Genomic DNA, 104,912 nt, shown 5'->3' with positions numbered 1-104,912 from the left:
AATCTTTTTATATCTGGTGTATTGGGAGAAAAATATATTGTTTTTCCATCGTGTGTACAATCTTTTTTTTATTTCTATTAATATCACAAAACTCTAAAAAGCTGCATTTTTTTTAATGCGAACTGGAAAGCAGAAAATGTTACTACGAAAGAAGTAACGGGGTGATATTTAGTGGATGATAGAAATTATTTACAAAAGTGATGTGTTCTATACTTTTCGTTTTGTCTGTGGCAAAACATTTGTGTGGTAGTCCACTTGAAAAATGTACTTTTTTAAATTTCTTTTGTTTTTTTTTCTATTTTACTTTGTTTAGGTTGGAAAGTGGTCGAAATATATTTGGTAATGAAAAAATAAACAAATTTTACTTATAACAATTGGGAAATAATTGTTATTTGTATTGTCATCAGCCACAGAATTGAAATTTAAGCACTCTAGCTACTCGAGCCGTGGTTGAAATTTCGATCAGACGATATTTGGAGATAAATTTTGCTTGTGGCGATAAGAAAACGATTGAAACTTGTGAAGTCATCCAGTTCAGAGCTCCCATTATAATTGGGTATAATATGAAAAAAACACAACTACTTCGATTTAGTAGGAACAACATATGACGCAATGCTAAACGAATGGAATTTAGTTGTTGTTTATTAAGTTATTGTTATTAGTAGTTGTTGTTATTTGTTTTGGTTGTTGTTGTTTATTTAGTTGTATTAAGTTTCAATAACTTTTCTTTATAATGCAATAAAATCTGGCTAGCAGCTATTTAAACGATCGAACACTTCGTTTGTTTATTTGTGGCTTGAAGTTAGGCTCGCAGAAAATGCCGTTCATGAGTTAAATTTAGTAGGAACAACACAACCTGTGACGTAGGCTATATTATACCCAATTGGAATGCTTCAGCTTGGTTTTATCTGGCTATAATGCTACGTTAGTACGGATTATAGATTAATACGCAAAAATTTGTTTTTAAAATAGATGTATACGCTTACATTTCCATTAAGATTCATGTTAAAAATTTCAAATTTTACATAACAGTTACAGTCCCAAACCGTTTTAATAAGATTTATTTTATTCAAAAATATTATAACGCAGGTAGAAAAATAAAGTTTTTTAGTGAGCAATCCCATAAACTAAGCATTTTTGCAATATTTTAATTTTGAATAAAATGCTTTATTATATTTTAAGTACATTTGGATCAATTATTGATTATACTTGCGCTAGAAAAATTTATTTGCAGGAAGAAATGTCGCCAAATTTTCAATTGGGTATAATATGAAAAAAACACAACTACTTCGATTTAGTAGGAACAACATATGACGCAATGCTAAACGAATGGAATTTAGTTGTTGTTTATTTAGTTATTGTTATTATTGTTTTAGTTATTGTTTATTTAGTTGTATTTAGTTTCAATAACTTCTTTATAATGCAATAAAATCTGGCGAGCAGCTATTTAAACGATCGAACACTTCGTTTGTTTATTTGTGGCTTGAAGTTAGGCTCGCAGAAAATGCCGTTCATGGGTTAAATTTAGTAGGAACAACACAACCTGTGACGTAGGCTATATTATACCCTAATAACTTGAGTTAAATTTTTAATTTAATTTTACAACCAATAAAAATGTAATTTGAGTGATTGTCGATTGGTGAAAATCTTTCAAAAGAATTAACATATGTTCTCAAAAAGCAAACGATTTTAAATCAAACGGAACCACAGCTGCTGCCATTTTTTTAATCGTCAGCTCATTTTTTTCTTCTTCAAGTAGTGGTTCGAATTCCGTCTATGCTTTATTGATATCACTTAAAATTGAACCTATAGTCTTCCGATTAAGATATGTTACTAGATTAAAATCCATTAATTTGTGTCAAAAACGGTTATACACGCTTTTGCTTTATAAAAGCTTTTTCTACTTTCATTAAATGTTATTTGTTTGCTGTTGATTTTTCATGATGCTTATTAACTAAGTTGCAATGCATTATTTGGTGAAAAAGGACGAAACCCTGTGCTACATCTCTAAAAATGGTAGCCCATTCTGACATTGTTTGTTTGAATATGTAAACGCAGAATTCATATGATAATTGTAGTAACGACGATTTAAAAAAAGTGATCACTTTTGAGGAATGTTGTATTTAAACTCAAAGAAGCTTTGATCCTTCTTTCTCGTTGCTGGATTAATAGCCATTGTGTTTTTTTTTTTTTTCATTTCGAAAATATCTTTGTAATCCTTGTCTTTATGTAGTTTTGAGCTTTCGTAATGGTTATTTCAAAAGCAGAATGAAAGTGGTGAGTTAAACTTAATTTGATTAATTTAAACTTAATTTTTGATAGCAAATACTGGACCCTTCCAAAATTATTTTAATGGTTAAATGTCCTATTCTCACCATACACAATTATTTATTTAATATTATTATAAATAAATATATTTATCATTATTACTGATTTTTTAAAATAAACTATGCTCAATAGCATGTAGTAGTTATTGAAGTCTATACATTATAGACATAGTTTTTAAATATTGTAAGTCAATCCATCTCTGTAAACACAAATAACTGTTTGAAATTTACATCTTTTTACAAGCGGTTTTTAGAAAGTAAAATATTTTATCAGCGTGTTATAAATATTAATTTCTTGTTAAAATTTATCAGTATTTTTTTATTTCTTATTTCTATTCTGAATCATAATGTAAAAAACTTATATTATTAATATTTGAATTGAAATTTATGAAAATCGCAAATGAACATTCGTAATAAATCAAAACATACGATCGCGAATGAACATTTTAAAATGCATTTACAGTTATTGACAATTAGCATTTACAATTATTACAAATATGCATTTACGATTATTAAAAACCTTTAATTAAAGTTAATTTAACTAAAGGTTTTAGGTTTAAAATGTTATAGCAAAGTTTCCCCCCCCCCAACATTTTGGTGGCTTTACAGTATTTAGCACAGGATTTACTAATATTAAAATTTTAATGTGAAAAATTTGTACTTTATAATTAATAATTAAATTATATCAGCTTAATTAATAAAAAGAAACAGAATTACTATTTATAATTTCTAAAAAAAGCAGGCGAAAAAATTAACAAAATAATGATTTTCAAAATAGCATTTTTCTTTTGAACAATTCATTAATTTGTATTTATTATGCCTAGCACTGAACTTTGATTCTTCACCTCGTAAGGTGCCAGAAGTCTTCTCTTTTAAACGTTAACCAGGGGGCACATGTGAACCCAAGTCGCGTAGGCGTGCAACATTACCCACGCCGCACTGCCACAGATACCCGTTTATAGGGTGGGCCATATTCACACATCACACAATGGAGAACAACACACAGAGAGAAATATCCTTACCCTGAGCGGGATTCGAACTCACAACCATTGGCTTCACAGTCAGGCGTGCTGATCGCTCGGCCACCTGGCCGGCATAACTCTCCATTATATATAATTAAGCAATAAATATATTTGACCATTTTTATTTTCTTCCATTTCGTACAGTTTTTTCTATCTCTTCAATTTCCCTCCCCCCCACTTTCTTCCTGTGTCTCTGGAGAAATAGGTATCTTCCATACAAAATACCAACCTAGATAACAACTAACCAACTAAAGCTTATAAATTAGTGAGAATGAATTATAAGAAATAATTCCAAGCTTCTCCTGATAAAATATTTTAATATTTAAAAGCTGGATATTTTTGTTTAGCTTAAAAAAATTAAAAACTAATGTTTGTTAGCACTATATATTATTATCACTATATATAATTTTTTTTTTTAAAATAAGAACTATATGAATCCATCAACTAAATTAAGTTTTTTTTTTCCAATGCCCAATGTGTTAACATCCGTCAATTCAGGCATTTTGTTGGTCTTTCTTTCAGGGGCACCATATTAGGTGGGCCAACGTCGCTCCCACAGTGAGGACAGGTAGTACAGAGAACGAACATTCATGCCTTGCCCGGGATTCGAACCCAGAACCTTTCTGATGCAAGGACAGTTCCCTGCCCCCTACACAACCCGGTCGGCGCTACTAAATCAAGGTGGAAATTGAAACATTAGTGGGTGGCTGAATATTCGGTAATCGACCGAAATGCTATCCCCCAAATAATACCGTTACCAGATTGCAACTAAAATGTGACAGCCACGGAGACCCGTTTGTGGAGCTGTAAAAATGACGATTAGATCACCATCTTTTGCATTTTAAGGATTACTAAGTTTTTACAAATCAATAACGGGAAAATCGGTTTCCTCCGAGAGTTATTACACAGTGAAAATAAGCTGTGCTGGGAAAACACTTTTTCTGTCCTAGTCTAGACAAAAAGAACAAAGAAAAGTATTATGAAGAAGTCGACGCGAAAGCTAGTGAGGGAGTATTGATTGTGGGAGGAAGTTGAGGAAAAAACGGTTTTTGTCCAATCAGATTTTTAAACCTTATTTTTTCTCAGCATCAAAAATTTTGAATTATGTTTCGAAATTTTTAGGGGAAGTAACTAAATGCTTGTGACATTCGTGAATATTTTTGTTTTTACGATTTCAATCAAATGCTTCTCAATCCTCGAAATTTGTTCTTCTCAGAAACAGTTTTCATGGACATAAACTGCTGCTCCCCTCCCCTTCATCTCCAATTAAAAAAATAGTTTCTCTAAAAAAAAAAAAAAAAAAAAACGATACCAAGAAAGTTATGCATTTTTCTATGTTACATTTTCATAAATCAGCTTGAGTTCAAAACTATCACCTTAATTAAAATTTCAAAATTTTGAAAATGATTTTAATTACATTACGTAAAAATATTTTAAAATTGTTCTGAAATTCAGAAAGTAATAATATTATTCTATTTGTTAATCCTTTAGAAATCGGTAAAAGAAACTCTTAATACCTAAGATTAGCTTAGCAGCATTAAGTATCAAGAAATTGTTGACAAGTTGGTACAAAATTATTAATTCATATTTTAAATTACAATTCATTTTTTTGGATCAAATCATAAGTAAAAATTAAGAAAACCGTTTCGTCAATTACCAAGATTACCGATTACTAGACACCAAGATAGCTGCGCAATTTTTCTGCAATATTTTTATAAATTATCTTGAGTTTGGAGAAAGAATAACTAAACATGGAATATAATATTTATTAATAATAGTACTTTTTCGTAAAATAAACATTTATTTTCAAATTCGAAAAAAATTATAGCTACAGGTATATTCTCTTATTTGTTTGAAATCATGGACAAGTTAATAATACAAAATTATTAATTCACATTCCGATAAAAGAAACTCTTAATACCTAAGATTAACTTAGCAGCATTAAGTATCAAGAAATTGTTGACAAGTTGGTACAAAATTATTAATTCATATTTTAAATTACATTTCATTTTTTTGGATCAAATCATAAATGAAAATTAAGAAAGCCGTTTCGTCAATTAAGAAGAAACCAAGATGGTTGCACAATTTTTCTGCAATATTTTTACAAATTATCTTGAGTTTGGAGTAAGAATTCCTAAACATGGAATATAATATTTATTAATAATAGTATTTTTTTTGTAAAATAAGCATTTATTTTCAAATTAGAAAAAAAAACATAGCTATATTCTCTTATTTGTTTAAAATCATTGAAATGTTAGTACAAAATTATTAATTCACATTTCATATTACAGCCCATTTTTTTTTGTCAAACGATAAGAATCAGGAAAACTGTTTCGTCAGCCAAAGAGATACGGAGAGGGGTTGTGCAATTTTTCTGTGCAACATTCTAATCATAAATCATCTTGAGTGGGGAAGCTAGCTCCTTGATTAGAATTCCAAAATTTATATAGACAATAATCTCCGAGTATTATCAATGTTTCGCTTCGAAGTTGAAAGCATACCAGAAAAGCCATTCCCTCAGCTGGAAATGGCAATGTTTGTTATTTACGATTTTAATCAAATGATTTTAGGTCCCTTCTTCGTCTGCCCCTCCCTTTGTTCCATAAGGACAAGGCAGTTGTTAGCGTGATTAGGATAACAACCCACTGTAAAAGGTACTGCCTTCCTATTGATTGCGCCATGCTTCTTTCTTTAGAAAAACATTTATACATTGTTGCCGCTTTGTTGTGAAAAGCGGCAGTGAAGAATTTTATTTTCATCTTATACCGAATAGCTTGATTATAATTTTTTTTCTTCCTCAGGGGGTTTAAGAATTTTTGGAATATTTATTTTTATTTAACCCATTGATGAACACGTCAGTTTTTCTTTATAGGTAGTTGAAAAAAGAAATACTTTAAGTTAACAGAAAAAAATCTTTTTTTTTTGCTTATTAGAAAAGTTAAGCAATCTAGTATTTAGGCAAATCTTATTCTCTAATTTACTTGAAATTATTTGAAAATTGGCGCGAAATTATAAATATCCTTATAGCTTATGTCAATTTTAATGGAAATTAAAAAAAAATCCTTTTTCAGCAAAAAAAAAACATAATAAAATCTAAAAGGGCTATACAGTATTTCTATAAAATGATAAGAAATCATTTTGAGTTTATCTAATTCATGGGAATTTCAAAATTAATGAAGAAGTAATTTAATTTCGAATTGAATATATAGTAGATGTAATTGAATATATGGTAGATGTAATTCGCTTACTTCAAAATCTGAAAAATAATTATATCATCTTCTTTGTAGGAATTTATCGCGTTGTTCGATAAATAATTTCGTTTATTTATTTTTTTATGAAAATGAAAGGTGATTTTTATTTACAGTCGAATTTTAATTTTAATATCCAATTGCTTGATTGTAATTTTTTTCGTGATGTTTTTTCTTTTTTTTTTCATGAGGGCTTAATAATTTTTCGAACATTTAGATTTATTTAACCCATTGATGAAAAAAAAGCGATTTTTCTTTAAGAAAAACTGAAAAAAAAATCTCGTTATATTTTTGTTTTATTAAAAGAAGTTAAACAAAATTTCTCAAATCAAGGAGCTAAAATTTGTAATTTGGACAAATGATTGCATTCGTTAATTTGTTTAAAATGATATGAAAATTGGCATTGAATTATTGATTTCATTATAGCCTATGTCAACTTTGATAAAAATATTGAGAAAGTACTTCGCCAGCAAAAAAAAAAAAAAAAAAGATTATAACATCTAAGAGCGCTATACATTTTTAATTTTTTATATATATAAAATTCTGAAAAATCACTTTCAGTTCGCTTGACTAATTCATCAAAATTTCAAAAATTAGGAAAATAGTAATTTAACTTTCGAATTGAATATATCTTTTGCGGAATTAAACACATTTATTTCAAAATCTGAAAAATAATTGTATCCTCTTGTTTGTTTGAGTTTATAAAAAAAATTTGTACAAAGGTTTCTGATTTAAGATTACAGTTATTTTACACAAGGACAAGAAAAATTTTGTTCGATTCTGGGAATTGCTTTTATATTTATACTTTTGCTTTTATATTTATACTTCTTGATATCAAAACAAAAATTACTTTAATTAATTTTGCAATATTGAGAAAGTATGGAAAATAATAAAGATTTAATAACAAGAGAAGAGGAAAAATTATTAAAATAAAATTATTTTTAAAAATATTAAAATTTTTTTTTTACTTTTCGAAAAAAAAAATCGGAAAGCAAAATAAAGAAAATATATAATCTCCTCATCAGCTCACACGATTATATCCGCATAAAGGAGTGCTTTCTAATATTGCATCAATATAGCCAAAGCAAAATATATCAATACAATAGTATGAGGAGCACTCAAAAAAATTGAATCGAAATAGAACACATTAAGTAAAAAATATATACGAAGTAAAACATATCAAGCAAAAGACATAAAATAAAATGTAAAGAAAATACAAAACAAGACACGATGGAAATCTATAAAACGAAGAGCGAATTCAAATGGGCACCCATTTTCAAGAATCCAAAGATGCCTGCCCACTGCTTATTATAATGCGAAGTCCAAGTTTGATGATATAATACTAAGTCCTTTGATGATAGAATATCAAAAACCTAAAAAAAGACAAATCGAGGGATCATGAATTAGAGTCCTCTTGCCGTCAGGCTAACCATGGGAAAATTCGTGGTTTTCTTCTCCAAGTAACGCAAATGCGGGTTAGTTCCATCTAAATGTCCTCCACGAAGGCAAATTCCTCCCAAAACTTGGTCCAGCAGTTCCCTTGTTTTTGGGATTGGGTTCAAAATTATCAGGCTACGGAGTTGAACATTACTAGCTGTAGTCCTTGTATTTTATACATATCGAAAGAGACTGCCAAATAGAGTAAATACCCATCATCAGTTTATTTGTGAAAATTACATAAAAAGGACTAAAAGCATATTTAGAATTTTCTCCCCCCCCGCGGGGAGAGGAAAAGCCTCTCAAGGCACTGAACTGTCATTGTGAAGCACTCGGACTCGATCTCTGACTTCAACCCCACACAGTTTCAGATCACTGAATCAGTTTATCTGGGAGGTAAAGATGACCGGTGCGCAATAGTGATTACAAAGCCACCATCATGATCATAAAATTGGGGTGCTTTAAATTCCAAGGTTGTTGCGGAAATGATTTATGTCAAATTGATGTTGTTGTTGGCCATTAAGGCAGAGGGATGCGATTGTTCTTGTTTCCCAGAGGCGCCATCTATGGCCAAGAATTCGACTTCTGCCACGCCCGTTTATAGGGAAGGCCCATTCATCCATCCATCCACAGATCATAATTTTGACCTAAACCAGAGAGCGATTAATCTCCAATTCAGTACCCCCAGAGACATAATTTGTTATGGCAACACGGAAGACTTTGTGACCCGACAGTTTTAACATGCACCAGTCACCATTTACTAAACGGGGAGTTTCCGGCTGGGATTCGAACTCCCGTTCACATGAACGTGAGTCCAGTGTCCTACCAACCAGGCTATCCCGACCCACTTCGAATTGATATTACTGTATTACTAACGGTATGGGTTCGTTTTTTTTAATTAAAAATTATTAACATTTTCAAATTTAAAACATGCACGACTTGTTTAGTAAATATCTTTTAAATTCGACTAGAATATGCCTAGTTCATTAGTGAAGAACATCTGATATTAAAATTTAAAGTTAATAATGACTCGGCCAAAACTCAATATGATTGAAATTTTAAATTACAGGATGCGCAAGAAAATAAAATAAATGAGTAGAAATAAGATTGGCTTACAAATATTAACTTCATTTGAGTTTTCAATATATTATTGGTATGAGATGATATAATGAATTTTTGATTAGCTAAAGGATATGATATTAAAATCAAATATTTGTCACGTCTTGTTTAATTCATATTTTATGAATTAATATTGTAAATCTTCTCGAAACTCGTATTAAATGAATCATTCGAGCGAAAAATATTTCCTTTCAATGAAAGATATTTTCTATGTTGGCGCTTTTAAACTCATAAATAGAATTTTATACTAATTACTTTCCTTGAATTAAAGTTCCATTTTTTTGTTGATTTTGAATAACGATTTTATGAAAATTGCTTACGTCTTAAAATTTATTTGAAATATTTAAATCTGTGTCATTTTAAAAGTAATAAATATGAAAATAATTATAAATTGTATAAATTATTATTGATTATTATTTTAAATACATAGAAATTGTTAAAATTAATAATATTTTTTATGCTTGCAATTATTTTCATTAATTATTATATTTACATAAATAATAGTTGTAAAATATTGCTTTAAAATTTTATATTAATGTTAGTCAAAATTCATTTTTAAATGATTCAATGTGTCAAACTATTGAAAAGAGGTTTTTTTTAAACTTTTTCAGTTCATGACTCAAAATTAGCAGTCGTATTACCCCCTTGCAACCTATTTTGAAATTAACTTTGCTTTTTAAATATTGATTATAATATGAAATGCAACAAAAGTTTGGATTTTTTAAGTTAAAAACCAGTGGATAAGAAAAAAGGTTAGAAAGAAGAATTATTAATATATTGTTTGAAATATTGCACAAAATGCAACAAAAGTTTGGATTTTTGAAATTAGAAAACTAGGACGGGAAAAGAAAAGATCAAGGAAACGTATTTTATAAAAAGAAGAATTATTAATACAGTGTTCGAAATTTTGCAAAAAATGCAGCAAAAATTTGGCTTTTTGAAATTAAAAAACTAGTGGATGAAAAAAAGAAAAAGAATTTTTGTAACCCGTTTGAACCGTAATATCGTTGAACCTTAATAAGAAGAACTATTAATACACATACACTGTTGGAAATTTTGCACAAAGTACAACAAAGACTTAGATTTTTGAAATTTAAAAAAGAAAAAAAAAATTCGGATAAAAAAAAATTTAAAAATTTCGTTACCCGACGAATTATATTATTGTTCATACTTTCTTCAGCCTTAAGCTGTTGGAAGGTGAACCATATTATAAAATAAATTATTAATTATTGATCTTGATTGTACGATATTGTGGTTTAACTTGAATGGAAACTGGATTCAATTCAGCACTTTAGAGTGGCAAATAATTAGTTCTCATGCCAATAATATGGTTCCATAATTTTTGAACTACAATATCAATTGAGCCAATTTTTCTGAGAGTTTATAACAACATTAATAAACAAAGTTATAATGAAATTAATTATTTAGATTTACTTTTCTCTATTTTACGCCTTGTTCAATGAAAGAATTGATCAAATTTGTTCTATTTTATTTATTAAAAAAATTAATGTCAATAATTTAAGTTCGGAAATATAGTATATCGTTAAACATTTTTATCTTATTGCAATGTGCTCGTCTCGATACTGTTTTATTGCCATTTTGAGTTCAGACACTGTTCTCATTTATAGAACCGAAATTATAGTATATCTTTTTTTATGCTTTATTCACGTTTTTTTTCTACCTTATTTCATGTTTCTTTTTTCACTTTCACATTTTTTTACTAAGATATTTGTTTGCAGAAAGTAAAAAGAAAAAAAACTCATTTGATGCTTATGATAGATATTTCTCATTATTTAGTAGCGATTTCCATAATGTATGTGTGGCTCGTCTGGGAAAAAAAGTTCAAAAAAATATATAGTGATGAAACTACGTTTAAACATGGTATACTATATGACTTATTGAACGGTTCAATATATTTTTTCGAAAATGTGTTTTTTAATCGGGGGAAATAACGTCCAAGTAGCTTTGAAATATGTTTAAAGATTGAATATATTGCACACCTTGTCCCTATCGTATATAATATGGAAAGGCGGTGCAAAACTCATTTTGGAGAATTATATGTTGTTAAGTTTCAAACAACATTGTGCATTGATCTTAAAGAATTCTGAAAAGTTTAAGAAAACATTGATTTTGATTTCAACAATATTGATTGATTGATCAGTGTACATTGATTTTGAGGAGATATTTGTTGTTAAGGATTTAACAGTGTAAATAAATTTTGGAGAATAAAATGACGTCAAGTTCTGAGTAATTGTGTACACTGATTATGAAGAATGCTGTAAAGTTTTAGGACACACTATATATTGATTTTGAGGAGTGGAAACATTCGTTATTTTTAACATCATTGTGCACTGACTTTAGGGAATGAAAATATATATATATATTTTTTAACATAAATACTGAAGAATTGAAACTTTACTTTTTGATGTCGAATATTTTACAGAAATCTTAAAACATCAATTAAAATTATTTATTTTTTCATATAAAAATACATTTTAGTTCTCAAGGAAAGGCGATTGGAATAATTGGGCATTCTTAGAACTTCTTTACCAACGGAAAAAGTTTTCTCATTTGGGGAGCAACGATTGACATGCGCGCAGACAAATCTCCACCTTTCCACGCAAGAGAGATCATCAAATGGAATCATTTCTGCCCTCTCGCTATCGTCTGCATGGCCATTTCAAACCATTAGTCTCTGCAACGGTCGCAGTTAAAAGAATAAAAAAAGAACATATCCGAAATATACATTATATTAATTTATATATTTTTTCTTAATAGTTTTGAATTTTCATAAAAAGATACTGGATGTTCTGAAAATAATTTTTTCAGCAGAACTATGAAATGCATTGTAAATTGAAACAAAGAGAGCTATAAGTAGTTTTTGAAAGTGGCGAAAAACAGTTTTTATTATGAGTACCTATTAGACTGAAGGGGCACCACTTTTTGCATGAAAATGTGGAGTTTCCTGTTTATTTTGAGCGTTGTAACAGGAGCTCCGGACAATCTATGGACCATGGAAAACCGCATGCTTCAACTACGTGCAGCTCCACCACGACCCGATTCACCTCCGTCTTATATGGTACATCTGTACAACAGGTATAGGAAAGGTCGAATGCCGTATAGTGCTGCGAACACGGTTCGAAGTTTTTTTCCAACACCAGGTATGTTCTTCATTTGAAATTTAGGTCTAGTTAGATTTACTGTAAAGTTTTAAGTACTTGGATACTATTAAACTATTGGAAATTTTTTAATTTTAAACCTTAAAAGTGTTAAATTTGTAAAAAAGTTTCGTCCTGTGCTAGAATCTGATTAACGTGTTAAGAAAGTTTTAAAATCTGCAGATTTTAGTGTACTTTTTAAATACATTTTAATTAGTTTTAACGAAATATAAAATAAAAGTTATTAATTCTTTTTTAAAATTGAAATTTGAAACTTGTTGGAATAGTAAAATGCATTAAAGCACTTTTAATCTATAAATGCATGATTAATTTTTTAAAAATGTATTTTTTATTTTTTAAAGCGTTACATTTTGTTAGTTAAGGCGTTGCAAAGGTTTTAAATATTAAAAAAAATTCTTTTATTTAAAAAATAATTTTTAATTTGAAAAGTTTTTTAGTAAAGCATGTTATTAAATTTACTAAAGTTATAAAGTTATTGTTCAATGGGGGGTTAAACGAAGAATTTTAAAATTTGAACTTTTAATATAGCGGCAAGTAAAAAAAAAAAAAAAAAAATGATTTTCACTACAATTCGGTAAAACTTTCATTCAATCACTAGTCGATTTCATCTAACAGAAGTCTGAAAAATTAAAATGAGTTCGGTTCATGAGTTTTTAAGAAACCGTGCTACAATGTTATGAAAATAGAGTTTGGAGAAAATTAAAGGGATTTCTTAAGATTTTACACGGCTTAACACGGATTTAACGGCACATTAATGTCCGTAGTGGAGATTAGTTTTTCTGAGGGTTCTCGAAAATAATTTCTCAATGGATAAATTACAATAATTTTTTGATTAAAAGCTTCCAAATTAAAATTATTCTTTTACATGCTTTAATTTTAATTAAGATAATATTTTTTTAAAATTTTATTAAAAATAATACATTAATTAAAAACTTTTAATGATTTTTTTTTAAAAATTATAAATGTTATTGATATTAAACACATTTTTGTGTAGTGGTTTCTCAATGAAATCTACATTTGAGTATTTAAATCATATAACATTTGATACTTTAATCATATTAAATAATATTATTGCAAATCGAGTACTATGTTTAAGTACTTAAAGTGAGAGTGAAATAATTATACTATAAATTTTAACATAATGTTAATTAACACCCCATATAAACTATGCGGAAATATTTTTAAAATTAAACGACAAGGATATAGTAACATTTTAAAATTGCAGACAGGTTGCAGATGACCTAGAAAAGAAATAATATTGTTTTCAAACTGATGAAAAAAAAAACTTTTTTCGTTTTCTTACTTCTTTTAATTACAATTTTTCAATTATTACAGTTAAGATTTAAACCAAGTAATCGAATACTTATCATCAACACCACTGAATGGGATTAAAGTATAGCGAAGCTAGTTCAGAAGCTGAACATATTCAAAAAACATATTCGCTGACATATTCGCTGAACATATTCGTAAAAAATTGGCATTAGCAGAATACAGTTCTTTTCCTGTCCACTGAATTATGTAGCATAGAGAACTTGCTTTTCTCGAAAATTCTGGAAATCTATTTAAAACTACCTCTGAATTTCAGAATCTGCTTAAGTCCATGTTGAACCATTATTTGTATGCGGTATGCTCGATATTTAAAGATATATTTTTCTATCCTGAAATATTTTGAAATAGATAATTGCTATCTATTTGTTGTGGATCTTAAAATTTGAACAGCTTTCATTAGGTTTAATGTTGGTTGACTAAACTTAAGCCTGTATTTGACTGAACACATCAGGCATACGTTCGTAAAAAGACTCTTAAAACTTAAAAATAAGAAGTTAAGTTGCTTGAAAAAAAATCCCCTAAAGTTAAGTTTATCTGATAAATGAAAAGTTTTTTCTAAAAAATATAAATTATGTGGATATTTGGCGATTATGCGGATAATTGTAAATTACATAGTTTTCTGCGTCGCTGCGCAATTTATAGATTTACAGGGCTGTACTAATAATTGAATTTAAGGTAAAATAATTTCCAATCATAGTTAGCGTGAACTGTATACAATTATGTGCTACGCGGAGTAAAAACTAATTAATTATAACCTCATTTTAACATAATTCAAGGAAAAATGCTTAGTACAATGTTCATTCATAATGCTCTTTTAAAAGTAATTTTTACTTACAATTTATGGGAAAAGTATACTATTATTAAATAAAGTAAAATTAATACTGAACTATAATTATAAATTTTAGCACAATTTAAAAAAACATTATTACATAATATTCATTTATGATGAGGTATTTTCAATTTAAACTAAAATAAATTCTAATTATAGCTTGTAATCAGTACAAACAATTGTTACACTACGTGAGAACTAATTAACTATAACTATAAATAGAGTAGTTATATAATGTAAGCAAAATATAATGTTCGTTCATAATACCGCAACCCCGATTCACTGTGAAATAATTTTCAATTCATAGTTTATGTGAAATGCACACAATTATTGCGTAAATTGAGAGTCATTCACTTATAACTATTAAACTTAATTCGATTTCATTAAAAAATGTAGATTTTTGTGAATAAATAAGTGTATTAGAAGGATTAACATATTTAGTCTGAATTTAAATCAAAAGAAAATACATGAATATTGAAGTAAAATTGCTTTGGTGGAAACGTTTTGAATTGTAACAAAATTCGCATTACGGGGAAACTACAGCAAATTTCAACAATGTGAACCTGTTATATATATTTGACTTTCTAAAAAGTGTTTAGTTTGTGTTTTTTCTTATCTTTAAATTTGTAGTTAGTTAAATATTCACAGTGAAAAGTTTTCTAGGAGGAAAATAATGAAATAATATCAAATGAAATAAAATAAATTCAATTCAATAATTTCGCATAAAAATATTCAAGCTATTTTCAAAACTCTCGAAAGAAAAGTTCTCAACTAATGTATTCGTAATGAAATTGACCGTTAATCGTCGTCTGTAGGGCAAAACTGGGAAACTTTGCAATTAGTCACTGCCAAGTTGAGCTATTTTCAACAGTGGCCTCTTTTTAAAACAAGTGGCTACTTTTAAAAAGATTGAAAAATTTAAGCGATAAGAAAAACTTCTGTAAGTGTAAGTTATATCTTTTGAAACATTTCTCAAAATCTGGTAAACATTGCAAGGTTTTTTCCTAAAATGCAGAAATTTTTTAATAAACAAGAGTAAAACAATTCACAATACTATGAAAAATTCATAATTATTTCATATTTGTTAAAAATATGCGAAATGAGGTTCATTTTCGATGAAAAATGGTGATCAGATGGCGATTCGCGGACAATCGCATAATCGCCATTTTTTTATATTTAGTCGCCCTGTAGCCAGTTGAGACTAGTTTATTTTGTTCCATGTCGTCGTCGCTATTTCTAAGGAATATTCTGATATGAAAATGTTATTGAGTTTTCATTCCTTTTTGAATTATTTTGTGCAACTATTAATTTATTTTTGTGTTACCTATTTTAGTCAAACTTATAGCGATTATCAGCTGGGGAACTATAATTTTCTTGCAGCCACGTATTCACATCTCTGAGAATGAGCAAGAAATAATTAAATAATTAAAATTTTGAAATAATTAAATAGTTTGCATTGACAGTTTGCAACATTTTTCAACGTAAAGTGAAAAAGAAAGTTTAGTAAGTTTAAAAGGTTTGTTGCTGGCAGTAATCTGTCAAATAGGAAGATATTCTCAATCTAACTATAGCAATTGAGTAATAAGAAATTGCTTTCATGTCAACAAATATTAAAATTCTTATTTTTGTTGAAAATTTGAGTTTTGAAATCTATCATTTAATGTAACTAACACGAAATATAAAAATATAAAATTATGAAATCTGGGATATTAAACAGAAGGAAGGCAGAAAATGCCAGCGGAACAATTTAGAAAGAACTGAGCATGCAGCGACAAGCGACAGCAAGAATGAAGCGGACCCTCCAAGTCCTTTAAAAAAATTTAAAAAGAAATACTGAAGTAAAAGAAAACTATGGTTAATAGGCATTACACATTAATATTCAAATGAGAAATAAAAAAACGCGTTTTAAAACTCTGATGAATAAAATTAAGGGAGGGTTTAAAATAATAGTAAATAAATTATTTTTGAATAAAGTTTAAAATCGCTCCCAGCGGATGCATTTTACCTTCATTATATCATGAGCAAAAATGTCTCATTTCACTTCAAAATTCATGGGCGAAAATTTAAGAGGTGATAGAAAACACTTAAACAAGCAATTTTCACTACCTAATATGCATGGGTGAAGAGTAAAGGGGTGAACCTATCCGTCACTGTCACATGAAAGAACGAAACATTAAGTCGATAGATAATGTAATAGGATAATTTTATTACCAGCATGTATGGCAAAAGAGCAAACCTTACACTTGTGACGTAGACCATGAGCTACGATATGCTTTCCAACAATATGTCACTTAATGTTTTTAAATACAGCACTATCTAGCTGTTCACCGCTTGCTCTCCGCCTGTGCAATGAAAATTGTTGTTCACATGTTTTCTATCACCCCTTATATATTTGTTGGTTCATTGAATGTAGACTTTATTATTGTTCAAGAATCAAAAGAGACTACGCTACGCTAAGCAGACGCTCAGCGCAGTATATTAACTCTTGGTTCTTGTGTAAAGAATGTATAAACAATATGGCATAGCCTGAGGAAACATTTTAACAGCTATCCATGCAAATACTTCAGTTAAAATTGCCTGATGCGCAGTAATACCTATAGCTTTTTTTGCCTTTAAGCCATCTGTAATATGAATTTCATCAACTTGTAAAAAAATAATAAATAAATAGAAAAGTATTAGTTGGGTTAATTTTAATAATATAAAAGTTTATTATAAAGTTAGTGTTATACAAAATATGGTTGCATAAATTCAACTAGGGCAATAAATAAAAATTAAAGTTAGTTGCTTTCAAAAAAAAAAAAAGCAGGAAAAAAAGGAAACCAAGATAAAAAAAATTAAAATAATATCATGAGTATTTTTTTCACAAAATATACAATTTTATTTATTAAATAAGCTTTAGAATTACATTAAAACCAAATATTTCAAATTTGTTTTGAGGCACAATTTTTTATGACCACGATAAATATCAAGATGAAAATCTGATTTCTCGCTAGTCTTCTTTTCCTAAACGTATGCAATAAACTCTGTTTAATAATCAAGACAAAAATAAGGCATATTTCATTAGATTTTTGTTGTAAGAAGAGAATTCCAAGAAATAATAATGACCTCATATCAGGAATTTTTCCTTCGGTGTTTGCGTTGGAGAGAGTCGATCTTGTGAGAGAAAACAGGGAATCGTTTACAGGAAACTTTATGAAGTATGGAAGTTCATATCCAATTTCTTCCTTCACGGGCCCCTGGGTCATCTTATCTCTCTAGGAATTCATATACCAAATAATGCAGAACTTTCTCTAACACATATTGTTAGTTCAAATTTATTATTGTTCGGTGTTTTAATAACAGGGAATATTGATATTCTATAGTACTAACTAACACGACACATATTATTGCTTTCTGAATTATTTGCCTAAGTATTTTTATTCCAAATGATTCTGAACTTTCGCTGACAAAGATTATTGGTTTAAATTTTTTTAGTTCTGTGTTCGAAAATATTGACCTTCTATATTAGATTATGATATCTTGACGCGCATATTATTTTCTGAGTCATTTTATCTGACTTGAAATTTGTACTCAAAATGATTCAGAATTTTCTCTAACAATTATGTGTCTTTATTAAAAAATCGTTATAGCTGCCGCCGTAGTTTTAGGTGCGCACCCTAACGTTGCATTTTGTTTCAGTGCGCAAAAACTATAAAACTTAGAAACTTGAAATTACTAAAGTGTATAGAAAAGTGTACAGGGATTAAAACTGAATAAAAAAACAAACGTTTGATAATTAGTTCCTGAGTTAAGTGTAAAATTTGTTGGAAAAAATACCATACGGGCTGATCAACAGGCTGCACGATGCAACAATTTCGCGTGCTGAAAGAGCCATATTTGTTTATGAGCTTAACGCTGAGTATTTTTTCGATATTCCAATTTGTTCGAAAGTTATTGCAATTTTAATTGCTGCTAATGTTTTCTTAATTATTTTTGTTTTCCGTTACATTTTGCTTTGCTACTCAAAATCTTTAAGGCTTAGAAACTTGAAATTACAATAGTGGATATAAAAATGTACAAGAATTTGATGGAATATTAAAAGTATGATTCGATTATTTATTCCAGAATTATTAATTATTAAACTTGCAGTAAAGAAAAAACATATGTGTCGATCTACTGTCCGCTGAAAGGAAACTACATAGTTGAAATTTGACGAGCTGATAGGACTAGTTAGAATTATAACTTTAGCGAATTTTTTTTTTTGCCGAAATTCCTATTTGTTCAAAGTGAAATTTTAAGTGTGTTTGTAATTTTTTTCCTTTAATAATAGTTAATTTATTGTTGCGTGATGACAAAATCTCTTTCTTTCGCAATTTTCATTTTATAAGCTCGCTCTTGACTTGATGTCAAATGTAACAAAGACTTAATAAAATAATATTTAATATCTAAGAACAAAAAAAATATTTAATAAGAAAAAGAAATTTAAATGTTGCCAGAAGTATGAATCTTAACATTAATATCAAAATTTTTAACAATATGTTTGAAAAGGAATAAAAACTTCTTGCTGTTATATGACATAAGGTTATCGATATATATTGTTAACATGCAAAATTACTTATCAATTATTATTGCTGATTGTATTGCATGTTTTTTTTAAGTTTAATTTTTTTCTAGTACATTTGGTTATTTTTCAAACCCTACTATCCTTTTGATTCGTTATAATTATCACACTTGAGGGGAATTGGTAAATCGACTATGTCAACCTTTCGTCTATCAAAAGGTGCCTCCATGATAGAGTCAAGTTAACATGTCTTATATACTAGTAGTGATTTGGTATTTAATATTTGTAGTGGTAGTTACATCACACACTAATAAATGTGCTTACATAAAATATAATAATTATATATTTTCTAAAAAAATTATTCTTTTGTTATCGACTTCAAGAAAAAAACTTTTTAGGAGATTAAGGGGGGAAATGCTTTATGTTCATTAAATATGATTCTGAGGAGGGAAAAAAAACGAATTTAAGCACGGACAGGAACTTTTTAACCACAGCATGGTCAATCCATGTTATAGGTTTGCCAAAATTTAAACACCCTCGCAATGCAACAGATGGCATTCGTGGTTTTTTTGTAAAAAAAATGAACATAAACCGTTCTTCCCCTTTGATCTTCAATGATGAAAGAGAAACAACGGTTGTGCGGAGGTTGGGAGTTACGCAAAAAGGGGGTGAAGACTCCTAGTTTGTTTTAATTTTTCTTGTTTTACATTTTAATAACATGAAATAATGTCACTCCTTGCTATTTCTTAACGATGAGGCCCATAGGAATTGTTTGAGTCATCCCATTTGAATTTTTATTTCAAATGATTTAGAACTTTCTTTAACAAACATTATTGGTTAAAATTTATTCTTGTTCTATGTTTTAATAACATGACATATTGACCTTCCTTACCTGGCTTTAATGACACGGCACGTAAAATAGTCTTCTTAGTCATGTTATTTGCCCAGGAATTTTTATTCCAATTAATTCAGAACTTTTTTCTTATCAACGATTATTGGTTTAAATTTTGCTTTTTTGATACTTTAATAACATACTTCACTTTAATATTATGACACATAAAAGTGTTATCTGAGTGTTTATATCTGACTTGGAATTCGTCTTTTAAATAAATCAAAATTTTCTCAAACAAATATCCTTGGTTTACATCTTTTGTTGTTCCATTTTTTAATAACATGAAATAAGGTGTCTTTACTTTTAATAACGCGACATATAGAATCGTTTTCTGAGTTATCTTATCTGTATCAGAATTTATATTTTAATGCATTCAGAAATTTTTTTAACAAAGATTACAGGTTTTAAATATTTTTTTTCGATATTTTAATAATATGAACCTTTCATCCTTAACTTTAATATTATGATACAAAAAAGTTTTTTTTTTTTTGAGTGATCATATCTAACTTGGAATTTGTATTCCAAATGATTCAGAATTTCTCTGACAAAGATTATTGGATTTTTATTGTTCCATGTTTTAATAACATGAAATTAAAACGCTCCATTTTTTCAATGACGTGACCTATAGAAATGCTTTCTGAGTCATCTTATCTGCCCTGGAATTTATAATTCGATGAAATCAGAAATTCCTTGAATAGAAATAACTGGTTTAAAAGTTCTTTGTTTGATGTTTTAATAACATGAAGTATTGACCTAAAAGCGTTAATTTTAATAATATGATACTTATAAGTGTTTTCCGCGAAATCACACCTGACTAGGAATTTATATTCCAACTAACTTTGAATCTTACTTACAAAGATCATTGGTTTAAATTAGGTTTTAAGGATCATTGGTTTTAATTGGTTGACTTTAGTAACGCAGCATAAAAAGCTGTTTTCTGCATTATCTTATTTATTTAGAAATTCATGTTTTAAATTAGATTATTATTTCAAATTTAGTTTTGTTCGATATATTCTTTTTTAACATGAAATATTAATCTTCATAACTCAACTTAGATTTTTTAAGGTCATTTTTATCTACCTAGGAATTTATATTCCAGCATATGCGGTATTTAAACCATTCATTTGGTAATTTTTCCATTCATAACGTAATGATTCATCAGAAATTTTGGTTTTTAAAATTGTAGCTCTGATTACCCACACATTTAGTAAAAAATACAAAACTGAAAAATAAATGTAACAGAGTAAATGGTTTTTATGCTGTACTCCACGGTATCAAGATTAAAAAACAGAATTCGGTCATATTAACCAAATTTTAACTCACATTATAAAATGATACTTTATTGCTTATTTTAGCAACATTATTATGAAAGCGTTTCGGTAACAGTTACCGAGCCTTTTGGTAATTTTTTCTGAATTAATAATACAAATATTTTTATTTTTAATTTTGCTTTTTTCTACATCTTTTTTTCTGCAAGAAATTTTTTTACTTTCTTTCCTTTAGAGCCAGAGGGACCTTGAATTTCCCCATAGGCTGGCAGTTTTGGCCATACATTTTATTTAGCGTGGGTCACATCTTAAAATTTTTAGAAATTAGTTCAACAAGTAATTCAGAAGAAAATTTTATTACAAAGAATATTGGTCTGAAACTAATCTTGTTCAACGTTTTAATAATGGGAAATATTGAACTTCCTCACTAGGCTTTTATAATATCACATGTAAAATTGCATTTAATTATTAGATTTTGTTTTGTAGAAAGAATACCATTTTAGTGTTTCGTCTCAGAATATTATGCAACGTGTCATGTGCAATATATTTTTCCACCAATTGGCTTATTAAACTATTTTCTTTTTATTACAAAATTAATTATAATTTCATAATTAGAAATTTGTAGAGTTATAATTTCATTTTTTTAAATGTGACATGTTTCTACGAATGCTATATTTGGAAATAAAAATAAACTTAACGACGGCAACAAAAAAACTATCGTATTAAAATTAAATATCTATTTGAATAAAAGCTTTTGAAAACTCTGCACTCTTAAAGTAGATCATATAATTAAATAAAAAATGAATATAATAGAGCATCAAATTAGTTCGTTTTTGTATAAATAATAAGCATACCTAATATCGTATATCATACTTTTAAATCTTTCTTAAATCTTTCAAAATCTTGATGTATGACAGTATTTCTAAAAAATCATTGTTTTTTCAGATGATAGAAAATTTATGAAATCAAAAACTCATAAAGAAATTCTTAAAGGAGTTAAAAGTACACAAAATATCTTTTAAACATGAAAATAAAACTTTTGAAAGCTCTTATGTAATAAAAACTCAAAGGAAAAAATGAATCAAATTAACTCTAATTTTCAATAAATAAAGTACCTATTTTGATCTGTTTCTTTTTAATTTGTTTGACCTACGAAAGCTATCAAGAAATATGATGAATGGTAAAGTTAGAATTTACAAAAGAGTACTATTTTTGAAGATTAATATGGAATTCATTTTCCCCCTGAATTTCATTAAAGTATAGAATTTTTTAGAAAGTTTTTAAACCTACCTTTTTCGCAAAAATTTTCTTTTTTCCCCCCAAAATTGTTTCACTGGTCCAATAATTAATAAATTCCAAAATTTTACCTAATGGCATTATAAAGAATATTTGCATTTAAAGTGGAAAACCTTGATGAATAAATTCCTGATTCGTTTTTGTTCCGATGTGTAGATTTAAAGGCATTTAAAAGCTTTAGTGCACTATAAAAAATTCCGGATCAAATTCCGGTATTTCGTCCGTAAAATCCATTTTATCGGAACATGTTACGGAATAAAAAAATCTGATATAACGTAATTTTTGCAATAATAATTACCGTACTCTAATTAAATAAATGTTACTAAAAAATTATGGTTAATATTTTATAACAAAAAAAGAATTTACGGTAAAATGAATATTACGGTACGATAAATTGTATAGTAAAATGGATTTTATGGTTGATACACCAGAAGTGCCGGTACCTTATACCGTTTTTGATCAGAATTTTTAACAGAGTGTGTTTGAGCTTTAAAAGTTTTGAGTGTGTTTGAGCTACTACAAAATTTACTATTGTAAATTGAATTTGAGAATTTTCATGTTTATGTAATTTATGAACATGCCATCTCCTTTCGTTTCAATGTTTTCGTTCGAGGGGAAATTGTTTGAAAATAATAAAGCTTATAATTTAATATTTATAGAAAAGTGCCTAATTTATTTTATTTGGTACGTATCTATAGCTATATAATGACTGTTTGTATGAGTATCAAAGTATGAACGAAGAAACAGTATTGATTATTATAGTTATTCAGACGCGCGTTAAATGAATGTAAATATGCATTTCGATTTCATTCAATTTTAACAATACTTTTATTATGAATTTCTCCTTCTGTATCTAAATAAATGTAAAGCGTCCTTAACTTTGAATTCCTTTTATTTCTATTTAAAGAGTTTCAGTCGCAGTGTTAAATAAACATATATTTTGATCCATCTTTTTGGTTTCTCATACACCTTGAATAAATATTTCCTATCAACCGATAAAGTTTTGTAAAAGCAATTAAATATTATTGACTCTGAAAGCATATAAAATAAGATTTCAAATTAACACTTGAATTAACAAAAATTACTGAGAAATGTTATTTAGAATAAATTAGTACATTAAACTTCAATGTACCCATTAGAAAATAATGGAATCTCAAAGTAATTTATATAAAAAAAATTAATCATGTTAAACTCATAAAATAAGTTTAAATTGTAAAATATCGTTCGATTTAAAAGATTTTTCAATAAAACATTTATTTGTTTTGTAACATATATTTCTACGATGTCATAATCCCGCTTTATAGTTTCAGAAATATCATCATTTTCAGTTTGTCGTGCTTTTAAAAACTGTATACGTTTATTCAAATACGTAATAACTATTTAATGACAATTAAAAATTTTACTTAATATTTTTTTCTCAACGCAGAGCTGTTTATCGCTACTTGGCCTTAGTTATTTTAATTTTTCAAGTAAAAAATATAACTCAAGTTGTCATATTTTTTATTTTTAGTAATTTTAATGATTAAGAAAACTCAATTCAGTTATAATATTCATTACAAAATATTTTTAAACCTAAAACATCTATATGAAGCTTTTGGTGTAATTTTATTAGTGCTATAGATAGGTCTGAAGTTTGTTTAAATTACTAAGTAATAATTTATTGGTAAATACTGTAAATAGTTTATAAGAAATTAATAATTAATGGGAGATTCTCAAATTTGTTTATGCAATTAATATGAAAAAAATTATAATATCATGATGAGATAATGCTAGTTAAATTATAATGCGTATAATAATAAGAATAATAATAATAAAATGATTTAAACGTTTACTTGCTGCAATATGTGGGACATATATATAACATGAAGTTAAGTATTACTGATTATTAAGTTAACTAGCTACTTAACTGGTTACTAAGTTAAGTATATCTATATACGTAAACTTCTCTTGGATAATGGAACACGATTGGATTTATAGACATGTACCTGATATAGCAGAGGATTGCTTTTCGAGGCGAAGTAATACTTAACTTCATACTATAGTAGGGTCACCCATAGCATTTGAAGGTTTGGTTGGACCATCTTGAAGCATAATTGGGCACCAGTATGTATTTCCAATTGATCAGTTTAGTTTAATTTTTGTAGAATGCATTTTTTATCTACAACTTCAAATATTTCATTCGTAGATTTTTTGTTTTCCATCTTGGCATACAAATTAATTTAATACTCGAACCAACGATCTTTCAATCTCATCTCAAAAATCTTGTTTCCCATGTTTAAAATTTATGTACTTCTACTTCGATTTTCAGGGATGAGATTCTTCCGCGGATTCGCGGATTTCCGCTTTTTTTCAGATTTTTCCATTTTTCCCGCTAATTTCCGCTGAAATTTTTTTTTGCCCAAGTTAAAATGTTTTATGAGGAATTTAATTTTCCGCGGAGGGAAATTGTTGAAGTCCCTTTTCCTCCCTCTGAAGTTTCTCTAAAAATCATTTCCTTGGGATAAAACTGTTTGACCTTTATACAGGGATGAGATTTTTTTTGTCTCTCGAATTTCAGCCTTTTTATCAAAAACTCCGATTCTCTAAAAGTTTCGTTTTTTTAAATAAATATCCCGTTTTTTTTAAATTCAGTCATTGAAGTAAAATAATTATATTTCTTTACGATTTTCAAGGATAAACAGAAAATTCAATCTACGCCCTAGCTGCTAACCCTTCCGCATTTTTACTTATTTTAGCTATTTTCTACGATTTCACGCACAGAAAAATAAGATTTTCCGTATTTTTTATCCGTCGGCTGGATAGCTCGTATTTTCGTAATTCAGATCTCGATTTTTATTCACGCGATTTTAATATCAATCATCGATTTTCGTATTTATCTGATTTAAAAGTTGCACATTGCGATTCTTATTTACGCTATTTAAATATCGTATAGTATGATTCTTATTTACGACATTTAAAAATCCAATATCGTGTTTTGTATTTATGCATTTTTAAAATCTCGATTTTATTATCAAATCTCGATTTTCGTATTTACCTGATTTAAAAGTTGAACGTTGCGATTCTTATTCAGGCGATTTAAATATTGTACAGTGCGATTCTTACTTACGAGATTTAAAAAATCAATATCGCAATTTGTATTTACGAGCTTTTAAAGCCCTATGTAGCAATTCGTATTCACGTGAGCTTAAAATCCAATATCATGATTCGTTTTTGGGGTTGTAATATCGCGCGATTTAAAAATTATGCATCGTGATCAAAAAATTAAAAAATCATGATTTGTATTTTCGCATTTTTTAAATTCGATGTAGAGTTTCATATTTACGTGATTTAAAAGTCTCATATCGGGAATTATATTCACATGGTTTACAAGTTTAAAAATCGCACTTTTTTGTCAAATTTTTGTTTATATATATATATATATATTTTTCTTCTTTTTTTTTCTTTCTTCTTTTTGTTTTTTGGATTTCCTCTTTTTTACTTTCTGACTACTCTCATCCCTGGATTTTTGAGATCCAAGTAAATAAACTTCATCTGAATGGTTGATAGCGGCATTTTGCCTCCAACAGCAGAAATTGCTCCCTCACTCATTACATGGCAATGCCACCTTGATGACTCCTTAATGTGTGCCAGAGCCTCCACTTAAGTTTCCATTTTATTGCTTTTTTTGTGTTGTTTTGGATGCTGTTTCCTGTTACTGCATTTTGGACTTTTCAAGTTTTGGTATTATTTTCAGTTGATTCGTGTGAGATAATCTATTTTCTTTTATATTTTTCCTCAAACATTTCCTTCAAATATTCTTCCAACTATAACATTAGCAGCTTGGCGCTGTTATACATTAAATTATATACATTTTACTTATTTTCTCATCAATTTCCATTCTTGTTACATTTCGTATCTTAATTTGCATTTTATGTAGTACGTCTATATGCATTGTATGTATATATACATGTATTTAAGGGTCTCTCTCTCTCTCTCTCTCTCTGTATATATATATATATATATATATATATATATATATATATATATATATACATACAACATAAAGCAACTCAAGTAAGATAAATATTTGAATCTAATTCAGCACTCCATCTTTTCACGCAACTGAAACATATAAGAATATTTTTTTCTTGAAACGGCAGGTACTGAACTTTCGTTCTTCACGTCGGAAGAGGCCGGAAGTGTTGTTCATTTAACATTACCCAGTGGGCACCTGTGAACCTAAGTCACGGAGGCGAGCAACATTACCCACACCAAACAGCCACAAATACCGGTTCATAGGGTGGGCCACATTCACAAATCACACACAACAGATGACAACATATATAGAGAGAAACATCCATGCTCAGAGCGGGATTCGAACCCGCAGCCATTGGGTTCGCAGTCAGGCACGCTAACCGCTCGGCCGCCTGGCCGGCCATATAATCGTGAAATGCAAGTCTGATATACTAATGATGAATTATAGTTATTTATTAATGTAGAACTACTTATTCCTCGTTGAAAAGAACAATGTTATTATTTTTACAAAATTATAACACTGGGAATTTAATAGTTTCAAGCGTATTTCGTTGTTTGTTCCTGGTTGAAAATTAATATAAGTATAGAGATTAAGAGATACATTTGATTTTATTTTGTGACCCTTTTTAAAAAAAAAACTTTCAGTTTAGCAGATAAATCCTCAAAAAGTAAACTAAATGTTTTTGGTATTTTTGCTTCTTTCACGAATGATTGCTTGTTAAACAAAGATTCCATCTTTATTTATAAAATTACAGATTTATCTTCTGAGATTGGTATGACTTTTTGTTACATTTTCTTTATATTTTTGATCAAAGGTATATTTTTTAAAATAGATTTCATAGAATTCCTTTGGTATGCCTTTCAAAAGCTGGAAAAAACTTGAGAATAAAATGAAAATGACAAAAGTTTGTTAAAAATTCATGGAAAATATAAATGAATATTAAGTTGACATAGGGGTGAAATGTTTCGATTGAGTTATTATTATTGTTATCATTAATAATTTGTTTAGAAGTTTCTATAAAATCAAAATAATAAAAAATAGATTGCCAAAAACTATTTTTCATCTCAAATTAAAAATATTGGTCATAAGATTACTCTAACTATGTATATTCTTTAGATCTTAGATCATATAGACTCGATAAAAGCGCAACTAACATCTATTAATCATTAATAATTACTAACAAATAAATTACTAACTATTGACAAAGTATTAAAAGAAGCATATAACAAACAAGCTAATTTTTCATAGGTTGCCTGAAACAAACATTCATAACATGGTGTAGCTTTGTTAGATAAAAAAAATAGGAGTAGAAATAAATAGCTATTTCTTCCAATAAAGTTAAGTTTGTCAAAAGTGAGACTATTTCTCGTCCAAGCTTGGAAACTCCAAGCTGTGTTTTTCAGATGGTCCATTTGTCATTCGGTCCATCAGCATCAACGACAGATATCCTGTTTTTGGCAGCTCATCACTTTTCTGGACTGACCCCAGTCCCCCGGAAACGCCCACGATTTGTTCCGAAAAGGAGAATTGGATCATTTCAGAAGAAATGATCCCTGTAAATAAATGCATGTGACTGACCATTCCGGAATGTTTATCTTAGCCATAACGGAAGATAAATTTTATTACTAGAGTTTTTATTCCGGTATTGAGAAGAAATAAGCTCACCAGTACTGTTGAGCAATTTAATGCAAATAATTTTGCTAATTTGTTTGTTACATTCATTCCTTGTTAATTTGAGTAAATAGGTTTCATGAAATGAAGAACTAATACCATTACTGTTTAGTAATTAAATGCAAATAATTTTACTCGCTCTTTTACGCTTCTTATGAATTTATTGGTTTATTGGAAAGAAAATCTAAGTTCACCATCACTGTTAAGTAATTAAAAAAATGTTATTCATTTTTTACGCAACAATGCATTTCTGATAATTTATTGGCTTAGATAAAGGAGGAAATAAGTTCATTATTACTGTTAAGTAATTTGATAAAAATTTTATTAGTTTTCTTACGCAACAATGCATTTTTTTATTGGTTTAGTGAAAGGAACCAAGCTTACCGTTATTGCTGAGTGATTTAAAATAAATAACCATATTTATTTATTTTTCATTGTTACACAACAATGCATTTTTTGCTAACATATTGGCTTACTGAAAGGAGGAACGTATAGTGCGGCTTTGAGGAGAACTCCTCCAGACTACAAGTCTGGGACTGTCTGCTGCTATGGTTACAAGTTAGAGCACATTTCTAATGGGGGCGCAATAGGGAATGAAGGTGTTGGCTACTTTACTCATGCACAAAGATCAAGACAAAAACTATTCACCCCACACCCCTATTCGAAGTGACTTTTCCTTGTAACCATGGTACCCGCCACGACACGAGACTGATGTCTGGAGGAGTTCTCCTGAAAGCCGCACTATAGTTTAGCATTACAGCTGAGGGATTCAAAATAAACAAATCTATTTATATTTTTCTATTGTTAACTCGGCAATTTATGTATTTCTTTCAATATATTGGTTTAGTGAAAAGGTGAACCGAGTTTACCATTACTGCTGAGTGATTTGAAATAAATAATCCTATTTATTTATTATCCACAGTTACACAATAATGTATCTATTGCTAATGTATTTTCTTACTGAAAGGAAGAACCAAGTTTACTATTACTGTTGAGGGATTCAAAATAAATAAATGTATTTATATTTTTCTATTGCTACCACCCAGCAGTGTATTTCTTTCTAATATATTAGTTTAGTGAAAGGAAGAACTAGGTTCACCATTACTGTTAAGTAATTTGATGCAAATAATTTTATTCGTTTTCTTAAGCAACAATTTTTTCTTCCCCGTGAATTTATTGGTTTAGTCAAAGGAAGAACTGTAAGTTTACCATTACTGTTGAGTGATTTAAAATAAATGAATCTATTTTTTTTCCTATTAATATTCAACAAGAAATTTTTTGTCAATTTATTATTACAGTTAAGTAATTTAATAATAAGTAAATAATCCTATTTATTTATTTTCCATTTTTACACCACAATGTATTTTTTGTTAATATAATAGCTTACTGAAAAGAAGAAATAATTTTACCATTACTGTTGAGGAATTCGAAATAAACAAATCTATTTATATTTATGTATTGCTACTCCGCAATGTATTTATTTCTATTATATTGATTTAGTGAAAGGAAGAACTGGGTTCACCATCACTGTTAAGAAATTTGATACACATAGTTTTATTTGTGATTTAAAATAAATAAATCGATTTTTTTCTATTGTTGTTCAACAATACATTTTGTTAATTTATTGGCTCCATAAAAGAAGCAAATAAAAGAACACATAATTTTTTCACTGCTTTTCATCAAATTGTTCCGCAATTTTGTTGAGCAATGACGAAACTAAAATAAAGACTAGGCGATCTAAAATAAAGTGACAAAGTAAACCTGTTGGCCAGTTGGGTGATCATGGAGTTGGCCTCGTATTAGCGAGATCCCGGGATTGAATCCCGATTCGGGCATGGGTGTAATTTATCTCAATATCCTATATGTCCCTCTTGTTTTGTTAGGGTGACCTTGATCCACCGATATGGTGCTCTCGATAATTAGAAAAGTTAGATAATTTAGGCACTGGAATTTTTTTTTTTGGTAAAAACTATAATGACTAAATATTTTTTTAATTTGGGCGAAATTCGTTTCCTCGAAGAAGTGACGATACTTTTATCACTTAGACGAAAAATTCGCTCAGAACTTATACCAGGAAACGGTTTCGAAAAATACAAAGACAGTATCGTAGTATCTGAGTATACATATATTTTTACAAAGAATTCAAAATTGTTTATTATTATCAAAAAAATATTTGAAAGTTACCTTATAAATTGGCACATAAAACGGCAAAAAATTTTTTCAATATACAAGGTATTTTAAAATACTTGAAATTTTTCGAATATAAAAATTTTATGAATATAAAATTATAATTGTACAAACGACATTCTTTTATACTGGCTGATATTTTCATAGGATTCATCAGATATTTTGCGCTCCATATTAAGTGCACTTGTCATTTCTTAACTTATCTGCCACAGAAGAGAATTTTTAACTCGGATGTTCTGAAGTAATATTGATATAAATTTTCAAAAAATCATTTTAACTATTGCATATATGTTGTTCAGTATTGTGTGAAGTATGAATATTATTTTTAGTCATATATTTTAAAAAAAAGAGTTTTACTATTTGTTCCAAAAATTTATTTAAATACTATAATTTATAATTAATATTGCGAAGAAGTTTATTTATTGGTTTCTTTATTAAGTTATTTATTTGTAGTTTATCACTTTACCACACTTTGTGTTGCATTTAAAATATTATTTTTGTCGTAAATTTATGCACTACAAGGTAAATTGTTTTTTGGAAATCGGTTTCAAGACCCAAATGTTTGGGGAAAAAAACATTTCCTAGTATTTATAGAGTCTTTACTAAGAGGAAAATTTATCAGTGACTTTTTTAAGTAAATATAATTACATATTTAGTTGAAACTATGCAGATTATCAAAGATATATGAATCTTATCGAACATTAATCCAAAACACAATTATTACATATTTTATTGCAGTTGTTTAGCATACCAATTTCGTTCCCAATTATTTAAATACAAAACAGAAAGTAGAGGTCATGCAATATAAATATTTACTTACAAGACCTATTATTTGATAAAATTGTCAAGCATTTAAATGTTTTGTTATTAAAAATGGGATAAAAGATAAAACGTTTTCCTTCAATTACATTACTTATTAACATCCAAATAAATAATATAATCTCTTATAGTTTTTATTATGAACTTTTAAAATATTTAAAAAAATTTAATATTGTTACAAATTGAAAGTGCTGTTATCATACATGGAAAAAAGAATTCTGGTAAAATTACCATTCTGCATGATGCTGATATTTCTATTGAAAATAAACTGTAAGTCTGCTTATTATTTTGGTAAATTAAATGCTTGAATATCATCTACAGATCTTTGTTTGAAGAAAATAAAAGTTTTATTCGTTTTCTGATAGGTAAATTTTTTTTTTCTCGCAGCGAGAAATTTATTGCAAATAAAGATTCTGAATTCTTTCCGAATTACTGCGAGTAGAATCCTCAAAGCTTTGTGCTAAATGAAAATACTATTTCCAATCTTAGAGCCTTTGAAGTTCAGTGTCTGTATATTAAAAAAGTTATACTTGTTTTCTAAATGGTACAAACAAAATTTGTTCATTTTCCAACGCTACAATCGAAATTTTGGCCTTTTTTCGTCAAACTGTCACAAAACTTTACTACTACTACTTCCACTACTACTATATTACTACTACTACCACTACTATTACTACTGCTACTACTATTACTACTACTACTACAAATAATAATGAAACAAAAACTTAAAAAAATACGATTTTCAGTTCTTAAAAAGGCTAAGGAGGAGAAAATATTTTTATTTTTGTCAAACTTAAAATGAAGAAAGTAGATCGCATCACTTTCGCAATTAACTTCTCTTTCCAGCGAAAATTTCTCCCATCCCCTTATAAAAAAGAGATGCTCTTGTAAAACGTACAGCTCTTCACTTCTACAATCAGCGCATTTTATTATCGAAAATTCCACCATTTCCACAAGTGATACGCTCTGCGTTTTTCGCTTCAGGTCTGACAGAAATAAAAATATTTTCTCCTACTTATTTTGCTTGAAAATATAGTTTTTTATTCAATTGTGCTTGTTTTAGAAATACACATGTAAAGTTAAGCTTTAAAGTTTGATGTTTATTTTCAGGCAAATTAGGAAGTGACGACATCCTGGTGTTTAACCTGACAGGCGTGCATCCTTCAGAATATGTGGAACGTGTTGATTTCCATCTTCAATCAAGAATTCCGTTCAGGAAATCTTCCCGACTCGATCAGAAGAAATCGCAAATGCAAGTAGATGTACTCGATTTGAGCAGACCATCGCGGCCAAAAATTGCCACTGTTCCCTTATCTCAGGTACAATCGGAAGGATGGCAAATGTTAGATATAACAGATAGCATTATCACTTGCTTAGAAGGTAAGTAAGGAATCTTTGCTCATATAGAAGCTGTAATGTGGTCACATCGCCATTATATCAGTGACATAAACACGAAAACTTATCATCCCTTGGCGAGCATATCATTCTAGAGAACGGAATAAAATTCTGTAAAAAAGGTTTTATGAGTATGTGCTTGAAAATAGTGTAAACATGGATTTTTAAAGCTCTTTCACCAAAGAAAAAAAAATCTGAAATTTAAGTGTATTTAGGCTTTAGAAAGGACAAATAACTTAAATATTTTAAAAATTATTAAACTTTTTTAAAAATTGCCAGTTTGGCGACATTTTTACGCATCGATGAAAATTATCTAAATTACTGCCTTATTCTCAGTTTTTTACAAATTTTTATGGGCCCAGATAATGCTGCATTTCTTAAATATTAAAACCTAAGACCACAAACGATTTTCATTTTCTCAAAACTAAGCCGTTTCTCCGTATTAATGTTTTGCGCTACTTTCAGAATAAGCGTAGGCTATAGACAGGTTAAATTTTACTAAACAGTCATGAGTAACTGTTTCAAACTTATAGCAGTTATGGAAATAGCTTATTATTTTCAAAGCGCATGGTTATAGTTACGGTGTTCAAATTTCTAAAGTTTTAAATGGAAACACCCAATTTTATTTCATTCCAAACGTGATTCTCATGATAAGACTTAAAACCGGCTCTTGACAGATTAAAAAATGATATTTTGCAAACGTTTGAAGCAAAGAGAACTTAATCTCTTTGTCACTTTTTATGCTAAAAGTTTTGTTTCTACTGCATATGTAGTTTTTGTTTACACTGACAATCGCATTTTGTTTAGAAAAATTATATGTGGATATTTGATAACTTCGAAATTTAGGTATGTCACAGCATTTATGAAAATAGTAGATTATTTTCAAAAAAGTATTATTTCATAAGACGATGGAAAAACTGGAAAACAGCTTTAAATATCATGTTAAAGTTTAGAACTTTTGTGTTAGAATGTATTGCTACATACATATTTCAGGTGATGCTGAGCAACATCATTTGATTGGAGTGTTTGTAAAAGGTCCAGAGAATGTGGATGTTTCTGAAGTGATATCTCAACCCTTCATAGTTCTATTCTCTGAAGATGATGACCACATGAGCATAGAAGAGTTGGACAGAGACTTAAATAATCTTAGGGAAAAGAGAGATGTAAAACCAGAGGTATTTATATTCTTGAAACACTTTTGACTCGTTCATACATGAGTTTTGTTTAACTCCCTTGACGCAGATGGGAGATATACATATTTTTTCTAACGTTCCAATTACCAGTAAAAATATATCTCAGTGTTTCTTTAATTACAAAAAAAAACAGTTTAATAGTTAGTAAAAAAATCTGCTAGATTATCGAAATCATAGTTGAACTAAAATAAATCCAAGAAAATCGTTTAAAATTTTTTCTTTTCATTCATATTCAAAAATTTAAGAAATTTTGTAAATTAAGGAAATTTTAATAACTGTTTCTGTTAGATCTTAATAACTGCGAATAATCGAAAATTTGAAAAATTATTATTTAAAACAGTGCCGTGTTTGGAAGATTTTACTTTTGACGCGAAAAAAGATACCGGTGCTTCATGCTGTACTTCATAACTATAAATTAAAAAAATGATGAATATAATATTTTTCACTTATTTTGAAATAAATTAATACAAAATAATGACAAATATGCTTAATAAAAACTTTGCGTCGCTTTGTTCAGATGCTATTATTATTTTTATTTGAGTTTCCAAATTCCAGTTTATTTTTTTCATTAAACTAGAGGGCTCCGCCCCCTGCTCGCTGACGCTCGCCAACCCCCGGAGAATTGCTTCGCAATTCTTGCTTGGTTTGCTTCGCAAAACCAAGAATGCTTTGATTTCATATATTTCAATATTAAACTGAATATTAACTGTTATCATCGAAAAGAATTAATTTTCTTAAATGCAGAATAAGCAGTGTGTCAATATCAATGTCACTTTTTTTCGTTGACTACAGTTCCATCTATGTCCTATTTGTTCTTTAAATGAGCCAAAATTGTCAGAAATTAACATCAATGTGCAGATATAATCTTAATATGAAACTTGTTTAAAAAAAATGATAATCACAATAATACAGACTTTGTCCCAAAGAAATGAATATATTTTTAACACATTTAATTCAATATATATATATATATATATATATATATATATATATATATATATATATATATATATATATATATATATATATATATATATATATATATGCAAACACTATAATATTTTTCAATAAGCAATATTGTTAAGAACAGGGTAATTTTTAAAAAAATATTTTAATAATATTCAGCAAAATAACTATAAATGAAAGCATTAATTTTGCGGAATTAAAATAAACAATGCACCAATAGCATTTTCTTTACGCTAAATACATTTATAAATTTGACATTATATATATATGTTATAATATTTCTCTATATACAATATTGTTAATGACAGGATCATCTTTAATAAATATTTTAATGTTCTCCTTCGTTGTGCATCTTGACAATGCCACATATAATTGACCATGAGAAAAAATAGGCCGTTCAATATATAGCCCAACTTTATCGAAGGTTTGGCCCTGGGCCTTATTAATTGTTAAGGCATAAGCTAATCTAACAGGAAATTGTCGTCGATAAAGCACAAATGGTAAGGAAGAATTACTTGATAATGTATTTAATTCTATTCTTGGAAGATTGACAATACTACCATTTTTATTACCAGTAGCAATTTGGCAAGTCAATACTCTTTTCCCTATTTTAAGAACAGTCAATCGAGTTCCATTGCAAAGGCCATCAACAATAGATATGTTCCTGATCAGCATTACAATGCATCCAACTTTTAATTTGAGCTGATGAGGTGGCAGTCCCGGGAGATTTATGGAGTTTAAATATTCAATAGAATACCTTAAAGTAGCTTCTTCTTCTCTCCCGTCTGATTTATCTACTCCATATAGTGTGGCCTTATCAATACTATAACTTATAACCTCTTCACCTGGCACACGTGATAAAATATTTTCACTAATTTTGTTAACTTCATCATTTTGCGGTGATAATATGATGTGATTAATGAAGTTAGTATTAAGACAATCGATTTTTTCAAAAAACCAAGAAATGATATCTTTACAATAAAGATCAGGAGTGCTTGCATCAAGATGTAAAAGTTCTCCATTGCCAATTGTCAACAACCAATTGGCAAATTCTTGGTTACCAGCTTTAACTCTCATATTAATTGTCAAATGGAGGATTTCAATGGCCAAAGAAAAGAGTATTTTATAGTTTCATTAATAACCTGCATATGTGTAGCTTTTTTAACGACAGGTAACACTTGTCGAAAATCTCCACCTAAAATGATTATCTTACCACCAAATGGTATCTCATTAGCTAGAAGATCACGAAAAGTTCTATCGATAATTTCTATTGCTTTTCTGGGAATCATACTTGCTTCGTCCCATATAATAACGTCAACATTTTTTAAGCGAATCTTATCACATTTTTTTAAAATACAAATCCCATCGTCACTTAGATCAATAGAATGTAAGGTTCGCATAAGTCTAATTTTATTATAGCAGAGAATAGTTTAACTTTCATAAAAATAGGTGGCAACATTCAGAGATGTAAATAGAACGCTTCGCAAACGCATATATTTCGCTGTTATTATTTTTCATTAAATACTTTTATAAAATATCTCTTCGCTTATTTACTGTATTGCATATTAATTAAATTCCTTGTCATTCAACTTTATCTTATATGCCGGAACCAGATTAAACTTACGAATTAACTTTTTAGAAAACAAATAATCAGATTAATCAATATATCAATACGAAGTAAGTTGAGATGTTGTAAAACTGAAGAATGAAATTCTAACTATTTTGTGATTGGTTGCATCTCTGAAAAAGAAAATTCAGACTTGTAAATCGCTTTTTTAAGCTTGCCGTTTTCAGACATGTGATTGGCTGTTGTGAACGGCGGTTATTCTTCATTATTAACTGCAAAATCGTGCTTTAAAACTAAAATAAATAAAAATTTAAAATTATGTAAAAGATTTGAATGCCCTAAATGTCTTCCCTGAAAGATTCTGAATGAATTGATTCCTTAATCTTAGATTTTCCTCACGTAGTTAAAAAGTTTTTCAGGGGACAAAATTAACTGCAAAAAATTTTTTTTAGAATAGAGAGATAAATGAATTCGATTTTCAATTGGAACTATAAAAATATAACCGAAAAAAAGTTTTACCGTTTGTTCAGTTTAATAATTAACAGAATATTAACATGTTAACATGTTAAGAGAATGTTAACATGTTAATTAAAAAGCCACCGCACAACGAAACTGAAAATTCAAGAAAATAATTGTAAGAAAATAATTGTAAGAAATTGTAAAAATATAAGACTGTAAAGATGAAAACCCATCAAAACTGTAAAAATGAAAATCCATCGAAATCGTAATAATGTTAAGAACGTAAAAATGAAAACCATCAAAATTGTGGAATTGTTAACCTCACACATTTTACCAACTAACTAGCATACTACCAACTAATATGTATTTAAATGACAACGTCAAATAAAGAGATAGCTTACTGGCAAATGAGTGAGATATCTACTTTTCAAAAACTACATAAAAAAGTTATTCAGGAAAATTTTCAAGATGTAGTGAAGATGTTATGGCGGCGTCCTGATTAAGTTTAAAACAGAGAAAACTTTAAAAAATTCTAATTAAAAAAAACGTAATATGTTCAAGTTAGCTTTCAAATTTCATATCAAAATTAATATACTCCTGGAATAACTTTTCTTCCCATTTTTTTTAAAAAACAAAGTTAAGTTGAATCATGTAATTTTTTTCTAAAAATCTGCCACATATTTGCATGATACACTTTTATTTCTTTTTTTCTGAATTGTTTTCTTTTTGTAACTTGTTTTCTTCTGCAGTTTTTATTATAGAAAATAGTTCAAACATTATTTTTTTAATTAATTTATTTTCTTAAATTAAAACATTTTCATTCTAGTGATGAAAATTCGATGCTTTAATAATGACTCCAAGTTTAACTCTCCAGTTATGGTCATTAATAGAGTTGAATTTAATTTCTTTTCCTTTAATTATTTTCTTAGGAGCACTTTGACGAAAATCTGGTGTTTCTCTTAAATTTGAACTTCATTTCTTTTTTACATAAACCAATTTCAGAAAAGTTTTAAAACGCTTCATGAATATTTGTCAAATTCCATGGATTTTCTGAATGGACATTATGAATTAATTTTTGTTGACTTAATTAAGATATACAAATTCTGTTGACAAATACATAAACATCATTTTCTATTTATTTTTACAAAATTAAAAACACTTTATTTTAATAGTTCTAAATCCTTTCTCAGATTTTAGAAAACTTATAAAATACACCTTTAATTGCTTTAAAATTGCATTAGATTTTTAACTTTGCATTCATTTTATGGCAGTAAACTGTGCAGAATACTAATAAATTTTTTTGCATAATCCTTTTAAAATAATTTATAATAAAGCTGATTAGACTTTTACATTTTGATAATTTAATCATTTAATTTATGAATTAAGTACCATGTATTTATGAGTTAAAAATAAATGAAATGCATTTCATTCCATGCTTCTAAAAGATTAGTTCAATAGTTTATAAATGCTTATCAGATTTAAAAGTTATTTTACGTTATTAATTATTTTCAATTTAATTTGTTAATTTTGATTTTAACTTTTTAAGCTGAAAATGGAGATTAGAGCTTAACGCCTGTAAAGAATTACAAATAATTAAATGAATTAAGTTGTTATAATAGTTAAAATTAATTTTCCCAATGTTATTCAATCTATGCAGAAAGTATAAATAAATGTTTCCTTAAAATATAAATGTAATTTACTTTTAATATACGTTCTAAAGATTTACAATACTAACTCCTTTCAAATTGACTTCTTTTTTATTATTTATGTAGAAATTGAAGATTAAAACTAAGTTCTATCTAAGTATGTCTGATAAACAATTTAATTAATTAATTAATCAAAATGGTTTAAGTATTTCTTCGTAAAAGTTATTAAAGGATTATAATTGCGCTGTCAGAAATATAAATATGAATATGGTTTTCAAACAAAAGCTTACTTATTTTTGAAAAGCTTGTTTTGATAACATATATAAGCATATCTTATTAAAATAACAATATTTAAGTTAAATGTATAAAAAAATAAATATAAAAATCTATGCATACAAAAAAAGCATTTGAAAGCCTTCGAATATTTCAGTATACCTGGTATACTATTTGTCCATTTATCTCGATAATGATAAATGATATACTGTGAAGATATATAAGATAAATGGTATTATTCGGTATACAGAAGATAAATGAGTATAATTATAAGAAGTCACAAAGCCCAATTTTCCATTCTTTAACTATATTTTTAATTCAGAGACGTTTGAAAAATGAAATTTTTTTTTTGGTTTAACGGAAGCCAATGTTAATCAACATTTAAATTTACAACTTTTTAAAAAATTGATTTCTCAATAACTATTCCACCTATTTAAAAAATGGTATAAGAATTTAAATACATTAAAACGTAATTTTTTTTGACAATTATTAAATAAAATAATAACTAATTATTAAAAATTCTTTTTTGCATGGAGTTAACTTTGCATAAACTAAATTTATCATTGTGAGCAAAATTTTTTAATTCACTTAAAGAATTCTTGAGATATGGCGAAATGCACAAAAAGTTAAATTAATATTCAGGAGTCCAAACTTCAGATCTCTCTCTTAACCAACTCTTGGGATCGACGATATTTCCCAGATTGTGGCTACCCATAATGTTTTGAGGGTCAGAAATGGAAAACCGTCGAGAAAAGGTATGTTTTTTTCAGAGAACGTACGCATTTGTGTCTGACTTGCGTAAAAAAAGTACGTAACCAAAAATATTTTATACACTAAATTATTAGCATATTTGTGGTTACCCCCCGAACATTAAGATTGAGTCCTTATACATGAAGATCCGAGCAATGAATTAAAGGTTATTCAGGGTGATCCGTATCCTTTGCGCACTGTACACTATTGTTGCTTTTTCTTTAAAAGATAACATAGTCAAATTACTTAAGCCCATTAATTATTTTTTTTCCAAATTGTACCTTGGTCAGTTTTAACAATATATCTACAATTTGGTTGGATATGTGCTCTAATTTATATTTAAGTTTATGATCGAGTTTCTGAGCATGTTTAAATATATGTCAGAATTTGTGATTATATTCTTTAATATGTGTTCAAATGTGCAAGTGCATTCTAAAATGTGCTCAAATAATATTTTTTGTAAAATATTTAACATATATTTTTGAAGAGCATGATACTTGTTGTTGTAGTTCATTTACTTCGCACTAGCGCTGCACAATGTTCCATTGGCGACGGTCTGGGAAACATCCCTGAGGATGATCCGAAGACTTGCCAACACAATTTTGATCCTCTGCAGAGGGGATGGCACCCCCGCTTCGATAGCTCGACGACCTGCAAGCAAAATCGAGCACTTTACGGTAGAAAAGTTTAACGAGGACCAATACCGCACACCCTAGGTCCCTACGCAGACTGATCCAAGTCGTCACCCACCCGCACACTGACCGTAGCCAGTGATGCTTGACTTCGGTGATCTGCTGTTAACCGTGTCTTTACGATCAGTCCATTGCGGGACAGAGCAACACCTCCTAGAAGAACGAAGGCCTCAGATCAATTTAGTAGTCCGACGTGACGAGCATAAACTGCGCAGTCGATGAAAAAGAAGAAGGATGTCACTACATTTGGACTACATTTGCACAGTGGTGGTAAATACGAAAGATGCCATTACGTTTGGACTACTAAAGGATCAAATTTCTTGTTTATGGTAACCCGTGCTAAGGCCATCTCTTTCTAGGAGGTATTGGACAGAGCAGGATACTTATGGATGTTGAAGAAAAATATTGTCTTGTCGCTTACTCAATACTTTTATGGATGCATGTCACTAAAATAATTTTTTTTATACAAAACAGCTTAATTAATTTTATCTGAATGATTTGAAAAAACCTTTTTTATTCCTCTTAAAGATTTTAGACAATGAACTGCCAGATTACATGTCAGAAAAGGTGGATGGTTCGCTAGCAGAAGTTCAAGCTCGAATCAAGTACAAACCTTTAGATTCCGCTGTTGTTCCTCGTCCTGAAGCTAGAAAAGTGTCTCCCTCATCCTTAGAGAAGCACAGAAAGAGGAGGCGTCGCCGTCGAAGAAAGGATAAACGTTTACCATATGCCTGGGGGAAAAGTAAGAAAAAATATTTTCAAAATAAAGAATAACAGTAGCTGTTAGTTGAAACTCAATTACTTACTTAAATTACTGCAGAATCTAGCTAACAGGATATCTATCAGGGGTCTGTCCAGGCATTTTGTGAGAGGTCCGGTTTTTGTAAAATTGTGAAAAAATTACTCGTAATTTATGAATATAAAATAAGCGTTAAGTCACATTCCTCCAACCAGGGTCCTGCTTCTGTGAATTTTTGCAAATAGGGTCCTGTTATTGCAAAAAACTTTTTCAAGGAGTTTTTAAATTGTAAATAGATACAAGATGTACTAATAGAAGAATAGATACAAGACTCAGCACTGTAAAATTATAATAAAGAAAATTAAATTTTCGAAAATAAACAGCAATTGCTGCTTCAAAATTAGAGATGCAACATACAAATATTTGGTATTTAGCCTATACTGCTGAACGCGGAATATTCATTTCGGGCGAATAAAGGTAGAAGCATCTGCCGAAGACAAAACTTAATTCGTTTACATCTGTCTTTCTTGTTTTCGCCCCTGGGAAGGGTTTATTCGATTAACAAAACAATAATGAAGATAAACAAATTTGTGAAGGGTCCGATTAAAAGATAAATTATCTTGTGAAGGGTCCGTTTTTAAGTTAAAATATTTTGTGAAGGGTCCGTTTTTATGAAAAGAAATTTTGTGAAGGGTCCGTAAACGGACCCAAATTTCTTCTAAACAGACCCCTGTCTATGTCCTGATATAATTGAATAATTTTGGTTCGTTGTAAATATCCACAGTTGTCTTACACTGTAAATTATTTCTTATCAAATGATGGTAAAAAGTACCGGCACTCAGGGTGTCGGTGCTTTTTACTATAAAAATGCATTTTTACCGGCATATGTTACGGATAAAAAGAAAAAATTATTAACCTTAATTTTTACAACACTAATTGCCGTAAAATCACTTAATTGCTCTAATTAAATAATTATTACTGTAAAAATTTTGGTATAATATTTTACGATTAAAATGATTTTATGGATGATGCACCTTAAGTGTGGGAACTTTATCGCAATTTGATGCAGAATTTTTTTCAGCGTACACCTTAAAATGTTAAGCTAACCTTTTGCTTACGGCTGGTACAACATGTGAACCACGTGTAATGGTACAAATGGTACACTGCAAGAAAATGATTAATTGAACCTTGCTAGGATAATTGTAGAAAAAATATTTTCTAATATGTCTGACAACTTTCAGGCTAATTGCAGCGAGCTCACAAACTTGCCAGTTAGTTAGAAAATATCATAAATTATTCGCTATTCAATTCGCTTGATATGTTTCTGGCAGTTTGCAAAGTGAAGGCTTATTTAATAGCTATTTCAAAGGTTTAATTCAACAGAACTAAGCAGATTCAGTCTGACTGAATAATTGATTTATTTGTTTGGATACTAGTTTTCGTTTCGGTGATAGGTTTAGTTAAAGGTCATTTCTTAATGAGGCTTCATATGGGCTGATTTTAATAAGCTTAAAACTATCATGCATATTAGAAAACTTTGAAGACTTTTTCAGTTAGATTATCGCATTGTTACCATTTTCCAAGTTCTGGATTTTAAGTTTTAAGGATTTTTTAATTTTTCAGACAGAAGCATCAACAAAGGTTTTAATACTGAGTTTTGAAACTCTTTTGATAAAAAAAAAATTCTCGGTTAAATCATCCACATTTAAAAAGCTTTCAGCCTTGCGAGATTTTGTCAACTTAATGAAAATTGTTATAATCAATAAATAATTTTGAATTTTTACAAATTTAATGAGCACAAACTATGCGGCAATGGAGTAACTTTCCAAATTTAAAAATTTTAGATTTGATTTTTAGTTTATAGTTTTAAGAAAAAACGGTGGTCTTTCTTTGCATTAAAATTTTGCACTATTATCATTCTCAGGATAGAAGAGGGTGGTTAAAGCTGTATAAAATTTAATTTAACAGCTATTAATAACTGTTACTAAGAAACCCTAATATTCACGAAACGAAGATATTTACATGAAATTGATTTTAATTTTCAAGTCACTTGCTTCTTTTGCTTCACAGTGTTTAGTTATTAAATCTCACGAACTTAACAGCAATTCTAAAATTTTATAGGGCAATTAGAGTAACAAGATAAATATTTATAAATGAAAACACAGTTTTAAATTAAACTAATTAGCAACTTAATTTTCTTAATATTTTTATTGATATAAAGCCATTCATTCAAATTTGTGTCAAATAAAACTGTTTTCAAATTTTTACTATTAAATAACTTTGAACAGGGATAATTGGAAGAGTTAAAAAAAATAATCGAATCCAGTGAAATAAGTTTGAAAATATGTATTTTGAAAACTGCAAATCGAAGTAAATTTGTATATTAAGCTTTCTGGTCGGTATTAAATGGTAGAAAGAAATTTTTTCTCGATTGATATCACTACTCTCGTTACTCTGAACTTGTGATTTGATGAATAGGAATGACTTTTCAGTCGTTGAAATAGACAAAAAATTTACAGAACTATCAATTCAGTTTAAATTTTTCATTTTATTCATTTTTATTTCATTCCCTATTTTTAAAATTTAATAATTTTCAAGCTTTATATTTGTTAATTGTTTAACACACAAATAGTATTAGTTATTTACTTTGCATTTGCTGTTAGCGTTTCAGTATCTGCTATAACCGAACTATTGTAACTTATTTACAATTGAATTTTTTTTGTTCACAAAAAATTAATGAATTGTTGATTAACAAATGAACTGTGGGATTGAAAATAATTGAATAAGGAGTAAATAGTTATCAACCCCGATTTTGTTTCGCCCAAACGAAGTGATTTAAGAGAATCAAACGAAATGATGTAACATTTTTTTGAAATTGTGATATGATTTTGAAATTGGAGCAGGCAGCATTTTGAAGGCAACATTTAGGACATAGTCCAAGGCAACATTTCCAGCTAACGCTTATTTTTGCAAGTTTGTTGCCAATAAAGTTTTTAAAATGCGTACCGGTATTGCAAATCTCAAGAGGAATTGGATGCTTCATCATTATTTTTTCTCTTATAGGTATCGAAATTTAAATTTTGAGTTAAATTCTTGGTAATTTTTCATTTTGTAGATTGGTTCAAAAAGGAGACGAGAAATAATCCCGACTACGAAGGAGATGATGAAGATGATTATCTTGATGATGAGAGTACATTTGATCAAGATTCATGCCAAAAACGGAAGTTGGTCGTAAATTTTGCAGAAATAGGTTGGGGCGACTGGATCATTTCTCCCAAGACGTTCGATGCTTCATATTGTTCTGGTGTTTGTTCTCATCCCCTAAAGAAAGTAAGCATTGAGAATTTCACAAACTTTTTTAAAGACACCTTACTTACCTTATACGCTAACTTACCTAGAGCCAGTAATCTTTTCGTAATTTTATTGGACATAAATGTATCTGTTCGACCAAATGCAGTGGATAGTATTCGTTTGAAATGGAAAATATTCATTTTTTTTCCTGGACAGTTCCAACTTGTATTAGAAAGCTCATATTTTATAGTTGACCGTATCCGTTTGGGTTTTTTGAATTTATTTGTTTTATAATGGAAAAAAATACATTTGTTGTGGAAAGCGTACATTTTATAGTTAAGAGAATTCATAGGGTGAAAAATACCTATTTGTGTAGTAGGAAAAAAAAATTCTTTTTTAGTTGAAATGTGTATGCAATTAAAATTATCTGTTAAATAGTAAAAATATTTTATTTCATGATAGACAGCATTTGTTTTATAATGGAAAATGTGGAAATATTAAAGTTGAAAGTGTCTGTTTTATAATATCTCGTTTTGTAGTGGGTAGTATCCATTTCATGGGGATACTACTCATTTTATAGTAGAAATTATCTGACATATAGTGGTGAGTACCTTTTTTAGGGTGAATAGTATCTGCTCATAGTCATTTTTTTATTTAAACTTATTATACAGCCCCTAATACTCCACAAAGTATAACACGTGGTTTACAGATGTAAGTGGACGAAGTGCAATTGTAAATTAAAAAGAAACAAGCCAAAATTAATAGTTTAAGTTGCAAACAAAATCGCGTAAAATATTTAGGTTTTCAGTGCATTTAAGAAGAGGGACAAAAGAAGTAGCCAAGAATTACCTGGGTGTCTCAGCTGCTTTTTTAAGCTCTGTCTTCGACTTGAATGAAAATTACAATAAAACATAAAGTGTTTTACATTGTCAAAATCCTGACAGTAGGAACAAAAATTACAATTTACTAAATTAAACCTGAACAAATAGTTGTTAAAATTTGTCCCGTAAGAATCTGAGTTAATTTAAACTCAGTAAAAAACTTCCTACACTTTAACCGCTCTAAAATAGCTGGAAAAAAAATCTTCTAGCTTACACTGATTTGGTGAATATAAGAATTCAATGTTACAGTTCAATGCAGTTTTTTTTTCCAAGCAGTATGTTTCCAGTATAGCAACGGGACCGATATCAAAAGTTCGACATCAAGGTAAGTCACGTCTTTGGCCAACTGATCCGCTCTATGTTTACAGTGAATGATATCTATTTTATCGCGAAAGGTATCTGTTTTGTAGAGGACATTATCAGTTTTATAGAAGAATATATTTCGTTATAGTTAATAGTATTCGTTTTATGGTGGAAGAAAATGGGAATTATTTCATACAAATGGTATAATTTTTCTTGTTTGCATTATTTTTTTAACAATGGAATATTTAATTGGAATCAATATATAGTGTCTTATTTTTATAGAGTAGATTTGTACAGGGTTCTTTTGTAGATTTTGTATACTTGTAGAGAGGATTCTTTTGTCAACTGATTATTTTTTTCAAGCCTAATATTTACCATCCTTTCCAGAATGTACAGTCATCCAACCATGCCACGATTCAAAGTTTAATCTACTCTATGGGATTGAAGAAAGGTGTACCAGGTTTATGCTGCGTTCCTCAATCTCTGAGTTCTGTTTCTCTCATGTACTATGATGAGAACAGGAATGTCATTCTCAAAAGCTACCCAAACATGAGTGTGGAAAGCTGCTCTTGTCGTTAAGATCAGTCGTTGTTAAAAAAAAATCTTTTCGTACATCAATAGAATTCTTTTTACTATCCTTTGGCACTTTTCTCACTTTACACTTTTGGTATTTCTTTTATAGATACAGCTATTAACTTTCATAATGTATAGTATGTGTGGATAACAACAAAATCTCAAATTTCGAAGAATTATAAAAATAATTACTATTTCTAAAATTTTTTGAAAAATTTCTCGAATCATTATTAACAGTCAATTTTATAAAATTTATTTCTTAATGGTATAGATTTCTTGTTGATTACACGCTTGATTATTTTAAACTCGTATTTTCATATATCATGTTAAAATGTCATAATATGGTATGCATTCTCAGAAACAAAACTTTCATTTTGACGATTCAGCGTTTCTTGAGTGTTTTGTTAATTTTGAGAATCATTTTGTCACGAAATCATGTGATTTGTGACTTTCAAATACCTGACGAAAATGTTTCCTCAACTCGGAACCTCATCGCAGTGCATTGTTAACTGGAATGACGAAACAGAATAAAGACTAGACGATTGAAGCTAGAAGGACGAAATATTTCATTCAAACGAAGAAAGTTTTGTTAAATCTGAATAAACATTTTTTACAGTGTGTTAGGTAATAGTAATTAGACCGGAAACTGCAATGACCTAGTCAAGATTTCTGATGAGCAGGGTCGTAGTGAAAGCTAATTTTTTTGCAAAATGCAAAATTAAGCTACCTAATTTTGATTTAAACAAAATGATCAGTTTTAAGAATTTTAATAAATCGAAATAAAAGTTGAATGAAAAAAAATAAATCGGTTTATCTGTCGATAAATTTATGTCTTTCCGGAAAAGTATATATTATTTTACAACTTTAGGAGTGGATAGATATCTCCTTTATTCCCTTAACTCCCGTTTATAGGAAAAGAATTTAATTAATTTAATTTGTATCACGTTAATAGACTTAGGCTTTTCAAGTTTTCGCCATTTCAGAAGACAGGACAGAAACTTAAATTTTGTATAAAATGTATAACATATAAAATAACCTATGTAAAAATACCTGATAATGAAATAACTTGGAAAGGCGTGTATAAAAATCTATAATTTTATCTAATAGTTGCTTGTTTGTGATAATTTTGTCTACTTGATTTAGGGATACTTTAAACAAGAATACTTTAAACTTTTAGAGCACTAGAATACTTTAAAAAATTTTTTCAAATCCACGAAAACAACACTTTTTATTTTCACAGCCAACACTTCGGAAATTTTTTTACTGCTTGCTTAATGTATCATAAAACTTTTATTTACAATGTCTTAATTTGGTGCATATGTTAGGGTTAAAAGAATAATTAAAGCTAAAAGTAGATTTATGCAGTTAAAGTTGGAGATAATCAATCCTTACTGGTTATAGCTCCTGAAACCTCCAATGGTTACACTTTTAACCGAGTAAAACTGGGTCTAACTAAGTCAGGTCAGTTATAGTCTGAATCCTAATATCTAAAGCCTAATAGCTACTATACACATTATCATCTGAGCAATGGTCTTTAACATTAAAATAAATCAGTGTAGGAAAATTTGGCAATAGCTTTTAACCATAAAAGAAACTTCAGTATATGAAAACCGGGCAATGTATATTCAATTAACAATTTCATCACTTATACAAAATCATTCAATGAATAACGATGATAACGAAAAGTTCTGTTAGAAAGCACGATGTTCCATAATCACCACCCTCAACTTATATTTTTAGACAACTAATCCGTAATGAAATAAGAAATGCATACATAATAGGGGTTACAAATTAAAATGCAAGCGTAGGGAGAACGTAATAATTTTTGAAATCTAGCAAACTACTATTAAGTAAGGTGAAACTGAAACATCGAATCCTGTTGGTTTGCTGCAGGAAACAGAACAGTTGATGTGATTATTAGAAATATCTTTAAATTTTATCGTGCTCTCAAACTGATTTTGATCTGTTTAATCTAAGATTTCCTTTAATAGTTCGACTGATATCAGTAGTGTTTTTTTGTTTTTTCTTGCTTAAACATATATGTATGACTTCGAATGAGTGTAATTTTTTGCCTTCTTATTTTTTTTATAACGATTCCAAATTATTTATTATAAATGGTGATTAAAAACATCCAATAAATGTTTTTTGAATCAGCTCAGTCTAAGAATTCAAATAATTCTAAGAATTAAAATAATTTTAATTCTTTAAGAATTATTTGAATTCTTACAATTCGATAGAATTCTTTATTATTGTTTTTTATTGCTTAAATATTTATGTGCGACTCTTAATTTGTATACTGTTTCTGGCTTCATTTTTTACGATTATTTTAAATTATTTATTAGAGGTGGTGATTACCAGGGCTAAAGAGAATAGAAGGGCTAGTTCACTCCTTTGAAGTATCTCTTGCCGCGCCGATCCTCCGACGTCACTCTAGTGACGTCACTTTGGCGCAAAGCTCGCACTTTTACTTCAAGAACGGAGCGTTTGGCCTTACTAGCTCTAACTAATATTGGATCATTTCTTTTTGCGAGATATTCTAAGACATTTGTTATTTTCTATAATGACTTTCCTCAGTTTTTGCAGTGAATTTACAAGAATTTAAAACTGTTATCGAAATGCCAGTTTGCGCGATTGCAACTTGCAAAAGTTCTGATATAAAAACAAAAGGAAAAAGTATAATTTTTCGCGTGTTCCGTAAAGTAAATGAACAACTATGTAAAGAATGGATTCCGAAATGACACAGTTAATATAAAGCCGCAATACGTTTATTCTGTCGTAAAGAACTTTTATAAAAATTCATTATCTAAATAGAAACCGCCTCGCTACTTCATAAAGAAAGGCAGGTGAAAAGAATTAAAAAATAGATAAAGTCAAAGAAAATTAAAATGTAAGTAAAAAGTATAAATAAAATATATAGTATATAGTTGAAATTCTCCTAATTTCATAACATATTTTTTAATAAAGTTATTCTAAGTATTTATGATTTTTTTTTAAAAATTATATTCTCTTCAATTTAAATATCTATATATTATATCATCGTAAATTTAAATGTCTATAAACAATTGTAAAATTTCTGATGTCATTATGAACCTAAATTATTATTTTGTTTCAGTAATTGGCGTTTAAGGTTGATGTTTCTTAATGATTAAGTATGAACAAATTGCTATTAACGACATATTTTAAAAGCAGGGATTCTAAATTTAACTTAACTTATCTTTATAAAAGAATATGTAGATAAAAAAAGTGTCGATATATGCCTTCATTTTTCTTAATAGTTAAAGTTAAAACTGAACTTTTTAAAATAAAGTATTTATCGTGTCATTTTCACCAACTAGCAAAACACTTTTATAAGTTTAAAATGGTATTTTTTTAATATAATAACCAAGAAAGTTTTTTTTAACTATGTCTATGAACGGAAATAATGTGTTAATTACGTGAAGTTTGAAGACTAATAACCAGAAAAAGTCTAACTTATTTTTACAAGAGAAAGATGCAGAGTTATAATATCTTTGCTTGCGATCTCCGAGATCTGTAGACACAGTGACGTCATGAGGAGGGAAATCGTAGCTTCAGCTCTAAGAGCGGAGTGAACTAGCCCTTGTATTCTCTTTAGCCCTGGGTGATTACAAGCATCTAATATATATTTTTCGATTGAAAAAAAATCACGTTAAAAAATTAAATTATAACTTTTTTGTCGAAGCAAATCCTTTATTTATTATAATCGTAAATTACAACTAATTAGAAAATTTAGAATACTAATATGCATATCAGTCTAAGAATTAATTTTTAATTTATAGAATTTTTTTAAGCTTATTAAATAATAGATTGATTATTGTAATATTGACATAAATTATAGTTATTATAGAGATCATTATAGAGTAGAATTAATGGCAGTAGATGGTGTGGGACCTCATATTTTTTTAATTTTAAAAATGACATAAACCACATAAAAACACTCACTAATCTCTAATAAGAACTGTTTTTGTTTTCAAAACCAATCCAATGCCATCTTTATCAATATCTTTAAAGATAGATCATCTATATATATTGTATAAAGCAAAAACAAGTATCGTTAGTTTTTTTTACCAACCAGAACCAACAAATTAGAAAATCCCTATATTTTTATTTTATATAAATGCTTAACTGTTTTCGATATCAGAATTTCTTTAAGCAAAATGAAAGACGTCATTTTTTTTTCAAAAATTGTTTGCCTAAATTTAAATGGAAAAATTTTTTTTTCGTTCTTTCTGTAAAACCTTTTATATAAATTTTATTGATTATATAATTTTTGTATTTTATTTGTTTGTTACGTAAGATATTACGTCCTTGTTTTGGTAGCTATGTACTATTTTTGCATTTTCAAATATCGAAACGATGTTTATTTTGTCCTAAGAGAAACCATATCTTCTTGATTTAGCTTATGCATACTTTTGATAATATCCAATATATTTTACTTATTTCGATGCAGTCTGTGAAAGCAAAATATTATGTATTCGCAAAGCAGATCTTCAAAAATATGCTGATACATTTTACTGCGGTTTATTGATTTTTGTTATTAGTTACTTAAATTTAAAAAACTAACATTTATTAAATAATATTCACCCTATGCATTTAGTAATATACATGCTGTTTTGGATTTAACTTTCAGCTTAAAAGATAAAAACTTCCAGTGAAATTCATCACTCAAAAATAATGATTTTGAGGAATTTGTTAGAAACAAGAGTAATTTTGAAACTTTGTTTACAGTTTATTACAGTTAGTTAGTAATATTAAAACAAAGGAAGCGATATTTTAGTTTAGTATCTCACACTTGTGTCCATTTTTAACTTGACCGTATCGCAATAATTATGTTAATTTTGTCAGGCAAAATACACTATCAGAACTATCGGTTCACAGAAAAACGATAATATCAATATATTAAACTATATTATCGTGCATGTTTGCTACAATCTTAACGAGGTATTAAATTGAATTACGTTTCCGTTAACGTTAAACAGTAGAATCGTGTGATCAAATTTAAGTAGAATTAATTTGTATGAAAATGTGGTTTACCATGGTTTAAATTGTAGCATATACGAACGATTATATAGTTCAATACGCTCCAAATTTTCTAACAGTGTATTATATGTTTGCACTTTTACTTATTTTATTTGTTTCGACTGTTAAATATTGCAATCATGTTATGGTTTGTATGTGTATGATAAATATGTGTTTACTCGCACAACACTTTACTATTAATGTATTGAACTTTGTACTAAAATATTCTGACACTTAATGTTACAGATTTTAGAATAAGTTTATCTCCGTAAAATTGTCATTTCTTTATCGTTGTAGAAAAAATTTCGAAATAAATATTGTTACTTCTGATATCTTATCTGATTTTTTCTTTCCTTTTAATAATATATTTGTTCACGTAGTTAAAAGGATAACGACTTAAAAATTATATTATTTTTGAATTTTTCTTTTGATAGAATAATTTTAATAAAAATTATGAATAATAGTAGGATGTCTCTTTGAGACTAATAATTTGAGAAAAATGCCTCTTTAAGAGTTGGAGAATCTGATTTTTTTAGATTGAAACAAATGTGAGCTGATTTCTTACAAACCACGGTTTCCTGAAGAAGAAAGTGGTCAATATTGCATTGTACGTAGGCGTACAAAGCAATAAACTTTCCTGGAAACCAATTTATGTCTGGAGCAGAACTATTTATGTCCACTTCACAAGGGCACAGTTTTTGTCCAAGTCTTGATGCAAATTTTATGTATACACTGTAAGAAATTTCACCGCTAGATTATTTTATGACTGTCGTTGAAACAGCCGACCCAATTTTAAGTCTACTATTACCGAGGTTCAATTCCGTAGCCTTGTAATTTTGAGCCTAATCTAGAAGACAAGGGAACTCCTGAATCAAGGATAGGACGGAATTTTGCCTTCGTGGAGGACTTTTTAATGGAACTATTTCCTCATTTGTGTTTCATGGAGAGGAAGACCACGAAAACCTCCCACCGTTAGCCTGACGGCAAGGGGACTCTAATCGTTGATCCGTCTACCACTGAGGGTATTTTACGTCAGCACTGTGATTGGTGCGAGCCGGGTGTAGAATCGCATCGACCAGCTTTCTAATCACGAACAAAAATGTATATTGGTATTTTTTAATCATAAAAAACAGTCTAAGGGTTACTAAAATGCATATTAAATTATCGGAATTATGTTTGAACTAAAATATAAAATAAGAAAAAAGTATTTTGAACTTTTTTCCATTAATATTTATAAATAATTGATTTTCTGAATTTAAAAAAAATTCAATGATGAATAACTATTTCTCTTAGATCTGAATTAATGAAAATAAGTGCAATATTGAAAAATTATTGTTATAGAGTGAGCCGTGTATGGCAGATTTTAGCTTTAATGCAGAAAAAGACACCGGTGTGTTTCATGCTTATTTCATAGCTATAAATTATTAAAATGTTAAATATAGTATTTTAACCTACATTAATGCAAAATAACTAAAAAAAAAATGTGAAAAATTTGCTTAATAAAAATTCTGCGCCAAAGGGTTAAGTAATCGGCAGCAACATGTAAGAAATCAATTAAGTTTGATGGAACATGCATTGTTTATGTTGCACACTGCAGTGTGTTTTGAAAAGACACCCTTAATATGTATTTTTAATATCCTCGTGAAAAATGTAAATAAAAAGTGAATTAACAGATTAATGAACGAGGAAAGAAAAAAGAATGAGAATGAAATCTGTCCAATCATAGACCAATCATAGAATAAACAACAAGACAGGTTTGATTGCGTGAGGAAAAAAAAGAGGAGTTGAAAGACGATTATTAGAAATTCCCAGGGCCCGATTAACCTCTGAAAATAGGGGAAGCATAATAGGATTTTGGGGCCCCCTAACTTGAGCAAAAGAAGCTTTTGATATTTTTAGCCCATAAACAATACATTTTAAAGAGACAAGAACCATGTGAAAACTATTAGAATCTTAGAAAAGAAAACAGAGATCTTATGCAATCATGTTGGACTCTTCTTTACGTACTTTATAGTAACAAAAACATGAGGGAGTAGCTAGCACATAAATTTTGAACCAGTCCAAAGAATGACACAGCATGATGGCAGCATTCTGCAGCACTTGTTCCCACAAAATTCAGCGAGTGAGCGGAGCATGCGACATAATCCATTAAAGGAAATTCATTCTTAAAAACGTGCTTGAAGTCCAGAATACTTTCCTGACATATTACTGGCATTATCAAATCATTGTCCTCTGCAATACTTCAATTCAATCTGCATGTTTTCAAGAAAATCTGTAATTACTTTTTGTAGTTGCTGAGTGCTATGGCCATGGATGGTTACAAATTTTAAAAACCGTTCCACAGGTTCAGCATCTTTATCAGCGTATCGCAAAACTATGGCTAGTTGATCAACATGGGAAATATCAGGAGTTGAATCAACAATCAGGCCAAAATATTTCATCGCTTCTTTAACCTCAGCTTCTTGCAAAACGCTATTAGACATGATGTTGATAAACTCTGTCACAGTTGTTGAAGACAGATAGTTGACACTACCTTTATTTCCAGTGTTTCTTATGTGATCAGCTAAAAACGTATCGAAGGAACTTAACAGTTCAATTATGCCCAAAAAATTACCATTTTGTAATGAACCAAAGGTTTCATTGTCGTCAAAACATGAAAGCCCACGTATTGAAATAAACTTCACAACAGCTACAACCCTATATAAAATTTTCCTCCAATCTTATTTCTTTTATTATTATTTTTTTGTTGTTGCAAAAAGTACGAAATCGGGCCCTTAATTTCAGTCATTTGGGGGCCCCCCGTAGAATTTCACAGGGGAAGCACTTGCTTCCTGTGCCTTTTCGGTAATCAGGCCCTGGAAATTCCTGCAAATTTCAACCTCCAATTAAACCTGTTTTGTAATTAATTATATTTGTATTCACGCATTGTGATTTGTAAGATTTAGATAGTGTTTTTTTTGTTTTTCTTCGTCAAAACATGAATTTTCAACCCCAAATTAGTATACTTTTTGGTTTTTTTTATTGCGAGAATTTTTAAAATACACATTAAGTTTGGTCTTTAAAGAACACCCAATAATTCATAAAAAATAATGCAAACATAATCGTTAACCATCTTTACACGAATCAAATTGTGATAGTTATGGGATAGAATTATGACAGAGGAAAATAATTATCAAATAATTCGATACTTAATGTTTTGAAAAAAAAAAAAACTCTCAAAGTGATAATGTCTGTCTGATAAAACAAAAAGTTTGATTCAATGTTCAGAGTTTCAGGTATAGATCTTTTACCTTTTAGCTAAATTCGCAGATAGAAAAATGCAATAAAAATTCTAAGCTTTTTTTTTAATTATTGAAATAGTGACAAAATTTATTACATTATAATACTATCAAAAATCAAATAATCAAAATACAAAAATTAATTGAAGAATTAAGTGAAAGAAAAAGAAAAGAGTAATCCTTGAAATAAAAAGCGTTTTAAAAAACTATCGTAAAACAAGTAATGAATTTTATCAGTAAAAGTTAGAGAGACCTCTAAATTCACATCAGCATTAAAAGTTAATTGAAGTTGTTTTAGATGTTTTATTATATATTCATGTCACGTTAAATTTATGATGAAAAACTTTTGGAGGGGATGAAAACCTTTAAACTACTTTATCTGAAATTATTTATCTTGTGTCTTGTAATGGCAGTTTTAATTCATTTAATTCCAAAAATATGTCAGCTAAGTACGTAAATTTATGCATATTTTTTGATATGTTATAAATCATTCAGAAACAGATTTTGGTTTCTAAACAAATATTTGATCACGATGAAACATACAAATAATTGCATTTACCCATTAACGTAATTGCAAAAATCCGAATTTATTTTATAATAAAATAATTAGAAGAACAATTAAAAAAATAGGTTTATAGATAAAATTTTAATCTGCAAACTTTTACTGTTTTAGCCTAATCATAGTTTATGAGACATAAACTATGATTATCTCCTTCATATTTCCGTGCTATTTCTATTACATATGGTGAATTATATTTATCAAACAAGTGTTTTATTCTGCAAAAGTGCTAGGTGCGTCTTTGAGGTCAAAATTTCCATCCTTCAGATATGGCATCTCCTTGCACACCACAAATGTCACGAACAGCTTTTGCAGCCTTAGAACCTTGATTAAAAGCAAACAGAAGAAAGTTCTGAAAATTCTCCTTTTCCTCAACTTGACATTCCATATCAATGTTCTGAAAAATTAAATGCCCTCTTACCACAACCTATCAATTTAAACCATCAAAGTTAGAATTCATCATCGCCTGGAGGAGATCATTTTACAAGAAGCACCAATTAAAACAGAAGGCAACTGACTCTGCGGAAGATTGGGAGGAAATTCTGAATTAATTATTTTATAACTGTCGTTGAACAGTCAACCCAATTTTTGAGTTTACGACTACCAACACTTAACTCTATAGCCTTGTAATTCTGAGCCCAATCCAGAAGACAAGGAAATTCCTTGATCATTGGGAGAAATTTGCCTTCATGAAGGATTTTTTGATGGACTAACCCTCTTCTGTTTTTAAAATCCGAGAACCTCTCACGGTTAGGCCTACGGCAAGGAGACTCTGACTCATGATTCGCCTACCGCTGACGATATTTTGCGTCGCACTATGGTCAATGCGAACCGAGTGCGGAATTTGAATCGCGACTGGGAGTGGAATCAGTTCGTTTTGTGGAACAGAGAGTGGTCGCTTCCGAAAGGTTTAACTAAATAAAAATTTATTGCTCCAAATCTAAATTCATTGTAATAAAAAATGACGAAATTATGCAATGGTTTACCGTAACAACTACTAAAATTGTCCAATTAGCCCTGGAAATATTCCAATTACATCACCTTAACTAAAAAGTCTTTTTTTATTTATTTATTTACATTTTTAAGGCTTTTAGAGGTAATAGGCGTGATTAACATAAATAAACTCGAACGAAAGAAAAAAAACCTCGTTTTGAGTATGACCGAAAACATTATGCCAAAAATATTCAATGAGATGCTGAATGTTAATGCTGAAGAAAAGTGGAGACTTAGTTACCAAACATACATAGCTTAAAATGATATGATACATCTTCAAATAGCAGCATTAAGTTTTTCATTAAAACTTGTACTTCTAACTAATGTGAAATACTTATGGAAAATAACTGAAACTGAATTGCTTTGGTTAATAAGAAGATAAATTTTTCTTGAAGCTGAATATTTTAATCATATTAATCCATTGTATAGTTTCTGCATAATGGCGTTTCAAGTTTACGGAATTTCCTTTTAATAACAGCACAAAAAACAGAAATTTTTTTTTGAGAAAAGGGAAGTCGTGGTGATATACACCAAAATCATTCTCCTAAAATATGTGAATGTGTGGTTGATCAATATAATGCCCGAAGACCGTCAATTTTATTGATTACAATGAATTATTTTAATAGTTTCTTATTCCTGATTTCTATTACTTACAAGGGAAACTAGGGAATTTGAAATAAACTAGTGGGATGTATGCCTTATGAGGAATAATTTTAGGGGGCAACATTAGTTTTGGCCCATAGAAGGTCTTGTGAGAGATAAAAATAATTTAATATATGGAAAAATCGGTATTTTATTACTTCAATGCAGACTATTAGTTATTGTAATTGTCTCTTACTCCAATTAATTTTTTGGCACTTTCACGTACTATATGATGCATATTTATTGTCAAAATTGATTTTGAAAATTTTATATATCTATAGTCTTTCAGAAAAACCTGTTAGGTTAATTTAAAAAAAAATTGACATCAAATTTTTTTAAATTTCTTTTTAAAAACTTTCCAAATTAATTGGAGTATGTAATTGCAAATCAATTAATTAATAAATTATTAATTAACAATTAATTAATAATTAATAATATATATTTATTAATTAATTAATTTTCTGAATAATTTATTAATTAGCAAGTTAATTAATTATCCAATTAATTGCAAATTAATTGGATAATGAGACAATTACAATAACTAATCGTCTTGCATTGAAGTAATAAAATACCGATTTTTCAATATATTGAATTATTTTTTATCTCTCAGAGGGCCTTCTATGAGCCGAAACGAATGTTGCCCCCGAAAATTATTTCTCATAAAGCATACATCCCACTAATTTATTTCAAAATTGGCGAGTCACACTTCCCTAGTTTCCCTTGTTAGTGCAGGATCCGCGCTAAGGATTTTAAATTATTAGCCAGTAAATTCGCCAAATATCAAAAGTATTCGCCAATTTTCGAAAGTCATCGCTAAACTCAAAGTTTAAAAATATTTTATGATAAATTTTTTTTTCATAAAATATTTTTAAAACTATTTTATGGTCGTTTGTTTCAGGTTTTTATTCCTTGGACCCGGTGCTGTCTAATCGGTTAAGCGGAGCATCTAACGAAAATTACTGTGATCGAATAACAAAATACTGATTTGGTAAGAAAAATTCATTTTGACGTAATTTTGAGGATCGAGTTAAATATATATATATTTCTTTTTAGTGGAAAAAATCAATCGCCCAAAACGCTATTATTTTCGCCAAATTTACGATTTTATTGCATTTGGCGAGGTGGTGAATGCTTACCTCGGGCCCTGATAGTGTTTGAAGTCATATTATTAATTATTCAACTAATAACAAAAATTATCTATAAATAATCCAACTTTAATAGAGTTTCTGACATAATTATTAAAGCTGCTTCTTCCTAATTTAATTTAGCATTAAAAAAAATTGAAATCGTATCGTACATAAGGAATATCTAAGGACATTAAGATGCATTCACAAGTCCCCCCAGCTTGTGATAAATTAATATTTTGAATAAATTATTACGTTAAAGATCAATTCCTCCTCTTCCAATTTCACTTGTCAGCGGTTTATTGAAAAAGCAAATAGAAATATTACCTTGTTAATGTAGTGATATAAATCAGACTCTTAAGTGGAACAACAAAAAATCAATTTTAATTCAGGTTTATTGATTTTCAATACTGTACGCGTTATTTATTGTTTCCTATTCTTGCCTGTTATTCAATAGTTAAATTACGAACGCTGATATATTTCTTGTTCAAAAGCTATTATACTGCATTTTAAAACCTTAAGAGAACTTAAAATTAGAGCATTAAATTTCAAATGAGATCATTAAATTTCAAATGAGATCATTAAATTTAGAACATTAAACATAAAACTAGAACGTGTTATTAATTTTGATTCAAACGAATATTTTTTTGAGATCGCAAATCTTAAGATAAGAATTAAAATTAGAAATTGAAACGTACATGTTATTTATTGTTTTTTTCGTGCTTGTTATTCAATATTTAAATAACAATAGCAAATATATTTCTCGTTCATAAGTTATTGTACTGCATTTTAAAATTTTAGAACTGATAACTAAAATAGTTATTTTATTTAATTTTCATTCAATTAAATATTTTTGGGAAATTTTAAAAAAATTAGCATTACAATTGAAAGATTTTTAGATTGTTATTGGGATTTATTCAAAAGAATCAATCAACTATTCATGACGAATTCATATTGAAGAAAGTCAGGATTATTTAGTGAAAGTACTAAATTTCATTTCCTTTTCATGGAATGAAATAAGAAATGTGCTATATCAAAGTTATACAATGTAAAAAAAATGGTTATTTTTTTTAAATTTGATGTGACTATATTTTTTAGCTTCCAAAAATTAAAATTAATAACTACTTGAATGCTTATTTTTGAATAGATTGCCATTTTTTTATAAATTAAAGACCTTTTTTTGTCAAAAAAAATTATTTCAAAAATAGAAAAATCTTTTCCTTTTTGGAAATATTTTTTTTTCTAAAAAAATAACATATTTTTTTTCTTTTTCTTTTTTTAAAAGTTTTTTTGCATTTTTTATGTATAACTTCTTTTAGTTCTTTTTTGTTACTCAGAATCAGATTGGATTTATTTCACAATGAAAATGATAAATTAACAAATTTTCATGTTGTTTTACAGTTCGATGTCGTTTAGTAATAGTCTAAGAACGCAAAAATTTTTCAAAAAACTTCTTTCAAAAATAAAGAGCTTTTTTTTTTCTCCAGAGATCAAAATACTCTTTTTTTCTAAAAAAAATAATAAATAGTTAAACCAAAAAAATGTTTTTTTTTGTGCAGTTTTTTATAGTTTTTTGTAATAGTTTTATTGTTACACAGATTTAGATTGGATTAATCTCACATTGAAAATGATATATTAACTAATTTCACTGTATTTTTACAGTTAAATCTCTCCTAGTAACAGTCTAAGAATTCAAAAGAACTTCGGATGCAATAGGAATATTTCCAAAAACTGGACAGATTTAAACGGAATCTACCGTCTTGAAAAACAATCTAAAGTCCGAAAACTGAGATTCGAAAAATACATATCCACGTAAGCCAAATCCCCTGAGCATCTTTTCACCTGTTCTCGAATATCACTTGATAATCTGAATCTTTTCTTCTTTTTTTTCCAATTACACGTGCTCTGTTTTGATATTTGCCTTCGGGATCAAAAACCCTTATAGTTCAATGGTGAAGATGATCTCTGCATCCCCGTCCTCTTCAAAACAGCGATCCCTTCTTCTCAAAAAGGGGGATGGAAGAAAGACGACAATCAATGAAGCGCATCCTCCCTCTCCAGGATGAAAGAGGATACTAATCCGGAAGAATGACAAGGTCCGGACCTCAATTATCCGGCAACCAGATTCCAGCTTCCTTTCTCTATTCCTCTCCCCCCAGAGAGGTGCATGTGGGTGGTTGTCGACTTTTCGAACACATTTCCGATTGAACTCTTGCATGGTGATGCTTGGGCATTCGCCACAAATGAAGAATCGCCTTCGGTTGCTATGGAGATTTGGAAAACCTTACACCAACAGCTGACGCCAACATCTCCAATAAATGAGAAAGAAGCCTTCAAAAGTGGCCCGCACTTTCCAAACCATTTTTCAGGCTTGGCGAAAAAAAAATACAAGGATTATTAGTAAATAAAAGAAAGAAAAACTGTCATAGAAAAATCTTTAACAAAAGGAGCTTTCCGCCAATGTCTTTTTGTGAAGTATTTTTTTTCCTTCTTCCCTTCTACCTTCCCTTGAGAGAAGTTGCTTTGAGTGTTATATTCTAACAGTTGCAGCAGCTAATTATGTGGCAAAGTCCCGACAAAACACTTCAAACGGATCTTCATTCTTTTTTTTTTGTCGCTGCGGGGGTCTTCCAGGAAAAGGAGAAGGAGCCCTTTGAGAAAAAGGAAAAGTGAGCAGGACAAAAGGGACTCCAGGAATCTTGGTATTAGAGTTATAGAAATAAGGTTTAAAATGCGCATAAAAAAATATAAAGGGGTGGGACTTTGTTAAAAGGAAAAAAATACCGGAGAGGTTTTTGTTTGCAAATGTAAAGCTTTTTTTATAAGCTATTCGTTGTTGCAAACCACTTGAGTCAATAGCAGAAATGAGATGATCCTTGCGGAGCCTGACTTTGACATTCCACTAGAATTTATCAAAAGTATCGGGGGCACTTAAGAGTTCTTGCTTGTTAACAATTTCTATTCTTATACTTCCTTTTATGTTTATTTTGTTTGCTTCTGTTTTTTTATTTATTTATTTCTGTTTGTCAATCTGCTATTTTAATCTTTAATTGGAATACAAATGGGGAAAAAAGTTCTTACCTAACAAGCGGCAGAACAAGAAATGCTGAGGTATTGATTTCAGAATGTTTTTCTATTCTGTTTAATTATAGCATTCTATTTCGCCTCGAAGATTGCTATTTACATTAAAACTTCAGATGAAAACCTCGTACTTAAAATATTTATTTATCCATTATAGATTTTCTCTCTTCTTATTCTTCCGATAAATAAGCTCTTAAAAATGTACAATTAGGTTTTTTTTCTAATGTTATTCTTTTTCAACTCTTTAATACCTGTTTAAAATAATGTAAAATTGAACAGTAAGAATGTATGAATAAAAGCAAAGGGTACTTCATTCATTATTTTAATCATGGAAACAAATTTTTCTATTTAAGTCATCACGAAAAGCTTTTCCGTTTTAATATTTTTTTTATTTATGCTTTTTCTATGACCTCTACCTTGGCTATGGATTACAAAGAAACAATAAAATTAATAATATCAGGTATTGATATTGATATAATCATAGAAAATAATTGTATTCTGCCCTGTTTATTACGCGTTATTTATTGACAGAGAAGTGGCATATAATGCATTATTTTATCCATAGAGAGATCGTATGGGTGATTCTCCATAGATGAACAAATCTTGCTTAATGACGAAACTATGTACGGTTACTTCAGAAGAAACTCTGCGGTAGTGCAGTCAGTAAATTAATCGCTCACTACGCTGGTGGAAAACCCATGGTTGTGAGTTCGATCTTGGCAGCTGATTTAAAAACTGGCAGGTATACGCAGCGAGATTCACGTTTAACCTGTTGTGTCTAAAACTCCTCTGGTTGGTTGTGATGCAGCAGTTTGGAGAGAGGAGTACCAGCACAGACTCTTCCTACATCGTTTGATCCGGCCAAAAATACATGGAATTTCTGCCATGACTGTAGAAAAGATAGCGCCTTGAAAATAGGGCTAGGTGTTTGGCCATGGTTGGGTTTATGTTCAGCTTGTAGTTAAGCCTGCCTTTCAAATTATAAAATCACGTGTTTCTCCACTGAAATGCTGCTCCTCACACGTTTCACTTCACGTTATGAAATTGAGAAAACGAATCAACATTGCATCCAGTACTGGATTCGATTCCTAGGTTCAGTTGCAGTTATATTGACCAACTTGTAATGAGCACTTTTTACCACTTTTAAATTGTGAATGGAATTTACATCAGATCCTAAATACAATTACAATACCCTTGCTTAACCAAGACATGGTAAAATGTGGATGAGGTAAGAAATAAAAATAAATTCAGGAACTTAAACTAATGTTTGAACCAACGTTTTATTGAAACGAGGGCTTTGCAGTAGTATTAGTAACAAAACAGCTGTCCAATGGGTTATTGGCGACGGTCTGAGAAACATCCATGAGGATAATCCAAACATATGCTATCACAATTTTGATCGTTCGTGGAGGGGATAGCTCCCCGTTTTAGTAACCCAATGACTTAAACACTACTCGTAAGAATGGGCTGTAACTCTTATAATCACCGTGATTTAAATGTAACTTTTTTCAAAAAAGTCAGAAAATGTTCGAAATAATAAGGAAATAAAGTGGATCATAAGTTGTAAGAATATGAATTTTTGTAAGGTTTTTCCATCTCGGTATCATGAGAAAAATAACAGTTATGTGCTTAAAACACGATACTAAACTTTTTCTAGATTTTGGTACAGAAAATAAGTGTTCTTTACTTATGAACTCTGATATTTTTCCGTTACATTAAGCCAAGAACCTCATACCTTCAACGTCAACACGGAACCTCATATCTTCTATTCACTTCGTCAACACGGAGTTTTTAAGGTTCTACAATTTCTGATTGTATACTACTCTTGTTGAAGCTTAGGTGAGTCAGCAACTTCATGAACCATCTTTTGCTCATAATGCACCACTGACGATATGGTGCAAACATGCTACTGGCCTCCTGTGACGTAGATTGGGAATTTAGCCTTTTGAGTCCCGAACTTATGCACTTTCAAATTGTATGCATTGCAAACCTTAGTAAGTAGGTAGGTACTTTATTTACGTCGCACTAAAGCTGCGCAATGTGTTATTGGCGACGGTCGGGGAAACATTCCTGAGTAGGATCCGAAGACATGTCATCACAATTTTGATCCTCTGCTGAGGGGATGACTCCCCTGCTTCGGTAGCCCTATGACCAGAGCGTGAAGTCGAGCACTTTACGAAAGAACAGTTTAACGAGGACCGATACCTCGTACCCCCGGGTCCATACGCAGGCTGATCAAAGTGGTCACCCACCCGCTTACTGACCGCAGCCAGTGATTACAGACCTTAGTTAACAAGCAATTGAGATCTAGTACTGTGAAAAAGGAAGCCACTGGCTACATTCACTTAATGATGAACTCACTGGCTAGACTCTGTCATAAGCTGTCAACATCTCCCCCCCTTTTTTTTTATAAAATTGGATTTACAGTTTAACGAGGACCAATACCGCGCATCCTTGGTTCAAACGCCGGCTGATTGCTGCCAGTTATGCTTAACTGCGGTTCTCCACTGGGAAACTTGTTCTTACTATCTGTTTACTGCAGAACCTTCATAAATGAAGTAAATTAAAAGTTATGTAACCGTAATGTCTACATTCCTTTTCAACCAAAATAAAAAATTATTGTATTGTCTTGCCTTTGACTGGATTTCATCAAGCAAACCCAATTGAAATAAAATTATCAACTTTCCCCTTACAACGTTACTTGTTTTTATATTGTCTTTAATAAAACCTTTTATGAATTAAAATGTCTTCGAAAAGTTGTACAAAAATACAGAATAAAAAAAAAAAAAAACTCGTCACGCTTTTTGCTTGCTTGACAAAAAATATCAAACGCAGCGTGTCAAAGTAGACTTGATTTTTAGATGCAGAATTCATTGGCTTTTATATCTGAACCAACTTCCGGAAAGGATTAAAAAAGAGAATCACGGAAAAAAAAGCAAAACAAAATCTCGATTTATTTGTATACCATGAAGACACGCTACTTTTAATCAGTCACCAGTGTCAAGAAGCATGCATTATTATTGTGTTTGTGCTATATTTCAATGAGTAAAAGTCTAATAATTGTACCATTTTTCCTACAGCTGTTTAATCTAATTTTAAAAATGAAGATTTTGCTGAATTAAACTAAATGTGAGCTTAATTTACGAGCGTTTCGTCATTAAAGTAGACCCTGTTTGCGATTAGAAAGGGTCAGAAGTCAATGGCGATAAGGATTTGTTGATCTTGAAACTATCTAGACGTGGACATCGTTGGAAACTCTTAGGGGTTGACGTGGCCTTCTATTGCATACCATCAGAATGTGGAGGATAAAGTTGTACCTCTTTTTGCTATTTAATGGTAAGTAGACAAATTGAAGTTTTAATACTTTTTATTATAGGGCTGAATTATTAGCTTTTCAATAAATAAAATTCTGTGCTGAATAAAATAGCTGATTTAATACATTTATGAAAAGTGGTTGGTATTTGAATATGTTTTGTAAACCTTCCATTTTCTGAAATTTTGCAGAAAAAAGAAAAATATACAATGAAAAAAATTGTATAAAATAAAATGTATAATCACATAATTTAAATTTGAATAAATATTTTTCGTGCTTTTTCAAATATTTAAGGTTAATGATACTTTTAAGAGAAATTTCAATTTTATAAAGTTGGAATTTTAGAAAAAATTTAAAAAAAACATGTTCATTGTTGATTATTAATTTATTTAATATTTTGGTGAAAAAAGCGAAGTGAAGGAAGGAAATAAAAAAAACTTATTTTGTAGTTGAGAGGCGATTTTTCGAAACAGTTTCATCTTTCGCTAAAATACATTTATAACTTTTCGTTTTTTTTTTATTTTGAGTTAAGGAAGATTAATTTTTTTAAAAAAAAGTTTAATTTAATTTTTAAACTTTTATTTAACTAAAAATTTCTTAAAGAAGAAAAATTATAAATTTTTTGATCCATTTAAAGCAAATAAAAATAAAAATTTAATTAATTTGATAAAAGGGGCTATTAATGATTGTAACTTTTTGATGAAATTAAATAAATTAAGGTGACTTAATATTGTGCCGTGCACACTAATGTATTACATAATTTTAACACCTGGTTCATAATCTCAAATGACAAATTTGATTTTTTTCATTGTTCAAATTAGTACATTTTTTTATTTGAACGACGGGAGGTAGAAATATGTATCATTGATAGACTTATTTTAAAATATTTCTGATACTGAAAAAAATCTAAAAAACATCTAGTATTTAGTGAGCATTAAAAGTTGCGACAAGTGTTGTAGCTTTAATAACTCAAATTCGCAAAGTAACTCAATTCATATTAACTTAAATGGTTAAAAAAGACACAAAAATTAAGACAACGTTATTTAAATAATAGGCACAAAATATTTTAAATATGTGGGATAGAATGATATTTTAGTTTTATGCATTAGTGAAAGATAATTGTTTTCAGAAGTAATACGGTAAATGGCCAAAAATATACTAAGGTGTTGATATATGCAGGATGTTTTACCCTAAATGCAGGATGCAAGATTTTTTACCCATTATATATTTTGAATTCTTTTAAAAAATATAGTAAAAGAAATATGCATGTAAATAATCCAAATTTAATGTATAAGCTAAGATAGAACAAAAATACTATTTAATCTGAAGAATCATTATTGAGGAAGGCGAGACTAAAAAAAACTATTTTGTGCAGGGAAGCAGACAGAAGTTAAAGGGAGATTATTAGAAACACCTTTAAGTTTCAATTGGCAATACAACTGGTTTTGATGTTATGCAAAACCTTCCACAATGGTGATTTGTAAAATTTCGATTATACAGATCCAAATGTGCATATTTTTTACTTCATTTTTGATATGGATTTTATAAATATTACGGAGCATTCTTTTTAAAGATAAAAAAATCCAAATTAAATGTCACACAAGACTTAAATTTTCACTATAAATACATAAATCTACGAATGAATAAGTTACTCATTTTCAACTGATTTGAATGAAAATTTCTAGTTGTAATGGTTTAATATCTAACTAATTTATATCATTCAGTGTTAAACTGAATTTTCTAAGGAATCTGAAAAGGCTATTTTTGTTTTAAAATGAGCAAACCAAATTTATTAAAACTGTATAGTATTCTTTCAACAGAATTTCTTCCTGTTTCATTAATAAAATACTTTTTTCAGTTTCAATGAAATTTTTTAACTACCCACATTTTAAAGTTTTAATTTTTTTACATCTTTAACTAGTTATTATTTTGCTTAATTTTTTATTTTTTTATTGTACTTTAGTGTCTCATGCCATATAAATTTTTTTATATTCAAATCTGAAGTTATAGCTATAAATGTAATTCTGAATACCATTTGCATGACAGCAGTAAATGTTTCAAAATCAAATAGCTAATATTTTTTGTTAGCTAAACACAATATTTAGTTTTTTAATCCTTGTTTATAACGATTATTTTCTGTTATAGTGCTATGTAAAGTGTGTTTAAAAATATTACTTTTTCAAAATAAGATTTTCCATTTGCTGTTATTATGCATTATCATCATCAGCATTGGCTCGACGGCGCTTTGTGAGCCCGGGCCTTCCTCAGAAGCTTTTCCCATTCTGGCCTTTTCCCAGCACTTGATTTCCAGTTCTTTACTTTTAGAATGGCGAAATCCTCATCCACACAGTCTTTCCATCTCTTTTTGGGCCTTTCTCTTGACCTTTTATTGAAAGGGGTTGCATTAAAGACTCTTACTGCTGTTCGTTCTGGGCTCATTCTCACTTTTATTCATTATATTTTCACTTCATATTTGTATTATTTTTTTCGTTACTTAAAAACTGTACTATTTAGTTAAAAATAGCAACCTTTTTAAGTACTTGTTACTCTTATGCTTGTTTTATATATAAGTAACGTTCTCATGTACGACTAAATCAAATATTAAGATTATTTTTCTAACTCTGATATTAATAGTTATTTCGCTAGTTTTCTTATCTTAAAAATATTAATAAATGCTATTAATCATAAAAAAAGTGAAGATACTACACGCAAATCCTTTTTATTTTTATCACATACATTTTTATCACTATTTGTAAAACATGCCATCTAGACGAGAAAAAAAAGGAAAAGTACCGCGAACAAATATCTATCTGATAAGACTGATGTGTCATTAGGCGAAGTTTCTAAAATAAGAGAGTCTAAAGGAATTATTTTTTAATTATTTTTTTATTTCATTTGCCATAAAATAGAAATGTTACATTTAAAGTGCAAGGCCAGTTAAATTTAAAAAAAAATGTAAAGCATGTTTTGTTTGATCCTCAACGACAAATGACTTAAATCAACACTGCGCATGCGTGTGATTATTTCTTCCTGACGCAGCTTCTGCATTGTATTTCGAATTTTCTCTATTTTAGGGACTAACTAGATAAACTGGTTATAGCTTAGAAATGCTATAAATAGATAACACTACACACTTTTGTAGCGTGTTTAACTACATTAATCATTTAAGTTTGAATTAAAAAAAAACGATTAATTTAATTAACTAAATAATTTTAGTTGGATTGTATGATACCATAGTTTAACTTAAACTCAAACATAGAATTCGCTATGTATTATGGGGTGGCGTTGAGCCGATTTTCCTGAGAATGTACTGTGTGTGTAACATAGCGGTAAGTTTAAGAAGTAGAAAACTCATAAACTAAGACAAGACCAAATTTTTCAAACATGTTTGCTCAAAATAGATCGGATTATAGTGTTATATCCGAAATGTGTTTTAGAGCTTTAGAAAAAAAACCTTTTTAAAGCCCTTCAGTATGAAAAACAAGATGTAAAACACGAATATTAAATGCAGAAAAAATGGAAATAAAACTGAGAACCATTGTAGTATTCTGCCGTGCAATTGAAGTAACAAAGTAAGTGCTTCACGATAGATTTTGAAAAAAGTGCCTTGACGCCCATTTTCGTCCTATTTTTGTTCTATATTTATTCTATGAACGTTAAAATAAAATTTCAAAAAACTGAAAAGAAAATTGGAAACAATTTTCCTTGCAATACGTAGCTTATGGTAAATATATAAAAATTTCAAGTTTTTGATTTTTTTTTTACTTACGTTGATTTTTCTATTACACTGCGGTATTATATACCAGCACTAAAATTAGTAACAATACTAATGATCCTACTTGCTTATAGAAATGAAACTGCAATATCCACATTTTGAGCTTTTTATTTGTGTTTTACATCGTTTTCTACATTATTATACTCTAGCACAAACTTAATTTCACTTCTTTTGAAAATTTTGCCGATTTTGGTCAGTTTCTTGAGTCACATTAGCCTTAAAATCTAATGAAAAATAATAAAATCATTTACAAATAGATTTTTTTTATTCAAGCAATTAACAATAGTTTCAATTAAATAATTTTTAAACAGTCATAAAAAAATTCTGATTAACTCATTATATGGAAGAATATAAAAACGAATAAAAAAATAAAATTGATACCAAACAAGCTTTACTCCATTTAAATATTTATTTAATAAATGAAATACATTTCTTAAATATTTGTTTAAAATATTATACTCCATTCTCAAAAATAATCCCCCTTGCTTGAAAACTTACTCTAATTTTACTTTTTTTTTAATATCATATAATCCTTAAAATTTAATTCAAAATAAATAAGTAATTTAAATAGAGAGTATTAATCTATTTTTTTATTAAGGGAAGTTAACTTTAATTAATTTAAAATAGTCATAAAAAATGTATTGCCTCTCATTATGGTAACGTATTTTAGCATCACTTTTGAAAATAAATGAAAAAAAAATTAAAAGTAAAAATCAATAACAAACAATAAGAGATATTTGATTAAAAATCTAATAAACTGGCTTCAGGCCAAAATCAGAACAGCTGTTATCGAACAATAGGTTGTTGAAGTGTACTTCCTCATCACTGATATTGGAATAAGAACAAATTTATTATCTTTGAATAAAAATAACTCCTGATATTATAAAAAAAAACTTCAATATATTTATTGATTAGATGTTTTGCTTCATTATGCATAATCAATAATTAAATTTTTTTAAGGACATACGACCGTGTTTTATTTTAGTTTTTATAAGTGAATAGTTTTTGAATTGGATTACTAAAATCGATGATTTAAAATACTGATTTAATATTAAAAGTAACATTAAAAATGTTAAAATTTCGCAACTTTATAACTTCATAGCTGATTGTAAATAATTTGTTTATGTATTTATAAATGAGGTAATAAAAACAAAACAAAAATTTGTTTCACTCTGGTATTCAATGTTCATTGGAATTTTTTTAAACGAAATTTTTTTTGTCATTTTTATTTATTGTTTATTAAAATAAAGATCATTGAATAGTGTTATAATTTTGTAAAATTACGTTTATTAATTTTTAGACAATTTGCATTTTAGTTGCTTTTTGCTGCATTATGACTGCGCAAAAATTTTATTGACTACTAGCCGCCTAAGGCGGCTAGCTGTCCGCCACGCTAAAGGTTTTCACAAATAAAGTTTTTTAAAACATAGCAGGAAATCTGAAGATTAGTGGACAATTAAAGTGTTCCGGTCCAGCAATTTTGTCTTCATATCCAGTTCTGCTGCAGATGCGTTATAGCTCTTGAGGATGTTTGAAATTATATAGCTACAACGCTTAAGAAAAAAAAACTAAAACACAATTATGTACCGAGTTTCGCGCCTGGGCGAGGCTTCTGGGGCGATATATTGCGATTACAGACAGGCAGACAAACAGACACACACACACAGCCGCATTTATTATGTATAGATGTATAGATATCATTGCTGCAGTACCATTAACACATTTATTTATTATTATGTATAGATATCATTGCTGCAGTACCATTAACACATTTATGTAACACTACGACCGCAAAAAATTGAACTATTTTAAAGACTTCAAATGATTAAATTTTGTTTTACTTGTTTCAGTAATTGCAATTTTTTTCTTCTCAGCGAAATAGTATTATTTGTTTAGATCGAACTTTTATTTGCATTTACTCATTAGTAGTAGCTTACATTTGTGATTAAAATTCAGTTTTAGTTGCCTATTGTTGAATCTCTTTATAATAGAAATCGTAAGCACCGCCGACCTATACCCTTTATAAGAGAAAAGGCCTCGACACTGGTTGCCATAAACAAGAAATTTGATCCTTTAGTAGCGCGAACGTAGTCATCTTTCTTAATAACCACCACTGCGCAGTCTATGTTCATTACGTCTGACTACTAAATTAATCCTTGCTGAGATCTTCTATCTTCTAGGATGCGACGCCCCCGCTATATTGGGTTTTCACTTTAAGGTAGTTTTTGCATTGTAGAATGAAATTCAAAGACTTAGAAACTTGATATTACCAAGACATATAAAAAAGTGCACATGAATTAATATGCAATAAGAAAATAAACAACTGATAACTAATAAGATAATTATAAATTATTATAATTGTTGGAGAAATACCATAACGGCTACTCAAAAGGCAGCAAACTATACAGTTAAAATTTGGGATGCTAAGGGCCATATTTGTTTATTAACTTAACTCAGAGTGTTTTCTTCGATATTCCAATTTGTTCGAAAGTCATTGCAATTTCAAATACTTTTTTTTTTGCAAATTTTTTCTCAGCTATTTTTGCTTTTCATTACATTTTGCATTGCTGACTTTAAAACTTGAAATTACGAAGATGAGTAGAAAAATGTAGAAGATGTTCGATGTAATAAAGAAAATACGATTCGATTATTAGTTTGAGAATTATTAACTGTTGAACTTGTTGTAACGAAGAAAAACATGTTAGTCGACCGACTGTCTGCTGAAATGAAACTGTGGACTTGAAAATTTCTTGCTGATAGGACTATTTTAGAATTATAACTTTAACAAGCTTTTTTCGAAAATTCTATCTCGAATCTCTCTTGCTATTTTCATTTTATCAGCTCAAGCTTGACTTGATAACAAAATTAAGAAAAATAAGTAAATAAATAAATGAATTAATTAATAAAAAAGTAAGAGGTTAGATGTTGCCAAATCATATCATAAAATTTATTTCGAAATTATAAAAATCATAAAATTTATATCGAAATTTTTAAAAATAGAAAAACTTAAAAGGTAAAAACTGTTTTTACTGTTACATGATATAACGTTATCGTATTATATAGGGTTCGGAAATAGTATTCCGAAGTAAAATCACTTTTCATTTATTACTGCTTATTGTGTTGCTTATTCTGTATTCAAAAGTTTATTTTTGTCCAGTACATTTGATTATTTTTAAAATCCAGCTCATTTCATTTCGTTACTATTAACATATTTATGAAATGTGCGTGCGTAAAATTATAATAATTACATATTTTCTAAACAAACTAAAATATATTTAATCGGCTTTCAAGAACATTAGGGGAGGGGGAGAACTATTTATGTTCATTAAAGTTGTTTCCGAGGAAAAAATATGCTCACAAGCAGGAACTGTGTTTCCATCATACGGCTCATCTTCACTGAGAAATAACTCTCGGGGCAAAATGGGTAACATAGAAGTTGTAACCGATTTTACATGTCATTCATTTGCAAAAATTTAGACATCATCGAAATGCAATAGTTGGAAATTCAAGCGTAATTGTTACAAAAAATTGAAATAAATCATTCTTCCCCTCAATCTTTATTGATGAATAAAATATTTCCACGGGGGTTGGCGAAGGAAACGAACAAGAGGCCGGAGGCTTCTAGTTATAACAAATGCAGTTTTGTTTTTGTTCATTTTTATACCAATGCACTTAGAATTGACAAAGTTAATACAAATAATAGTGTAAAATTCAGAGATTTTTCATGTTGTCAGAAAGAACTGGAAAATAAAATGTGTAACAGGGTTCTACAGCTACAATTACAAATACTTTTTTTTGTCAGAACTTAAAGTTTTTATATGGTCAAAACATCTAAAAGTATCAAGAGTAAAAACCTCTTTTTGTATCAAAAAATCTTTTTATGATTAACAGAGACGTGGTGGCTCAGGGGATAAAGCACTCGCTTTGTAATGCGGCAGTTCCGGTTGGAATACCAGAAATGGCTGAGTACTAATTCTGCTTCTGCTCGCACCGACCATAGTGCTGAAATAAAATATATACTTTGGTAGGTTGATCATGAGTTAAAATGCCCTTGCCGTTAGTTGGTGGTTTTCGTGGTTTTATTCTCCATGTAATGTAAATGCAGGTTATTTTCCTCTAGGAGTTTTGTTCAACGCCTGTGATAAAATACAGGGTCGATGAAACTTTAAACGTATCAATAAAACTTTGTTTTTTTGGGTAAATCTGCATTGAATCATAAAATTTTCTAAAGTTTCTGTTTAATAAAATGTTTCACAATATTTTTCAGTTGTAGCTTTTGGTTATGATTTGGGAGTTACTCATAAATACTCCTACGAAACCACAACAACACTTGATGAGGAATGCATAACAGAAAATGAAGGGAAAGTTGTTGGGCAACGTCTTACAGCAAAGGTACATCTGACATCAGTTTGGAAAAATCCGCAAAACTCTGAACAAGAACTTATCAAAATAGAGGTAAAATATTTTAATTTTCCTCCTTCCTTAGGAATTGATCAGATTTAATAATTATTCAATTTCATAAACTGTTTTTCAAATTGTTCTATTGCGTTTAGTCAGTATTTTATCTGTACTTGTCGCGAAACGCTATTTAAAGAGTGAACCGTTAGTGCTGGGGTTCTGAAGTTTGGTCATCGACTAGCGCAGCAATTTATGTTACTGAACCTAAAAAATCATTCTGAATAGCAATAATAACATAAAATAAACCGTCTAATCTTCTTTCCTTAAAAATTTAATGAGAAAGTCTTGCTACACATTTCAAAAAAACGTTAAGTATATAAAATGAACATATTAGTTAGAAAATTAACTGAGACTTTATCAACTAGATTCTTATAACCAACTGTAAGTTACGCACAAACTTATACTTACTTTTCATGCATAAATAAAGTTGCTTTTTAAAATTTTTTAAATTAATTTTATTAAATTTTTGCTGTTCATGGAAATTGTTTAAAATTGTAATGATACTATTTTGCTTGTAACTTATTTGTTAATTCAATTTAATGGTTTGAGTTTTAAGTACTTATTTTATTTTTTGGAATGAAGAAAAAAAACTACGGGGTTGAATTTTTTAAATTTGTTTCGAGTTCAATTTTAAAGAAATAAAAAGTAATACTTAAAAAAAATATTAAAACAACAAAAAACAACAACTTACAAGCTATTTATTAAAAATTTGGTTGAAATATTAGTTTTAAATATATTTAGATTGCTTGCTTATAGTGTACTTTATTCATATACAATTATTTACTTTATTAGTTTTTGTGAAGTCTATAGGTGTTAATAAACACTAATGAACACCTTACTATAAATCTTTAGAATCCCCAAAACAATATTATGCATATTAGAGGTCTTATATTATACATATACAGTAAAATATTATACAGATTGGAGGTCTTATTTTAATATTCAAATTAAAAACTTGTCCATATTGATCATCAATCCTCAGTGAGGTAGGGAACAGCAACAGATGGGTTGAAATCGTCAAAAACTAACTTGTCTGTATAGTAAGACTATTTAATTCGTGCTTCATCCTCAAATAAACTGGTTTCTGGTTTTTATTATTTATATCTTTTCCCCTTATTGATCGTAAGAATAAGTGATTATAGTTAAAAAAATATTTTCAGTTTTACTCATTTAACTATAATTTCCAACAAGTATAGTTTTTTTTTAAAAACTTTCTTTACAGGGATTCTAAAAACATATATAAAAGGTAATTATTACAGGATTCTCTGTATATTTATCTTAACAAATAGCCAAGATTATTAAATAAGTTTATAGATTGCTTTACATATTATGTTATTTAGTGTGTTTTAGAAGAATTATAGATTGAAACTTTCATTCGCATTCAACTGCGTTTAAAAAGCAGGTTAGTTTAATTTTATTTTATAACTGGCGTAGAACAGGAATCCTAAAACAGAATTTACAACTATCTATGTTCGATTCCACAGCCTTGAAATTTTAAACCCGACCCAGAAGACAAGGGAACCTCTTGAATCCAGTTTGGAGAAATTTCCCTCCGCGGAAGACTTTTTGATTGAATTAACCCACATTTGCGTTACATGAAGTGGAAAATCACGAAAATATCCCACGGTAAGTCTGACGGCAATGATGTGTCTACCATTGAGGATATTATATGTCAGCACAGCGGTTGGTGCTAGCCGGGATTTGAATTCTTATCAATCAGCTACCGCTGAGATTTAAACCTGAGTACATCTTTGGTAGGTGAATACTCTATTCTCTGAGCTACTGCGGCTCAAGCTGGATAGTTTATGAAAATATTAAAAAAAATATCTGGCTTTATACAGGTATATTAAATCTAATTAGACATTAATTTTAGTTAACTATGTATGATATTACATAAATATTTGCTGTAAGGATTCATTTACAATATTTTTTATAGCTAATAACATTTTGCTTTCCTTGCAGGTTTTGAATTCAAAGTTATGGGTTCCTAAAAAATCATCATTTGTAGAATACCAATCAGAATTGGATAAAATCACTTCAAAACCGTCTTTTATTCTACGAGAAAAAGGATCCGTCAATAAAATTTGGGATGATTCAGCTGAAACTCTCTTACTTAGAAACCTTAAAAGAGGAATTGCAAGTTTATTGGAAATTCGAAAGAAAGAAAAAGAGGTATTTTAAATAAAACATTGAATTCTTAAAAAAATTTAGTTTGTTATTCTATTGAAATTGTAAAAACATTGTGATTAAGTTAATCATTTATATACGCTGATATATATTTTTTGTAGACTATGACTTTAAAAAATATTTTTAAGTTTAAGTATCCTTAAGTATCATTATAGTTAAGTATTTTTAATTATCATCATCCAAACCCAATGCTTCGATATACTGACTCAGTGAATAAGACTCTGAGCTATCATTGTTAAGTACTGGGGCTCAAACACGTGTGGTGTCTTGTAGCCCCACACGTGTTAATAGAAAAGTGGTGGGCGGGCAGTGTTGATCACATTGCCACCATCATATTGTTGGTCTGAGAAGACCAACTATACAGACATTCGAAACATCGATTTTAAGAGCTCTGCAAAACATAAATTAATCTGCACATAAAGTTCCAATGAAAAACTATACCTCAATGAAACGTAAAAACACTTTTATAGCAACTGTTTATTCAATTCGTCAATGCCCTACGTCCTTATTTGATGTTTGTTCTCTTTTTTTTAAAAGGAAAAAGAAAGCTAGTACACTATTAATTTAATTACTTAGTTTATTTATAAGAGATACAAAACATTCCCTTTATAATGATACATTAGTAATATAAAGCTTTGAATTTAAGTTTTTAACCATTTTTTTCAAAACATAAGTGATAGTTAACATTATAAACTGTCTACTTTATTTAAGCATTAATGTTCAACCACTTTTTTAAATAGCACTTTTTACATTATGGCAAGTTTAAAAAGTCTGGCGTTACTGGGTCCTAGCAGAAGGAGATGATATATTTATGTAGTAAGCAGCCGAAGCATGGCAATTTTAGTTTATTTTAATGCAATTCACATTTACCTTAACATTTTTAACACTTAATTTTAGAATATAATCTTGATAGTTCCGTATAAAATGTCACAACACTATTAATTGGCATATTTAAAAAATATAAGTAAGTATATTTATAACTATTTTTTCAATAATTAGAAATAGAAGATAACATAAACGTTTACTTATATATGTACTTGACCCACTCCTGAAGTTTCAATCATGACTAAACTTAATAATCAAAGTTTAAAGCCTAACCTAGTTACTAAAATTTAATTATGCCTATCCTGGTTTTTAAATGTTCATTTAATTCTAACTTGTATAATAATAAAAGTTTAAGATAAACCCAATAAGTCTAATAAAAAAAGTTCAATTAGGTCTTACCTAATAATATATAATAAATTATTCTAATAAAATAAATTTAAATCTATCTAGCGTTAAAACTTATTAGACATATTTAATTTTAGGCTTAGATTTTTTTTACCGCTCATCTGTAAAAAATATAAATATATATATTTTTTTATATTTAGGTTGACGTCTCTGGCAGTTGTGATGTTCTTTATGAGGTTAATAAAAATAATATACGAAAAAGGAAATCTAACTGCTTCCATTCCAAGTTTGACAAATCTCTAACACAACCCTATGGCGTAAGTTTGATTTTTTTTTAATAATAGTGAATTATTTTATTTTGATTAAGGAATCGGGAAAAAATTAAATCAATTTGTTTTCATAAAATAGAATGGGAGATTTTTGAAAAATGGAACAATCATGAGCATACACTTACAAGACGAAGATGTGTCCTTTTTGATATCAGATTTAAAAAGAAGGAAATTATACCTTTTTTTTTAATATAAGTGTTGATAAAAGACCTTTCTTTTTCTACTCTTGAAATTTAATTTTAATTCAATTTCAGTCTATTCTACTAATTTTTTTTTATATTTAAAATCGGAAGTGAAAAATAATCTGCTAATTGTCGTTGAGATTTTTATTCTGGAAACTGCTCAAAATCGGAGTTGACTGACGCTGCTCAAAATCGGAGTTGACTGACGCTGCTCAAAATCGGAGTTGAGTGACGCTGCTCAAAATCGGAGTTGAATGACGCTGCCCAAAATCGGAGTTGAATGACGCTGCCCAAAATCGGAGTTGAATGACGCTGCCCAAAATCGGAGTTGAATGACGCTGCCCAAAATCGGAGTTGAATGACGCTGCCCAAAATCGGAGTTGAATGACGCCGCTCAAAATGCGAGTTGAATGACGCAGCTCAATATGCGAGCTTAAGAATATGGACAGAGTAAGAAATGCGTCTTTTCAGTTTTTAATCCACGTTTAACAGTAATCGGGGAATTTCGTACTTACTTTTCCTCACTTTTTGGTTAACACTAAGGGCATTACGGAACAAAGTCCGAAACTTTGCGGTCTGGATGACCGTTTATAATACGGGTGTAACTTTTCAAGTTATCTCTTCGTATTCAGAATACCAAACAATAAATATGCTTTATAAGAAATCTAAATTGATATAACGTAAATTAAGTATACACCATTATAAATTTATAGAACCCTTGACTATCGTTTAAAAACAGCTGCTAACTTATAAAGTCTTTTTAAAAAAGATTTAAAAGCAATGTACTAATTGATCTAGGCGAATGGATATTCCATAATGAATTCATTAAGATCCAGCAGTTGTAAAAAGAACAATTTGTAAAAACAGAACCAAATCCTTTTCTCAAATACTCATTTTGAGCTAAGTCCATTTTCTTAGATATATATTTTGATCTGTGTCCATTTTCTTAACTCTCATTTTGAGCTATGCTCGGAATAAAATGCTCAGTGACCAGTAGCTGTAAAAATTTGAGACCACCCGTGCCCGATGGGGTTGCTGCTTACCCCAGGCATTTGACGAATAAACAGTGCTTGATTATTTGATATGGAATAATAAGGAGTTTCATGTCAGTGGAATTTTACGATTTACAAACAGAACAGATGTAAGTACCGTGAATATTTCCATGAATACTGTTCACTATTGTACCTAGTGTCAAAATATGAATAAGACTTATTATCATTCAGTGGATAGATTATGCTCTCATTTAATATGATGGCAAATACAAAGAATCGTAATCGTTTCATATCATACTGAATCATTGTATGTGCGGATTAGGGGAGTATATCACCCAGCTTATTCAAAAGCTTATATTTGACTTATCACTTGCACTACGTGCATTATTGACATTTAATTGTTAAAACATGTCAAATTTGGGATCAATAGATTTCATATGTATATCTCACATCATGGGTATTTAGCGAAAATGCGATAGTAACTATCTAGATGACATTATAAATATTTGAAGTGTCCGATTACTTTGTTAAAGACATAACATTTTGAAATATCCCCTTTTCAAATATATGATTAATATATATTTATGTATTAGAAATGAAATTTATTTACGAAATGGCAAATAAAATATGAATTATCAGTTATCCTTAATTTAAAAAAGAACATTTATTTTAGCACTGATCATAATGTATTTACTTCAATTATCTGTAAATGCATATATTTCTCTTATGAGGCACTATAAACTCAGGTATTTATCTATCAATTGGCACCATTGTAGTTATTATTAATTTTTTTAGGTTATCTTGAGTAATAATTTAAGCAATGCTAAATTAGTTATGTGTTAAGTATTTATTTAGATTTATTTTGCTAGTTTTTTTAAGTAATAAAAGTAGTGTTGAATTATTTGTTATGCGTTAAGTATTTATTTTGAATAATTTCGTACTTTTATAGAGACAAAAACTTAGTTACGAAGTAATTATTTATGTATATTTTTGATCCTTTCTAAAAGGGATGCAGAAATTTTGATCATAAGCGTTTACAAAAATGGACATAGCTAAAAAAGCGTGTTTACGAAAATGGAGATAGCTCGAAATGCATAAATGCAAAAATGGGCATAGCTGAAAAAGAGTGTCTATAGAAATAGACATAGCTTAAAATGCGAATTTACTACGTGAAGCAATGAACCCACAATTTTTGAAGTCGTATATGCTTTTCAGGTTTTAACATGAATTCGTAGTGCTTTTCAGTACTGATTTATTTATTTTTTATTTTTATTCATCGCGAATGAAGACCGCGTACCTAGCTAGTTTTTCATATTTTAACAAATATATATAACAAATATATATATATATATATATATATATATATATATATATATATATATATATATATATATATATATATATATATATATATATATATATATATATATATATATATATATATATATATATATATATATATATATATATATATATATATATATATATATATATACACTGGTTATCATAAATTAAGGAAAATTCACAAAAATCGCGATAACTCAAGAAATTACACATGGAATTTTATGAAACTTACCCACAATATACAACACATAGTAAGGTATTAAACAACATAAAAAGAAATTATCAGACATTAATAGTAGTATAGAAATTAGCACATGTATAAAATAAACAAATTGGAAGTATCGGTTTGCAATAGAAAAAGTACCTTTAATATGGAATATGATTGCCTCTAGAAGCAATACAGCACAAACAGCGATGTGTGATGCTTTCAATTATGCGGTCTATCAGTTCAATAGGAAGTGAGAGCCATTGCTCTTGTAAAGCAGTTGCAAGCGTGGCAAGGGTCTGAGGGGGCGGATTGATGGCAGATACACGCCTCCCTAGAGCATCCCAAACGTGCTCGATAGGATTCAAGTCCGGGGATCGAGCTGGCCACTCCATGCGAGTAATTGTTTCCTGTTGAAGATAATCATCAACAATGCGAGCTCTGTGTGGTCTTGCATTATCGTCCTGTAACAGAAAGCAATCACCAATTGCCCCGGCATATGGGCGCACATAAGCATCAAGGATGTTGTCTCGATAAACCTGAGCATTCACGGTTCCCCTTGGAAAGACATGGAGGTATGTGCGCCCTCCTAAGGATATGCCTCCCCAAACACAGACACTGCCTCTTCCGTATGCATCTCTTTCACGGATGTTTGATGGATGATAACGGGTCCCAGGTTCTCTCCATATCAAATAACGTCTACTGTCACTTTCTAGACTAAACCTGGACTCATCCGTAAAGAGAACAGGCCTCCATTGATCTGACGTCCAGTGGACATGTTGTCGGGCCCACTGCAAACGGTCTCTCCTATGGCGTGATGTGAGCGGCACGCAAATGGCTGGTCGTCTCGCATACAGACCACCTTCGTGGAGCCTTCTGCGCACAGTTGACGTTGACACCAACCTTCCGGTGGCTGCAGCAAGAGAGGATCTAAGATGTGTCGGAGTAGCGGTTCTATTCCTGCGTGCACTTAATGTCAAATATCGGTCATCGGCACTGGTCGTAACAGTTGGCCGTCCTTGACTGAACCTCCTAGATGCCGAATCTGTGGTTTGAAATTGCCTCCAAAGTCTATGAACCACAGATGGACTCACATTTAGCCATCTGGCCACTTCTGATTGACTCTGCCCTGCCTCTAGTCTCCCGATGGCTCTCCATCGTAGTTCTTCAGGCAAATGATGCCTAGAGGTCATTATTACGAATTGGCTATCTCAGATTTTCAATGTCGCAATCACAGTAAAATTTGTGTGCTTTCTCTCAAACTTGGACTTTTATGCTCCAGGCAGATGACGTAAGCCGAGTGCAGCGCCACTAATTTGCATATTGCAATTTTACTCAGCTACTCTTAGTGGACAACATATGCAAATTTTGCACGGTTTGGCTTACTTTTGAAAGAGTTATCGCTATTTTTGTGATTTTTCCTTAATTTATGATAACCAGTGTATATATATATATATATATATATATATATATATATATATATATATATATATATATAATATATATATTTATTTCAAAGTTTAAATGCTAAATTTTTTTATCATTTATGCAACTAAACTGTTACTGAAATTTTTGATTTTTTGCTACTTTTTAAACTTGTATTAGTTTTCGTATTTTAAATTAAGTTTTTCTGCCTAACCTTAAAAAATTATGTGTATCACCTGTGGATTTAGATACGTTCTATGTCTACACAACATCTGCTATCAACCGATTGCTTGCTTTTGGATGAAAAAAGCAACACTTTGTCAAAGTGTTCTGCTGTTGAATATGTTAAAACTATCAGCAATGTGTGGCGAAAACCATCTTTATGTGTCAATGCTAGGTAAGTTTACTACAGTGTCTTGTGTTCATTTCTGAAGTGGGGAAAGCTCAATATTTTTAAAATATGTTTTTCTCTTACTTAATTGCATTACTATCAATCCTATATTTCACTATAAAAATGTAACAACTTCAAAAATTGCTCAAAAAATAGCATAAAAAAGCTTGTTATTTTAAAATTAATTAAAAAGGAGACACGTCACTTATACAATGAGTGGTAAATACGTTAAATAAAGTGATGTTATTTAAAAGGGTCAGATATATGTTCTAAAATACTGTAATTATTTTTATTACCTATGTGAAATGATTATGACTCGAAAGTTTTTTTTTCAAATAGTGAAAAAGCTGTTTAAATATTATTTAAAACGCGAAAAAAAATTTTACGTCTTGATATTCGAACGATTTTTTTTGTCTTGGTGTTAAATTTTTTCATGTTTGTTTGGAACTTTAAACTGATATATCTTAAAACCCATTAAAGATACATGCATGAAAACTTGATAATATATATCTTGCTTGTTCTGTGTTCGTTTATTTTCATTGTCATTTAATTTGTTCGAAATTTTTTTAAAAAATATTATAGAAATAAATAAATAAACAATAATAAATTTATGAATTTTCAAAAGTATAATGGTAAGAAATGTTTAAGAAAAATAATGTCATTGTTTTTGAATTCAAAATTAAATTAATTTTTTACATAAATTTTAGAACATAAAAGTAAGTAAATATTCAATTTTTTAATTAAAAATTCCAACCATCCCTTTTTCGAAATCAAATATTTTTTTACCAATTCAAAATTCATGAAAATAATATTTACTTTTTTCTAGATCAAATTATAGAATAGAATTAAAATAAAATTATAAGCGTAGTTGTCTAATAATATAATATTGAATACAAAGGATAAGAAATATTAAGTTTTTAAAATTAAAATTTTTTAAAATTGAAACAGAGTTTTTAAAAGCCCGTAAAAGCGCATTTCTTTCTAAATAGCAAACATTAAAAAAACGATATTTCTTAAAAATTAATTCATGTTAAAACTAATTGAAAAATAAAATTATAGGTGTTTTTGTGGAAAAAGAAATAAAAGGAAAAAAAAAAGGAAATTCAAAATAATAAATATTTTGAGAAAGGAAAATTTAAGCCCTATTAAACAGAATAGCTCTACATTCTATGTTACTCAAAACTTAAATCAGTACATACATAAAAAGAAATGAGAAAAAATACAATGGGAGTTTTTTTTCTCAACCAAACATTCATTTGAACTTATTGTTGATTGCAATAATTTGTTTTATTATCAACAAATTTGATAAAGATTAAAAGAAAATATACTTATATCACAGTATTATATTTTTAAGTTAGATTATTTTTAGATTTTAAATATTTTTCTTACAGGTCACAATTGACATTAGATGGTACAAGCAAAGAAACTACAGTTTATTCAAACCAAAACATTGAAAATGTCATAGAAGAAATTAAAAAATCTGTTTCAAGTAATTTTGCCTTCATATTTCTCTTATAATTAATTTTGAATTAATTATTTATAATATCTCGTGTCGAAATCTGTAAGTGAAAGTGAATTAATTTTATGAAATATAAACAGCGTAAACATAGTTATTTTCTTATCATTTCGTTTGTCCTTGACAATGTATAAGATAAACGAAATTAACCTGTATTTTTACCAATTCAGCTTGAGTTTGATCTTATCCTATAAAAATGCGTTTGGTGACCTTGTTTATTGATGAGTATTTTATTAATAAGATTAATAAGAAATAAAACACATCGTAAAATACTATAAGATGTTTAAGTAGCACGATTATATTAAGAGTGTGCAAATTCAAACTAATATATATTATTAATGGAAGTAATTGTTGCTTTAAATAACATTCTATTTAATATATGTTACGAGAACATTATGTACCTTCACATGGAGCTTGCTATTTCACCGTGCTTAAAGCACTGAGTTGTAATTGTGAAGGATTGAAGTTACATCCCAATAGCATAAATGCCTTCTAGTTTCAAATTGATGGATACCAGCCTGCATGGGAAATAAATGAGGAAGGTGCGCAATGTTGCCTACATTTCCATCATCAAGTCGTTGGTCTGGAAACTCTGTAGCCTTAATCTCCATTACATACTAGCTGTAGCAAAATTTGCTTTATTTTTTACTGTCAAAAGAGGATGTAAAGGAAAAAAAATAATATAAATTAAGTACATGATTGCTGTAATACAATCAAAGTAACGGTTTAAAACGCTTTGAGTTTTATTTACAATAAGTAAATTAACAAAATTTATAATTGTTTTTCTAAAATTAAATTATTACAAGACAATTTCTATTTTCCTATTAATTCTGTATTTGTAAAAAAAAAAAATTATCTAACTAAATTAGCAGAACTGAAACTTTTAAACTAAGGTCAAACAAGTTTTCAAGAACATTTCTGATTTTTTCACGAAAACATTAGTAAAAGAAGCTATTTGGTTAAATATTTACGAACACTTTCTTATCAATATTAGTCCAGGGGTGAAGATTACAAATTGTTTTTTTTTTTAAACAAAACTTGTTAAAGGAGAGGGGACGTATTACAAAGTCTGCTAAACAGAATTTTTTTTATAAAAAAGAAGGAAAATAAGCATTGAAATACACTTGTATAAGTTTTTAACTACCCCTCCTCACAAGTGCTATATGACAGGCAATCACTCCCATTAGCTTATTTCAATTTTAAACTTTTGAAAAGCTATTTTTTTAAAAAAAAAGTTATTACAATGACTAGCCTACTAACATGTTCAAGGCTTATAAGTGTTAACTTTTTTTATTGTCTTTGAATTTTTAGCTTTTTTTTGGCTTTTTGAAATTTAATTTGAAGACTTTATCTTGGCTTTTCACTCATATGATTATTGGTCCTTGTTAAACTGTTTTACCGTAAAGTGCTCGACTTCGGGCGCAGATCCTCGGGCTACCGAAGCGGGGGTGCTATCCCCTCTGCAGAAGATCAAAATTGTGATGGCATGTCTTCGGATCATCCTTAGGGAGGTTTCCCAGACCGTCGCCAATAGCCCATTGTGCAGCTCAAGTGCGACGTAAATAAAACTACAGCACTCATACGAAAGAAATTAAAAAAAATAATGCTCAATATTGTCATATTATTACGTGTAATGAAGTAATTATTAATAAGGTCATTTTAAGAGTTTAAAGTAAATTTTGAATGAAAGTGCATGATTTTGTTATTGTTTTAGGTAATTTGGTGGAAGATGTTATTGAAGCTTTACTTCCAAATCAAGAGCAAAACTCCAAAAATAATGTAAGTAAAAAATATTTCCTATTTTAAAATAATTTTTACAAAATGAAACTTTCAGGTAAAAAGTTGTTAAATAATCACTTCTTTGTCTCTGTAGCTTGCAGATAACGTAAAGAAGTACCAAGAAGGCCTCAAACAAGCGAATTTAGCTAAGCTTAAGTCGGCCTTAGCATTTTACAAGCTATTACCGTCTTTCCGTTCAGCCACTAAAGATGATATCATCAAAATTTTGCAAAACAAGAAATTCAAACCTATACAGTAAGTAACGTTCCTTAATGATTCTGGTAACTTCGTTTACAAATTGTTGATGCAGATCATTTAAAAAATATCTCCAAGGAACTGTAATGTAAAAAATTCTGGATGAAATTACTATAAAAATTGACACTCAGGGTGCTAGTACTTTTTACCGTAGAATCCATCTACAAAAAATCTGATATATCATAAATTTTACAGTAACAGTTACCGTAAAATAACTAAATAACTCTAGTTAAATAAACATTACTGTAAAATTACGGTATAATATTTTACGGAGAAAGTGCCGGCACTTTATACCGTAATTTTATACAGTAGATTTCATGAAATAAAAATCTTGCCTGGTATTAATCCTCAATTGCTGTTAATCGCAATACGATATTGGTTGAAAAAATTCATGTTTTTTGAATTTATATGGTTTCGATTTGAACTAATTGCATACCTTACGAATTTACAAGTCAGTTTATTTTTCAAGGTTCACAAACCTGCTATTTTAGTTTGGAGCAAAAAGATAGATTTAAGTGAAGGGAACTATATAATTTTAATGAATAACGTATCACTAACAGTTTCAATGGATGATTCCTGACATAGCGAGTGAATAAAGGATGGAAGGAAGACAGTGAATCAGGAATCTGCATCGTAGTGAATAAAAGAATCCGAGAGTTATGAATCGCATTTTAATAAGAGAAACAATAGAACAAAGAATCGGTGCATTAGCAAATTTTGAATGGTCTACTATTTTGAAAATATTTTTTTTTTTTTTTGCTCAAGAGCAATCCTTTTGAAATTACATTATTTTGTTTCGTTAGTTCAAAATTTAGTGTTCCGTCCATTTTTCTCAGTTAGACTTAGCTAAAGTTGCAAGGTATATTTTTTATATAATGGTATTTTGTTGCTGATTGTTTCAGTTCCGACAAAAAGTCAATGTTTATCAAATTTTAAAATTATGTAAAATATTTGTTAGTTAATCTTTTATTTATTAATCTTATAAGTATTAATATCACTGAAAATAAAAAATAGTTCAGAAAATATATAGAAACTGATTACGCAAAATGTGTCTGAAAATGAGGTAAAAATGTCCAATAAATAGCATTCTGGGAGAAAATTTATTACTTTATTAATATGTATAATATACGTATATCATTTATTTTTTAACAAAAAGGGAAGAGAAGTTATTAGCAACCTTCGAAAGGAAAGTCCTACGAACCATCTTTGGAGCTATCCTCGATAACAACAACTGGAGAAAAAGATATAATTTTGAAATACTTAAGATCTTTAATAGTGATGATAGCCCCCTCCAATAAAAGACCAAGAGGAAGGTCCAAAAAGAGATGGAAAGATTGTGTGGATGAGTATTTTGCCATCCTAAAAGTAAAGAACTGGAAATTAATTGCTGGGAGAAGGACAGAATGGGAAAAGCTTCTGAGGAAGGCCCAGGCTCTCAAACGGCTGTCGTGCCAATGCTGATGATGATATATCATTTATTGGTACACTTTAGAGCATTTATCTAAAGCAATAAATATCTAGTCTAAGTAAAATGTATTAAATGACTCTTTAATATATGCTTAGATATATCTCGATAAGATTTAGTCTAAAATCCAAAAGTGTGAAATAAACAATATTATATATTTTTTAGGTTGATATACTTGTTTAATATTTAAAAAAAAAATTAAAATGGTGGTACTTTTTGAATATAGAGGCCAAATTTTAGATCTTATTGCTGCTAGTTCTAATGAAGATTCAGTTAAGGCCACTTTTGAATACTATAAAGATGTGACGGACTATGATGAAATGCTGGAACGTTTCTTGATCAGTTTATCTATTATTCCAAGACCAAAAGAGTATGTCATGGAAGAAATTAAGGTAAGTCTGAAACAATCACATTTCTACAATCACTCATTACCTCTGAAAATTTGCTAAAATCATCCCGTTCTTGTAGTGTCTAGAATTTAATAGTATATCGTGAATTAATTGTGGCATAACTACCACTGAGATTATTACATACCAATTTTCTAGTACATAAAACATATTAACTTGATTCTATCTAGACGTTCCTTTTAAAAGATGAAGGTTGACAAAATGGCGCTAAAATAAATAAAATAAATAAATAAAATCCGTTGAAGTAAATACAATTCTCCCGGCCAATAACGAATAATTAAGAGCGAAAATATTAAATAAATCGAAAAAATATAAACAGCCTTAAAAAACTTATATTCGTTCATCGAAATCTATCAGATATAAAATTCTGGTGGGAGAGTAATGTGGCTTTACTACCACTAAGATTATTAAATACCAATTCGCTAGTATATAAGACATGTTAATTCTATTTAGAGGCACCTTTCGATAGATCAAGGTTGACATATGATGACCAGGTGGCCGAGTGGTCAGCGTGCCCGACTGCGGAGCCGATGGTTGCGGGTTCGAATCCCGCTCAGGGCATGGATGTTTCTTTCTCTCTCTCTCTCTCTGTTCTATACCCTCTCTTCTGTGTGATTGCGTGAATGTGACCCGCCCTATAAACGGGTTTGTGGTTGTGTGACGTGGGCGACGCTGCTCAACCGCCGTGGCTTGGTTACCCAGTGAGCACCGTTACCATAGGTGCTCACTGGGTAACGAGAAGAGAGTAGCAGTTCTGGCATTTCTGTGGTCAATGGGAAATAGACCCAAGTGCCCGCCATTAACCAAAAAAAGAAAAAAAAGGTTGACATAGAGTATAGGTATAATAATTATATCCCCATAAATTATATTATGAACTAATCTAGTGTATAATATATATTTGTCACTCTTTTAATTTATAAAAGTTTAATGAAGTGGGGAATTATTAAATTCACTAATGCTTGGTGAGCTATTAAAATATTCATATATCTGGAATGTTTATGTGCACTAGTGATTAGAAAATGAAATAACTAGTTATGCTAGTAAAATATAAACTTTAAAACTATTAAAGTTTAATTAAGTTAATTTAAAATTCAACTAGCTTTCAGTAAATTAGAAAACTAAGCTCTGAATTATTATACTTTTAACAAGTCTAAAATTGTGGAGTACAAGTTAAATTAATTTAAATTTTTATTATATAACTATGCATAACTAAACTTTGGATCCAATAAGAACTTCTATTTTAATTGTGGAATTTATGGTTCTAATATATTTCCTAAGTCTGTACTTTTAAATTTTTTTTTTACTTGTGACATTTTTTCGAATGGAAAATGTTAACATAATTCGCTAAAACAGATATGTCTGTAAATAGTATAATTCAAAGCATACTATCTACAGAAAGTATATGATAGTATTTGAAACAAAAACAAAAATTTAATGATATTGTGAACTAATGATTATGAACTTTTCTACTATATTAACTCATAATTGTAACTAAATATGCTTAAGTTATTATTTTTTTCAACATTATTATATAATTTTTTCAAAATTTTACATTGCCATTTCAAACAACTAAAATATTTTAAATTTTTTCAGAACTTCCTAGAGAGCAAAAAACGTGATGAAAAAATCCGTGCCACGTTAATTACAACATTAGGAGCAGTTTTGAAGACATATGGGATGCGTTATGACATAGCAAATAATCAGGTATATTGCATTTGTTGATAGCATTGCATTAATTTATTGAATGTAACGTCATGCATTCTATTTTAGCCAAACCACACCAATTCAAATAACTGCAACTGTTATATAAATAACACTAGGGAATAATTATTTTTGTTTTCTGCAGCATGAGATTTTTTAACAGATCTTAAATGTTTTTGTATCACTGATTTTAAATCTACAATTGGTTTCGATCTCAAAGCTAGTTTTTTAAAAATGATATTCTTAGTCTGTTTTTGTCGAAATGTACAAGTAACAACGTTATACGTAACAGTAGAACGAATAATGTTGAGATGAACTTTTAGAGTGGTTAGGGCACCTAATCAGAATTAAAATTGCATAAAAACCCAAAACGGAAATGTCGTCATACACCGCTAAGGGCTCTCCTCAGTTATGAACTGTTTCTTCATGTGCTTTTGAACAGGTCATAATAAGATAACGACCTGAGATGCGTATGAAGACATTTTCGGGCCTGGGTTCCCAAGCAATTTTAATCCTGATGATATGCCATAACTCCTATAGAAGTTTGTCGCAGCGATTGCATGACTCCTTTTTATATATAACGTTTTTAAACCAGTGAATTTCTACAACAAATAGACGAAAAAAAATATCACTTTAAAAAACATCTGTAGCTTTAGAAAGAAAACTAATTTTAGATTTGAAATCTTCATACCCGAATTAGGCAAGATCAAGTATTTGTATAAGTGCAACCAAAAATTTATCCCTTGATATGATACATCAATTTTATGTTTTTCATATTAATTTCGACTTTATTAATTGACACAGTGGTTGTCGCAAAAATAAACGACGGTTTGAAAAATCATTTAAAGAAATAAGTCAGGTGACAGAAATAAATGGTTCACAGCGCTTGGGCATAAAATGAGTTACTTTAAGCCAAATTTCAAAATTAGTGACAAAATTCGTCAACAGAAAGCGCTACTAACTGAGAATAGTTATAAAACAAATGATTCAAAATAACCACGAACTGAAGCGACACCTGAGCAAATATCTCAGTTGGAATGGTCTGACATTCAGCATAAAACATTTTAGTGAGAATAAATCTCTGGCTTCCTAAACAAAACGCAGAAAATAAAGTATTTTTTTTTTATCTTCTGTGTTTCCTTAATTGATTTTTCAGCTCAAGGATCATTTTTGGAAAGTCTAGTTCTTAGGTTACGACTTAAGTTGATAAAAAAGATCTGTGTACTCCCGAAAATATTGATTATTGTTTTTATTCTTCAAATTGTAGGTTTTGGAAGACTATAGAACTTATCTTGAGAAGAATTTGGGTGAATGCAAGGACCAAAGTTGCATCATAACTGCTCTCAGAGGACTCAGAAATGCAGGTTTTGTTCGATCTATTCCGTTATTGTTAGATTATGCGCAGAAGGGAGGAAAACCTGCATTAGAAGCTGTCTTAACAATTAGGAGTATTAATGATCCTGAACAGGTGAGAATTCTTTGCTTAATTCTTCATTTAATAAATAATAGCTTGTATGCTTCAAACCTAGTATTATATACAAAGTTTCCTGAATGACTATAGTTATTTGTTTTTAAAAACTTTGTTAAAAGATTCACGTTATGAGACTCAAATTATTGGTAAAATGAAAATAAATAAATGAACACCTGCACACTTTGACCAACCATGTTTGAAGTAAATATGCACAAGATGATTGAAATTATATTATCTCCTCAATAATGATCGCTGAATCAAAAAGTATTTTTTTTTCATATTTAAATATTAAAACAGGCCAGAACCGGTCATTTAGATAACCAAGAATATTCCGGTTGGTTACTTCTTTTACGGCACATTTTTTTATAACTCTAGTTGAACAGCCGACTCAATTTTGGGTTTATGGCTACCAAAGTTCAACTCAACGTTTGAACTCAATCCAGAAAACAAGAGAACTCCAGGATTAAGTGTAGGGAGATATTTGTCTTCATGGAGGACTTTTTGATGGAAATTACCCGTATTTGCGTTACATGGAGAGGAAAACCACGGAAGCTTTCCATTGTTAGCCAAACGGCAAGGGGATTCTAACCCACGATCCGTCTACCCCTGAGGACATTTTATATCAGCACTGTAGTCAGTGTGAGCCGGGTATGGAATTCGCATCAACCAGCCATTGTTGGGATTTGAACCTGGTTCACCTCATTGGGAGGAGAGCTCTGTCCCCTGAGCCATTACGATTCCAGGCACATTTTGGAGAAAATAGATTTGGTGAATTAAAAAAATGAGAATAGTGACAAGATAGAAGAACCACATGTTTTTTCATTTAAAATTATAAGCGGTTCAAATTTAAAGCATTTTCAATAAATATTTTCACTATATTTCAAGCATTTCATAGAACTAATTTCATTTTTTAAAATGTCAACAAAATTAAAAAAATTCTGAAAGCTGCAATTTTTAAATGTCATCCGTGCTATGAAATATTTTGCAAAAAACAGTAGTTGGTAGTCTTGACTCTTCCTTATCTTGAACCTAATCAAATTTACAACCTTAAAAATGTGTTACTCTTGAAACTTGAATTGGTTCAGTTTAGTAATATACACTGGTTATCATAAATTAAGGAAAATTCACAAAAATCGCGATAACTCAAGAAATTACACATGGAATTTTATGAAACTTACCCACAATATACAACACATAGTAAGGTATTAAACAACATAAAAAGAAATTATCAGACATTAATAGTAGTATAGAAATTAGCACATGTATAAAATAAACAAATTGGAAGTATCGGTTTGCAATAGAAAAAGTACCTTTAATATGGAATATGATTGCCTCTAGAAGCAATACAGCACAAACAGCGATGTGTGATGCTTTCAATTATGCGGTCTATCAGTTCAATAGGAAGTGAGAGCCATTGCTCTTGTAAAGCAGTTGCAAGCGTGGCAAGGGTCTGAGGGGGCGGATTGATGGCAGATACACGCCTCCCTAGAGCATCCCAAACGTGCTCGATATGATTCAAGTCCGGGGATCGAGCTGGCCACTCCATGCGAGTAATTGTTTCCTGTTGAAGATAATCATCAACAATGCGAGCTCTGTGTGGTCTTGCATTATCGTCCTGTAACAGGAAGCAATCACCAATTGCCCCGGCATATGGGCGCACATAAGCATCAAGGATGTTGTCTCGATAAACCTGAGCATTCACGGTTCCCCTTGGAAAGACATGGAGGTATGTGCGCCCTCCTAAGGATATGCCTCCCCAAACACAGACACTGCCTCTTCCGTATGCATCTCTTTCACGGATGTTTGATGGATGATAACGGGTCCCAGGTTCTCTCCATATCAAATAACGTCTACTGTCACTTTCTAGACTAAACCTGGACTCATCCGTAAAGAGAACAGGCCTCCATTGATCTGACGTCCAGTGGACATGTTGTCGGGCCCACTGCAAACGGTCTCTCCTATGGCGTGATGTGAGCGGCACGCAAATGGCTGGTCGTCTCGCATACAGACCACCTTCGTGGAGCCTTCTGCGCACAGTTGACGTTGACACCAACCTTCCGGTGGCTGCAGCAAGAGAGGATCTAAGATGTGTCGGAGTAGCGGTTCTATTCCTGCGTGCACTTAATGTCAAATATCGGTCATCGGCACTGGTCGTAACAGTTGGCCGTCCTTGACTGAACCTCCTAGATGCCGAATCTGTGGTTTGAAATTGCCTCCAAAGTCTATGAACCACAGATGGACTCACATTTAGCCATCTGGCCACTTCTGATTGACTCTGCCCTGCCTCTAGTCTCCCGATGGCTCTCCATCGTAGTTCTTCAGGCAAATGATGCCTAGAGGTCATTATTACGAATTGGCTATCTCAGATTTTCAATGTCGCAATCACAGTAAAATTTGTGTGCTTTCTCTCAAACTTGGACTTTTATGCTCCAGGCAGATGACGTAAGCCGAGTGCAGCGCCACTAATTTGCATATTGCAATTTTACTCAGCTACTCTTAGTGGACAACATATGCAAATTTTGCACGGTTTGGCTTACTTTTGAAAGAGTTATCGCTATTTTTGTGATTTTTCCTTAATTTATGATAACCAGTGTAGTATAGTTTCAAAATATTAAATAGTATGGAGCATTATACAAAATTCCTAACAGAGCAAAAACAGAAATAATCAATCTAAATTAAAATAAATTGTATATAAATTGGCAATTGACTTATTAATGATATTTTGGCAATTAATTTTCTTAAAAAAAATTTGTTGCTTATATTAAGTTAATGTTAATATCAATTGCTTGCGACAATAAAGAATATTTATCTTTGCAATGCTTTTGTGGTTTTATTGTTCTAAATCGAATTTTTTTTTATAGATTCATTTGAAATCATCTGAATCAGAAAAAAAGCTTCTAAACGTATTTCTTCAAGTAGGAAATAAGCAAGATCGTTCGACGCGATCGATCGCAGCTGAAATTCTGTTCGATCTTAAGCCTAAAACAGAAGTTCTGAAAGGAATACTAAGCGCACTATCTGATCAAAGTGATCCAGAATTTGCAACATTTCTTGCTGCTAAGATCTTCAAAAAAGCTGATGAAGACAACGAATTCAAGTAAATTTAAATTTTGTATTCACCGGCCCTTGTACACTTTCAGAAAAATTGGTTCAGCAATAATATAGTTGAATATTAGTAGAATTATCTTGAACTATAATATGGTGCAAGTTTTCTACAATCTTAATAAGGTGTTTAAATGAACTGAGTTTCAGTTTGGGTTGTACTCCAGAATCGTGTAGCGAAGTTTAAGAAGTGTGGTTATGTAGTATGGATCAAATTAGAATCATATTAGGATTGTAAAAAATTTGAATGATAATATGGTTCAACACATTCTAAAACATCTTGCAGCAATGTTTAGTTTTGAATTAGACTAAATGGCTGGAAATAAATATAATATTTTCTATTTTTACCAATTTAGTTTAGGAATATAAGCGTTTTAAGTTTTTCAAAAGTAAGATAGAAAATTATGCCGAATTTCGTGAAATTGACTGGAAATTAATGAAAATAAATTATATCTGAAGAATAAATTACATCTTCTTCATTTAAAAAAGTCGAAAAATTTGGGATGCTATGAAAATTTTGCAAAAACTTCTAAATTTATAATTATTTAATATTTTATGCAGGGCATAGCTTACCCGTAAAAGTGAGAAAACTGGCTTAAAAACTGCTTAATTCCTGGCATTTTGGCGATAAATACTGAAAACTTTGAGGAAAAATATATATGTTAAGCTTGGGTGTGAAATCTGGCTAGATCTTTTAATGCCACTAATCGTGTCTTTTTTAGTCAAGTGTTTCGGTTTTGGAAAGATATAGACATAGTTTTTAAAAAACTGAATGACGGATTTGGTAATAAATTCAGCAACTAGTCATGGTTAGAGTTAATTCGTTCATTTTTATTCAGTAGAAATTTAATAAATTTTTCTTGAATATTAAGTAGTTTATTTATGTTAGTTATATAATCTCCCCTCAAAACTAATTAGACATAATAAATAAGAGTTTAGGAGAAATTATCAGTTTAGGAGAAATTAACTATTTACTTATATTACATATTATTTATAATTTTAATAATAGAATATGCTCAAGAAAAATCTTAATTTCTATTTTATGTTTATTATTAACGGTAATATAATTACTTAAAATACATTTATGTTTTCTTTTGTGTTGGAAATGCGAGTTAAAAAAACTATTTATTAGTATATTTTTGATCAAAAATAAACTTTCAAAGAAATATCTAAGAAATTAGTTTTTCATGCGATGTATATCAAAAATTTAAACCGTTTAATCATCCTATATTTTAATTATTAATAATAAAGCTAATCTGAGATAACTGTACGATCCATAATTAGCTTCTACTTCCTGCGATATTATTTTTGAAAAATAAAAATTTACTTTAATTTTTTGATTTATGAGAGCCTTCTTTAATTATTTTAGGAGAATTTCCACTTATGTATCTCATTATTTTTAATTAGGTCCAGAATTTTCAAGTTATTACCTGAAAAGTACATATCCTTCTATTACTCCACTTCGCAAAAAGGCTCGTCTTCACTTTTTAAGAAACCTCTGATTAGTAAGTTCATTTTTTACCCACTAAAAATTAGGCCTTTTTATTTATTGATTTCATGTAAAGAACATTAGAGTACGTAACAATGCAGTTATTATTATTTTTTGTTTTTTTAAATCCTGTTTGTTATTGAGATTAACAAGTTTGGTTATAAAATGCGTTTTCAATTTTGATGCTGGGCTTAGAAATATTTCTTAATATTCAAAAATTTTTTTAGTAGAAAAATCTATGATTCGTAAGTTTTTTTCCCCACCAACTATTAGGTCTTTGAAATTTACTGATTCTGTAAAATAATCTAATGGTAAGTAACAATGCAGTTATAAATGTAATAAATTTTTTGAATGTTATCTTGTTATTATTAAGATTAATAAGTTTGGTTTAAAAAAACTTAATGCTTTTAATGCTGATCTGAAGAAATATATATATATATTTTTTGACATTTTAAATTTTTTTAAGCAGAAAAATTCTGGTTATTAATTTTATTTTTCACGTCAACGATTATATCCTTATTTATTGATTTCGTACAAAGAATATAAAAGTTCTTAATTATTAAATTCGTTATTAAGAATAATAAGTTAGGTTCAAAAGCGTGTTTTCACTTTTTGATGCTGGGGCTTAAGAAATATTTTTTAACATTTGAAATTTTTTGTAGTAGAAAAATCTATGATCTGGAAGTTTAGTTTTTCACCAATAATTATATCTTTCAAATTTAATGATTCTGTAAAATAATATAATGCTACGTAACAGTGTAGTTATAAATGTAATTAATTTTTTGAATGTTTTCTTGTTATTTAGATTAATAAGTTTGGTTAAAAAAACTTAATGCTTTTAATGCTGATCAGAAATATTTTTTTTTGGTATTTGAAATTTTTTGTATTATATCCTAATATATTGATTTCTTATAACGAATATGAAAATACTTAGCTTTCAAATTCTTTATTAAGAATAATAAGTTAGTTTAAAAAGCATGTTTTTACTTTTTGACGGTGGGGTTTGAGAAATATTTTTGAATGATTTGAGAAATTTTTTGTTGCAGATTCTGGAGATATGAACATATCTTATGGCATACAGATGGAAATGTTAGAAGGCAATCTTTTAAAACGAAGTGTGTTTAATGTTAACTTCGAAGCACCTGAGGTGTCTAATCTATTAACTGTAAGTTTTGAAGAACCAGACTTGTCTAATATTTTAGCAAAAAACAAAAGTTAAAAGGTCATACATACTTTGCAGACCTCAAAATGTCTGATATTTTGTTAGTAAGTTAAATATTTTAAGTCGGAAACAAATTTCCGACAGTTTAAAGTGACTAATCATAGTGCTTAACTTTTTAATATTCAAACGTTACAGGTTTACACTAATTTCAAACCACTAAGAATGTCTAATTTTTCAACAGGTAAGGTGCTGTGATGTAACTACCACTATAAATATTAAATACCAAATCACTATTATATAAGACATGTTAATTCGATTCTATGTTGAGGTCTTTTGATAGATGACGGTTGGCATAGTCTAAAATTAAATTCCCTTCATTGGTGACTTGCGGGCGTGATATGAACTTGCTAATATTGATGGATGATTCACATTAAATAGTTGATTTACTTAAAAATATACTGCTCAAAGAAGAAAAAAATGAAGAAAATATATAATGAGCAAAATGAAAAAAAAAAACCAGCTTAAATCAACTAATGGTATCGTTTCATCGAATTCTATCACAGATAAAATTCTGGAAGAGGAGTAAAGCGGTGTAACTACCACTATAAATATTAAATACCAAATCACTAGTATATAAGACATGTTAACTTGACTCTATCACGAGGTTCCTTTTGATAGATGAAGGTTGGCATAGCCGATTTATGTTTCCCCTCAGTGCATGAAAACGTTTAAGATTAACTTTCCGAAGTAACAGATTTGTAGCAGATTATAATACTGGTAGACCATGACAAAAAAGAGGATGCGTTTTTTCTTATTTCGTTCGTGATTTTGTTCAAATTTACTGTTGTTCATTAAACCAATTTACAGCAATATTTTTAACTATTGTTACTCATTATTTAATATTGTGTAAAACTATAGTAAGATAAATGAAAAAAACATTTTTTTCTAACTAGTACATGAATAATATTACTCACAGTTAATTATAAATTTAGTTTTTAAAGTAATGTCAAAAGAGTTTTAAAATCCTTTATAATTTATCCTTTTTAATTTAAAATTCGAAAGTTCCTCTTTTAAATATTTTAAAAATCACCAATGAAGTTATTTCATTTTAAGAAATTCATCAAGAACTTTAAAATTGTTGCTTATAATTTCCTAAATTGAATAATAAAGTATTTTAAAAATAATTTAAAACATAATTTAAACCAGAAATACAGATATAAAAGAAGTCATGATAGTTGATCGTGAAATTTTATTAAACAGCACTTCAACACTGTGTTAAAAGTTTTTAAATAAAAGTTAAAAGTTTTTCATCATAAGTTAAATATTCTGTTTAATTATTAAAGCAAAAGAATGAGTGAAAAACCTTATTCGCTTCAAAAATAAACAGCTTGGAAACAACAGTCGACGTATTTCAAGAGCTCAAAAATAGGCGCCCATTTTTAAAGACTTACCAGAAGTGAGTGAGAAGAAACAAAGTAATTTAATATGTGAATTGTAAAGCTGCCAACGACAAATAAAGGTGAGAAACAAGATTAGAAAATCCCAGTAGCCAAGAGTGAATAAGAATAAAAAAACAGAAAAAAAAACAGTACCTGAAGGGGGCAAATCAGCCAAAGATGAATTTCCAAGCTCTATGGAGATGTTTAGGAACTAATGACATTAACAAGGAAATCAGACAGCATTCATATTAATAAAACAAAGTTTCAAAGATGGCCTTAAATTAAAATTCTGAATATTCTTTTCCCATATCATTGTTAAACATGTAGGGAAAATTCATTGAATTAAGTAGGAAAAACTACATCAATTGATGGTAAACATTTTCTCAATTGTATTTTACAGGTAGGGATGTTTGGAGAAGGTTTAGCATCTCTGGCTGGTGGAGAAGAGGAAGAGGGGGCTACTTTACACGCTGGAATGGAACTAACACTTCTTGGATCCTCCCTTAGGCCTTACATATTTTTTACAGGTACATCAGAACTGATGGGACATGCTTGGTCGGGTACCGCGAGCACACCTACGCCGGCATTACAGGTTTCATAAAATTACTTTGATTTTATATAATTAGAATGAGATTAGTTTGTAAAAAGAGAGTGTATTTTAAAAATGAATACAGAGAAATTTTGCAATGAACACCCGTAATATATACTTTTAGAGTTTTTTCTAATGTAAGCAGTACTACTACTTAACTAACGTCGCTCTAGAACTATACAATGGAATATTGGTGATGGTCTGAGAAACATCCCTGAGGATGATCTGAAGACATACCATCAGAATTTTGATCTTCTGTAGAGAGGATGTCTCGCCCGTTTTTTTAGTATCTCGATGACCTGTGCATGAAGTCGAGCATTTTACGCATAAACATTTTAACAAGGACCGGTAGCACGCACCCCTTTGTAGGCTGATTAATGTGGTCACCCACCGGCTTACTGACCGCTGCAAGTAGTACTTGATTTTGGCAATCTACTGGGAACGTATCTTATGATCACTCCACTGTGGGACCGGAACTTTTAAAAAAAAAAATGAAATAAAACAAACTATGGACATTTAGAGTCTTAGAACATGATTTTTTTTTCTCTTCTTAACTATGACCACTCATTAGTAAAGCCAAGAAGCCCCCTTGCCCCAGTGGTACTGGATCATATTTGCTTTTCACTACAAATTGATTTTAAACTTCAACCTGAAATAAATCGGTTTAACGATTCAATTCTTTGCTGTTAAAAAATATATACTACAGCGATAACTAGTTTGTCGGCTTGGCGGTCCATAACGTTGAAGCTGATCATAAACGTTGAAACTCCACACTGTTTAAACTAATGGTTAGATGGTGGCAATAATGTACATCTGCCATCTTAATTTCTTAGACAAGTTGATATTCGTCAGCGTGAACTTAACGGATAAACCTTTAATAAGGATAGAACCCAATTCTTCACAATTAAAGTGCAGTGCCCTCACTGAGCCTTTGCGACTTTCTTTTTGCCCTTATTGTGCTCAATAGTGTTTGGTTTTAGATAGGAATTATTTCCTCACTAAAATATAAATTTGCGGATTCTGATATGCATAGCTTTCCATTTCATTTTTGCTGAGGATTCTAAAAATATGTGCTAAGGGCAGTTATTACAGAACACCCTGATTATAGTTTAACATAAATAAAAATACAATGTAAATTCATTTTAAAACAATAATAAATGAGATCGAGAATAGCACATTGTAATTTAAAATCCAGTTATTACAGAACACCCTACTTATAGTTTAACATAAATAAAAATACAACGTAAATTCATTTTAAAACAATAATAAGATCGAGAACAACACCTTGTAATTTAAAATCCAATTCCTCAAAAGGGATTATCAAGAATAATAGCCTTCTTAGTAAACTTTTTCAATGAAAACCAAATAATTTTTTCGTACTTAGCTCTTCTCGGACAATATACGAACCAGAATTCATTGTTCAATAGTGAAATGATAAATTTTTAAAATTGTGTTATGCTTTATGTATTTGTATATAACGAATATTAATTTTTTTCATCTGATATAGTTCTGAGGGAAAAAAAGTTTTAGATTTTAATTTGTATATAAAATACTTTTAACAATAAAAGAAGTTTTGTGGTTTTGAAGTTTACAATTTTGTTTTTATTGTAAGGCTAGATCATGGGCTGATTATTATATTTATATAAATGGCCCCCCATTTCTACGACATTTCATCAAAATCATATAGATATTGCTTAAAAAATATTATTTTTTCTTCCAAGCCCACATGTGTTAACATTTTTCATCAATTCAGGCATTTACAGGGTCATTTTGTTGGCCTCTCCTTCAGGGGCACCATATTAGGTGGGCCAACGTTGCTCCCACAGTAAGGACAGATAGTACAGAGAAGGAAAGAACATCCATGCCTTGCCCGGAATTCGAACCCAGAACCTTTCTGATGCAAGGGCAGTTCCGGCACTTAAATATATATTTTTCAATTAAACTTTTTTAAAAAAAACTTTTTATTAAGAAAAGCTTTTTTTTTAGTTTATTTTGCTCCAAGAAGAGAAGTTAAAAAAATTGTACATTTATTGTAAAAAAAAATCTACTTTACTGTGTTATTTCTGAGATTCATTACACCTTTAAAACGCAAAAAGAAAATATAAACTTATGCAGTTAAATCGTTTAAGAAGAAACAATTAATGTAGAGATCAAGTCCTTCAAGGGTTCCTTGAGGATCGTTAGGGGTTCTGTCCTTTGCCGTTACTTCATAAACTTTTAATTCAAAGAGGTCAATTTTCACAAATTACAAAACTTTTCAGTTCAAGATTATTATTAAATTAAAAGTTGTATTAAAAACTTGTAAAGCAATATGCTAAGATTTCCATACAACAGCATGTGAATTACATATTCTAACTGATAATAAAAATTGATGTTTATGAATATTCGTAACATTTTTTTCTTCATTAGGGGATCTTTTCCTTTAGCGATGACGAAAGACTTATAGTCTTGCATAATGGTATGGCAACTCAAATGCAACTTCGGGGAGTATTGTCTACAGATCTATCGGCATCTGTGCAAATTTCGTTGTGGAGTCAGAATTCTCAATCTCAAGTTGCGAACGCGTAAGTCATAAATGTGATATTATAGTCATTTCAGATATTTTAAGTATTTTTTTGGTAGTATTTATAGCACTCTTGAAGAAAAAGTTAACAAAAATTATGAAAGATATAAGCATTTAATTTTTTAAATAATTTAACGAATTGAAAGCATTAGTGCAAGTTGAAAAAATAAACTATACTGTCACAAATTAAAAATTGGTGAGTTACAATACTTAGTATGTATTTTCTAGCTATTTATATAAAATATATTTGTTTGTTGTTTAATTTACTGGCTATATTAATGTTTATTAAGGTATTCGTGACTGTTTCTACACAATGAGTTGATTAAGAATTCAAATCAATATTCCTTTCTTCAACTCTATATTTCTTACTTTTTTGATATGTTGTTTTAAACGTTTTTGCATACAAATATAAGGACAAAAATGACGCAATTACATTTCCAAAGCATTTATGCGCAATTTTAATTTTTCTTCATACAAAATTTTGAAATTCTTAATTTGCTGAGCATGAAAGAAAAATCAAACAGTACAGTTTGTCTACGGTAAGAACACCCCACCACAAAGTCTGAGGCTGTCTGCTGCTATGGAAACAAGAATATCGCATTTCAGGGAGGATAGCTTCTCTTCACTCTAGGGCTAACACAGAAGAAAAAGATTTTTTTTCTCGCGGATCCAAGCAAAAACCTGTGATAAACAATGACCCCATACCCCTACTTGAAATAGTTATACCTCGTTACCATAGTCACCGCCACTTGTTCAGACGAATGGCTAGGGGAGTTCTTACTTTAGACGAACTATAATTTATTGTATGGCAAATCTTAGGACATTTCAGATAGAATGCATTGTCTATTTTAATTCATTTAAAAAATAAAATGCAATTTTTGAATATAATGCAATGCAACTACAATTTGGAACAAAAGTATAACATAACAATGGTTTATTTTTAATTTTCAGTGCTGCTTTATTAATGCGTGGATCAGTGACAGTTGATTCAGGATTGTCGTCACTTCAAGGAGCTTTTCAATTCTCTGGTCAATCTATTGTTAATTTCAACACTGACCTAGTGTTCAGCTCTAGTCCATTTCAAATGTGTTTACAAATGGATCATCCTGACATAGCGTTAAAGTAAGTAGATTAGGGAGGAGGGAGGGGGGGGGGTTAAATTTTCTTTTAAGATGCTTGTTACTTAAGGATACACTGTTCGAAACATAAAAACATAAAAGTGCAATTTTTAGTCTATCACTTTCAAATTTTAATAGAATATTGGCGACATTAATAGAAATCTGAGTGCAATGTTTTAACAATAATAATAATTAGTTTTAAAGTTGTCTCTGTAAGTATGATCTTTAATTGTTAATGCGGACAAATTTCAATTTTTACCCAAATACGTTGTTTATAGGAATTTAAATAAATTTAAGTGGTTATAATAACCATTCTTGCACATAAGACAAACTACACAAATTTGTTTAACTTTTTCATCTGCAGTTAGACTACATCATATGGAAATTAAAGAAACCATTAAAAAATAATAAATAATAAAAAATAAAATAAAACATAATGTATTGGTGTTTTACCGTTGTCCCTAAAGAAAGTCTGAATTTTAACTATTTTTTAAAACACTTTGAATTTAAATGTCATATAAAATGTAAGTTTATTGCACTATTAATACTCGATATTAAGAAAAATATGAAAGAAATACTATTTTAATTAACAAACAATGAATTAACTAAAAACCATTCTGAAGTAATTAAATTGTGATAATGAGTGAAAATTATGTTAATGTAATGAAGCAGGTACTACTGCTGCTTATGTAACATAAAAAATTATATTGTAATAAAATACAGTACTATTGGTGTTTATGTATTATTAAAAATTGTATTTTAATGAAATAGGGTGTATATTTAATATTACAGGTGTATATTTAATATTAAAAAGTGTATTAATGTAAGGAAATAGGGTATTATTGGTGTTCATGTAATATTAAAATCTGTATTATTGTAATGAATCCAGGGCAATCGTACGCGGGGCCCTAGGCCATTCAAATTTTTGGGGCCCTTAGATTAAATTTTTTTTCTCGTATATTTTTTATTTATTGGAATATAAAAGTATTTATTGAAGTGAAACTTCTAATGCGACTTCCAACAAGTTTGCGTTAAACGTTTAACGCTACCATGGCAACGAGCGGCCTGTGATCCTTGCAGGAGATTTTAATGTGAATTTCTCGTTACCTGAAGCTGAAACATTATTAACCTTCCTTAAAGACAAATTTGGATTGGAAATGATAAATGATAGGAATGATCCAACAGGGTGAACTACCTTTGATGCAGTATTTGCAAGAAATATTGAAAAAATAGAACTCCATTTCGTATCTTACTTTAGTTATCATAATTCCATTGTAAATGTTATAGATTTGGATGTTTCTCCACTCGAAAATGATAATTAAAAGATGCGATCAATTGTGAATTGTAAGCAATGTTAATAAAGTTCGTCTTAAAGAAACAGTATGATTTCACTAAAAATCAATTTCTATCCCTTTCTATTTTCATTTCCACATTACGAAGTTTCACTTCTTCCTCGCGGAGGGACTCCTCGCACTATTTTTTATTTATCTTTTCATTTAAGAAAGCATATTTAAAATAAAAATAAATAATAATGAATTAAATTTTACTTTATTTTATTAAATTGGAACTAAAAAATAATCATAACATTTTGAAAAAATTTGAAAAATCATTGTTTTTCTTAATTTTTTAAAATTTATTTAAAAAAAATCCTTTTTAGGGGGGCCCCTAATTAATGGGGGCCCCTAATTAATGGGGGCCCCAGGCCATGACCTAGACTGGTCTAATGGGTAATCCGGCCCTGAGTGAATCTGATCTGTATTATCGTGCTACTGCTGTTAATGTAAAGTTAAAAATTGTATTTATGTGACGAAATGTTGTTTTTGCATTGTTTAAAAACATTTTTAAATTGTTTTTCAGGTATGATAATCATCGAAGTTTGAGTATTAGTGGATCGAAATATACTCTGAAGCAAACAAAAAGAAGGAAGAGAAATATTCCAAGCAAGTCGTATGCTCTTCACGAAAGAAATAATGAACAGTGTCGGCAATTGAAATAGGACATTAAAGAAATTATTAGTTTTATCATTGAATTTTATGTAAATAAATCACCACTAAACTGATGATTTCTCAAAGCATTTTATTTAGTTGGTGTGCTTATTGATAAACAATGAACAAAAAAAATTAATGAATTTCTTTAATGAAGAGATATCATTATAAATAATGATATCTCTTCACAACCACGGAGGATAAGGAACAATCGATTTACAGACTTATTAATATTATAAATTACTTTCTATTTGAGTTTGAGAAATTCGATTGAAATCTGTCTCATATGAAGAATGAAAATTTAAAAAATTTTAATTTAGTCCGAAACTCTTTATAATACATGTATAAAGGGAGCGAATATTATCATTTATAAATAGAGTTGAAGAGAATTTCTGAATTCTGAATTTCCGCGAATTAATGTTTTTCCTAAATTTCGCAATTTGAACAAAATTGTTTAATATTTAAAATTTTGCAAAATTATTTTATTAAACTTTAACCGCAATTAGTATTCTTAAAAATAGATAACGTATAGTTAATAATACATTTAGCAATTTATTCCGATCGGTGGTCTGAAGGTGATCCTAATCCTGTCGAATTTTAAATATATGACAGTTTAAAATTCGATTTTTTAGGAACTATAAAACCGATTTCGTTCAAATTTTGTATTTTGCAATATAACAGTACATTTTTTAAAGAAATGTAAAATGTTTGTGAAATTTACAATTCCAAATTTTTTCGACTTTTAATAAATGAAATAATAAAAAATAATAAATAAATATTGAAAATTATTTTTGAATGGAATTGGCTTTGGATAAACGAACTTTACATTGGTGTGCAAATATTTTTCAATTAGCTTAAAACGTTTTCGATATATGATATACGAAATACGCAAAAAATAAAATAAGGGGTCCAAACTTTGAACAGCATTCCTGACCCAACTGTTGGGACCATATTTTCCAGATTGCGTCTGCCCTTTATTTTATTCTATATGTTGCGTCAACGAAATCACCAACAAAATGTGTATGTTACAAGTGCTATAACACGCCTTTTATAATGTTTTAATTAATCAAATTTAAAATTTTTTTTATTTAATTATTTAATCTTTTTTAGATTAACTTTGTTAATGGAATGTTTTATGTGATAACATAAATCGGACTATCACTGCTTCAAATATTCATAACTTAAAAAAATGTAATGCAAATTTTTTAATTAAAATTTTTTTTTTGAGTTATTTTATCAAGTATATTAATTTATTTTTCAACTGTAGTATGTATTTTTCCCCACTGTAGTACTGTTGATGTTTAATGTATTATAATAATACTATTTGGCTGCTTCAAACAATAACAAAACGTAAAAAGAAATTCAGAATTCTCTAATTTTATTTTAATTTTAGATACAATACTAAATGTTAAAAAATGAATTCCGACTTCTCTAATTTTATTTAAATTTTTAATAAAATAATAAACCTTAAAAAGGGAATAGATACTTCTCGAATTTTATTTCAATTTTTAACAAAATAATGTTAAAAATGAATTGAGACTTCTTTAATTTTATTTCAATTTTCAATAAAATGTTAAAAATACATGTTATGCATATGTTAAAAATACTTAAATTACGTAACCTACATTCAATCTGTTACTTCATTATTTTCAATTAATTTCTTTGCCTCTAGCATATGGGTGGCCCTTGGAATTTCCCGAATTTATTTATGCGGCCCTCAGGCCCAAAAGCTTGAGGACCTTTATTTTGAGTTAGATTTAATATATATTTTTTAAGTAAGCGTTAAAAAAGAACTAACAATCGCTTATGACTTAAGTTAAAAATAAGAAATAATAATAGTGCCTATTTATGTAATATATACAGCAGCAGCAGTTTAAGATATGAGAGCACATAATTAACCATGAAAATAAAAAGTCAATGCTATATTTGTAATCAAAATATATAGTTCTTCTAATAAATAACGTAACGAGTTAGTAAATATTTTTCAGCCTTGGAAGAGGGAAGTTCAAGGATTAACAACAATAATTAATGTTTTCGGACAGTTAAGAGTTAATGACGGCTGAAAGTAAATTTATTAATTTTAGCTTTTATTGAATATCGTTATACATTAAAGTATCGGCATGTTATTTTTAGAAAGCTGTAGTCAACTTTATTGTCTAGCTAGATGAGGAATACATCTTTTTGACAAAATATTACTGTATAATAAATATTACTCTTTTTAAAAATTGGATTGCTTTTAATTGATGAACTGCCTATGGTCAACATCATAAGGATTTTAAAGGTAAATATTATTCTTATCAATATCGGGCGAAAACTCATAATAAATATAACCCATTTTCCTTAAGTAACTTTATTTTATTTTTTAGTTGTAAAGCTGTTCTCTAGTTGTAAAGCTGTTATTAAAATACTCTTTCGTTCAATAAAATAACGTTTCACAGCCAGTAATAAGTTATTTATAAGTGTTTTGAATTTTTAACAGT

At 29.2% G+C, this 104,912-nt stretch overlaps 2 protein-coding genes across 2 annotated transcripts; both read left to right on the top strand.

Annotated features, from left to right (window-relative positions):
- Window positions 1-11,799: 11,799 nt before the first annotated feature.
- On the top strand, window positions 11,800-46,387 carry LOC107436461 (uncharacterized). Its single transcript, XM_087166221.1, has 6 exons — window positions 11,800-12,314; window positions 32,289-32,558; window positions 33,567-33,748; window positions 40,648-40,861; window positions 43,974-44,188; window positions 45,721-46,387. Exons 1-6 carry the CDS (start codon window positions 12,101-12,103, stop codon window positions 45,910-45,912), a joined length of 1,287 nt encoding a protein of 428 aa, XP_087022347.1. The 5' UTR covers window positions 11,800-12,100; the 3' UTR covers window positions 45,913-46,387.
- Window positions 46,388-63,225: 16,838 nt separating this feature from the next.
- LOC107436460 (microsomal triacylglycerol transfer protein) lies at window positions 63,226-102,506 on the top strand. Its single transcript, XM_087166220.1, has 18 exons — window positions 63,226-63,956; window positions 71,976-72,163; window positions 74,129-74,338; window positions 75,724-75,840; window positions 80,249-80,397; window positions 81,783-81,880; window positions 83,622-83,686; window positions 83,781-83,941; window positions 85,633-85,798; window positions 87,407-87,517; window positions 88,782-88,982; window positions 91,847-92,082; window positions 93,495-93,592; window positions 94,623-94,741; window positions 96,578-96,769; window positions 99,176-99,330; window positions 100,281-100,451; window positions 102,305-102,506. Exons 1-18 carry the CDS (start codon window positions 63,917-63,919, stop codon window positions 102,441-102,443), a joined length of 2,616 nt encoding a protein of 871 aa, XP_087022346.1. The 5' UTR covers window positions 63,226-63,916; the 3' UTR covers window positions 102,444-102,506.
- Window positions 102,507-104,912: the final 2,406 nt, after the last annotated feature.

The sequence above is a fragment of the Parasteatoda tepidariorum genome, chromosome 6, assembly GCF_982258835.1.
Source record: "Parasteatoda tepidariorum strain Cologne lab strain chromosome 6, Ptep-v5.0, whole genome shotgun sequence".
NCBI lineage: Eukaryota > Metazoa > Arthropoda > Arachnida > Araneae > Theridiidae > Parasteatoda > Parasteatoda tepidariorum.
The sequence above is the reverse complement of the archived record's forward strand: the minus strand, read 5'-3'. Positions and strand labels throughout refer to the sequence as shown.

Coding starts and splice junctions, on each gene's coding strand:
- LOC107436461 (XM_087166221.1), top strand. CDS start 12,101: ATGAAAATGTGGAGTTTCCTGTTTATTTTGAGCGTTGTAACAGGAGCT. Junction 33,749..40,647: donor AGAGAGATGTAAAACCAGAG/GTATTTATATTC, acceptor TTCCTCTTAAAG/ATTTTAGACAATGAACTGCC. Junction 44,189..45,720: donor GTTCTCATCCCCTAAAGAAA/GTAAGCATTGAG, acceptor CATCCTTTCCAG/AATGTACAGTCATCCAACCA.
- LOC107436460 (XM_087166220.1), top strand. CDS start 63,917: ATGTGGAGGATAAAGTTGTACCTCTTTTTGCTATTTAATG. Junction 75,841..80,248: donor CTCTAACACAACCCTATGGC/GTAAGTTTGATT, acceptor CTGTGGATTTAG/ATACGTTCTATGTCTACACA. Junction 80,398..81,782: donor TCTTTATGTGTCAATGCTAG/GTAAGTTTACTA, acceptor TTTTTCTTACAG/GTCACAATTGACATTAGATG.